The 112,374-nt window shown below is 53.5% G+C and overlaps 2 protein-coding genes across 9 annotated transcripts; one reads left to right on the forward strand and one right to left on the reverse strand.

Moving 5' to 3' along the window:
* Positions 1 to 4,603: 4,603 nt before the first annotated feature.
* On the reverse strand, positions 4,604 to 36,925 carry RANGAP1 (Ran GTPase activating protein 1). 3 transcript variants are annotated; one of them, XM_042947933.1, is made up of 16 exons: positions 36,616 to 36,925; positions 33,248 to 33,397; positions 27,965 to 28,092; positions 25,020 to 25,079; positions 21,628 to 21,807; positions 18,783 to 18,917; positions 15,886 to 16,044; positions 14,526 to 14,639; positions 14,007 to 14,106; positions 13,836 to 13,920; positions 12,632 to 12,818; positions 11,572 to 11,691; positions 9,442 to 9,544; positions 8,157 to 8,245; positions 7,778 to 7,899; positions 4,604 to 5,661 (listed from the first exon to the last, which is right to left on the reverse strand). In XM_042947933.1, exons 2-16 carry the CDS (start codon positions 33,357 to 33,359, stop codon positions 5,592 to 5,594), a joined length of 1,764 nt encoding a protein of 587 aa, XP_042803867.1. In that variant the 5' UTR covers positions 33,360 to 33,397; positions 36,616 to 36,925; the 3' UTR covers positions 4,604 to 5,591. The 3 variants fall into 3 exon arrangements, with proteins under 3 accessions (XP_042803867.1, XP_042803865.1, XP_042803866.1); XM_042947931.1 differs by lacking the exon at positions 36,616 to 36,925 and adding an exon at positions 33,778 to 33,971; XM_042947932.1 differs by lacking the exons at positions 11,572 to 11,691; positions 36,616 to 36,925 and adding an exon at positions 33,778 to 33,971.
* A 9,478-nt stretch (positions 36,926 to 46,403) lies between these two features.
* Positions 46,404 to 108,410, forward strand: ZC3H7B (zinc finger CCCH-type containing 7B). 6 transcript variants are annotated; one of them, XM_042947937.1, is made up of 23 exons: positions 46,404 to 46,650; positions 72,809 to 72,867; positions 76,653 to 76,686; positions 76,824 to 77,021; positions 77,975 to 78,133; positions 81,018 to 81,098; positions 81,915 to 81,971; positions 88,345 to 88,387; positions 88,930 to 89,123; positions 89,469 to 89,790; positions 90,780 to 90,838; positions 91,666 to 91,765; positions 93,211 to 93,372; positions 95,425 to 95,630; positions 96,703 to 96,803; positions 97,767 to 97,948; positions 100,123 to 100,208; positions 103,697 to 103,830; positions 104,018 to 104,123; positions 104,266 to 104,374; positions 104,646 to 104,779; positions 104,898 to 105,061; positions 105,450 to 108,410. In XM_042947937.1, the coding sequence occupies exons 2-23, from the start codon at positions 72,815 to 72,817 to the stop codon at positions 105,694 to 105,696; spliced, it is 2,931 nt and encodes a 976-aa protein (XP_042803871.1). In that variant the 5' UTR covers positions 46,404 to 46,650; positions 72,809 to 72,814; the 3' UTR covers positions 105,697 to 108,410. The 6 variants fall into 6 exon arrangements, with proteins under 6 accessions (XP_042803871.1, XP_042803869.1, XP_042803870.1 ...); XM_042947935.1 differs by lacking the exon at positions 46,404 to 46,650 and adding an exon at positions 56,649 to 56,925; XM_042947936.1 differs by lacking the exon at positions 46,404 to 46,650 and adding an exon at positions 59,374 to 60,944.
* Positions 108,411 to 112,374: the final 3,964 nt, after the last annotated feature.

The following is a 112,374-nucleotide window of genomic DNA, read 5'->3' on the forward strand; positions in this document are numbered from 1 at the left end:
TTTTTTGAGAAAGAGAGCACGAGCAGGGGAGGGGCACAGAGAGAGGGAGACACAGAGTCCGAAGCGGGCTCCAGCTCTGAGCCGTCAGCACAGAGCCAGATGCAGGACTCGAACTCACAAACACAAGGTCGTGACCTGAGCAGACGTTGGACGCTTAACTGACTGAGCCACCCAGGCAACAATCCATTCCACTCTTGGACATTTGGGGTGCTTCCAGGGTGAGGCTATTATGGAGAGCGCCGTTTCCCATGTTTGCGTGTCTTTTGGAGAACATGGCGAGACCTGTCTCCGTCGGGATATACTTACAGGTGGAACTTCTGGTGTTAGAATATGCTTATTTTCAGCTTCAGTGGATACTGCCAAAGTTTCTCAAAGTGTTTGTACCGATTTACACTTTCCCCCAGCAGTGTGGGACTTCCGTTGCTCCACACTGTCACCAGTGCTTGCGATGGTCTGTCTTGTACCTTAGCCATCCTAGCGAGGGTGGGACAGCATTACGGGATGATTCGAATGCGCGTTTCTCTGAAGACTAATGAAAGTAAGCACCTATTCATATGCTTTATTGTGAAGCCCCCAAACCTTTTGTTCGTTTTGCTATTGTCTTATTAACTTGTAGAAACTCTATATATTCCGAATTATGTTTTTAGTTTATTTATTTAGAAAGAGCATGAACAGGTGGGGGCAGAGTGGGGGAGGACCCCAAGCAGGCTCCACACTGTCAGTGAAGAGCCCGTTGTGGGGCTCGAACCCACAAACCATGAGATCATGACCTGAGCTGAAACCAAGAGTTGGGTCCTTAACTGACTGAGCCACCCAGGAGCCCCTCCGAATTATTTTAGAATATATATTGCAGAGGTGCCCGGCTGGCTCAGTCGGTGGAGCATGTGCCTCTTGATCTTGGGGTCGCAAGTTCCAGCCCCGTGTTGGGCGTAGAGATTACTTAATACAATCGAGGCATCTGGGCGGCTCAGTTGGTTAAGCATCTGACTTGGGCTCAGGTCATGATCTCATGGTTCATGAAAGTTTGAAGCCTCACATCACACTCTGCGCTCAGTGAAATTCGTTTATTAACATGAATGCAGACAGCTCCTGCATCTGCTGTATTCACTGCCACACATTAAGAAAAAATTTTTAAGCTTTTAAGTAATCTCTACACCCAATATGGGGCTCGAACTCACAACCCCGAGACCAAGAGTCGCGTGCTCTTCTGACTGAGCCAGCCAGGCGCCCCTTAACTCCTGATTATCTCATTGCACGCACACCCTGTAATTAACCATTCTCTTCCAGATGGACATTTAGGTTATTAATTTCCTGGAATCCTTTATTAAGTTGCCCTTATAACTTGTCGCCTCATATGCACACAGAACGGTTTCTCTAAGGTAGATCCTTAGAAATGGAATTTGAGGTCACAGGCTACACATACCCTCACCTTTTTTAGTATCTGCCAAATTGTTATCTAAAGTGGTTTTATTAGTTTGACATCCCTCCAGCAACATACAAAATGTAGGAGATTCATTGCTCTCCTGATGTCACCTCTACGTGACATTTGCCACTCTGGTCCAAAATGATGCCTCTGTGGTTTTGTTTTCATTTCCTTAATTACCAGTAAAGTTGTTTGCTTTTCACACTTCATCACCTGTGAACTCTGTTCATATCCTGTGCCCGGTTTTCAATTGGATGTATTATTCTCAACACTAACCCTTATGTGTAAGTCACAGTCTTCTTGTACTTTATCACCTTGCCAGTTCTCATGGTATTTTTGGCTGTTATTCACTTTCTATTTTGACAGAGGCAAATTTCCTTGTGGCTCGTGCTTTTGGCGTGTCAGAAAATGCTCTTGCGTTGCAGCATCCGGTGGCTCAGTCAGTTAAGTGTCCGACTCTTGATTTCAGCTCAGGTCATGATCTCCTCTCCCAATTCGTGACGTCGAGCCCCGCATCGAGCTCTGCACTGACATCGTGGAGCCTGCTTGGGATCCTCTCTCTGCCCCTCCCCAGCTTGTACACATGCTCTCTTTCAAAATTAAAATAAACATTAAAAAAATTACTTTTTTTAATATTTATTTTTTGAGAGAGAGATAGAATGTGAGCGGGGGAGGGGCAGAGAGAGAGGGAGACACAGAATCCGAAGCAGGATGCAGGCTCTGAGGTGTCAGCACAGAGCCTGATGTGGGGCCCGAACCCACAAACTGTGAAATCATGACCTGAGCCGAAGTCGGACGCTCAACCGACTGAGCCACCCAGGCGCCCCTAAAAATTTTTTTTTAAATGCTCTTGTGTTCTACTTCCTTAAAAAAAAACACTATGGCTGGTAAATGGATGGATGAGGATCGCTCTGAACGTTGCAGACAACTGTGCTTTCACCCCACCCTGGCCCCTGCCATCCCCAGACCACCGCCCACCCTGAATGCAGGGTTTATCACATGCAAGCACATGCTGAAGATCTTCACCCGACATCCGGATTCATCCGTGGTATGCATGTAGCTAGAGCTGGTGCGTTGGCTCTCGGTCGTCCAACCCTCCACTGCATAGCTTTGCATCTGACCCGTGTTCCTGATGTTGGCCAGAGGCCTTTCTGGGTTCTTGTTATCAGGAAGTGCTGCTTGGGAGACCCTTTGGCCGTGCTTCCTGGGGGTTTACTAGTTTGAGCTTCAGAATGGAACTATTGCTGGTTTAGCCCCAAGCCCACGGTTGAACTCCCTTTGTGAGAACAGCCCGGTGCCGAGCGGGCCTTTCATACGTGGCGGTTACGCACTGTCTAGGCTGAGGCACCTCTGCCCTTGCAGATTCCAAGTCATGGTGCTCAGGGACCCGGAGCCTGTGTAGTCTCGGGACTAGCTGTAGCTCTTGGGAGCCTCTGAGTCAGAAAAATTCCAAAGGCTACACAGCTCTCTCGGTACACAGTGGAGACCTGACCTTGGAGCTGGTCTGAAGGACCGAGTAGGGCTGGGCCTACACTCCTGGGACCACAGGACTCTCCTCAGCGTGTGGCCCCGAGAAGCCAGGAGTGCTGAGCCGCTGCAAGGTTAAGTGAGATCTGTGGGGCTCTTCTCAGACCGAAGCTCACACTCACGTAACCTAGGAGGCACCAAGGGCCAGCTCCAGGCAGCCCGGAGGGAAGAGCCAGGCCCCAACTCAGCCCTGAACCTCAGTCTCTCCTGTTCAATTATCACTCGTGAGAAGTTGTACTCGAATCTGAAGACCCAGGTCTTGCATCCCTAACTCTTTAAGACTTTCCTGGCCTCACTGCCCACCATTCTGACACTGGACCACCGTTGTTGGTCTCCTACATCACAGCGGGAACCCCCCGCCAAAGCTGCGGCTGTGGCCCCAGAGCTCAGAACAGGGCCTAACAAAGGGGTGGGGGTCAATTGGACATCCACCCGCCTTCTGCCACATCGCCTCACATGGAGGGTAGGAGGGCAAGGCACGGGCATCTCCTCCACCACCTGGTCAAGAAAGACGTTACCTGGGCACCTGGGTGGCTCAGTCGGTTAGGTGTCTGACTTTAGCTCAGGTCATGATCTCCCAGTTTGCAGGTTCGAGCCCCGCATCGGGATCTGTGCTGACAGCTCAGAGCCTGGAACCTGCTTTGGATTCTGTGTCTCCCTCCGTCTCTCTCTCTGCGCCCACCCCACACACGCTCTGTCTCTCTCTCAAAAATAAATATTAAAGGGGCACCTGGGTGGCTCAGTCAGTTAAGTGACGACTTCGGCTCAGGTCATGATCTCACGGTTTGTGAGTTTGAGCCCCACGTCAGGCTCTGTGCTGTCAGCTCGGAGCCTGGAGCCTGCTTCAGATTCTGTGTCTTCCTCTCTCTCTGCCCTTCCCCAATTCGCACTCTGTCTCTTTCTCTCAAAAGAAATAAAACATTAAAAAAAACAATTAAAAAAAAAAAAAAAAGATGTTGCCTGAGTGGTCCACAGCCAAGAAGGAAGCGCTGTCCCCTAAGAAACTTTGGAGGGGCCTCTTCAATCCTGTGGGAGACACGGGTTCCCCAAGTGTGCCTGCTAAGGAGGGCCCTAAGGAGGGTCTGCTTAGCTGTCCTCGTACCACGTGTAGCAAAGGGAGGAGGGAAGGCCCCCAAGGGAGGTGCCCTCCATTCCAGGCCCTGGAGCCTGATACCCTGTGGCGGCTTCCCAGCCAAGCTGCAAGGTGACCTTGCTAGACAGACCCAGGAGGCTCCTGACTGTGCAGCCAGTGGGTTTTGTGGCAAAATCTGGACAGTGTCTGGCTTAGGTCCATAAATGGAGTGATGCAGGGGCCAGCAGCCCAAAGGCTAGGTCAAGGGTAAGATGGTGCTGAGCAGATGGAAACAGGCCCAATTCAGGGCCCTCAGTGCCCAGAGAGGAAGGGTCTCCCACCGTCCCTGGCCCCCAGGAATGGCTGTCCCCTGCTGAGCACCAACCGGCCAGCTGTTAAAAGGGGAGCTGGCACAACTGGATACATCTGGGCCTGGGCAGGAGAGGCTGCCCCACGGGACAAGGCTGGCACAGGAGCTCCTCTGGTGAGGGACAAGCCCGTACAGACGGAGGTGGGACTGCGGGCATTAAGGCCCCGAGAACCGCCCACTTAAGGGTTGAAAGACTTTTCAGTCTCCACAGTTGCCACACATGACTTTATTTGTGAAGCCCTGGGCACAGCCCAGACACACAAAGAGCACAAAGGGGAAAGCACAGAGCGTCAGGGGGCAGCTCCAGCCCAGTCCCCACCCTGTCTGGGTCCTTTAAGAGCACCCGAGCTGCAGCTCTAGCTCAGTGGGCCCCGCCCCTGCCCCTGGGCCGGAGAACAGACTTGGGCCAGCCAAAGAGCCCCCTCCAGCATGGCCCTCGGGCCAGTCACAGCATCTCAGCAGCCAGGAGCAGGCCCCATGGGTCTGGAGCCAGCATCATCTACCCGCGACTCCTGCTCCTAGACACCCAGTGTTGCCACTGGCTTTTCTTCCTGTCCACGTGGCACGGGAACCAGGGCCTTGCCTTCTACTGATTGCCCCACAGCCCCACGCCTGTGGCAGTCGCTGCCCCTCAGGCTGCAGAGATCAATACAGCAGGGATGGACGACGGGGATGACAATGGCTTTAGGACCAGGGCTTAGTGACAGGAAGCAAAGGCAGCACTAAGTGAGCAGCCCCAGGCAGGGCATGAAGCGCAGCCGGCCACAGCACAGAGGGAGGGGACAGTGCACAGACCGCAATTCCCTAGGCGCTGGCGCAGCCCAGAAGGGTAAGGAAGGCAAGGTGGGAGGGGACCGCCACGGGGCCTGGAGCTGGAGGCACGCGTCAGCAGAGCGCCCTCAGGTGGTAACAAGTTTAATGGCAGAGCAGCTCTCAGCCCTTTCATGGGGGTGGGGGGGGCGGGGGGCGGGCCAGCTCCCCTCCAGCGGGACCAGGAACAGTCCAGCAGGGAGACATTAAAAACCCAAACCCCAACAGGAAGCACACACCTGCACACACACCACACCGACACACATACTCAGGGACTGACATGATGCACGAGACAAAGACCCTCCCTGCCTCTGGCCAGAGTCCTTCATCTGAGTCCCTTCCCAAGTCACTGGTTCAGGCCAAGGGGTGGGGAGAGGTCGGTTTCGCATCTACACCTTGTACAGCGTCTGCAGCAGGTTGTGGCGGGCAAAGGAGCAGGCCTCCAGGGCACCGTTGGGCCTGTGGGGAAAGAAGGGTCAGTGCAGGGGGTGGGAGGGCACGACACACACCACTGGGGCCCAGGGAGTTCAGGCTGCAGCAGGGGCCAGTTTCCCACCTATGGAGAGGGAGTGGGGGCCATTTCTGAGGCTAAAAACATGCCAGCATCCAGTTTTCTAACTTTCAGGACGACTTTTCCAGGAGGCGGGGGCGGGCGGGAGTGGGGGGTGAAGCTCAGAGGCGGCAGCACACCCAAGGCCGCTCAGCCCAGACTTGGCCAGAACGCAGGCCTCTGCTCTCCACCAGGCAGCCCTTCCCAGGGCCCTTCCGGTGGGCACAGGGCCAGGGTGTCCTCACAGACCCTACAGTGCCACCTGGGCCCTCACGAGTAACGGGCTGGCCACTGTCACCATTGAGATCATTAACGTCACTACACAGGAAGAACGTGGGCGAGACATCCAGGGGGCCAGGCGAGCGTGGACCGCAGCCAGGACCCGCAGCCCACAGACACCTTAGTCTAGCGCAGCTGTGGGACCCCACACCACGTGGCCAGGAGTTGAGGGAGGAAAGATGTGCATGTCGCTTCAAGGCCACTCGGTCACCTCAAAGAATATCTAAGGGACAGCTTTTATAAATCCCGTTTTAAAGTGGTATAGACTGAGGCCTGCACTGAGGGCGGGCAGGCGGCTGAAGGAGGGACCTGTGACAGACCAACAAGGGCAAGGGCTTCTTCTCAGAATAAAAGAAGGCCCAAGGGAAGAATGCCGACTAGAAGCTGAAGGGGACAAAAGGAGCCGGACTTTTGTGGGGCGAGGGGGGGGAAGGCAGGGACCAGGGCCACTGACTGGAGATGCTCCAGCGAGCTAAGAGCTGGGGTCAAGGCGATGTCCCCTGCTGTGGGAACAGGCATGGGGAGAATGCAGCTTGCTGGGAAGTCGGGGCCATGAGACGTGAGGCCAGGGTGAGGGCTCGCGCTGGACTCTGGCAGAGGGGCCACGCGCTCAGCTCTACACCCGTGAGGCTCAAACTCATGACCCCGAGATCAAGAATCGCACGCGCCGCCGACTGAGCCCGCCTGGCACCCCTCAGCCCGGCTTTTCACTCGGGTCAGTCCACCTGCAACAGAATGGGTGGCCTGGGCAGCCGCAGTGGCGACGGGCAGGTGTGGAGGCAGGCAGGTGGGCAGACATGCGAGAGCGTGAGGCCCGAGGAGGCAGTGCTGTGCGCAGGGAACCGCAAGATGCCGCGGGGGCGGAGAGGCCACGGTGCGAACAGTCCCAGAAGCCAGCCAGTGTTCCCCACTGTGCCCCGAGCCAGACCACCCCCGACACTTCACACACCCAGGCACGACCCGATGGCACGAGCCACACTTACGTCACCCCAACCCCCCCGCCAAGGCGAGGGGGAGTTTGTCGCTCTCCTGCCTCACTCCCACTTCCCTCCCAAAGCACCGGATTCACGGTAAGTACGGGTGGTCAGAGCCCCCAGAGACCACCTCATTCAGCAACTTGGCGGGGTAGACGGGAAGACTGAGGCCTGAGGAGGGCCAGAGGTCGGCTGGGGCTACACAGGGCCCCGGTGAGAGCAGGGGACAAGCCTTCTGACTCACCCCTGGTGGGCGCTGGAGTCTGAAAGCTCCTTGTTATCCAGCTATGGCTACTGCCCCACCAGGGGCCGGGACCCTCACTCCAGGACACGGCCAAGATTTCCAGGTCTCTGGGCATTTGGCATTCGCAGGGGAGGGGCCTGTGGCTGCGGAAGACGGGTGTGACAGGCCCCTTCAGCCTCAGCCCTGTCGCTGAGAGAATGGACACAGAACTGCTCGCAGAGACATCCCTGAGTACAGGACCTCGAGCACCAGGGCGACCATGGGCAAACTCCTCCCCTCCTGTGCTGTTTCCTCGTCTGGAAAATAGGGGCCACTCCACGTTCTCTCTCTCAGGAAAAGACACTATTCCTGAGCCCCCTGTCCTCAGCTTGGCACAGGGGAGGAGAGACTGAAACATGGATGCTGAGAGCCCAGGAGGCATGAGGGTCTCTCATAGGCCTGAACGTGCAGGCCAGGGAAGCCTGCACTGACGAGGGGCCTGCAGACGCCGGAACCGGCTGCCGTGTGAGCCAATGAGGGCACACTCACTTGGTCATGAATGCCAGCAGCAGGGGTGCGAGGGCCTTGGGGAAGTAGTCCTGCTGCACCATGTGGTTCAATGCCATCAGAGGGCCATACAAGTTGGCAATGGCCTTGACCTTGTCTTCACTCTGTAAGGGGAACACAGAGCACAAACAGGGTGAGTGAGCTACAGGGTCACCGGGGTTTGGGGTGCTGTGGGTCTCCACCACCAGCCCCCTGCCCAGAGAGCCCCATGGCCAAGGTCAAGCTGAATCCCATCACCAAGGCGAGGCTGCTTAAGCAGACCCAGAGACAGGGTGGGTGACAGGTCCCCCGACAGGACTCAAGGGGTGGGACAGGGTGGGTGGGTGGGCAGGTGTACCCCCTTCCTCCCCTGAAGCTGCACCTTGAGCAGACCCATGTGGATGAGAAGCCTGGTGAGGAAAGCATTGGAGTTGAAGGAGGATGAGCTGAAGGCCTTCTTCATCAAGGCATCTGCAAGACAGAAGCAGCAATGGGGCCACAAATGAGTCTGTGGCAGCAAATGGCTGGTCACCAGCCAAGGTCACATAGCTCTGGCACACACAGGTTGGGTCCTGTCTTCTGCACTAATCAGGTGAGCACAGGGCAGCAAACCGTGGTCCCAGGCTGAGGGGACAGCCAGGAGAAGGGCTCAACCTACCAGCTGTGACACCTTGTCCTTCTCATGCTGACCTCACACACTGCAAAAGGGCTTGGGGACCTTGCACGACCAAGGTGGGGCAGGCAGGGGGCAAGGTTAAGTGAGGCAGATCACCCTGGGGGAGATTTCAGCGGTTCTGTAGAGGTGAGGGGGAATGAGCAGAGAAGGGAGGGGAAGGAGTGGCCGAGGGTCTATAGGCAGGCACTGTGTGGGCACACACTTCCGTGCTAGGCTGTTCTGGGAAACAACTCAGGTTACCTGTTCCCATCAATGCTCATGGGGATGGGATCTCAGGGAGCAGACTTAGTGACTCCATCTGGGCCTCGCCAGCCTACCCAGCCTTGCTCCCCACTGACCCTCCTGCCTCAATGCCACCCACAGGGCACCAATCCAGGAGAAAGCATCACGTTTCTCCACTCTTCTCTACTCTTCTCCACGTGCTGGGCCCTTCCTTCCCTGTCTGCCTTCCCAAGTCTGACCACACTGCAGAGCTCAGACATGCGTGGTCAAGTGGAAGGTGACAGGTGCTATGATGGAGGTAACAGGGAAAGGGATAGCAAGGGAGGGTCATGACAGGACCAGAGATCTTGGGAAGCCTTGTGAAAGAAATGGGAAAGCAGGCATCCTCCGGGTTGCAGGTGGAGGGGACTGTGTGCAGAGGCTCAGATGAGGACAAAAGCTAGCTCTCTCGTGGCCTCTCCTCTGAGAGGACCGCTCCCATCAGGGCCTCGGGGCTGTGACTATCTGGTCTTCCTACAGCAGACGCCTGGCTGAGTTCTAACTGTATGTAACTGTATGGCTTTGGAAAGGCCTCAGTTGCCCCATCTGCAAAAAATAGGAGAGCAGCCAGCCTCCTCTGTGGCAGGAACCCAACAAAATAGGTAGGAGGGGGTGGAGAGCAGTACATACTTTAGTGTTGGAACAAGGGGTTCCAGCCACCATAAATGTCATCTGAGCCCTGATGCAGCAAGAAGGCAGGGCCATCCGTGCCCCGCCCACCCCACGTTACCTACTGCATCTTGCACTGCTGTCCTCACTGTGGCTTCATCCTTAAACACAGATGACACCTTCAGGAAGGCAGAGACCACCTTTTCCGGGTCAGATGTGTCAGTCTGAGAACACAAGAGACAATGGCTAGTCACCAGGGGCCAGAGCCCCAGGGAAGATGTGCCTGCACTCTGCTGCTGGCTTGGCTGGAAGAGGCCTTGGTGAGACACGGGCCTCTGGTGGGCAAAGATGGGTCCTGCCTCGCGCCCACACTGTCCCCTTCGAGCCACGCATGGTCCGGTCCATGGCAGGTATGCAAAGCATACAGAGGGAGCGCATCAGTATTAAAATGGGTTATTCCCGTGACCCAGTGCTCCTCTTCTTATAATCTAACCTGAACAAAATAATCCAGGATATAGGCTAGACGTCATTCAACACAAGGAAGTTTAACTTCACCTAACTTCACTGGGGTGGAGACAGGTGGAAGCAACGTGAATGTCCAGAAACAGTGTCTGAGTGCTATATCCACTCACTGGGGTAGTGGGCATGGTTCCTGACACAGGAGATGGCGAATGGTATTACATGAAAAAGTGGGCCTTTAATCTCATTTGTCAGGGAAAGAAACAGAGAAAACATGGAAAGGAAGTCGGCCAAAAGGCCAAGGTAGCTCTGGGAGCAGACACACTTTATTTCTCCGTATTTATCATTTAACTTCTCTGAAACCCTGCTCTCTCAGGTGTCACCCAGCGTAACAGGGTCTACGCTCTGGGCTGCCCAGAGGGTTACATAATGAAGCCGTGTCTAGGTACTCGGAGCAGTGCCCAGCCAACAGGAGGCACTGGACAGTCACCTCAATATGCATCAGGGAATGAGGAAGCGAACAAATGGATGAACAAGCCAGCGAACCAACAAACGAGTGAGGCGGGAGCAAGGGGACACTAAAGCACGTGACCTCCACAGGAGCCCTGGGCAGGACAGCTGTTCTAGAACATGGGAAGGAAGCCTAGGTGTGTGCACATGAGTGTGCTGGGCAAATGCCCCAGGTGTCACTAGGTGCAGCAGGCCTGCCCTTCCTGCAGCCCAAGTGTGTTGCCGGTGGCGGGGTCCGCTTCTGGAGGCTGACAGATACACTGGTCACACTCATTTCTGTGTGTTTTTAAAATGTGGGGGAGGGGCCCTAGCTGGCTCAGTCGGAAGGAAGGGTACGCAACTCGATCTCGGGGTCGTGGGTTTGAGCCCCATGTGGGTCACAGAGACCACTTAATAAATAACACTTGGGAATGCAAGCTGGAGCAGCTACTCTGGAAAACAGCATGGAGGTTCCTCAAAAAACTAAAAATAGAACTACCCTACACCCCAGCGATTGCACGACTAGGCATTTATCCAAGGGATACAGGTGTGCTGTTTCGAAGGGACACACACACCCCAGTGTTTATAGCAGCACTACCAACAATAGCCAAAGTATGGAAAGAGCCCAAATGCCCATCGATGGATGAATGGATAAAGAAGATGTGGTACGCACACACACACACAATGGAGTATTACTCGGCAATCAAAAAGAATGAAATCTTGCCATTTGCAACTACATGGATGGAACTGGAGGGTATTATGCTAAGTGAAATTAGAGAAAGACAAAAATCATATGACTTCACTCATATGAGGACTTTAAGAGACAAAACAGATGAACATAAGGGAAGGGAAACAAAAATAATATAAAAACAGGGAGGGGGACAAAACAGAAGAGACTCATACATATGGAGAACAAACTGAGGGTTACGGGAGAGGTTGTGGGAGGGGGGAGGGGCTAAATGGGGAAGAGGCACTAAGGAATCTACTCCTGAAATCATTGTTGCACTATATGTTAACTAATTTGGATGTAAATTTAGAAAAATAAAAAATAAAACAAGTTAAAAAAAACAAGGAAAAGTGGGCCAGCTGAGCCTGATTAGTATTGATTGGAATTTCTTGCCACCAATAAATTTGCCTATTGATGTCAATAAATAAATAAATAAATAAATAAATAAATAAATAACACTTAAACGCACCTGGCAGTCCCCACTCCCCCTGACAGTGTCCCCTCCCAATCCCATGCTCTGCTCGTCCCCATCTCCACGGCATGCTGGGCTCAGAGGTTGGAAGCGTGGCCGCCTACCTGCTGGGCTATCAGCACGGAACTCTTGGGCCCAAGGCGCAGCAGCTTCTCTGGAGAGGGGAAAGCCAGGAAAGTGGAGACGTCTGCAGGAGGCGGGGAGGATAGCACGGGAGCTGGCTCCTGAGGGACAGGCGGCACAGGTGGCTCTGTGGAGGTCCGAACCCAGACTCCTCACCCAGAACATGCAACCTTCGCTCTAGGTAGTCAAGGCTCAGAGTCTTGGACTCTTCCTCCCACTCACGTGCAGCCCCCAAAGGGTGAGGGGCCTGCAGACGCCGGCCCTCGCTGGCTCCTAGCATGGGAGCCTCTGCGATGGGGGCAAGCCACCTCCTTAGGCCAAGCGCCTCCTTGCCATGACATACGACGTCCCGGAAGTGATGTAAGAAGTGCGGGGGGGCCAAAGTGGACCCCACCAGGAACTGGAGTCTAGCCCGGATAAGCACTGCTAGCGAGGTGCCCAGAGAAAAACTAAAAACTGGAAAGTGCCCAGCCACTTGTCAAAATGCTTCCATAAACTAGGAAAAAAGTGAAATTCAACATGAGTGTGGGGGTCCTCGTCCAACCTGTGGTTCGTCAAGAGTTTTTAGTCAGGAGCTTATGAGGAAAAGGACACGGTAGCCCTGACTACACCAGCCCTCCTGGCGAGGCGAAGGGACACCGAGTGTTCAAGCTGGACCAGTCTCCAGAAGGGGGGGCTGTCCCTGCAGGTCGCCAAGATGGGTAGGAAAAGAATTTCTATTTATGCCTATTTTTTACTCTCTTCTTTTAGAGATATTTATGTATGTTTCATACTAAACGGTACAGCCGCGTCACATATGCTATAATCACATCATGATGCGTAAGTGAACATACGCATCTGTACTGGGATAAATATAAATATGGATGAATACAGCTATATTGGGATGACTTTTCCTTTTACACTTACAGGGGTGCGCATTCAAAAATAGTCTGCACCCAATGTACTTAAGTGGATTCCACACCCACCGCCCCCGTGAAGATGTCCCAGGACTTCACATTCGAGAACCAGGGCTCTGATCCTGCCAAACGACAAGGAACTCACTCCACTATTTGGGTCCAGAATCTTCCTTGATGGTGTGGATGACTCCTCTCCTTGCCCTTGCTGTGGCTCTTCTTCCTCCTCCTCCTCTTCCTCCTCCTCTTCCTCATCTTCTTCCTCCTCCTCCTCTTCTCCGTCTTCTTCCTCCTCTTCCTCCTCCTCCTCCTCGTCATCCTCACCCTCATCGTCACTGCAGAGGGGAGTTGGCTAAAGCAGACCCTCCCTGCCCAGAGGCCCATGTTGGCTCCGAGGCCTGGCTCCACAACCCACAGACCCCAATCAGGTGGGAGGGAGCCTACAGAGGATGGGGGCACCACCGCTCCCAGGGTGAGGGCATGTGGGTCACCAGGGAGCCCGTCATCCAACTCTCATCACCCAGGGAAGCCCATGTTGTGAACACGGAGAAACCACATATCCACCCTCGCCCGTAGTCCCCCACTGGGGAGACAGGAAAGGAAGAGAACAGTCCGTCACAGCTGAGGCCCAGGGCTTGGCATGAATACTGCCCAGGCTGAGACGCCGTATCTCACTGCTCACAGGAAGCTGTGGCTGGGGGGGGGGGCGGGGGGGGGGAGGGGGGAGGCGAGGGGATGGGGATTTCTGGGACTATGAGCCCCTCAAGGCCATCTGAGCCCCCAGTTCCTAGCAGCAGCACAGGCATAGAACTGAGGGGACACAAGTGAGGGTCTGACAGGTGAATGAAGCCAACCTGGGGGCCAGAAGGGCAGAGGGAGCGGGTGCTGATGACGCAAACCGACTCCCACCCACACGGAGGAGGCAGCCCTGCCGCCACGGCCATGGCCACAGCCCATGTGGCTCCGCAAACCCCGAACTGCCTGCTCTCTTGCGTCAACCTCCTCCTTTCCGAACTCCGTCTCCAAGTCTGGTTCCACACCCCCATTGCCACCCTGACCTCACTGCTACCCTACCTCATCTGTCAGCTCAGATCAAAGGTCATCCCTTCAGAAGCCTCCCCACCTCACCCACTCCAAAGGGTGACCACTCTCAGACCTTCACCGTCTCTGAACGTACAGGAGCTTAATCATTCTTGGCCACCCGTCCAGCCAGAATGAAGTCCCACGAGTCAGAAACCTTCACTGTCTTATCCTTGCGCCCCTGATGCCTCGCACCGCATCTGACACATACAGGGGCTCAAACAATGGTTCCTAAATGAATAAAAGGAGAACCGCAGCCCACAGCTCCCTACCTGAGGGAGGCCAGCACCTTGGCCATGTTGAAGCCGTCTAGCACCTCCTGGAGCTGCTCGCAGCCTTCTTCTCCCAGCATGTTGCCTGCTCGCGGAGAGGAGGAACGGAGCGTCAGGACGGGCAGCAGGGCCTGCCCGGCAGGCGTGGGCCAAGGCCACCACTCCTATTACCATTGAGGTCCAGCTTCTCCAGCTCAGCCTTGTCGGCCACGGCCTCGGCAACAGCCAGAGCAGCATCTCTCTTGATTTCACAGAACGACAAGTTCAGCTCCTGAAAATAAGAGAAAGGAGTAGAGGCCAGCAGAATCACAGGCCAGGAGACCACGTTCTCCTCTGAAGCCTGTTTTCCCCAAGGGAGGGTAAGGCAGGCTCCGAGCTCCAGCTGGGCACAGTGACAGCGACAATAATAACAATGCCAGTTAGCTAGCGACGCACCAGGTACTCGAGGCGCTCTCTTACACTATGCTATGATGACCTCCATTGCTCCCTCCTCCCATTTCCAAAATGAAGAAACTGTGGCTCACGTCACACAGGTGAAGAGAATTGCACAAAATGAGAGCGATGTGGCAGGGCTGAGCCGCAAACCCAGGCCCACCTGGCCTTAAAGACCACACCCCTGCCACCCACGGCGGCAACCCCGAGTGTGGGGGGAGCCCAGACCCGAGGGGAAGACACGGGTGGCGCCGGCACCTTCAGCTTGGGCAGGCCCCCGCGCACGGCATCTGCGATGGCGACAGCACCCTTGGAGCGCACCAGGCAGTCCCCGAAGTTGATCACCTCCACCTGCCGCAAGGTCTTCAGCGTCTGCGAGGAGGAAGCAAAGGCCAGGGTGAGGGTGTAGGCCCCCCAGCAGCCCTCTGAGGGCCAACGGCACACCCCGTGTCAGCCTCCACACTGTCCTCCTCCATCCAGTCTGGCCTTCTCAGCACCTCACCAGCTTTTGTCACCTCCTGGCCTCTGGCTAACCTCCCTCCACTCTACTTCTGTTATATCCAGAAACTTCCTGAAGCATAAATCTGACCAAGTGGCACCCCAGCTTAAAACACTGCATGGCTGCCTAGTACTCACGGGAGAGCCTCAGAATCAGCAAGGCCACGAGTTTTTGCCTCCCTCTCCTATTGTCTGACCCTCAGACACCTCCTGAACCTTGCCTGTTTCAAACCAGGACCCTCTCCCATGCTGCTGATCCCTTCGCCTGAAACACCCCTTTGTCCAAGGTCCATTTGTCTTGTACAACTTGGCCAAAATGTGACCTCTTCCAGAAAGCCTGCCCTAAGTCTGATCTGAACTTCCTGTACATCCCCTACACTTGCAGATGCTTCTGCCAATCCCCCACAGCAGCAGGACTAGGCTTTTGTGGAGTCTTAGGGTCCAGCGAGGTCTCGACACCCAAACAGCCCTACATTCACAGCCCTGCGCTGTCACAAGCCTCTCCCCTTCCTCCATGAACTAGGGACTCCTTGAAGGCAGAGTCTGACTCAACTCTGCATGGCCCACACTTGGCACAGGGCTGGGCACTGGACAGGGCTCGATAAATAGCTGATCAAAGAATCAATGAGAAAAGCAGTCGGGCCGGAACAATCTTCCATGCAGATTCTGAGAACTAATCCAGCACCAACAGCTGGGTTTACACAGAGGCAGCTCAGGAGGAAGGCAGTATGGACACTCAGAGCTGCCCAAAGAGAGCGCAGGTAAGCTTCTGACACATGGCCTGTTCTGTAATGTACCCATGAGGTACACATCCGGTGGGTGGGCAGAGCAGCTCACCTGCTGATACGTGCATTAAAAAGGCAGCAGCCAGGGGCACCTGGGTGGCTCGGTTAAGCATCCAACTCTTGGTTTCAGCTCAGGTCATGATCTTATGGTTGATGGGTTTGAGCCCCACAGTGGGCTCTGTGTGGAGCCTGTTTGGGATTCTCTCTCTCCCTCTCTTTCTTTGCTCCTCCCTTGCTATCTCCCTCTCAAAATAGATAAATAAGTTTAAAAAACAAAAGAAAGGCAGCAGCCAGACCCTGCTTACTGCTCTCTGACCCTGCCACTCCCGCCTCACCTTGGCCATAGGCACAGCGCCCTTCTCAGTGAAGGTGTTGTCGTTCAGGTTGATGACCCGTAGCAGGGGGTTGATGGCGAAAGCCTGGGCCAGGGCAGTGACACCGGGGTGATTGATCCCATTCTGTGGCATGTGGACCTCCTCCAGAGTCCCGATGATCTGCGAGGGGCAGGAGGGACAGAGCAGAGTGGTGGGCTCCCGAGCTCCAGGGACATCCAGTAGGCAGGAAGGTGGCACTACACACTACATACGGGGAGGGGCTGCCATCCACTTGGGCACGGGCTTGTCCACGGATATTTTGGGTGATCTCAAAGCAGAACTCTGGGCATGGCTGTATCTGATCCCCTCCATAGCCTCATGAGGGAGACCGACCTGGGATTAGGAACTCCACCAGACAAAGACTAGGGATCAGAAAGGCTAAGTAACTTGTGCAGGGTCACACAGCGCAGAACACAAGTTTCTGGGTCTGGTGTCCTCCACACAGGGAGGACCCTGGGTGTTGGCCCAGGAGTCTGCCCTGGTCCTTCTTTGCACACTGCAGCTCCACTGGGCCTGTCTTTCTTGGGGCTCTCCTGCCCTGTTCACACGGTACGACTGGTACCCCACATCTACCTCCTTTTCTAGGGGACAAGGTCTTCCCCAACCACCTAGCCTTTCTTCATCCCAACCTTTTGACACTTCCCTTCTCTCTGCTTGGAACACTCTGTGTCCTTGTTTGTTGGCATTTTCTTGGTAGACTGACTCCTATGCAGTCTTCCTATATACCTCTCATTTTGGATACCTCCTCTCCCAGGAGGGCTTCCAGGATGCCCCCACCCCCACCCCAGGCACAGGCCAGTGCTCTGCCTGTATCCCCAGAGCACTCTGTCCTTCCACTATCATGGCGTCCGTCATCTGGACTATCAACAACACCTTCCTCTCTACATTCCACCAGTTTCTGAGCTCTGAAGGAGCCCATGCCCCAGTCTCCGCTTCCACCAAGGATTGAAGCCAGGCCTGCAAGAACTCTCCAACTAGGGGCCTTTCATTGTTCCAGGCTACCAGAACAGCGCAGAGGGTTCACAAGCAAATACAGGCAGGCCAACCGAGGAACGCTACCAGTCAGGGCTGCTCAATATTTTCTGTGCCGCAGACCCTTCCGGCGGTCTGGTAAAACCCCCGGCACCTTTCTTAGCATGTTTAATAATTTTAAAACAAATTATATAGGACTACAAAGGAAGTCAACTCAACTGGAAGACAATCCTCAAAACAGTTAGAAAAAACCCCAAAGGTGTGCTGGAGTAATATGTGTTCACCATATTACAAAGCCACTGAACAACAGCACTTCGGGGCAAGTCTGCGGTTATTGTGACGCTACCACATGAGAAACGTTTCTGTAGATCTGTACAACTATTTCACGTGAAAACATCTGTGATTTCTACCATCAACACAATCACGGGCGGGTGTTTTCTCTTTTTTCTTTCTTTTTTTTAAGTTTATTTTTTGAGAGAGACAAAGTGCAAGAGGGAGAGGGGCAGAGAGGGCAGGGACAAAGGATCTGAAGCAGGAGAGCCCGATGCGGGGCTCAAATTCTCGAACCCTGAGATCATGACCTGAGCTGAAGTCAGACACTTAACCGACTGAGCCACCTAGGTGCCCAATCGTGGGCATTTCTAAAGCAGCTGAGGCTTATCGTCTACTTTCACAACTGAAGGTAACACTACATCTTAAGGGCACCTGGGTGGCTTAGGGCATGATCTCACAGTTCGTAAGATGGAGCCCCGTATCAGGCTCTGTGCGGTGGCTGCTTGGGATTCAATCTCTCTCTCTCTGCCCCTCCCCGCTTGCACTCTTTGTCTCTCAAAGTAAAGTAATTTAAAAAACCCACTACATTTTAGTTACGTTAGTGTTAATAATCATGCAATCTTCCCCCATCCACGTTCAAAGACTCCCTGGGTTCTATCCACAGACTAGAGGCATCCTACGGACCCCAAGTCCAAGAGCACAGAAGGACATCTGATGGATGCCTAGCACAACCACAGCACATCCCCATTCCCACCCACCACACTGGGGACGGCAAGGTGAGGGAAGGGGCGCAGAGAAGGCGTAACCTTTAACGTCATGATGTTTACAAGGACGGTAACTAGGCTCCTCCGGCTCCAGAGGCAGCAAGAGCTCTCCTGCAGCCCGGGGTCCAGTAAGGCACTTGTCCCCCACTATTCTCACTCTCTGCCTGAGGCAGGCGCTCCACCAGGTAGATCGTCTGAAGCAGCAACACTATGGGGGATGTTGCTGTGGCCTGAATACAGTTAATACCGCTAGGATACTGTCTGCCACAGAAAACATTTACATTAAGTGAAAAGACAGACTCCAACGTTCCCAGCCCCATGGGGTAGGGGTGGCCCTCTCCCGGAGCTCACAGTCAAGATCTCAACAGTGTCAGGGGAGGGGGCAGGGCACCAGGGCAGCTATGAGGAGAGAGGAGAGTGGAAGGAGAGGAGTAGGGGGAAAGGGCACCTGGGCCACTGCCCCCTACCTCCGTCTCAAGGGTGAGTCTGAGGACTCACTCCATCTCTGTGCCCCACCCACTAGAGGCAGAGACACTGACCTTCAGGGAGCGCAGGCTGACGTCATGCCAGGCCGTCGTCCTGCTCGCTGCTCTGGCACCCCTGACTCCCATATCTGAGCCAGGCAGACCTCACTCACTGATCAGAGCCACACACAATCTTCTCAAACAGGATTCCAGGAGCCACTACCAATTCACCTGCAGTGCTGGATGGGGTGGCTTTTCAGACACATCACAGGCATTCTGCCCCACTGCAGAATGAGCCAGCAGGCTCAGAGAGGGGAAGCGGCTCGCCCTAGGCCTCGCAGCTCAATTCCAGAGTAGGGATGCAGACCAGGATTAAAAGCCTCACCCCGAAAGCTTCCGCCAAGGCAGTGGCTCCATCGTTCTCCAGACGGTTTCTGCCAGCCACGAAGACCTTCAGGCCCAGTGGCTTGCCCTGGGCACTGGACTTCCGGTGACACTCAGTCAGAGCCGCTGCCAGGATCTGTGGGGGAAAAGGCAAGGGGCCCAGCCCTGAGGCAGGAGGCCTGGTCTTCAACCTCCCATGCCACCTACTGGCGGTGGACACAGGGACAAGAACTGCTCATAAGCACCATGGCCGTACTGCACGTGTGCCAGCACCCACAGCTTACAACGAAGGGCTTTCCCATATTCCACTTCATCTGTGTGTCCCACCACCCTGTGCCTGTTAGAGACGGGGAGATAGAGACCTGGCAGGAAGGGAGACTCCAACATGGGCAGGTCAACTGAAAGACAGGTCCTAGGGAAGGTGCTTCAGTCAGCTCACTCTACTGCCAGATGCCCTGTCAGATGGGGACCATCGTGATTCCCACTTTCTGGCTAAAGAAACTCAGGCTCCAAGAGGGACAGAAACATTCCTCTAGTCGGTAAGCAAGTGGCTGAGTCTGGACCAGAACCTAAATCTTCTGGCATCTCTTGCATGTTCCCCAACGCCTAAGGGGAGCTGGATGAGACCATGGCCCTGCCACACTCATCGGACACATGCCTGTGCCCAGGCCAGCCACACACGGCAGGGTCTCAGCTGCTGGGAGGAAAACCCGGAAACCCAGTTTGTCCTGCTGTTGAGGTGGTGCCAGGAGGTGGCTTCTACACGGGTGAAACCAACAGAGCCAAGAGTTAAAAAATACTGGCTGGCTGCTGGGAATCAGAGACACCACAGTAAATAAAACATAAAAGATTCACAAGAAGGGCAGCAGGAGAGAAGCAATGTCTCCACAGCACCGACAGGCCATCAGCACGCTCAGCGAGGGTCCTCTCACACCTCGTTTCAACCTCAACACGAGCCTGGGAGGCAAGGGGTATTGGCTTTCAACTATAAACAAGGAAGCCGAGGCTCAGACAGGTAACTGAGCCGGCCACGGTCTCACAGCAAATATGCATCGGAACTGCAACTGACAGCCAGGTCAGCCTGCCTGCACAGCATTCTGTCCCTGGGAGCCACCACCAGCCTGACTCCTGATGCGGTGAGCCGTGCACATGCTCAGTAGAGACTGTGGATTTCCGCCACCAACCAGCCTCCCGAGGAACCTTTGCAGAGGAGGCAGCCAACTGTACCAGCACCCCCCATTCTCCCCAATTCCCTCTGGAGTCACCGTGGTGAGGTCATCGCACCTACAAGAGTCCAGCTTGGGGACTCTGGGTCTGGAGAGCTCCAAGCAGAGAGCTATGTCTCATTCCCACGTGAATCCTCGAGGCCCCTCCAATTCCCATGTGCATGGCACACTGGCCACACTGAATGTATTCCAGCTGGAGGGAACAGATCCTGAAGGACCCGGAGACCCTGGTGCTTGCGGCCCCCGGGAGGTTCAGATCAGCAAGGCCGGCACCAACGAGATGTGACAAAAAGCTCTCACCGAATGAGTGGTGAGGAAGGTAAAGCCAAGTACAAATCACATTCGAGAGTGGAGCGGGGCTGCCAGGAGGCCCCTGGGTTCAAACTATTGTGTTCCCTAGGCCATCCCACGTGCTGAAGTAAGGGCAATGCCTGACAGCCAGTTCTGGAAGCTCAGTCCCCCCGGACGCTGCACAGCAGAAGGCAGCTAATGGAAGGCTGAGGCAGATTACAGGCAGGTGTCCGGCTCCCCCAGCACACCCCACTCTAGGTTGGGCTGGACCTGTTTTCTGTGCTGATGTCAGCACCTTAATGTCTTAACACATGCACGGCTTATTCCCCAATTAGACTGTGGGGGGCAGGTCAAGGCAGCTGGGAGCACGCCCCGAATCTCCCTCCCAGGGGGCGAGAGGCAACAGGCACCCCCTGCAGGGGAGGCCGCTCCGGGACCTCAGCCTGGGACACTGAGAGCACAACACAAGCTCCCCTTGCTGCTCTGATGGGTGCACGGAAGCAGGTCCAAATCCCACATTAGTCCCACCCTAGCAACGCCATCTGGGGGCTTGACCCAAGTCCAGTTAACTGGAAGACTGGGAAGAGCATCACCCCCCATTTCAGCACGAGTGGGAGAACGAGGGTGTGCATTTAACACACCTTCAAAAAGAAGATGTCCCCAGTCGCTGTACGTCCTGTGTCCCAACCCTTTTCTTCTTTTGTTCAGAATGTGAATGGAGGTAGGGAGGATGGGAATTGGTCTTTCTGGTATCTGGGCCTAAAGGAGCCAGAACGACGGAAAAGAGAACAAGGCCGGGCTCCCCCAGTACAGGTTCTGGGAAGAGAAGACACGCCTTTCTGTGCTGACCAGCCCAACTGGTTGGGAGGACAGGGGGGGCCCTGTCCAGGAAGAGGGTGAGCTGTGCCCAGGCCCAAGCAGTTTCTCTTCCTGGGTTCCCTCCCCCACGTGCACACACTGGGCCTCACGTGGCTCTGCCAGCTGTTCTGAGGGCACAGCGAGTCTGGGATGCCCAAGCCCTGCACTCTGCAGAGCCAGCAGGTCGAGCATGTATGCGACACTGCCTCTGTGTTGCCAAGACAACACCGAGAACCGGGGAACGGTTGCTTGGCAACCCTGCCCTCCAGGCCTCCACCTCCTCTCCCCACTGGCCACAGGCAGCTGCCTTTGAGGCCTTTCTCCTCTGAAGAGAAAAACAACAACCCAGCCATCCCAGATGGTGGCCAAGGGCACATATTTCCAATGGATGCAAACGCAGCAGGAGACCAGGCAGGGAGGGAAGAAGGGTGAGGGACAACAGGCACATGCGGGAGGGCCCGCCACACCCACCTTGCCACCTCCGATGCCCATGCCACAGTTGTTGAGTTTGAGCTCGTGAAGGGTGAAGCAGGCGGAACTCTTGAGCAGGGCCTCGAAGCCTCGAACGCCGTCAGGCCCAAACGCGTTGTCGCTCAGGTCCAGCTCAACCAGCTGCGCCCCGGCTGTGATGAGTCCCTCCCCTAGTGAGGTCTGGGCACAGAAAGGGCTCATCTCAGAATCACAGACACCCACCAGATGTTGCTTCTGTGCCAGGACCCCTGCCCTCAGGGGGCACCCAGGCAGAGACACAGACCGTTTCAGTACAGAGCTGTCCCTATTTTATATCCAGGACTGGAAACCCTGAAGAGGGCTCCCAATTCAGGTGGGGCGTGGGGCGTGGGGCTTGGTATACATGGGGGTGGTCAAGGAAGGCTTCCTATAGAAGGTGGCATATGAGCTCAGGCTGGATGAGAATCAGTTAACCACAGATGAGGCGATTCCAGCCAACAGTAAAAACACAAACATAAGCAAACAAAAGAACATAAACAAAGACACAGGCGTGAAGCAGCCTACTGTGTGTCTAGGACTCCAGAAGAGGTTGAGGCTGGAAGGAAAGAGAGGAGTCAAATCAGGCAAGCGGCCCGAACATTAGGCCAAGGACTGTGACCCTATAAGCCCGAGAGCAAAGGGCTTTGAGGTGGGTGAGGGACAGAGAGGACACATCCTCCAAGTCTGAGGAGGGCACACTGATGTGTAGAGGGACACCGGATATGCCGACTGCCCGCCCAGGAGCATGAGACAGTGATCCAGGCAGCAGAGGAGGAAGCTGGCTGGCCAGCGTGGTGGGAGATGGGAGACGTGAGCCCCAGGTCAGTCACAGGCCTCACAGAGGGAGGAAGACCTGCAGAAGCTGGGCGTTCAGAGGATGTGCAGGAGGGAGGCAGGCACCGCTGAGGCCTCCGGGGTTTCTGGCGGGCACCAGGCAGATGGGTGCCTGTCTCCGAGCCACAGCCCATGACCGACGTGGCATGGAGACACCGAGCTCTCCTGGGAACCTCCTGGGCTGGGGATACCTACAGTTCCCCAGGAGATGGGTGAGGAGGAGGCTCTACCAGAAACGGGGGGCAGAAACAGGCGGGGCACTCATCATGCACACGGTTCCCAGTGGAGGGCAGGGGGTAGCAAGAGACACCGTCCCTGCCCAGGCCACGGACAGGATAGCTGAGGCAGTTTCCACTGTCTTCCCCACCACTGACTCAGCAACAGAGGGCCATTCTCTGGCTGCCCCAACCTTGGGAGAAGGCCACGCCCCTGCCATCTGGCCCCGAGGACCTCCAGCCCTCCAGCAGTCAGAGTTGCTGAACCCTCTGTGTCTGCTCCACCATCCCTGCATCTCACGCCTTTCCCTGACCCCAAATTCTCTTACCTGCCTTTCTAAGATTCACTCTTGTTGCTGGTAATACGGAGATAAGAATATCTCCTTTAAAGATGGAGAAACTTGGGATGCCTGAGTAACTCAGCTGGTTAAGCGTCTGACTCTTGGTTTCAGCTCAGGTCATGATCATGAACCTCAGGTCAGGTTCATAAGTTTGAGCCCGCATCCGGCTCTGGTCTAACGTGCGATTCTCTCTCTCCCTCTTGCTCTCTGCCCACCCATGTGTCTGTACACACACACACACACACACACACACACACACACACAGTCTCTCAAAATAAACTTTAAAAAAAATTGAGAAACTTAAATGCCAAAATTCAGGTAAAATAATGCACACAGGGGCCCATAGTTCGTATCCAACAAGTATGTTTTCTTCCCTCCCTCTTCTAACTTTTTTTAACTTTTCTTTTTAATGTTTATTTATTTTTGGGAGAGAGAGAACGCGAGCAAGTGCATAAGGGAGGAGCAGAGAGAGAGGGAGACACACAATCCAAAGCAGGCTCTAGGCTCCGAGCTGTCAGCACAGAGCCTGATGCAGGGCTCGAACTCACAAACCATGAGACCATGACCTGAGCCAAAGTCAGGTCGGACGCTCAACTGACTGAGCCACCCAGGCATCCCAACCTCTTCTAACTTTCAATCCTTTTACATACAAACCTCCAAATGAATTCACGTAATTTATACTCTAAATTCTACCTTCACCTGGTTCTTGTTCACCCTTTGAGACTGGTAACTTAACCAGCTCCCCAAGGGCTTCCTCAATCCCCCAACAGAGGAGCCCTCCCTCTGGAGTCCCCATTAGGGCACCTGTCACTTCCTGAATCACCTTTAGTTGTTTACCAGACCAAGGTGCTTTATTATTTTTTAAATGTTGACTTATTTCAAGAGAGAAAGAGAGAGAGAGAGCACACTGTGCACATGAGATCAGGGGAGGGGCAGAGAGAGGATCCCAAGTTGACAGCACAGAGCCCAACTCAGGGCTTGATCTCGCCAACCAGGAGATAATGACCTGAGCTAAAATCAAGAGTTGGACACTTAATCGACTGAGCCACCCAGGTGTCCCATTATTATTACGTACATTTATTTATTAATATATTTGTTTATAGATCTATGCATTCATTTAAATGTAAGCTCTACACCCAACATGGGGCTTGAACTCACGATCCTGAGATCAAGAGTCACACACTCCACTGAGCCAGGTTCCCCCAGAGTGAGGTGCTTTAGAAATGAGGTTGGTACATGGGCACCTCAGGAACCCCCGCATTGACTAGAGGCACGGAGGACTGAGAAGGCAGCCTGCACAATCAGGGTGAGAGACCCCATAACACAGATGGTCACAACAAATAACTGACCAAGAACCTCACCGTGAAGGCATCTCATGTACTAGGCCCCATGTTACTGAAAGGCTGCCTATTACCAGCCCTGCCTCTTTCCCTTGAGCCCCAGGCAAGCCACGTTCTGCTCAGTGATGCCCCCTCTCACCCCACCCACCGAACCCCAGGCTGGGAACCTGACCCGAGCCAAGCTGAGCCCCAGGAACGGGGAAATGGAAAACAGTGTGGATGGAAGCCACCCATGATGAGAAGCAAAGCAAAAACAGTGGTATGGAGAAAGGGAGGGCCCAGGGGGAGATGGGGGGGCCACAGAAGGGCATGATGGGGAGCACAGGGAAGTGCAAAGCTAAGAGAGGAGTAAGAGCGGAGGGAGTGAGATCTGCGGTGAGGGTGAAACCACGAAGCTCAGGAATGAACCCTGGAATCCCTGGGCGCTGCTGTACCTCCTATCACTAGGCCTCAAGTCTCCATTCTCACCTGTACCCCCACCTGCCCATCAGGACACAAGACAGATGTTGTGCTCCCCTGGCTTCTATTCCAGCATCTTCATCACAGGGTGAAGAAAGTGTGGACAAAAGTGTGAAAAAAAGCCCTGGGAACTGCTAAAGGGGCTCCTGTGCCCGGGGGAGGGGAGCAGCGGACTGTGCACTTACCAGGGCTGGTGGGATCTCAGACCGCAATCTCCCTGTGAACATGTCACTCCAGTGGCATCGCTTTGGAAGGAGGAGGAAGAGAAGCATTAGGGGTGCCCCTCAGAGGTGGCCTGCAGGCAGCACCTCACCCTTGTGGACCACTGACAGTTACAATGCTTCTTAATTTTTAATTTGAGTTTCCTCAGCAAAAAGCTGGCCCAGCTCTGGTGGAAGTTGGGGGAACCTGGCGGCCTCCAAAGGCCATACAGGGCTCAGCAGAACTGTCAGGAAAACCTGACTGGCCCAATCCTCTCGTTTTCCAGGAGAGAAACCAGGCTGAGAAGGAAAAGACCGGCCCCAGGCCCAGGGCAGTGGCAGGACCAGGGCCAATATGCCAGACTCCTGGCCCAGCGCTCGTTTCCAACATCAGTTTCCCCGTATACTGTGGGTGAAGCAACACATGTCAGGATTTGGGTGGCAGGGGCAGAAAATAACCAAATAGGATCCAGCAGCCAGGAAGTTACTAATTTTTCAAGGCTTTTTTTTTTTTTAAGTAATCTCTATGCCCAATGGGGGGCTCAAACTCATGACTCCGAGACCAAGAGTCTCATGCTCTACTGACTGGGAGAGCACCAGCCACGCACCCTTCAAGGCTCTTTTCAACCCTCTGATCACCTCCAGAAGGTAGCCTTGCTTTGGGGCTGGTGGATCTTGCCCACCTCTCCGCTCCTTGCTCATCAGCCTTTGAAAAAAGGATGAGCAGGACTCACGCTCAAGAGGGGACGATGCGTCAAACCAGAATTTAATAACGCTATTTTGTTTCCTTTATGGTAAGGAAAACCACTTTACATTTACAGAAGGGATGTTTGCTTTTACATGACATTAAAGTGAGCTGATTTAAACAAAATATCAGGTAATGGCACCAAGGCGGCGGCTCTATGATAGGCCAGCAGAGTTTAAAAGCTCCAAGCACACAGCCTTACCCTTCAACTCTGGTTGCTATGTCCATCCAAAATATCAACTCAGGCAGCTCCAGCCTTTCCTGGGCCAATCCTGGGAATGATGGAACCCAAAGCAACTTTCCCTTGAAAATCCAGTCCTTGAAGTGTCTGAACTAAATAAATCGAACCTTAAGTACTGGGCAAACTGGTATCCTTAGAATTCTCAAGGCCTCCAGTAAACAAATCAACACCTGCAGGGCCTGGGGGGCGGGGCTGGGGGTGGCAGTCTACATGGGTGGGCTCAGTGAGTCACATCTGAAGACCGGTGCTCAGGGTCAGGACAGGCAGCCACAGCCTGAGCGCCAGAACCCTAACAACTGGCACCTTACCCCGAAGCTTCCCAAACCTATGTCTGATGGGTCAAGGGTCAGCATGGGGATTTGGAGCACAAGGACTAGGTTCCAATTCCATCTTAGCTGACTCCAGGCCTGCCATTCATCCCGCCCAGTCTCTGACCCCTGGGATCCCCTCTTTGGAATGAAGCTTTTGGCCTCAACAATCTCTAAGTGAGCAGTAGTAACCGCAGAGCAGTTCTGATGCTGGGCTGTTATCTGGACTCTGATCCCACTCCTGAGATGTCTGACCCTGGACCACACTTTTCTCATCTGTCAAGACCTAGCTTATGCCTGTGTTGCAAGAAGGGTGGTAACATCTTAACTCGCATCGGCACCCCTGCCCAGAACACCCCTGCCACCAGGACCCTGACCCAACCCTGGCTCCCTCCTGCACGCGCAGAGCTGAGATGCTGGGCGGAGCGACTCAAGGCGCTAGGTCTGCACAGGATGACAAGATGCGCAAGGCACTCCTGATGGCCAAGCTCTCTCATGACACAAGCCTGCACAAGCCTGGTCACCGAGGCCAACTCACAGGGAAGAAAACCCTTTTACAGAGGAGCCCAGACTCAGAGCAGAGTTTGGTGCAAGGCCACATAACGCAGATAAGGTGGTGGTACCAGGGCTTAAACCCAGATGCCAAAGCACAGCTCGTGTGGCCTCCGGGCCCAGGCCACAGCTACTCCATTCCTGCCCCTTCACTGGTCGCTGGGGTGGGTTGAGTTCTTTTGCAGGACAGCGTCCCAGCTTATGCTCAGGAAAACAACAGGCACCGGGCCAAAAAGAAGAAACAGCCAACGGCTTGGCTATTAACCTGACCGCCATTTTCCCGAGGAAACAACAGCAAGGCCACCTCACGGACTAGCTCTAGGTCCTCACTGGGCAAACCCGCTCTGCCGGCTCTGGCCCTGCATTCCTTCCCTTCGGAAAGCACAGTGGGGCTGGGAAAGAGCACTGGACTTGAGACTGTGCCATGTGGCTGGGCTACTTGTCAGCATTAGGATCCTGGGCTGTTTACTCAGCTCCTCTGAGCCTCGGTTCCCTTGACTTACAAAAGGGACCCAGTCTTTATTCCCCAGGGTGCAGTGAGGATTAAATGACATGTGCAGAAGAGCCCAGCACAAGCCTGGTCCCACAGGCACTGAGCACCATTTGCAGTTGGGAAAGTAGGGTTCTCCCTCGTGGCTCTGCAGAGGCTTTAATGTGCTAATAAACAGTAGGATTCCTGGGAATGGAGAGCGTGCAGGGACACCTTCCTGACGTTTTAAACACATGATACCCCAACTCTTCTCACAGAGCATTTTGAAGGACTGGAATTTCATGGGAGTCCCCTAAAGTGGGGCTAGCTGAAGGCTCTCTCTGTCCAGTTCCGCTTCTTTCTCCTTTATCTTTCATGGATGTTACTGGATAAACCTGACATTCTTATCTGTTACTGGGGGACCCAAGTGGACATATCATGCAGGGAGAGGGGTTCTGGCCAGCACCGGGAGGCCAGAGCAACAAGAGGAGCTGTTCATGGTGACCGCCAGCAAGGCAGGACCCTAGAAGGGTCTAGACATAGGCAGGGGTTGTGGTGGCCTGAGTGGAAGCTTAGCCCCAACCAGTCTGGGCCTGCTCGCCCTGCAAATCTTACCTTCAACTCTGATTTCTTCTCCAAGGCCTTGGCGATGACCCTGGCTGCCTCCACGCCCACCGTATTGCCCTCCAGGCGCAGAGCCTCTAAGCCATCGAAGTCTTCGATCTCTTTAATCACATCTTTGGCTGGAAGGACCAAAGAACAGAACCTTAGATTCTGGAATCACCCACAACTGAGGCAGAAGAGAGCCCGGCCACTACCTCGTCACTCACAATTCCAACAGCCATAGTATGCCTGCTGTGTGCTGGGCCCTGGCTTGCAAAGGAGACTGGACAGGCTCACATTCTACCGGGGAACACGGCTACAAAAACAATTCCTCTGCAGTGAGTGTTAGAGGTGGCAGGTATATGGAAGGCTTGGGACACAAAGGAGGAAAGAAACAGGCGGCATAGGGCAAAGGGGCTTGAAGCACTTTATAGGTGGTGTGTGAGGAGGCTCTCTGCATGGGGGGTGTTTTCCAAGCAGGAAAACAGCATCCAAGTCAGAGGACTGGGGGTACAACCACATGAAGGCTGTCAGTGTCACAGGATTCATGCGTGGGGTGCTCATTACTGTATTGTTTTTGTTATGACGAAAAATCCCAAACAAGCTAAACGCCCATCAGCAGAGAACAGGTTAATTCACTGGGATACATTACAAGGTTACGCTGCCGTCATCATGAATGGCGACACAGGTGTTTACCTGACTTGGAAAATACTCATGTCATAGTGATAAGTGAATAATGAGGTTTTCCACTGGTGTTTGGTCTGACCACACATGTAAAATATTATACCTATTAAAAAATACATACGGGGCTTGCAAAGGAGACTGGACAGGCTCACATTCTACCAGGGAACACGGCTCAGTCGGTTAAGCGTCTGACTCTTGATTTCAGCTCAGGTCATGGTCTCACAGTTTGTGAGTTCAAGCTCCGCATGGGGCTCTGTGCTGACAGCAAGGAGCCTGCTTGGGATTCTCTCCCCGCCCCCTCGCCCCCCACCTCCAACTTGCACGTGTGTACACAATCTCTCTCAAACTTTTTTTTTTTTTTTTTAATGTTTATTTATTTTTGAGACAGAGAGAGACAGGATGAACGGGGGAGGGTCAGAGAGAGGGAGACACAGAATCTGAAACAGGCTCCAGGCTCTGAGCTGTCAGCACAGAGCCTGACGCGGGGCTTGAACTCACGGACCGCGAGATCATGACCTGAGCCAAAATCGGCCACTTAACAGACTGAGCCACCCAGGAGCCCCAAAATAAACTTTTAAAAAATAAATAAAAACAAAAAGATAAAATGTATTCTATCTCTCTCTCTTTCTCTCCCTCCCTCCCCGCCCCCCCCCCCCCACACACACACACCCTCTTCTCAAGGTCTAAAAGGATAGAAACCCAATGTTCAAACAGTTTTCTCTACGTGCTGGGATTATGGCTGATTCTGTGCTTTTTCCATCATGTGCTTGATAAATTCTTTTTTTTTTTAATCTGCTCAATATATTCTTGATATACCAGGTTATAAAGCAACTTTTAAAGTGCCTGTCATTATGATCCCAATTAGTAAACAAGAAAGAAAGAATGAAGGAAGGAACTCACCTATGTTTAGAAAAAACACTGGAAAGAAAATGCACCAAAATTAACAGTAGTTGTATCCTGGGCTGTGAGACAATGAAAGGTATGGTTTTTTGCCTTATTTCCATATTTCTGTGTTCTATAACGAGCATGTATTAAAATTTTACAATCTGAACAAAAACATACTAGATGCACGAGACAAAGCCCATCTAGTCCGGCTGGCACGAGATGCAAAGGGGATGAGGTGGTGGGGTGGAGGTGTGTGTGGGAGAGAAAAGCTGGACCTGACCTCTTAGGTGACAAAGACCACAGACGGGGCTTCAGGAAGGTGGGAAGGAGCTCCCTGAGAAGCTGTCCCAGTGGGGCCTTTGTACCTGCCTCCCTCCCTCGGCCTCCACCCCAGCAGCCGAACTCCCAACCTGCCTGGCAGGTTTCACAGCCCTGGTCTCCTTGCAAATGCCGCCTGCTACAATTTGACACTCTTCTACACGATTACTTGATTGTTATGTGGAGACTTTACCCCCTTCCTCACTGGGTCCTGCTCCCATGGACTCTGCCCCCCAGAGACCAGTGCTTAGCATTCTCTCCCACACCTACTCAAGTAATTACTGTTACATCTACTTCACAGTTGAGGAAGTGGAGACGCGGAGAAGGTACTAACTGCCTACTAAGGTCACTCGGCCAGACAGTGGTGGCCGGCATTCATTTTCCTTTTCTCATGTCACGACCAGGAGGGCAGGCCAGGGAAGAGCCTCCCACATTATCTAGGAGGGGACACTGAGGTTTCAAGGAATGAAGCAACTCGGCCCAGTTCAGGAAAACAGCAGAGTTAAAGCTTCAGACTGGTCCTCCAAACTTCTAACCATGTGCTCCTGCCCCATATCCTTGCTTCCTATACAACCAGGGACTTTATGCAGCCCCCCGGCAGGAAGCCCCTAAGACACCCCCCGCCCCTGGGGGGCCACTGTGGAGCTGCAACTCCGGGTCCCAGCTGCCCAGGCCTCTTCTGCAGCTGGCTCACAGCGCCAGGGCTGAAATAACCTCTCAGCCCCTTGAAAGACCTGCTCAAAATATGGAGCCCCTCTAACATCCAGGTTAACGAGGAGAATGGAGCGCCGCTCAAGGGAATGTTTATGCAGCCCTTAAGAGTAAGGTGACAGAGCTGTCAGGGCCCCAAGGGAAGACAGACGCCCTATAAGGGACGGAAGTACAGAGATTCACGGGCAGCGTGCAGAAGTTCGGCCCTGGGGAGAGTCACAAGCGCAAAGTGAGCCTGGAAGGAAAAGCGCCAACACGGGAAAGGCTGGGACAGGAGAGGGTGATCACCGCTGGGCTGCCTCTCTCGCTTGGTTTTCAGTCCAAACGGAGTTATACGTAACTTAGCAACGGGTTCGGGATGGGTCCCAACCACCCCCGAAAAACCACCTGTCACCAGGCTGCGCCGCAGGGACCGCCTTTCAGCCTCCACCACTTCACAAAGTACCAAGTTCCGTGTGTGTACGACTCGGCCATGTGAAGCAGAAAGTCCTTTCTTTGGTCCTTAAATGACCTACTGGGGAGTGTGAAGAACCTTGTTCCAGTCATCAGTTTCGTGGCTTCCTCACACAGGCCTTTGCCCTCTCTGGACTGTGCCAGCTCACTCCCGGCCAACCTGGAGTGCCTGTCTGGGCCCAGGATTAGGCTGCCAGGCTCCTCTGCACAGCATTCAAGAGCCTCTGCCCTGGCCGCCCTATGGCATCCTGATTTCCTTTCTCCTAAGCCCACCCTGTGTGTCTCAGCTCCTGTGCCCACCTCATGTGGCTCCCCCTGCCTAGAGTGCCCTTTCTCCTTCAAGGACAGTTCAACAAACACTACCTCATCCATGGAGACTTCCTGGGCCCTCCTCGACTAGAAGTGACTCCTGTGCCTTGCCTTTCTTTCTAGAACTTGCTGTTCACGTTTCTCAGAGCATGTCTCGCCTTCTGTCCCCTGGCAGTTATCTGAGTACCTCCTTCCCACTCCAGCTTAGGAGCTCCTCAGAAGCTGGGGCTGTAAGCAGGGCCTCCCTGGTGACCTACAAAATGGAAGCAGCATGTCCAGCCTGCACTCACGAAGTGGTTATCTGCACAGATTTCTTTTTTTTTTTTAAGTAGGCTTCACGCCCAGCGCCAAGACCAATGGGGGGCTTGAACTCAAGACCCTGAGATCAAGATCTGAGCTGAGATCAAGAGGTGGCCACTTAACTGACTGAGCCACCCAAGTGCCCCATCTACATGGATTTTAAGGCTGGACAAACTTGAGTTCTAATCCCGGCTCCATTGCTTATAGCTGCGTCCTTAGGCAAGTCATATCACCTCCTTGGGCTTCAATTTTCCATCTCCAAAATGCGGATGTAAAGCTACCTCAAAGACTTCTGTGAGGATAAACTGAGATATTGCTTGCATGGCACTTAAGACTGCCTGACTAGGCATTCGGTGAATGGCATTTACTTTACAGCGAGAGAGTGTGTGCATGAGCGAGCAGGAGAGAGTAGCAGAGGGGGAGGGACGGAGAGGGAGAGAGAGGGGCATGGGGAAAATCCTAAGCAGGCTCCACACACAGCCCAGAGCCCAACACAGGGACTGATCCCACAACCCTGGGATCATGACCTGAGCTGAAATCAAGAGTCGGATGCTCAACTGACTGAGCCACCCAGGCACCCCAGTGAATGGCATTTAATAGCAAATTCATGTTTCCTGAACTGAGCTGAATGTCTACTGAGAAACACAGGCACAGGGATTCAGCTGGGTATCAGTTAAAATCCTGGCTCTGGTATTTACCAGCTGTGTGATCTTGGGCAAGTTAGTTCTTCCAAATCTTTTTTCCTTATTTATAAAATGGTAACATTTCTACCTCCCTCCCTCAGGCATGATGCATGACTGAAAGTGATAACAGCACAGGCAGAAACTCTCAATCTTAGGGTCTTTCAGAGATATTCGGAAGATGTGCTACCACGTTCCCAGCCACCCAAGGACTCAAGTCGTTTCTAAGCCAGCGCAGAGGAGCAAGCCTGCCTGCACCCCGGGACAACCAGGCAAGTCCAGACCAGTTTCCCTGGTCGGGCCGGAACTTCAAGAGGCCTTACAAGTACTGATGTAGGTGCCTTCACTTCCAGACACCAGGGGATGCAGGGCTGACCGGTGTTAGTCATGATTTGGCCAGGGATGAAAAGACAGGGCCTGAATTCTGATGCCTAGTTCCCTCCAGCCCTGGTTCCTGTACACAGACAAGAACATCCATCCATCCCTCTCCCAAGGGCATTCGGCTACATGGACAGACCTTCCCAAAGGGCCTGGATTATTGTTTTAATGCAGCTCCACAAGGGTCTTAGCTCTGGGGAAGGCACCCAGGATTCTCAGACCGGGCTGGGTCCGTGGTGGTAAAGGTCTGAAGTAAGAAGTCACGGGCTATATCCTGGGACTACTGTCGTGATCCCTCATTGCTTACTATCCCCTCTAAGATACAGCCCACCTGCCAACCTAAAGCCATCACCAGCAAGGATACCTTCCAAAAATGTGACAACAGGCAGGGAAGTCTGCATGTACTTGTAGGCACATCATCTTTGAGCCTTACTCTGAAATGGGCCCAGTGATATCTCACAGAGCTACTAGGAAAACAACATGATAATGGAGCTCAACAAGCCCAAGCGTGAGTAAGAGTAAGCGGTCATTCGCACACTCTCTCTCTTCCCCTGGGCCAGCCCAAGCAGAAACTCACCATCTTCCGCAGTGTTGAGTTTGAGGCTCTTGCCCTTGAAACTCAGCTGTCCCCCGGCCACCTGGGTTTTGGCAAGCGTCTCTGCCAGCTTGGCAATGTCTTCAGAGGCCATGTTGGCTACGTTGCCGGGCTCCCCTGGAAATCTGCAAACTGAGCAGGCCGAAGTTACATTAAAAGAGAGTGGTCTCCTAGGGCCCCTGGTTGGGGAGGGCCGGGTAAGAGACAACCCATTTCAGGGGCTTGACCCTACCTCCCCCTGTGCTCTCGGGACTCCAAAAGCTAAACTACTGGAAGAAATGGAAACGGCATTAGGGAAGGAACAATCCTAGGAAAGGTGGAGAAAGTGGCAAGAAAGTAGTAAAATCATGTTTTACCCTCTGAAGAGCTACCATTTCACTTTAGCTTCCCTGCCCAACTGCCCCAGCTGGGACATCAAACATAGCCGTGTGAGCTGCCCATTTCCTGGGTCCCAGTGAATGGCAATCGAGTCCCAGACCGACAGTGGCAAAGAGCCTGCCCCCAACACATACCTGCCTGATCATCTTGGTTGCTCTCTGTTTGAGGGTCCCATTTCTCAAACAGGACTAAGATGGCTAAGGGATCCAGTTCATCCATCCCAGGAAATGCCCCTCCACCCTGGCTGGCATGTCTCTGGGGCTGGGGAACAGGGGTCAGCCCACTGCACGTCTGATTTCAACCCTGGCCAGGAGCCTGGGGAGCCCATGGTAGCCAGACCTCAGGTTCCTAGGAGACCAGAGGTCTCTACATCACAGCAGCCACCATCACAATAGACCAAAGGCAGAGGTGAAGAAAGGAGCTTCCGGCCTGGAGAACTCAGCAGACTGGCAGAAAGACCCACTCCATTTCCCTAAAGAGGAAATGGCATGCAATCAGGGGGAGACCAAGGAAAACTGATGTGGAGGATAGAACTAGGAGATGCCTACAGAGACTCCTCATCCAGAACATGTCCTTCCCCAATCTATTCATCCTCGAGATACAACTGTGATGGCTCCCATATCCTCTCTTTCCCCCAGGCTTTCTCTGGGCTCAAAAGGTCTGCTTCCCACTTCCTTCTCCTTACCTTAACCCTTATCACCCTGGTTTGCCTTTTTTATTATTTTAAAGTTCACTTATTTCGAGAAAGAGAGAGCATGAGAGCAAGAGCAGGGGAAAGGCAGAATGAGGGAGAGAGGGAGAGAGGGAGAGAGGGAGAGAAGGGGAGAGGGGGAGGGGGGGAGAGAGAGAGAATTCCAAGCAAGTTCCACACTCAGTGCAGAGCCCAACGTGGGGCTTAATCTCATCACCACAAGATCACGACCCAAGCCAATATCAAGAATTGGATCCTTGGAGCACCTGGGTGGCTCAGTCGGTTTAAGCATCCAACTTTGGCTCAGGTCATGATCTCATGGTTCCTGAGTTCAGGTCCTGAGTCTGGCTCTGTCTGCACTGTGGAGCCTGCTTGGGATTCTCATTCTCTCTCTCTCTCTCTCTCTCTCTCTCTCTCTCTGCCCCTCCCCAATGTGCACATAAGCACGCTGTCTCTCGCAAATAAATGAACTTAAAAAAAAAAAAAAAATTGGATGCTTAACCTACTGAGCCACCCAGGCACAACCCCCCCCCCCCCCCCCCCCCCGTTTGTCTATCTTTATCAATAAGCATGAATTATTCTTCTGGGTAAGAAAGCATCTAATCACTCATTCAACAAACTTTTATTAGTACCACTGTGTTCTGGACGTTGCTCCAGATATCAGGAGCACAACAGTGAATGAAACAAAAACCCTGCCCTTTTAAAACATGTGTTCTAAACAAGATAGTATCTTAAGACAATGACAAGAACAAAAATAAACAGAGAAGGCGGTAAGGTATATTCTGGGGGTTGCAATTTAAAACAGGATGGTTAGAGAAGATATTATGAGTTAAGAAACAAAGACTTGAAAGACATTAAGGATTGGGCCAGGCAGATATCTGGGGGAAGAGCTTTCTTGCAAAGGGAGTAGCAAATGCAAAGGCTCTTGTTGGGGGTGGGAGTGGGGGGAGGGAGGGAAAGGAAGGGGAGGGAAGGGAAGGGAAAGGAAGGGGAGAGAAGGGGAGATCAGAGGAACTGTTGGAGTGCAGAGAGGGAAGGAAAAAAAATCAAGAAATAAGAAAAGAGAATTAACAACAGGCCCAAATCACAGAGCCCATTTAAAGAATGTAGCTTTTTTTTTTTTTTAAAGAAAACAAACATTTTTTTAATGTTTATTTATTTTTGAGAGACAGAGAAAGAGGGAGGGGCAGAGAAAGAGGGAGACACAGAATCCAAAGCAGGCTCCAAGCTCTGAGCTGTCAGCACAGAGCCTGACACGGGGCTCGAACTCGTGCTCCAACCTACCAACTGTGAGATCATGACCTGAGCTGAAGTCCGGCGCTTAACCAACTGAGCCACCCAGGCGCCCCAAGAAGGTGGCTTTTAACAGAGCCACTGATAGGTTTCTAGCAGAGAAGGGACAGGCTCTGACAGATGTTTTGACAGCATCACTGATGTGCAACCTAAGGCCTGGCATCTAGAAGGTGCTCCAAGAATGAAGACGTGAAACTGAATAAAAATTAACCTGAAACCTCACCACCTCTGGCAGTTGTGGGATGGGGCGATTTGAGGCAAGAAAAATGGTGGTGGGGCTCCCGCATAGGTTCCCATCGGAACACAGAACTTCTCAGCTAGAAAAAGGCTTACTCCTCAGTCCAGTCGGTGCACGTACACACCGTCCACTCAAAAGACTGCGAAAGCGAAGCACACAGGGGTGGCTTGATGTGTCCAAGGTCTGCGAAGGGTAGGCGACAGCGCAAAGACAAACAGTAGACACACAAACAGCCTCTCTCCCTTCTGGGCGCGAAAGTCTCAGATTTTCTCAGGTGCACATCTCTCGCTCTTGCGAAGCGTCAGCAGTGACTCATGTCGATCCCAGGGGCTGCGGCGCCCGTCCAGGCCCTCCGCGGGCGTGGGACTACCGGGAGGCGGCGGCGAGGGAGCGACGCGCGAGTGCGGGCCGCAAATGACAGGCGGGCGGCGCGGGAGCCCCATCCGGGATCCCTGGAGGACGCGCCCCCAGTTGTCACCGACGCCAACAGGAGACGCCGCTGCTGGCAGCTTCGCCAGACGCCCTCTCCAAGCCTCAGTTTCTCCACCCGGGAAAGGGGCCTGCGCCCCCGCAACACCGCCTCTCTCAGCCCCTCCGCCTTGGCCGTCGACGCGCAGGGGAGAAGGCCGAGAAGAGACCCAGAAGGCGCTCAGGGGCGCCACACCTTCCACGCCCGGCTGCAGGGCCGCGCCGCCCCCCGCCCCCATCCCAGGCAGGTGACGGGGAAAGGCAAGGGACCCCGACCCTTACCGCGAACAGGAGGCGCCGCCGCGTGGGGCGACCTGAGCGCGCGCGTCCGCCCCGCAGGGGCGGGGACTGACTTAGGGTCCGGGTCGGGTCAGGTCAGGTCGGGGTCGCCGCCCCCGAGCCCAGCGGTCCCGAGGCCCGGCCCGCTCTTTCGTCTGCTCTCCCGGCAGTTCTCGCCACTCCTGTCTCCGACACCACCTGCTCCCCGCACCACCGCGGATGATGGCGGAGGAGGAGGATTTTGAAAGCCGGCAGTTTCTTTCCTTCGATTTGATTTGTTCAAGGTCCAGGCCGGGTTCCCCTTCCCCCGCTCGAGTGGCCTGGCGGGTATGGTAGTCCAGTGCTTCTGCGCGGAGCGCAGCGACCGCCTCAGGAGGGCGCCCGCGAACTACGAGTCCCGTCATGCACCGCGTCCCAGCGCGCCTCCGCTCGGCTCCCTCTGCGCCCTCCCTTTTCGGCTTCTGGCTCTTTCTCCGGGAGGCCACAGGGCGGCGTGTAGCCTCGAGTGCCCAGGGAGACTACAATTCCCGTCGTGCCTTGCGGTCCAGCAGCCTCAGCCCTTCCGGAAAGGATCCTGTGCACGTAACTTTATTGACAAAGGCTGGAACTGCCGAAGGCAAGCTGGTAGATCTGTTCTGCAAGAAATAGGTATCCGTTCCCTCAGAGGAAAGCCTCGCCTTTTTTGTCCCATGAAATTGAGAAGTCATTCGAAACCTTTCACATGAATAACCGCAAATTGTTTGATAATTAAAAAGGGGAAATAATTATCCTATGGTAGAGAAGCTGCGACACCCATCTTAACCAAATGGTTCACGTTAACATCAGTAACTGGACAAACTGACATCCGTCGCACGCCTGCTGATGTGATGCACCGAGAAGGACACGGCATCACCATCCAGTCATCAGTGCATAAAATTAATCTGATCATGAGAAAGCAGCAGACAAACCCAAACTGAGTTACAGTTTATTCTACAACAGAATAACTGGTCTGTACTCTTGCAAAAATGTCTGTGTCACGAAAGACAGAAAAGCTGAGGAACTGTTGCAGATTAAAGGAGACTAAGAAACATGACAACAAAATGCAATCTATGGTCGTGGACTGGATCCCAGGCTGGGGAGGAAGTTACTGCTCAGGGCAGTATGGAGACAATTAGCAAGACTTGTAATAGTATTACAATAGATTGTAATAGTATACAATAGATGATAGTATTGTATCAGTGTTACATTTATTGATTCTTATTATTGTGCTGGGTTATGTAAGAGACTGCCCTTGTTCTTGGAAATACATGCTGAAATAATTAGGGGTGTGACATCAGCAACTGACTCGCCAGTGGTTCAAAAAAATGTGTATATGCATATAGAGAGTGCAAATGTGGCCAGACGTTCACAATATGCGAATCTGGCTGAGGGGTATACGGGGAGTTCTTTGAACACTTTTGCCACTTCTCTGTAGGTTTGAATTTTTTAGGTATCAGAACACAAATAGCTTTTTTATCTTTTCGCAAAGAACATTTTATCCATTATATAAATAACGTGTTTGCTATAAATACTTTAGCCAACATAGAATAGGATAAAGAGAAAAGTAAACATTACCCGAGAAACTCTAGCACCCAGAGATAATCACCATCAACATATGCAGCCTTCTGCAAAGTTACCTCTCACAACTTGGCCCACGCACATGCTTTTGCTTTACCTGCAATTGAAAGTTAAATATATTGTGTGCCAGATCCTTTCACACACAGTTCATTTACTCTTTACAACCACAAAGGAAGCGGGCATCATCGCCACCCCTTCCAGCACAGAGATGAGAAAGCGAGCTCCATACCCTGGTTCGGTTCGCACTGCTGCTGAGATGTGGGTCCTCTTTCCATCCTCCCTCTCCTCTGCATACAAGGCCCATATCAAAGGCCACCTCCTCTGGGAGGCTTGTCTACAGCACTCCGTCCAGAATGAGTCACCTTCCTCTGGGCCCCACAGCAAGCTGCAAGCCCCCACAGCAGTTGATCTGAAGCTCTAAGGGCTTTTCCCACACAGTTAATAGTATTATTGGCAGCTTCCTCAACCTGCAAGAGCCTTGGGGCGGGTACTCTACCCATCTTGACAGCATCTTTTCCGGGATTAGGCTATCACAGGTGCTTCATTTTCCTCATTTGAACTGGATTCCCATCAGAGTTCCTGGATATGTGCTTAAAATGAGTCATCATTTGAGAAGGCCGAGATGCTCCCAATTAGGCCTGGTGCTATTCCTGTGCTGATTACAACTAGGGCTGATCAAATCAGTCTGGATTTCCCTTGGGGTGATTTCCCAGCCTCTTTTTTTTTCCAGTTTTACTTCCTGTGGCCTTCCTTGGCCTTCTGACAAAGACTTCCTAAAGGGAAGAGGAAGGTGGAGGTAGAACGTCTTAGGTGATCTTTCCTGCCCTCGCCTAGCTGATGGATCATAGGATTTTCAGGACTGGAAGGGATTTTTTTTTTTCCCCCTAAGGACTGGAAGGGAATTCTTAGCAGAAACAATAGCCTTCAGGGTGCCTGGCTGGCTCAGTTGGTAGAACATGTGACTGGATCCCAGGGTCGTGAGTTCAAGCCCCACATCGGGTATGGAGCCTCCCTAATGAAAGAAAGAAAGAAAGAAAGAAAGGAAGAGAGAAAGAGAGAAAGAAAGAAAAGAGAGGTATTAGAAGATAGTGGGGCCTAGTGGAGCTTGTGGAGAGCCAGAGAGTAGATGTTCTGTCGGAACATCTTCACATTAAAGCTAAAATCGCAAAACAATCCAGATTCTGTTTAACAATCCAGATTCTGTTTGCTACTCCTGAATCTAGATTCTATGTCAAACCACTTTAAAATGGGAAAACTGGGGGTGCCTGGGTGGCTCAGTGGGTTAAATGTCTGACTTCGTTTGGCTCAGGTCATGATCTCAGCTGTCATGAGTTCTAGCCCCGCATCTAGTTTCTCTGCTGTCAGTGCCTGTTTTGGATTCTCTGCCCTCCCATGCTCATGCTCTTGCTCTCTCTCTCTCTCTCAAAAATAAACATGTACACCTAAAAACGATAATAAAATAAAATGGGAAGACGGGTTTAAAAAGGAGGAGGAGGTTACCTGACGGTTCACAGTGAGTCACAGGAGTCCAGAGCCATCATTGTTTCCAAACAGCAAATTTCTCATCTCTCCTCTCTCTCCAACTCTCTCTTTCCCTTTCAAGTTATCACCTGAGAGCTAGTTTGTTTTCCAGGCTCAGCAAATGGCATCATAGCCTTTGGCAGATGGATAGAGCCATCTTAGGCCACCCCTTTCTTCTTTTCAGCAGACAAGAATTGAGAACCAGAGATGTTAAATAACCTGCTCTAATTACACAGTAATTTAGACAAGAGACAGTGGATTTTTTTTTTTTTTTTTTTTTTTAATAAACTGTGCCCAACATGGGGCTTGAACTCACCCCCCTGTGATCAAGAGTAGCATGCTCTTGGGCTCAGTCAGTTAAGTGTCTGACTTCAGCTCAGGTCATGATCTCGCTGCTCCGTGAGTTCCAGCCCCGCATCAGACTCTGTATTGACAGGTTCAGAGGCTGGAGCCTGCTTCAGATTCTGTCTCTGTCTCTTTGCCCCTCTCCTGCATGCTGTCTCTCTCTCTCTCTCTCCCTCCCTCCCTCTCAAATATAAAATAAAACATTAAAAAATTAAAAAAAAAAAAGTAGCATGCTCTACCAATTGAGACAGCCAGGCACCCCAAGATAAGAGACTGCAGAAGCCAGATTGCTGGGGTCCATTTCAACACACATGCAAAACGAGTCATTTTGTGAGTATGAAGCGGGGATAAGGGGAAGGGGAATGTTTTCGATCTTTCTGTCTTTGTTGTGCAGCTCCCCCCCCCTTTTTTTTTTAAAGAATGTTTTGAAGAGAAAAGCAGGCTGCCTCTGATTAGTTTGGTTTACTTTAACTGAGTGTTTTAAATTCCACTGTGGAGCCTGAAAACAATCTTAATTGCCAATTGTAAATGGAATAAATAACAATATTTATACTGGTTTCCTGAAGAGCAAACCAAGGCTGCAGACTTGCCATTTAGTGAGATCAAAAACAAATGGCTGAATTATGCCAGACATGTGAGGAATGTGGAGAGACATTCCCAAGATCCAACCGGGTGCGGGTGCTCCCAAGGCCGCTAGAGAAAGATGGTCCCTCAAGGGTCACCTCCCCTGGTGGGAGGGCTTTGCTAGATCATCTGTTAAAGACCACTCAAACCACATTCTCCCCTGGGTTCAAGCCCAGGGCTCCCCATCAGAATACATGACCTTTTCAAACTTTGATGACTAACCATAATTAAAATAATTCATTCACCCCCACAAATCCTTATTAAGCATCTACTATGTACCAGGCACCATTCCAGCTCTGGGAATCCAATGGTGAATGAGATAGAAACGGATGGCATCTGTAGGGGAGCTGAAATTTGGGTCTAATGTTTACGGAGATTTTCCTGATACCAAATGCTTTCTGTGGATTATTTTCTCTTTTAAGAATTCTTTTGTTCCAAAATGAAAATAATGTTTTAAATGAATACTGACAGAAAATTTTAAAAATAGTATAAATGCAAGAGAGTCTTCAGAATAAAGTTAAGGGTGGGGGTGCCTAGGTGGCTCGGTGAAGCACGGGACTTTGACCCAAGTCATGATCTCATGGTTCATGAGTTTGAGCCCCGCGTGGCGTGATATCGAACCCTGCTTCAGGTGAGCCCCTCTTCTCTCTCTCCCTCTGTCTCCCTCTTTGCCCCTTGTGGGATTCTCTCTCCCTCACTCACTTGTGCCCTCTCTCCCTCAAAAAAAAAAAAAAAAAAAAAAAGTTAAGGGGCACCTGACTGACTTAATTTGTAGAGCCTGAGACTCTAAACCTCAACCTCGGGGTTGGGGTGGAACCCCATGTTGGGGGTAGAGTTTATTAAAAAGAAAAGAAACGAAAAAATTAAAAATTACCTGTTTTAGGGGTGGCTAGGTGGCTCAGTCGGTTAAGCATCTGCCTTCGACAGGTCACGATCTCACGGTTTATGAGTTCAAGTCCCACATCAGGCTCTCTGCTGTCAGCACAGAGCCCACTTTGGATCCTCTGTCCCCCCAACTCCCCGTCCCTCCCCTGCTTGTGCGCTTTCTCTCTCTCTCTCTCTCCAAAATAAATAAACATTTTTTTTAAAGTTTTTTTTTTTAACGTTTTATTTATTTTTGAGACAGAGACAGAGCACGAATGGGGGAGGGGCAGAGAGAGAGGGAGACACAGAATCGGAAGCAGGCTCTGGGCTCTGAGCCATCAGCCCAGAGCCCGATGCGGGGCTCGAACTCATGGACCGCGAGATCGTGACCTGAGCCGAAGTCGGCCGCTTAACCGACTGAGCCACCCAGGCGCCCCAACATTTTTTTAATCTTAAAAAAATTGTTACCCGTTCTGTTTTAATGTTTATTTATTTATTTTGAGACAGAATGCTACAGCACAAGCAGGGGAGGGGCAGAGAGAGGAAGAGGGAGGGGGAGAGATAATCCCAAGCAGGCTCCATTCTGTCAACACAGGGGCTGGATCTCAGGAACTGTGAGATCATGGCCTGAGTCAAAACCAAGAGTTGGAAGCTTAAGCGACTCAGCCACCAAGGTGCCTGCCCCTGTTTTGTTTTGTTTTTAACAAAAATGTTATGTAGATTGTTAGGTGGATGGATGGATGGATAGATGGATGAATAGGTGATAAAGTAACATAGCAAACTGTCAACAATTTAGCATAAACTAGGGCATGTGAGTATTCACTTACAGTCCTTTCAGCAATGTGACCATGTTTTTTATTTTTATTTTTTTTAAGTAGGCTCCATGGCCAGTGCGAAGCCCAATGTGGGGCTTGAACTCACAACCCTGAGATCAACACCCGAATGGAGATGAAGAGTCAGCCACTTAACCGACTGAGCCACCCTGGAGGCCCGTGGCCTTGTTTTATTGCCTGCATTTCATCTCCTGTATACTAGTCTGGTGGGTAGCCTCTAGGTTCATGGGTCCCTCCCCTTCTCTCTCCCTCTTTTTAAAAATGTTTATTTATTTTTGAGAGAGAGCGAGCGAGCATGTGCGCAAGTGGGGGATGGGCAGAGAGAGGGGGACAGAGGATCCGAAGTGGGCTCTGCACTAATAGCAGTGAACCAGATATGGGGGTCATGGGGGTCGAACTCAGGAACCACGAGATCATGACCTGAGCCAAAGTCGGATGCTTAACCGACTGAGCCACCCAGGATCCCCCACTTCTCTCTTTTTAAGTCACTCTCATCTCTGAGAATCTGAATTCTATGATTAGTTCCTAGAAGAACATATTACTTAGTTTTAGTTAGTCGCATATTTATCAATGTTTTGCACGCAAGCGCTCATTTAATCCTCAGAGTGACCCTATGGGGAAAGTACTCTTATTATCACCAACCTAAGCCTCAAGTTGTACTTCCCTTGCCCCAAGTTAAGATCCCCTGCTGGAGGGCTGGGATCTGGGACTTTCCTGGAGCTGTGGGGACATGGGGTTTCTCTGTAGTCTAGGACCCAGTGTGGGGCCTGGCAATGAACCTTTGTGTTTGTTGAGTGAAGGAATAAACTTTGCACATGGTTGTGGCAAAGGTTGCCATGCACTCAGACTCTCCTCAGTCCTCTCTGGTGGCCAGACCATGGCAGGCCTAAGCTTGGTACAGGAGGTGATCCCTGGAGAAGGGATAAGTGAAAGACATAACTGTCATTTCCTGAAAGGTGAGACCATGAGTGTCTGACTCTCCTTCTCTAGCAACCCTCTCCAGTGATTGGTCCTCAGATGTTATAAAGGATGCATCCAGACTTAAGTTGTCTCCATCATGGTGCAGTGGTCAGGCTTTCTTGGGAGACAGGCCAGGGACTAAATTCTGTTTCTGCCTCTTTCTTAGCTGTGTGACCTCAACCAAATCACTTAACTGCTCTGTGTGTTTTTTCACCTCAAAATAGGTAAAAACAGTCCCCACCTGATAGGGTTTTGGGGGGGGAGGGAGGGGATAAGAGAATCAACATGTACAAAGTACTTGGCCCACAGTAAGTAAGCGGTGGTCTACTGCTACTTAGGCTGCCCCATAATTTTGGCAGAGCATTTGCTGCCCCATAATTTTGGGGCTTCCCAGAAAACAGCCTGCTGGTGCCAGCCTCGAGAGTTTTCTTTCAAAAACACCACCACATAGGGTTGACAAGTTGTAAAGGCCATTTACCATCTCAGGCGGCTTAGATAGTTTAGTTGATCTCCAATTGAAAGGGGGAGCTGATGTCCAGCTGAATCCCCTTTAAATGACGGACAGTCTTTTAAGAATGTTATTGTCCTGGCAGATTGGGATGGTGGAATTATGTCATTTACCAGCTAGTTCATTTGAAGCAAGATGTGGTGGTCCAACTGGCCTCAGCATTCTCCTCCGTAACATGGGAGTGATAAAAAATAGTGGTGTCTAATCTCATCAACTGTCAAGAGTGTTTCACTGTAAGTTGTAAAGGGGTTATGTTTATTAGGTGTTCTTATCCTTATTTTTAAATTTTTAAAAAAGTTTATTTATTTGCTTTGAGACAGAGAGAGCAGAAGCTTGAGCAGGAGGAGTAAAGAGAGGGGGAGAGAAAGAATCCCAAGGAGGCTCTGAGTTGTCAGTACAGAGCCCGACGCGGGGCTTGAACCCACGAACCGTGAGATCATGACCTGAGCCAAAGTTGGACGCTTAACTGAGCCAGCCGGGCAACCCTGTTCTTGTCCTTATTTTACAAATGAGAAGACTGAAGCTGTGAGACTGTCTAGGGTCCCCCAGCTAGCAAGTGGTGGGAGCTGGGACTCTGACCCACCTTGGCCTTCCTAATGCCAACATACCACCCCACCTCCCTAAATTGCCAGGCTATACATGTGGCTGCCTTCAACCCATCATCTTGGGGACACCTAGGTGGCTCAGGTCATGATCTTACGGTTCGTGGGTTCAAGCCCTGTGTCGGGCTCTGTGCTGACAGCTCAGAGCCTGGAGCCTGCTTCAGATTCTGTGTCTCCCTCTCTCTCTTCCCCTCCCATACTCACACTCCGTCTCTCTCTCTCTCAAAAATAAATAAACCTTGGGGCGCCTGGGTGGCTCAGTCGGTTAAGCGGCCGACTTCAGCTCAGGTCATGATCTCGCGGTCCATGAGTTCAAGTCCGGCGTCAGGCTCTGTGCTGACAGCTCAGAGCCTGGAGCCTGTTTCAGATTCTGTGTCTCCCTCTCTCTGACCCTCCCCCGTTCATGCTCTGTCTCTCTCTGTCTCAAAAATAAATAAACGTTAAAAAAAATTTCTTAAAAAAATAAAATAAAAAAAAAATAAATAAACCTTAAAAAATTAAAACAAAAGCAAATATGTGGTTTCTGTAAAAAAAAAAAAAGTTTCATTTTAAACGAACCCCACTCTGAAGGTCTCTGGACACTGCTTTTCATTTTTTTAAATTACATTTATTTGTTTAATTTACATCCAAGTTAGCATATAGTGCAACAATGGTTTCAGGAGTATCTCAGCTTTTCATTTCTGAATAAAAAATCCCCATCCTCTTCATGCCAGAAGCTACCTTTTATATTCTTTAATCTTAGAGTATCTAGGAGACAGAAAGCACACGCAGAAAAAAGAGTGAGAAATTTCGGATGGTGCAGGTGCATTCCCCACCCCCCCCTTTCAAGGCTTCCTTAAGGCAAATAGTAGAAATCGTAGGAGTATGTGTAGAACACACAGGCTCTGGAGTCAGAACTGCCACCTTGGATGGGTCACTCTCCCAGCCTTAGTTTTCCATCTGTAAAATGGGCATGCCAAAACCAACCTTCCAGGATCATTATGAGAATGAAGTAAACAGACACAGCCCCAGGTTCTTGTCCCACCTAGCACTTACCACAGTGTGTTTAAATGTTTAAAATTTGTTCCACCGCTGTATCCCAGCTTCTAAGATGTGTCTGGTACAAATGTTTGGGGAAAAGATAATATTTATAAAAGTCCACCAGGCTCACAGCTGATCTTCAATAAATTAAATGCACACATACACACGTGTATATACACACACATAGTATATATATATATATATATATATATATATATATATACATATATATATATACATACACATACGTATACATATGTGTAAATATACGTGCATATATATGTGTGCACAAAATTAAGAGGTGGAAAGAAGGAAATCTCTCACAGAGATGTGGGAGTCCTCCGGAATCAATGGAACAGGTAGGAAAAGCGTGGATGACATTGTATTGGGATCAGAGGCTCTGGGTTCAAATCCAGTCTGGTCCTGACCAGCTCTGAGGCAGTACCAAGGGTGCAAGAAATACAGCCAGTCTCTCTGGTTAATCTCCCTTCACCTATTGGATCTTCCAAACAGCCTCAAATCCTTTCTGGAAAGATCTCACACATAAAACACCAGCCGATTGAGGGTCTGATTCCTCTCTGAGCCTCCAGTCGTCATCCGGGAAAAGGGCACAAGCAGCTAAGGTTTGGGGGAGCCTGCAGTGAAAGCACCTGGCAACCCGGGGGGCCTTTTACACCCAGGGGGAAGGGCCGTGGCGCGGAGTCTGACCAGCATCAGTCCAGAAATGCAGACTTGCCCAACGAAAAAGCCCTGAAAGGGCAGGCCACGTTTAAAGAAAATAAAGGTGGATTCCAGGCATGAGCTTACCACGGGGCAGGGGGACTTCCCCGCCCCCAGGTGCGCCGCCCGCGCCGCCCACCCCGGGCGCCAGGCGAGGGAAGCCGCGCTCTAGGACCCGAGGAGGAAGAGCTGCGGGGAGACGGTGCCTCCAGCGGGTGCTGCCGCGAGCGGCCGGCCGAAGGGGCTGGAAATGAAAGTAAAGCGCTCCGGAGCCACATGGACGGAGCTGCCGGGGCGGCGGCGCCGGGAGCAGGATGCGGCCGCCCGTAATTAAATAGCATTTACTCTTATTATTACTAATAATAATAACGTAATCATACCTCTAGTCATAGCATACCATTTATCGGGCTCGGCGCAGGCCCGCGGGGAGCGCAGCCCGGCCGAGGTGAGTGCTGCGCGGGGCCCGAGCCCGGAGGGGCAGAGGCCGGGGCCCGACCGCGTCCCGGCGGCCGGCGGCGGGAGGGCTCGAGGGCGCCCGGGGGCCGGGCCGGGCGGAGGCGCGGGGGATCCGGGCCAGGCCGGAGCCGCGCGGGGCCACCTGGAAAGTGCATTTTGCAGAAATAAAGCAAGAGCCGCCAAATCCTCATTTCCTCCTTTTTGGGGCTTCCCCTCCCCTTCCCCGTGCCTTGCCCCAAAGTTTCAAAGTTGTGCGGCCGGGGGCACCTGCCGCTGGGTGATTTGGCTGTCCCTGCAGCTCCCGGAGGGGGGGGGGTGCTTTGGAATTTTGTGTCGTGGGGGGCTCCCGCCCCGGCGTCCGGAGCTTTGGGGTGCGCGGATGCTTTGCCGGCCCCCGCGAAGGGGGCCGAGGAGGCTGGCAGGGGCGTCTCTGGCAGCGCGCCCCTTCCTTTTGTGTGCGCAGCGCCAAGAGTTGGAGGGACCGCAGCAAGGGCCGTGGACCGCGGCCGCCGACGGGTCGCCTCTGCCGGCTGCCGCGGCCACGCGAGCCCGGGGATCCGGGGCCTGCGGCCCGGCCCGGGGGGAGGGGGTGGCAGGAAAGGGGGGCGCGGTCTGGGTAGGGGGGAATTTCCGGTCGCAGGATTCATCTCTGGGCTCGAAGGAGTGATCCGGCCCGGCCGCCGGGCGGGGAGTGCGCGGGGATTGCGGGGTGGGGGTGGGGGACGCAGCTCCAGCACCTGGGGGGCGCCCCGCGGGGATGGGCGCCCCGGAGCCGCGGACCCCGGTCTCGGACCCTCCTCCCACTCTCAGAGGGCCTCAGGGACCCCTTCGGGCCAGCTCTCTCCTACCCTCCCCCCGCTTTCCCCTTAAAATCTGTCTGGCTCGGATGTTTATAAGATGTCTGGTTTGGGGGTCTTTCACACAGACAAAGCAGTTTTCCCAGGAAGAAAAAAAAATCGTAGGAACGATTTACTCTGACCCCGATGGCTGGGGTGCCAACAGGGCATCAACGGGGAAGAGAAGGGGCTGGGGGCCGGAAAGGGGGGCTGGGGAGTCTGGGGTAGAAAAGCCTATTGGGCCTGGAGTGGGGGCCTGGGGGCCCACAGCAGCTTTGTTAGGGATTTCATGTCTCTTAGGTTGCACACACAGACTTTGGTGCCTAGGTACCAGACTTTGAACCCCAACTTCTTACCATTTTCCTCAGCGTCTGCAATTCATCCAGCCCCATGAAAATAGCAGAATGCAGATCCTTGGCTTTTCATACAAACACGATAATTATAGTACATTTAGCAACTGTTTAACCCAAAATTCCGGCAGAATCTTTCCGTCTACTACCAAGACTACTACAACCCCTCTCCCCACATACAACCAACCATAGCCGCCAAGGTCTTCTTTCCCCATTTTGACATCCCATAGAAATTAGACTGCATACAAGTGATGCATGGCCAAAATGCTATTGGAACAGGTTTGAGGCATGGGGTACTTTAAGCTGGGAAGGAGAAACCTATGCTCAGGAGGGATGAGATCTGAGCATGGGAGAGAGATTTTTGTTGGTCCTTGAGCTGGGATGAGGTTTGTGTTCTGTGGATGCTGTGAATTACACGCTGTTGGCTTTTTGTTTGCGATGGACAGTTAAGAATGTGGGTGTGGGTGGATTATTTGGGGCTAAGAAGCTCTGTGGGATGAGCTAGTCTCTAGGTATAAGAAAGTTAAGGCGTCAGTAGGTTTGGCTTGGAGAATCTGAAAATAAGAATCCCTTAAATAGCACTTTTTGGTTTATAACAAAAGGGCTTTCACATATGCTGGCTCATCTGTCCTCCATAGCAACCACATCAGGTGGGCATTTTTCAATCCTCATTTTCCAGGTGGGAAACCTGAGGCTTATAGAATCAAAGGTCTCTCTGTCACATAGCAGAGCTAGGATTCCCACTTAGTTGTCTGGCTCCAAATCTTCAGTCTTTCCCAGAGTCCTGGGCCACCGTAACAAGTTAGTTTTCAAATGTCTCCTGTGAGCATGGTGAGGTGCTAAAGGGCAGGCTTGGGGTTGAGTTTGTCACTGAGAGCCTGACCGGAACCCACGATAGGACCAGGAAATGCTCTAATACCAGAGTCAATGCAGTGGGAGTGAACAGGAGAGAGAGCTCTCAGGGTAACCTGGAAAAGTTAGGAGAGGCTTCCTCCAGGAAGTGGATCTTGAGCTTGAAAGAATGGGGAGGCTTGGCTGGGGGACAGAAGAGGAAGGAATTCCTGAGCTCACCATGGTTGCTTCTGTGCTGGGAGGTTGACGTACATTCTCTCTGATTCTTACAGTGGTACCATGAGGAGTGGGCATTCTTCTTTTTTTTTTTTTTAAGTTTATTTATTTATTTTGAGAGAGAGAGAGAGAGAGAGCGAGAGAGAGAGAGAATCCCAAGCAGGCTCCACACTGTCAGCACAGAACCTGATGGGGGCTCAAACTCACAAACCATGAGATCATGACTCGAACTGAAGAGGGGTGGGCATTATTATCTCCATTTCACAGATGAAGAAACTGAAGAACACAGGATTAATGCGGCTGGCTCGATGTCACCCAGTTGGATTTGAACCCAGGCCTTTGTGACTGTTGAGTGTGCTACGTTGGAATCGATGTCACAATTGGACCACCTCCATTTCGAATATGTAGAGACCAGGATAGTGTGACTGGGCAGATGCAGTGGGGATGGGGGCTTAGCCCAAGGCTTAGCCAGCAGGCTCTCCAAAAGGCCAGGGAGTTGTACTGAACTACCGTATGTCCCAGGGCCTGGTCCTGTGAAAGTATTTAGGAGATTTCTGGGGCGCTTGGGTAGCTCAGTCGGTTAAGCATCCGACTCTTGGTTTTGGCTCAGGTCATAGTCTTGCGGTTTGTGGGATCAAGCCCTGCATTGGGCTCCACACAGTCAGCATAGAGCCTGCTTGGATTCTCTCTTTCCCTCTCTTCCTCTTCCTGCTTGTACTGTTTCTCTCTCTCTCTCTCTAAATAAACCTAAAAAAGAAAGAAAGTACTTAGGAGATTTCTGGAAGCATGCCTCGAGAAGGCAGGATGAATGGTGGTGAAGGAGGTCTGGGCCCTGAGTGTGGAGTCTGAGTCCATTTCCGTAATGCCTATGGGTGTCTGGCTTGACACCTTGAAGTAGCTTGTAGATTGGAAAGGACGAAGATATGGTTGATTAACCCGAGCTTCCCAAGAGCAGAACTGGGTCTGATTCACCCCCTGTGCCCCAGGCACAAGTGGAGGTGCCAGGAGGACGCTTTCGGCCAGTGTGTTGTCATGTTGAATTATACCCCAAGTGTAGAGGAGGGAGGTTTATTTTGCCCCAGGGTGGAGGGTCTTTGTAGAAGTGCCATTCGAACATCTGAGAGATGGGTTCAGAAAGGCCAGAGAAGGCTTTCTGAGAAGAGGCACTGAGTCGGGCAAAGGCAGCGTAAACGACGGGGCAGGTCACCTGGTGCGGCCACCATGTGGGTGGCAGGCATGAGATCAAGTTCAAGTCAGGCTCTACCGCTGTGGTCCCTTGGGCTCTCTGGGCCTAAATTTCCCTTTCTGAAAGCAAGCCTTGAGGTTTGATAGTGTGTGTGATGGTAAGCTGTGGGAGACGCCCAGTGCCTGGGGATCGGGGCAGGAGAGTCGATGAGAGGAACTGGAAGTGGAGGGGTTTTTAAGTTTGTCATCACTTAGCCATTAACCAATCCAGCAATTACTGATAGTCAAGCCCTGTTGTGAGTGTTTTTTTCCTAGATGAGCTTACTTAATCTTTGTAACAGCCCTGAAGGTAGGCACTGTGATTGTCCCCATTTTACAGATGAAGAAACTGTCAAGGGAGGTTAAGTGGCAGAACTGGAGAGCAGACCCGGACGACCAGGCAGCCTGGCTCTTGACTTGGCCCAGCGTGGGACGAGGGGTGGCTGGGAGAGGCGGGGCAGGGAGGGGAGAGCGACAGGGCCCCCCCCACAGTGGTAACTTCAGGTGGAAGAGGAGGAGGTGTCCTCTGAGGAGGTCCTACTGCAACCCGAAGCCGGAGCCTTGGCCCAGGCTGATGAAGTGACTGCTACGTGTCTGCTCCCAGGAGCCTCCACAGAAGCCAGCTCCTTTCATCACATTTAATGGCCCATAGAAAATGGGCTCGGTTTCCTCTTCTCTGTCATCACCAGCTCTGGGGCTCCTTCCCGTCTTATTTATTTCCCTAGGAAGTCTGTTCCCCTGCGAGTACCCTGATGGCTTCTGCAGGTGTACGAGCACTGTGTCTGCGTCAGGCTGTGGGGACCACTGCTGCGTTCCAGAACCCAGCTGTAGCCGACTTCAGTTCGGCCGCACATCCCAAGCCCCGAATCCGAGGTTGACAACGCAGGCTTGATGGCAGCATCGGCAGTAGTGACACCAGCCACCGCGTATTTAAGGCTGCTGTGTGTGGCCTGGCGCTCTCTGGGCCTTCTCTTATTGACTCTGCTTCACAGCTCTTGGAGGCAGGAACACGTATTAGCAGCCCCATCTTGCAGATGAGGAGATTGATGTTCCAGGATCCCATGGCTGTGGTAGAGCAGGGAGTCGGCGGGGAGGGGTCAGACAATGCCAGGCATATGACACCCCTGAGCCCAAGGTCTTTGCTGCTATGCAGGAGAAGTGCCTTCAAGTTATTTTATTAGTTAGTTAGTAGTCTGTACACCCAACGTGGGGCTTGAACTCATGATCTCAAGATCAAGGGTCGCATGCTCTGCTGACTGAGCCAGGCAGGCACCCCTCAAGTTATTTTAGTCTCCATGAAGGTCTTTTCTTATCCTTCCGGAAATCCCAATTATCTGTTGTTTGTATTGTGCTTTTGGCCATATTCTCATTAATCCTCTTGATGCCCCTTTACGGTAAGAAGTCCCTCTTTTGCAGAAGAAAATCGAGGGGTCCAGCCTCCAGCTCTTGCTACCCTGTCCCTGCTATGACTTTGGAAAGGGACAGGGTGTCACATTCCCTTGGACCGAGAGCCACGTCTTCCTAAGTGCTGGGGCCGGCCAGCGAGCATCCACTGAGCACTTCCTGTGAAGGGTGCAGGGGGAAGTTGAGGCTGTGACCCTTCTGGGGTTAACAGAGGTCCATCTGTGCTCTTGTTCTCTGGCGCATTCCATGTCATGCCCTGTCCCCCTGCAGCCAGAAGAACTTAGGGCAGGGAGTCCAAAGTCCTGAGTTTCACTCCCAGCTGCGGCACATACTAGCTGCATGTTCAGGGGCACAATCATATTATCACTCTTGGCCTCAGTTTCTTGTTCTGTGAAATGGCCTCACTGATTCAGTCCTACCTTCCTTGAGTTTGCTGTGAGGCTCAAATGAAGAGGATTTGAAAACTATAAAGGCCACTGGTGTGACAGCGTGGTTGTGGTGGCCATAACCTCCAGAATGTTCCTGAATCTTCTCCACTGCCTACCTCGATCCAGGCCTGGACCACTGCCGTAGCCTGCTAACTGACCTTCCAGCCTCACCTCTTGTCATCTGTCTTCAGTGCAGCAGCCTAAGTAAGGGATCTTCTCAAGATTTAAGTGGGACCTTGGGGCGTCTGGATGGCTTGGTCGGTTAAGCGTCCGACTTCAGCTCAGGTCATGATCTCACGGTCCATGAGTTCCAGCCCCGCGTCGGGCTCTGTGCTGACGGCTCAGAGCCTGGAGCCTGTTTCAGATTCTGTGTCTCCCTCTCTCTGCCCCCCCCCCCCCCGTTCATGCTCTGTCTCTCTCTGTCTCAAAAATAAATAAACGTTTAAAAAAAATTAAAAAAAAAAAAAAAAAAGATTTAAGTGGGACCTTGTCACTCCTCTGCTGAAAACCTCCCAGTAGCTTCCTGACTCAGAACACAGTGCTGGCTCCCCAGTGTGGCTTGCATGCAGCCTTCTAACCAGCCTTACTCTGCCCCTCAAAACTTGCTTCCTGCTTGGCTTGCCCTCACTCCAGCGCTGCAGTCACACTGGCCTTCTGTCTTTTCCTTGAACGTTCTGAACTTGTTCCCACCTCAGGGCCATTGCCGTTGCCGTGCCTTCTGCCGGTGCACGCTTACCTACCTTCTGTGTTCCCATGGTGGGCTCCATCTTATTTCTCTTAAATGCCACCTTCCTGATGGGCCATCCCTCAACTCCCAGCACCGCTACCCCCTGCCCCCCATCACTCCCTGCCACATTTCCTATTTCAGCGTGTTTGTCACTCTCTGTAGCTTTGTCTTGTGCATTTAACATTGCCCTATTTGTCTTCCCACGCCTGGACCACATGCTCCACGAGGTCAGGGACATTATTAACCCTGTTCCCCCAGCATCTGGCATATAAAGGTGTTCTTTGGTTATTTGTTGGATAAATGAATAATAGTAGCAGGGTGGTCCAGATCAGCCCTTGCCAAAAAAGAGTGGCCTAGATAGATAAACTGCAAAGGAATTGGTGTTGACTGATCAAAAAGCGCTTACAGGGTAATTTTGCAAGTTGCCAGCGCTCTCTGACAGTACAGGTTCAGCAGAAACACAAATTTCTCATCTCCTCTTGGACGTGGGGGTTAGGGGCCCACGATATAAACCTGCAAAGCAGCCTTGCAAGTTGGGTATCATTAGCTCCCTCTTCCAAATGACAAAACGGAGGTTCAGAGAGGTGCCCTGAAAGCCAGCTTGGGGCTGTGGCGGACTCCCGGGCTCAGAGTCCTTTGCACTGCCCCAGCCTGCCTCTCTGTCTTCAGACAGTGAAGCGGGCTGAGCAATCCATGGAACACTCTTGGTGCCCAAGTGGTATGACCACAAGGACTCCTGAGCTTCTGTGCACAGGGCCAGTGACTTCTCAATTGCTCAAAAGAAAAAGCACTCCACAATAGTAAGTGATCTATGATAGTGATAGTAAGTGAGCTATGGGACTCTGGATGATTTCTCCCCGCCCCACCCCCCGTGTATTATATTTGCCCATAATTCCCAAGCCTTTTGCAATAAGCTTCTGTTTCTTTTTCTTTCCTTTCCTTTCCTTTTCTTTATTTTCTTCCTTCCTTCCACTCTCCCCAGAGCCTGACCATGCTGGTGCCAGAAGTGTGAGAAATATAGAAATGCATCTCTCTTGTTTTTTAAATTTTTTAAAGATTTATTATTTATTTATTTATTTATTTATTTATTTATTTATTTATTTTTGAGAGAGAGAGAGAGAGACAGAGCACAGTGGGGAGGGGCAGAGAGAGGGGGAGACACAGAATCCGAAGCAAGCTCCAGGCTCCAAGCTGTCAGTGCAGGGCCTGATGGCAGGGCTCGAACTCACGAACCGGGAGATCATGACCTGAGCCGAAGTCGAAGTCGGATGCTCAGCTGACTGAGCCACCCAGGTGCCCCGAGCTTCTGTTACCTTTCTTTGAAAGAAAAGTTAGTTCAAACATCTCATCTCCCTTGATAGCTGGGAAGTTGTGAAGAAGCTGGAGCCCGGACCCCTGGAGACACAGATGTGGGATTGAACCCTTCCTGTGCAGTTTGGCCCCCAAGTAGCTGGGAGGGTAAGGCAAGAGAGTAAAAGCCCTTTGTAACTGCTGACTCTTAGTTTGGCTTATGGTGGCGCCGTGCGGGAGGCCTGAGGGAGGTTTCCTGAACTTTGGTTTCTGTTCAAGGCAGTTAAAAGAAAACAAACTGCAAGTTGCTGAGGCCTGTGGGTGGTCCTTTTCTCTCGTCATTCCTTGACAGGTGGTTTCTGGTGGAGCCTGAGGTGGTACCTACGCTTCTGGCTTTCTTCCTCAGCTGCTGGGTGGCCTTGGGCAAGTCGTGGACTCTCCAACCCTCACCTCTTTTTAAAAGATTATTTTTTTCTTTTCTTTTCTTTCCTTTTTTTCTCCAACCCCCCACCGCCACCCCCCATCCCTTAAGTAGACTTCATGTCCAGTGTGGAGCCCAACCCAGAGCTTGAACTCACAACCCTGAGATCAAGACCTGGGCTGAGATCAAGAGTTGGATGCTTAACTTACTGAGCCACCCAGGTGCCCCAAGACTCTATTTTATTTTTTTCAAGCCTAGCTTTTCTGTGGAGAGTGGACATGGTGGCACCTACCTTTGAGATTATTGTAGGGATAAACATGATTCCTTAGGACAGGGCTTCTAGATCATCTCTGTCCTGCAGACCCATTGGGCAGCCTGGGGAAGCCCGTGAACACCTTCTCAGAATACCGTTTTTAAGCGCATAAAGTAAAATATGCAGGATTGCAAAGGAAACCCAATTCTCTCGAACCGTAGCTGGGCTTTTTATCAGTGCACTGAGAACCAGATCTGGCAGTGAGTCTAACATAAGCGCCATAATTCTGAAGTTGTGATGAGTGTGAACAATATTTTGTTGTGCCTGCAGTAGCTGAAATGTGAAAGAGCTGGGATTCCTAGCGCGACACTATTGCAGCGTGTTGCCTGCCTTTGTAATTGAAGGGAATGCTAAATACCAGGTAGGGGGTAGTGAAAAAAACTTCTAAATGTTTGCCCATCCAAGTTCATGGACTCCTGAGTTCTCTCTGGGGGCCGCAGGCCTAAAACCCTTGGCATAAAAGGTGGATGACACCCAGCACGTAACCTCCAGAAGTGAGCCAAGACCCCTGCTCGGCCTCTTTGGAGCAGAGGGGCCTCAGGTGGACAGACAGGGTGCACGGGGACCGTGGGGAAGGGATTCGTGCAAGACCCGGAATTCTGACTGGTGAGGTCGAGGATGGCAAAATTGAACCTTTGCTGGTCTCTGAGTAAGCTGTCGAGGGCCTGGTGAGTCAGGAGAAGTGCCAGGCATCTTTGGAGATGATGTAACCTCAGGTAGTGTTCATGCAGTATACGAGGCCAATCTGCGATACGCGGCCAATCTGGCACCGACCGCTCGCCTTTCATGAAACCTGGGGTAGGTGAGGGCCAGGCTGGCGGAGTGTGAGATGAGGCTGGAGGCAGCCTGCGGGGATGGGAGAGGAGCACCTTTGAGCCGGGAGGTCAGAGTGTGTGGGCTCCAGAGCCCAACTGCCGGAGTTCAAGTCGCCGCTCTGTCCCTTATAGCCTGGGTAACTCTTGCAGGTTAGTTCACCTCCTTGTGCCTCGGTTTCCTCATCTGTAAAATGGGGATGATGATAGTAATGATAGTATTTTCTTATGGCGTGTTGTGAGAATTATGTGTTCTATTTAAAGCTCTTCGAACAATATCTGGTAGGCGAGAGCGCTTACTAAAGGACTGAAATCAGCACCTTTGCTGTTATTCGAGGGCCTGTGAGATTCCGCTCACATAGCTGGAGAATAGGTTGGAGAGCGCGGCTTCTCTGTGCTGCCCAGAGATGAATCAGATGCAGCGTCTGCCTTCAGGAAGCTCAGGGTTTAGGGAGAGGGGGACATAAGCGCACGCTGTCCTTTAGCTAGGGTAAGTGCAATGGTTGTGCCGAACTGGGGTGCTGTGTTAGCTGGGGGTTGGGGAAAGGGTCTTCCCGGTAGAGGAGCCACGTCAGCTGAGCTTTAAAGAGGCGCCGGGCACTAGCCAGGGTGGGAAGGAAGCAGTGGGCGTGAAGGCTGTTCCACACAGAGCGGGCAGCTTGGGTTTGACACTGTCGGAGTGTGACATTCCAGGCCAGTCATGGGGCCGGAGGGGAGGCGAGGTGCCTGGGGGGAGCCGCTTGGCCTTCGTCCTCCTGGTAGTGGGTGTCGTGAAGGTTTTGTTTGTTTTTCGATTTTTTATTCACAGGAAGTAGCAAAAACAGTACAAAGAATTCCCTTCACCCAGCCTCGCCTGCTGATGGCATATGGTGGTTGTACATTATCAGAATCAGAAAATCGGCATTGTTTCATTGTGAGACTACCGAGCTTATTCACCTTCCATCTTTAAAAAAAGGTTTTTTTTTACGTTTATTTATCTTGAGAGAGAGAGAGAGAGAGAACCAGCAGGGGAGGGGCAGAGAGAGAGAGGGGACAGAGGATCCGCACTGACAGCGGAGAGCCTGATGCGGGGCTGGAACTCACAAACTGTGAGATCATGACCTGAGCTGAAGTCGGATGCTTAACCACAAAGCCACCCGGGTGCCCCACCTTTCATCTTAAAAAAAAAACAAACAAAACTGCATTCATCTGTGCGCGCGCCTATGTGCACCTGTTAAGGGTTTTGAGCAGGGGAGTGACGTTGACATGTGTGTTAGGCAAATATCCTCAACCACCAAATGGTAGACTGGAGGGGGCTCGTTGGAGGCTGTTAGCAGGAGATGCTGAGGGCCTGTGAGACCCGTGGTCATGGAGATGGCAGGAGGAGCTGCAGGGTGGAGGATGTTTCAGAGGTAAGGGTGGAAGGAACTGGGGACTGAGAACTGGATGGCAGTTGGAGCTATGAATGGAGTTTGGGGAAAATGGAGGAGGAGCGGGAGCAGGGGAGGTGCTGCGGAGTTTGGATTGTGGCAAGTTGGAGGAGCACCCAACTGGGATGGGCACCAGGGAGGACTTTGTGGACACATGGGCATCCGAGCTGGGTCTTAACGGATGAATAGGAGTTGGCTAGGTGTGTGTGTAGGGAGAGGGCATTCCAGGTAGAGCGCCTAGGATTAAGAAAGGCATGGAGGTCATGAGCGGCCTGGGTGTTGGACATTTAGGTGGCACTGCCCAGGGGTTAAGAGACATGAATCTGAAATATTGGGGAGGGGGTGAGCCTGGCAGGAGGAATAGATTTGTGAGTCATCGACGTGACTCACGAGATCATGACATGCAAGAGCTCCTCTGGGGAGAGCATGTAGAGGGAGGAGGACAGAAGTGCTGTCCCTTAAATGGAAGCTCAGGTGCGTTGGTCTTGAGACCTGGGCAGAGGAAGAGGAGCCCCTGACAGAGCAGGAGTGGTCAGAGAGGTGTGAGGAGGACGTGGCAGACGCAGCCGAGAATATACTGAAAAAGGCGAGTGAAGAACTGTCCCTCTACGGGATCCCAGCAACTAGAAGTTTCCTGGAATGGGGAGGACCCTTGGCAAGCACCTTCGGTGGAGCGGGACCGGGGCTGCTGAGATTTGGGGGGTGCAGGGGGAGGTAAGGCTCTAGAGACAGTGTGGACAAGAAATGTTGCCAAGGAGGGGCGTCTGGGTGGTTCAGTCGGCTAAGCGGCCGACTTTGGCTCAGGTCATGACCCCGCGGTTCATGAGTTCGAGCCCCACTTCGGGCTCTGTGCTGACAGCTCAGAGCCTGGAGCCTGCTTTGGATTCTGGGTCTCCCTCTCTCTCTGCCCCTCCCCTGCTCATGCTCGCGCTCTCTCTCTCTCTCTCTCTCAAAAATAAATAATAAAAACATTTTAAAAAGTTAAAAAAAAAAAGAAAAGAAAAAGAAACGTGACCAAGGAAAGGAGGAGAGGTCGTGTATGATCCAGAAGGGGAGGGAGTTACTTGGAGGTGGCAGAGACACCAGCATGCTGACAGGCTGCGGGGTCCTGGGACTGGGTCCTGTTGCCTCATGGGCAACAGAGATGGTGATATGTGTGGGCCCTGGGGCCAGGCTGCCAGAATTTGAATCCCAGCTCTATCGCGTACCAGCTGTGTGACCTGGGGCAAGTCACTTCACTTCTTTGTGCCTCTCTTTTCTCCTCTGCAAAGTGAGACTAATAGTCTATCTCACGGGGGTGCTAGAAGATATTATGTGTAAAGAGATCATGACGTGCATAAAAAAAAAAAAAAAGAGAGAGGGAGATCACGACAGCCTCTGGCATGAGGTAACCACTCAGAAAATGTTATTACTTGATTATTTCAAGTATTTCTGTTTTTGTCGTTTATTTAACACTCATTGGTTCTTTTTTTTTTTTTTTTCTTTTTTTAACGTTTATTTATTTTTGAGACAGAGAGAGACAGAGCATGAACGGGGGAGGGTCAGAGAGAGGGAGACACAGAATCCGAAACAGGCTCCGGGCTCTGAGCTGTCAGCACAGAGCCCGACGCGGGGCCCGAACTCACGGACCGTGAGATCATGACCTGAGCCGAAGTCGGCCGCCTAACCGACTGAGCCACCCAGGCGCCCCTCATTGGTTCTTTTTAAAAAAATTTTTTAAATATCCATTTATTTTTGAGGGAGAGACAGAGTGCAAGCGGGGAGAGGGGGAGAGAGAGGCAGAGAGAGAGAGAGAGAGAGAAGGAGACACAGAATCTGAAGCAGGCTCCAGGCTCTGAGCTGTCAGCACAGAGCCTGACAAAGGGCTGGAACCCATGAACCAAGAGACCATGACCTGAGCCGAAGTCAGATGCTTAACCAACTGGGCCACCCAGGCGCTCCAACACTCATTCATTCTTATCTATATAATGCCTGGGTTGGATGAGTTAATATTCATTCATCCATTTCTTTTGAATTTCTGAGTCTTTCATCTTCAAACTCTTCTCCAAAGTGGGTGGGGGGGGGGGCGAGGGGGGAGAAACACAAAAAGCAAACAAACAAAAAACCCCTTCATGGTTCTCGGGTCAATGGTTTGGTCTTTTTCTTGGGAAGAACAGCCCATGGACATTTGGGCAGACCTGCAACACTGGGTTTAAAACCAGGCTGCTGGGGCGCCTGGGTGGCTCAGTCGGTTAAGCGGCCGACTTCAGCTCAGGTCATGATCTCGCGGTCCGTAAGGGCTGTGAGTTCGAGCCCCGCGTCGGGCTCTGTGCTGACAGCTCAGAGCCTGGAGCCTATTTCAGATTCTGTGTCTCCCTCTCTCTGACCCTCCCCCGTTCATGCTCTGTCTCTCTCTGTCTCAAAAATAAATAAATGTTTAAAAAAAATTTTTTTTTTAAAACCAGGCTGCTGGTTCCCACTTGGGCTCTGCCCTACTGGGTTGATCTCAAGTCAGTCATCTCATTTTGCGTTTTAGATTCAAGGTGAATACTTAATCTGTGGGGAAAAAAAATCTAAATTATTCTAAGGTGTACAAAGCAGAGTGTTCTGTGTCCTGTTGCCCCTTGGCAGGTCCCAGTCCCCAGAGAGAACCAGTTAAATTGGAGAATATCTTGCAACCTTCTCGATGTAAACACACATTGCACACAGATGTGATCATACGACACACAGTGTTCTGGAATCTGCTGCTTTTTTTCTTTCTCAGTGTTGTATGGCGGCATCTCCATGACGATGCACGTAGATTCAATAGCTGCACTGTAAGGGGTATTGTGTAATTTAACGGATTAAGCTAATTCTCTACTGGTGGACATTAAAGTTCCTTCTAGCTTTTCACTCTGTAAAAAAAAGACATCCTGTGCAAATATAATTGAGTGCTTGTACAAGGATTTGGGTAGATTAAGTTCGCGGAAGTGAAGTTTCTGGGTCGAAAGGGCGCTTTATCATTTAGAAGGAGTTTGGCTGCAAGTAACAATTCCTACCTCAAACCCGGAGTTTATTATAATCTCACGTGATTAATGAGGCGGAGCAGTTCCAGGATCAGCTAATTTATTGGGCCGGACACGTCATTCAACAGCTTTGCTCTGTCTTTGCGCTCTGCCGTCCCAGCGTGTGCATCTTCTCGATACTCCCCGTCCCACAGCAGCAAGTAACAGATCATTGCTGCTGCCCTGTACTAAGTGTGAAGAAAACCGTTCCTTGGCTGACTTCCCCTCCTTTCTCATTGGCCAGGACGATGTCACATGCCCTTACCTAAGCCAATCACTGGCATCCAAAGGGACGGTTGTGATTGGCTTAATCCAGTGCAGGTTCACCTGAGTGACTGGGAAAGGAACAGCCTTGGGGCTGTGCAGGGAGGAAGAGGGGCAAACCCGCCGGCTTCCTGGTTTTGGTAGATGTTGCTACGCCGCTTCGCAGCGATGCTGCCATTTCGCCCTCTCAGTGTATTTGCAGTGTTGGAAAGTGCCCATTCCTGCACCTGCATCCACTAGGCTCTCTTCTCACCGTGCTCTCAGAGGTGAAAAGTTGTTGCTTACTGTGTGGCTCTTTTATCAGTGAGTTTGAGTGTCCCTTCTTCATGATTCATGTTTCCTGTGGGTTTCCTGTTTATGTTCTCTGCCCCTCTTTTTAAGTAATCGTAATGATTATAAAATAGTAATGGTTGACATTAGATGCTTATCCTGCCCCTGGCATCTCATTGAACCTTCGCAACAACCCTATAAAGAAGGTATTAGTTAAAAAAAAAAAAAAAGAAGAAGAAGAAGGTATTAGTATCCCTGTTCTAGAGATGCGGCGACGTGAAACACAAAGAACTCAAGCAGCTTGTATACAGTTAATAAGGAACAGGTCTCGAATTTGAACCCAGGTGTGAACCTGGGTATGTGGTCACAGACTGTGCTGACATGTTGGAATTGTTTCCTGTTGGTTCCTTAATTCACGGCTATTTCTGCGAAGAGCCGTTTGAGGTAGGTCCCGCTTGAAATTCCCAAATTATAAGAACATGGACCTAGAGTAGGGGGGAGGGGACTTCCCCACCTGGCAGTGGGGTCCTGGGGAGACTTGGGCCTGTTTTCTCCTTTGACATTTTTTTTTTTTTAATTTTTTTTTTTTTCAACGTTTTTTTATTTATTTTTGGGACAGAGAGAGACAGAGCATGAACGGGGGAGGGGCAGTGAGAGAGGGAGACAAAGAATCGGAAACAGGCTCCAGGCTCCGAGCCATCAGCCCAGAGCCCGACGCGGGGCTCGAACTCACGGACCGCGAGATCGTGACCTGGCTGAAGTCGGACGCTCAACCGACTGCGCCACCCAGGCGCCCCTCCTTTGACATTTTTTATCCCTTGCACTTTTTTTCTTTAAAAAGATACAAGATTTGGGGTGCCTGGGTGGCTTAGTCAGTTGAGCATCCGACTTCGGTTCAGGTCATGATCTCACAGTTTGTGAGTTTGAGCCTTGCATGGGGCTGTGTGCTGACAGCTGGGAGCTCAGAGCTTGGAGCCTGCTTCAGATTCTGTCTCCCTCTCTCTCCACCACTCCCCCACTTGCTCTCTGTCTCTGTCTCTCAAAAACAAATAAACATTAAAAAAAAAAAAAGACAAGATTTGGGGAGCTGGGCGGCTCAGTCAGTTAAGCATCCTACTCTTGGTTTCAGCTCAGGGCATGATCTCACAGTTTGTGGGTTTGAGCCCCATGTCGGGCTCTGTGCTGACAGCATGGGGACTGCCTGGGATTCTCTCTCTGCCCCTCCCCTGCTCGCTCTATCTCCTTTTCTCAAAATAAATATTACAAAAAAATAAAATAAACTCATTTAAAAAAAAAAAAAAAGACAAGATTTGGGGAGCCTGGGAGGTTCAGTTTGTTGAGTGTCTGAGTCTTGATTTTGGCTCAGGTCACGAGCCCCACGTTGGAATCTGCACCGAGAATGGAGCCTACTTGAGATTCTCTCTCCCTCCCTCTCTCTCTCTCCCTCTGCCCCTCTCCCCTAGACACACACAGTCTCTCTCTCTCTCAAAACAAACAAACAAACAAACAAAAAAGACAAGATCCATCTGGCCCATGTGCTCCTTGCTCTTCTAGCAAGTGCCCTGAGCATGTCTCACCCCTACCCTCACCAACCATGCCCTACCCCTACCCTCATCATCAAGGAACTCACCTCCCTCTTCAGCTGAGAACAAATGATCTTTGAACCACTGTCTCAGTCTGCTGGGGATGCTGTAACAAAATACCATAGACTGAGTGGCCTAAACCACAGAAATCTATTTTCTCACAGTTCAGGAAACTAGAAGGCCCAGGTCAAGGGGCTGGTGGATTCAGTTTCTGATGAGAACCCTCTTCCTGGCTTGCATATGTCTGCCTTCTCATTGTGGCCTTATCTAGCTTTTCCTCTGGGTGTGGACAGGGAGAGAGAGGGAGTGCTCTTTAGTGTCTCTTCTAATAAAAACACTAACCCTGTCAGGCCAGGGCCCCCACCTTATGACCTCTGTGGAGGCCCTATTTCCAAACAGTCATATTGGGGATTAGGGCTTCAACATGTAATTTTGGGGGGATACAAGCATTCAGTATATAAATTCTGCCCCTTACCCTCCTCCCAATTCATGTTCTTATCATGTGCAAAATGCATTCATTCTGTCCCAACAGCCCCCAAAGTCTTAACTCATTCCGGCATCCACTCTAAGTCCCAAGTCTCATCTAAATATCTAAATCAGGTCTGAGTGAGACTGGAGGTAGATTCATCCAGAGTAAATTCCTCCCTGGCTGTGATCCTGTGAAACCAGGCAGGTTATGTGCTCCCAAAAAACAATGGTGGGACAGGCGTAGGAAAGACATTCCCATTCCAAACGGAATCGGTTGCAAAGAAGAAAGAGGTGAGGTGCTCCAAGCAAGTCTAAAACCTGGTGGGGGCAAATTCCATTTGCTTTGAAGGCTTGAGAGTCCTCTTTGGCTTGCTGTGCCTTCTTGCTGGCTCACTGGGGCACAGCACCAGCCCCCCCCCCCCCCCCCCCCCCCGACGGCTCTTGCAGTGGGTCACCCCCTGCAGCTCTAAAAAACGAATTGGTGGCCCCACCCAGGCAGCTCTGATGATCTGTGGATCAGGGTCAGACTTCCTTTTTTTTGAAGGATAGAGTGTGTTTGCATCCAGGTAGCTCTATGGTCCGGTCCTGTAGAATTCAAGAAGTCCAGCAGCCTTCCTGCATTCTGCTGTCCACTTTTCTCTGACCCCTTTGGTTCTAACGGGCAGAGTTTCTGTTGACATAACCCCATCTCTATTTCTGACTTCTGCCGCTAGCTGATTAAGTCTGTGGTTCACACCCATACTCACCTCATCAAGTGGCTGTTCAGCCACATCCTTACTGTTCTCTTCAGAACACGTGTTCCTTTTTTTTTTTTTTTTTTTTTTTTTGCGGTATGTATAGGCTGAGAATTTTCCAGCTCTTCGAATTCTGGTTCCTTTTGTTTAACAAATTGAATTCTTCAATTCATCTCTCATCTCTCAAATTTTACTATAAGCAGTAGGGAGGACCCATGCCACACCTTCCATACTTTGCATAGAAGTCTCTTCTGCTAAATATCCATTTTCATTGCTTGCAGATTCTACCTCTCAGAAGAAACTGGAACACAATTTATCTATCTGTCTATCTATCTATCTATCTATCTATCTAAGTTTATTTATTTATAATCTCTGCACCCAACATGGGGCTCAAACTCACAACCCTGAGATCAAGGATCGTGTGCTCATCCTGCTGAGCCAGCCAGGCTCTCCACTAGAACACAATTTAGCCAAGTTCTTTGCCACTTTGGGACAAGGATCACCTTTCCCTGAGTTTCCAAGAACTTATTCTTCATTTCCATCCGAGGCCTCACCAGAATTGCCTTTAACACCCTTATTTCTACCGGCCATCCCTTCGTGGCAGTCGGGGGTTTTTCTAGCTGCACCTCAAAGCTCCCTGAACCTCCTCCATATGTTTAGGTATTTGTTACAGCAGCACCCCCACCTCTTGGTACCAACATTTGTACTCACCTACTCAGGCTGTGGGAATAAAGTACTGGCTCAGAGCTCTACCCTAATGACCTCACTTAACTTGAATTATTTCTTAGAGGCCCCATCTCCAATCCAGTCCTACTGGGGATAGGGTTTCAACGTACGTATTTGGCGGGGCCACAAACATTCAGTTCATAGCAACCACCCATACAAAGGTTCTCCCAGAGGAAAGACATTGGGAAGGAGGGAGGGGCGTGGGGACTCAGGTGTTTGCTGGGACTTGGGGGGCTTTTGCTTACTTGGCACTTTAACAAGGCTGTCCAATGCCCATCTCTCCAGGCCCTTTGAACCCAGGCTGTAGGGTCACTGTGTGGCCTTGAGCAACTTTCCTGGCTTCTTGGAACACTTTTTCCCTCCCTGATGGGGTTGTAGTAAAACTTAAAAAACAAAACAAACAAACAAACAAAAAAAATCACATTTATTTAACGATGTCTCATTTTCAGGTACGGTAAAGCCAGACACAGAGCTGCTTTTTTGTTCAAAACCTGTGACTTCTCATCTTACTTTAGGGTGAAGCCACGGCCCTTGCTCTGCTGATGGAGACCTCACATATGGTCTTCCCTGGTAATGTCACAGACCTTCCCATACACCACTCTTCCCACTGCCCACTCTGCTCCATCCACACTGGCCTCCTTGCTCTTCCTCAAATACACTGATCAGTCTCTACCTCAGGACCTTTGCACTCACCATTCTTTCTGCTTGAACACGTTTCCCCATGTGGCTTGCTCCCTTCCATCATTTTGATCTCTGTTCAAATTTCAAAGTTCAAACTTCCCTGAGTCTGCTGTATAATTATGGCACCCTGTCACTCTATCACCTTATTTTTTTCCTTTCCTATGTGTATCCTTCCTGTGTGACGTTATACACTTATTTCTCCTATCTCTCCTCCACCTGCACATATACTCTAAAAGAGGACTTTGTCACTGTTGTTAATTGCTAAATCCCCAGGGCCTAGAACATTTTAGGAATCCCTTAAGGGCTCATCGCACAGGTGGCTGGCTGGCTGCCTCCAGTGAAGCTCCTTTTTCTTCATGTTGTGGCTGTGGCCCTGCAGCCTGGTTTCCCCACTAAACTGTGAGGGGCAGGGGTTTCGTTTCTGTCATGGCTGAGTCCCCTGCCTCCAGAGCAGAGCTTGGCACAATGGAGGAGCCACTCACATTTAATGGCGGACTGAGGTCCTGATTGTTGCTCTGCCCACTTCCCCCTGCTCGCACAGGGCCGCTGCCTGGCAGCTGCTGTGGTTTTCCTTTCCAGGTGGTATGCTTCATACTTTACTTGCCCCTTCCATCTGGGTGTCTGGCACTTAGCAGGTGCTCTTTAGCTTACTTTCTGAGAGGCGCACGACCGGGCAAACCCAGACGTAGTACCCGACCACGCAGCTCTTGGGGTGGTCTGTCCCCCTCCTCGTTAGCAGGGCCCACGAGAGCGACCAGCAGAAGGTCCTTCAATCAGGGAGAGGTGAACCCCGTATCTGGTACATGGTAGGCACCCGGGAGACGTGGGTTTCCTTCCCTTCCTGCCACCTGACCTTCCGGCTTTCTCCTAGTTGTGGGCCAGGCCTGCTGGCTGACCCCTGTTGGCAGCCTCGAGGCGGGTTGGGGCCTGGGCTTCCCCATCCTCGTGTCTGTGCAGATTGAGGGGTGCCACAGGGACTTGTTGGGGGTGGGGGGAGGCTCGAGCCAGTCTCAGTGTGTGTTTCTGGACAGGTGTCCTGTAAGGAATGTCCATTCTCTCCCAGTCTTCTCAAGAAACTTGTCATTCTCCTTCACGTCCAGCTCAGGAACCACCTCCTGCAGAGCCTTCCCCGGTTCCCCCAGTGGACCCACCGCTCCTTCCTCTCAGGTCCCAGGCCCTTTGCACCCACAGCCAGCCTGCATCACAGCTGACGGCCCACCTGTCTTTCCCCCTGCCCCCCCGCACTGGACCAGGAGGTCCTGGTGGGCGGGACTGGGCCTCAGCCACCAATTCATTTTGTGTCTCCCCTGCCCCCACGCCTAGCACCAAGTAGGGAGGGCATAAATGTTGGTTAGACTGAACTGTACCCTCACTCTCCGGGGCTCTCTCAGAGGATACTAACTCATCAATGTGTCGGGGGAGTCAGAAAATCTTCCCGAAGGAGGGGGATTCCCTCCTCATCCTGGGCCCCAGGAAGACCTGGGCCTCCAGCTTGGTGTTAGTTTGTATTACTCTGAATTTTAGCAGTGGTTATACTCTCACTGGAGAGGGGGTGTCTGAAGGCCCAAGCCATATGCATCTCCCCCAAGCATACCTGGTTTCTGGCTGATCTTGCGTATGGTGGCACTTTTTTAACGTTTATTTATTTTTGGGACAGAGAGAGACAGAGCATGAACGGGGGAGGGGCAGAAAGAGAGGGAGACACAGAATCGGAAACAGGCTCCAGGCTCTGAGCCATCAGCCCAGAGCCCGACGCGGGGCTCGAACTCACGGACCGCGAGATCGTGACCTGAGCTGAAGTCGGACGCCCAACCGACTGAGCCACCCAGGCGCCCCTGGTGGCACTTTTTTTAAGCACTGCAAGGGCCCAGCCCCTTGGGACAGCCCTACCAGCCTCTACCAGCCTGGCAACATTGCTTATGAAATAAAATCGGTTTGCCAGCCCTGGCCTAGGGTCTATACTCTCAACTGAATGACCCTAGAGTGGTCGATAATAGATCCTAGAACAGGACATTGGAAGAAGCATAATATTTTCACACAGAAGTCTTCCCCCAAATTGCCCCAGAGACCTCTGCCTTTCCTGGGCCATGAGTATTCAACACCAAACACGGGCTGAGGTGCCTAGGAAGGTTCCCAAGTGGTTCTACCTCTACTGTACCCTCGAGGAGGGAGAGCAGCAGCCTCTTTCCTGACCTAAAGTCAGCATTTCCAGGCCTGGCCCCCACTGGCTGGCTGCAGGCCTTGTGACCTCTCCGAGCCTCACTTTCTCCATCTCTCAAATGTGGGTCCCAGATCGGCTGAGCCCCGAGGGTCATCAGTCAAGATCAGATAAAATGTGAGAGATGTCAGGAATTTCATGAAGTATTGGATGCAGCCTGACAGAAGGCCTTCCCTTCCCTGACACCAATGAGCCAACTCCTATTCACCCTTCAAAGCCCAGTTCAAATGTCGCCCCCTTTGTTTCCCAAATGTTTCAACTTTTTTGTGCCTCATCCCAGCCTGCGTTTACCACAGAAGTCTGGTTTGGGGTGGGGTTGGTGGGATGTTCTTGCCATGTCTCTAATTAGGTTATAAGACCTGGGTGCAGGTGGCCACGCTGGCCTCACCTTATAAAATGGGCCTGTAGCAAATGTTGAATGCCCCCCATAGAAATCCTGACCTACAAGCTACCACTTGTAAAGTGTCTGCTATGTGCCAGGCTCTGAAATGAGGACCCTCCTCTGTATTCAGCCCACCAGGAGGTGCTGTTTGTAACCCTCGTTGTACAAACCGGGAAGCTGCTAATCAGGGAGGTAGAGTAGCCTGCTCTGGGATTTGAACCCTTCTCCGTGGTGCGGGCACACAGCAGTGCTGCTGCTCTGGGTTTTTGGTGGTCAGAGAGGAGGATCCGCCCGAGGCTGTGTGCGGAACCTCCTTCATAACCACCTGGGGCAGGGAGTATTTTTTTCCTTGGCATTGGATGCAGACTTAGGAATTCTCACTTGGGATGGATCTGGGCAGTGCTTGTTTCTGGTAGGTCTGCTCAGACTCCAGGGCTGGGAGGAGACTGGACAGCAACTCCCCTCTGACTGCTGCAGTTTTCTGAGAGAACTACAGGCTGAACAGGGCTGGGGGAGGGCAGGGGGGCAGCCGCTCCCACCTGGTGTGAGCTGGTGTGGGGGTGTGGGGAAATGTGACCAGTGGGAGAGAGTCCGTGAAAGAGACTCGGAATTGAAGAGAGTCATCAGACACTCTAGGTAGGGGAGGGCAGGGTCGGATTTGTGGGCCTGAAAGCACCCCCCCCCCCCCGCCGTGATGGCCTCAAGGAGGTGGGGGGGGGGGCAATGAGGCAGCCGGTCCCCTTGGCTGGGGGCAGGAAACAGCCCAGGTGGTAGGGAGGGATGGGGGCTGGATTCTGACCTAGGGCAAAGTGACAGGGCTTGGTGGTCATGGCCGTGACCAAGCCCTGTAGTGCTGGTTGTCTAGGCCCATGGGGGTCTGCTCCCCTGCCACAGGTCTGCTGCCCACGCTGGGCCACACTGTGTGGTGACGGGTGCACCCTTGCTTCTCCCACCAGGTGAACCTCTCTTCCAGGGCCAGGACTGGTCTCACCCATCTGTGGTTCCCCAGGCTCCCAGGAAACAGGACAAATGGGTATATGATGGTCCCATCAAAGGGAGGGAGAGAGGGGCGCCTGGGTGACTCAGTCGGTTAAGCATCCGACTTCGGTTCAGGTCATGATCTCGCAGTTAGTGGGTTCACACCCCGCGTTGGGCTCTGTGCTGACAGCTCAGCGCCTGGAGCCTGCTTCAGAGTCTGTGTCTCCCTCTCTTTCTGCCCCTTCCTCCTTCCTTCTCTCTCTCTCTCTCTCTCTCTCTCTCTCTCTCTCTCATGAAAAAAATAAATTAAAAAAAAAGGGAAGGAGAGAGACTCCATGGAGGAGCTAGGCTTTGAAGGAGGAATGGGATTTCCTTCACAGGATGGCTGCCCAGGTGGAAAGAAGTGCAATGGCAAAAGTTGGGGGACAGGACGACCACCACAGACCGTTCTGGCTGGAGGCCTGGAGGGGAGCTTGAGTGTGGGCACGATGAGCACTGGTTTCCTAGACAGGGAAGCTGCGGACAGAAAGACCGACCAAGAGGTGTGCTTGGCAAGGCGAGGTGGTCCAGACCCATCACTGCCTGCCTCCTGCAGAACAGGGTCATCCCAGGAAACACCTGAAGTTTTTTTGCAGGAGGGAGGAACAAGGTTGGATAACACATATCCCCAAGGTTGTTGGACTTTATTTATTTATTTATTCATTCATTCATCCATTATTTTTTTTTATGTTTACTTTTGAGAGAGAGAGAGCACGAGCAGGGGAGGGGCAGAGAGAGAGGGAGAGAGAGACTCCCAGGCAGGCTCTGCACTGTCAGCGCAGAGCCCGATGAGGGGCTCAATCCCGCGAACCCTGAGATCTTGACCTGAACCGAAATCAAGAGTTGGTTGCTTAACCGACTGATCCACCCAGGTGCCCTGTGGTTGTTGGACTTGACCTGCTCCAAACGCTCTGCACGTGCTGTCTCCTGAGCCCTCCTGACAGCCAGTGGTGCAGGAGCTGCCTTCAGCCCCATTCTCCCCATTAGGAGACCGTGGCCCAAAGTCACACAGCAGGTGTAAATGCTGGCATTCACACTCCCATCTGTCTGAGTCCAGAGCCCTGACTCATGGCCCTGGCAGGGCAAGCAGATGTCTAGTGGGCACATGGGCCCTGGCCCTGCCCAGTGTGAGGATCTGATGCGGAGTCTGAAGACTCGTGTGGCTTCGCCCCTCCCTGGGAAGGACACATGGGAGGAGCGAGATCCAGGGAACCGAGATTCCCGATCTCACACTCTTAGAGCCTCACAGCCACCCTGCCAGGCAGGGCTTATCAGCTGACAAGTTACATGAGGAGGAAAGTGAGGCACAGAGAAGTGAGATGGCCTGCCCTGGCCACACCGTGTCTCACAGCTGTGGGCGTGGCCAAGGATGTGGCGTTTGGTCTAATAGAGCTGTTTGCCTGCTCATTGGTTGAGTGGCCTTGGCAAAGAAATTTCATTCTTTGTGCCTCCCTGTCCTCATCTGTAAAATGGGTTAGTGACACCTGCCCCTCTTACTGGACAGGATTGTGAGGATGTGGTTGACCGGATGGAAATAAAGAACAAGGTAAGGAAGTTTTAGAAGGTATTAACACACTTGCTCCCTCCCCAAAGTATCTGGGTGTTTTTATACCTGTTTTTTTTTTTTTTTAATGATCTTTTTTAAAAAATTATTTATTTTTTTTTTAATTTACACCCAAGTTAGTTAGCATATGGTTTCAGGAGTAGATTTCACTCCTGAAACAATGATTTCAGAAGTGGATTCTTAAAAATTTTTTTTTTTTCTTCAACGTTTTTTTATTTATTTTTGGGACAGAGAGAGACAGAGCATGAACGGGGGAGGGGCAGAGAGAGAGGGAGACACAGAATCGGAAACAGGCTCCAGGCTCCGAGCCATCAGCCCAGAGCCTGATGCGGGGCTCGAACTCACGGACCGCGAGATCGTGACCTGGCTGAAGTCGGACGCTTAACCGACTGCGCCACCCAGGCGCCCCTCAGAAGTGGATTCTTTAATGCCCCTTACCCATTTAGCCCATCTCCCTTCCCACAATCCCTCCCTTAACCCCGTGTTTGTTCTCTATATTTAAGTCTCTTACATTTTGTCCCCCTCCCCGTTTTTATATTATTTTTGCTTCCCTTCCCTTATGTTCATCTGTTTTGTATCTTAAAGTCCTCATGAGTGAAGTCATATGATATTTGTCTTCCTCTAATTTCACCCAGCATAATACCCTCCAGTTCCATCCACATAGTTGCAAATGGCAAAATTTCATTCCTTTTGATTGCTGAGTAATACTCCATTGTATAGATATACCACATCTTCTTTATCCATTCATCCACCAAGGGACATTGGGCTCTTTCCATATTTTGGCTATTGTCGACAGCGCATGCTATAAACGTGGAGGTGCATGTGTCCCTTCGAAACAGCACCCCATATCCCTTGGATAAATACCTAGTAGTGCAATTGCTGGGTTGTAGGGTAGGTCTATTTTTAGATTTTTGAGGAACCTCCGTACTGTTTTCGAGAGTGGCTGCACCAGCTTGCATTCCCACAAACAATGCAAAAAGGATCCTCTTTCTCCGCATCCTCCCCAACATCTGTTGTTGCCTGAGTTGTTGATGTTAGCCATTCTGACAGGTGTGAGGTGGTATCTCACGGTGGTTTTGATTTGTATTTCCCTGATGATGAGTGATGTGGAGCATTTTTTCATGTGCCAGTTGGCCATCTGGATGTCTTCTTTGGAGAAGTGTCTATTCATGTCTTTTGCCCATTTCTTCACTGGATTATTTGTTTTTTGGGTGTTGAGTTTGATAAGCTCTTTGTAGATTTTGGATACTAACCCTTTATCTGACGTGTCATTTGCAAATCTTCTCCCATTCCGTCGGTTGCCTTTTAGTTTTGATGATTGTTTCCTTCCCTGTGCAGAAGCTTTTTCTTTTGATGAGGTCCCAATAGTTCATTTCTGCTTTTGTTTCCCTTGCCTCTGGACACATGTTGAGTAAGAAGTTGCTGTGGCTGAGGTCAAAGAGGTTTTTGCCTGCTTTCTCCTCGAGGATTTTGATGGCTTCCTGTCTTACCCATTTTGAGTTTCTTTTTGTGGATGGTGTAAGAAAGTGGCCCAGGTTCATTCTTCTGCATGTCGCTGTCCAGTTTTCCCAGCACCACTTGCTGAAGAGACTGTCTTTATTCCATTGGATATTCTTTCCTGCTTTGTCAAAGATTAGCTGGCCATACGTTTGTGGGTCCATTTCTGGGTTCTCTATTCTGTTCCGTTGATCTGAGTGTCTGTTTTTGTGCCATGTTTTTACGCCTTTTTACACCTTGGTGCCCCTGCTCATGCCTTCGTACCAGCCTTCTGCTGATGCAGGCCCACCTTCCCGGCTGCCCACCATCCTCTCTCTGTAACCACTCGATGCGGGGAGAGTGAGGGCCACACTGTGGGGCAGAGCGTGGAAGAGGCCCGTGAGTGGCCTGGACGGAAAATGCTGGCTTGAGACCAGGCAGCTTCCAGCCCCTTTCCCGTGGGGTGATGGAGCCCCAGGCTCAGGTTCTGACTCAGGAGGAGGCCCACCCCACTCTGGGCTGCCACTGGGTGGGACCAGCTGATCCCAACTGATCTTCTAGCCCATACATAGTGCCACGGAAGCCAGCTGGGCCCTCAGGGTCTGGCGGGGAGCTCCCAGCCCCCGGGGGCTTTGCCCTAAAGACCAAACCTCTAGCTCTACTGCCGAGCCTCCCTTCTCCTTAAGCAGTTTCCACTCGCTGCCTCTCTGGAGCAGGCCCCCTGCGCGTGCTCAGTGCCATTCAATTGCTGTGCAACTTCAGGCCTGTCCTCAGCCTTGCAGAGCCTCTGTCTTCCTCATCCAGAACATGGGCGATTCCCTCCCTTGCCAAGACAGGGCACACACCATGCCACCTGGCCTGCTCCAGGCCAGGCTGGTTCAAAGTGCAGAGGGGCTGCTGGTGGTAAAAGAGGATGGCCTGGGTTCAAATCCTGCCTCAGCTATGAACGGGCTCAAGACTGGGGCTCCCTGAACTTGTTTTCTCCTTGATAAAATGGAGGCAAAATGACACCTGCCTCGTGGCACTGTTGAATGATTCAAAGAAACCCTTATACAAAGTGTGTGGTGCTGCATTGTAGCTATAGTCACTGGCATCGTTTTGCATTTTCCCTGTCTCTTCTCCCTGGACTGAGTTTGCTGTTCAAACAAGGTGTTCTCCTGGGACTTGAGGGTGTCTGGTGCAGCACTGCAGCCCAAGCCATGTGTGAGAAAGGGCAGGAGGCCTCCATGCAGCTCCCTGCCCATCAAAGGAACAGCACAGAACCAGAGTCCAGCGGGGCCTGGGCGTGCAGGGCAGGAGCTGCGTGGTCTGGTTCAGACGGTCTCTATAGGTCACTGCCCCTCAGCGTCACCTGTGAAATGGGATGAGTGCAGGAATGAGAGGGAGTGCACAGTGGGATGGGGACTGCGACCAGCCACCAGCCCCTGCTGACTAACTGATGGACTGTTCTCTCCCCCAGAGACTGATGGAGAGGCAGAGACGGAAGGCGGACATCGAGAAGGGGCTGCAGTTCATTCAGTGAGTGTGGGGCTGGCTGGGCGGGCGGGGGGCCAGGGACGGCCATGCCCGGGCTCTCTCCAGCTCTCCCTTTTCTTCTCGCTCATCCTTTGCTGCTCAGGCTCCCTTGTGTGCTGGGGAGTGAGGAGGTGGGTTGTGCTAGGAAGGGGCTGGCATGGCAGGGGCTGGGCGGCCGGGGGGGGGCGATCTGTGAAACCACCCCCATGCACACACACTCCCTGACCCTGGCCACCCTTCAGTCCCGCTCAGCATACCACTGTACCTTCGCCCTCCTTACACGCTGGCACGCTCCCTGTTAATTCTCCCGCTTGCCTGTGCACAGCTTATAATCAATCAATAAATCAGTTTCCACTTATTAAGCACACCTCTCAGGCTCTGTGCTGGGCCCTTCATGTCCAACATCTTCTTAATCCTCACAACAGCCCAGTGAAGTAGGTGGTCTTTTCTCCATTTTGCTCAGAGACGTTAAGAAACCCGTTTATGGTCACACAGCTATTAAGTAATAGGATTCTTTTTTTTTTTTTTTAATGTTTATTTATTTTGAGAGAGAGCACAAGCAGGGGAGAGGCAGAGAGAGAGACGGAGAATCCCAAGCAGGTTTAGCACTGTCAGTGCAGAGCCTAAGGTGAGACTCAAACTCACGAACTGTGAGATCATGACCTGAGCTGAAATCAAGAGTTAGACACTTAACCGACTGAGCCATCCAGGCGCCCCCAGTGATAGGATTCTAACCCAGGTCTAGCTGACCCCAAACCCACATTTCTTTCCATTATTTGTCCCTCAAACACATGCCAAGTTGGTTTTTAATTTTTTTCTTTACACACAAAATATTTTCAGTAAATTTTTTTTACCTCTTAAATAGATCTCCAGAGGCGTATTTATCACGACACTAATGAAGTGTAAGCTGCAGGGCCCCTGATTTGTGTGGGTCCTTTCCAAAGCCCTGGAAGGCTCCCTTAGCAATTCTTAGTTTCTAATTTTGTGTTCTTTTTCTCTTCTCTCTCTTTTTTTTAATGTTTAATTATTTACTTTGAGAGAGAGAGAGAGCAGGGGAGGGGCAGAGAGAGAGGGAGACAGAGAATCCCAAGCAGGCTCCTTGCTCAGCAAAGAGCCCACCATGGGGCTCGATCCCAGCACTGAGAGATCACAACCTGAACGGATATCAAAAATTGGACCAGAAAAAAAAAAAAAAAAGTTGGACCGATATCAAAAGTCGGATACGGGCACCTGGTTGGCTCAGTTGATTGAACCCCCGACTTTGGCTTGGGTCATGATCTCATGGTTTGTGAGTTGAAGCCCTGTGTCGGGATCACTGTTGTCAGCGCAGAACCCACTTCCAGTCCTCTGTCTCCCTCTCTCTCTGCCCCTTCCCCCCGCTTGTACTTTCTCTCAAAAATAAACGAACATTTTAAAAAAAGAAGAAAATATTTTTTTAAAAAGTTGGATGATTGGGGCGCTTGGGTGGCTCAGTCGGTTAAGTGTCCGATCCAGATTTCCGCTCAGGTCATGACTTCGCAGTTCGTGAATTTGAGGGCGCGTGGGGCTCCACGGCAGAGCCTGCTTGGGATTCTCTCTCTTCTTCTCTCTCTCTGCCCCCCCCCCCCCCCCGCCGCTCACTCACTCGCGTGTGTGCACACGCTCGCTCTCTCTTTCTCTCAAAATAAATAAAGTTAAAAAAAAAAAAAGTTGGGTGATCAACCGACTGAGCCGCCCTGATGCCCCTTGTGTTTCTTTTCTTAAATAGGAATCCCCACAAAACTAGGATTTATGTCTATAAACTCCCCAATTTTGTTCTCTCACACAGACCTCTAAAACACCACCTGCCTCTTCACCACAGACTGGGTCCCTTGTCACACACACGGTGTTCCCATCGCTCTGATGGTGCTTGTGTTGACATTCACATGCTGTCCTTCCTCAGCTTGCAACACGGTCACTTTGTCTTGCTCAGGCCACTGCGAGGGCTGTGGCCCACCTTTCCCTCTTCTCTAGGCCAGTCTTCATTTGGGGGAGGGATTTTTTTTTTTTAAGTTTATTTATTTATTGTGAGAGTGAAAGAAAGTGCAAGCGGGGGAGGGGGAGAGAGAGAGAGGGAGGCAGAGGGAATCCCAAGCAGGCTCCTCACTGTCAGTGCAGAGCCCGATGCGGGGCTCAAACTCACAGATCGGGAGATCATGGTCTGACCCGAGATTAAGAGTCTGTTGCTTAACGAACTGAGCCACCCAGGCGCCCCTAGGGAGGGCTTTGATTTGGGGGGAGTGTTCAAATTTTATTCAGAGGCCAGTCTTGCAGATACAGTGTTTTGTAAGAACTCTGTCTTTAACTTAAGTCACTGATTTCTCTGGAGCTGGACCTTTGAGCCCTGCCTTCTGAGTGCCCCCCCCCCCCCACCTCCCTGGGTGAAGTCCATACCTGCGAAATGAGACAAGGCCCCTTCCCTCACAGAGGCATTGTGCTGGAGGTAAATGGTAGGTCGCTCTGTGTCCGCCTTCCCCTTTCCAGAGAGGAGCTCCAAGAAGGTTCAGCAATAGGACAGCCTCCCGGGAACCCCTATGTTAGTCTCCTAAGAGTTTGCTTTACAGGGTAACACAGTAGGACCTGCTGGTTTTAAAATTAACTTTTATCACATGTAGATTTTGTGTGCTTAGCATTTATTAGGCACCTCTGGGCACGGAGCACTGTAGGAGCTGTGAAGCAGCTTGCATGGGTGGGGTGGCACTGGCTTGTGTGGATGAGGTGACCTTCAGGTCAGAGTGTGCCCTACTGACCCGGGACCTGGGGCTGGAGGGGAGAGGCTGGAGGTGGGAAGCCAGGCAGGAGGGTAGCCGTGGGGCCTGCCTGGGCAGTACGGGGAACAGAGATGGGCCCTGGTCCCTGACGGTGGGGAAGCAAGGAGGGCAGGATGGGAGCCCCATTGTCACAATCAGGGACACCACCTCCCTCACACACACAGGGGAGGGACCTCGGTGTCTTCTCTCACCCCTTTGGCTGACTGGCTCAGGCTGCTCTCTCTTGCCCAGGTGCCAGCAGCAGCTCTGGGCAAAGGAAAGAGCCCCAGCCCTGTGCTTTAGTCCCGGCTCTGATGCCGACCTGCTGTGTGACCTTGGCTGAGTCACTGTCCACTCTGAGTGTCTGTTTTCACCTCTGTGACATGAAGGACCAGGAGACAAACCCCAGGTGCTCTTCTAGCTTAGCCGTTTAGCCTGACAGATGTGGCTCTGTTCTCCTGGACTGATGCTTTCTTCTATACTGAGCTGGCATTTTGTGGGCCACAGGGGAGGAGAGGGTGCCCACAGCCCCGTCTGCTGGGCTGGAATGAGGAGTCAGGCTCTGACCTGGCGTTGGCCAAGGTCATGTGTGTTTGGGGGGCTGGGATGGGAGAAGGGCAGAAGCTGTCCGACTGGGGGGACCTGAGGTGGACCTTTCCTGCTGCCTGGGGCCTGCATTTACAAGTTTAGCGTGTCGGGGGCACGGTCATTCACAGAGAACTGGTTTCTCAGGAAGAGGCCAGCTGGCTGGCCTTCTCAGCATCTGCACCCGGAAAGCCTGGGGCAAACACAAGGCCTTCCTCCCTCCCTTCCAGCAGAAACGGAAGACCAGCATGTGTTGGTCTGGGGAGAAAAGGCTGCTGTTCCCTTACCCCAATCCACCAGGTGACATCTGAGGTCTGAGGTAGAGGAGCCCACTCCTGGAATGATCTGTGGCCTTTGGCTCTGGCTCCTGGGGCCTCCATGAGGCTGAGACCCCGGGCTCACCCAGACTCTGTGTCTCTCTCCTTTTCCTGCTAGGTCGACACTACCCCTAAAGCAAGAAGAATATGAGGTGAGCAGCGGCGGCGGCGGGGCCGGGGGAAGGCAAAGGGCAGGGGTGCCCAGGAGAAGGACGGTGTAGAGGCCGGGTGCCAGGGCTGGGGCCGCATGCAGACCCCTGAGCCCCCTCTGCACCCCACTCCCTGCTAGGCCTTTCTGCTCAAGCTGGTGCAGAACCTGTTTGCTGAGGGCAATGACCTGTTCCGGGAGAAGGACTACAAGCAGGCCTTGGTACAGTACATGGAGGGGCTGAACGTGGCCGACTACGCTGCCTCCGACCAGGTGGCCCTACCCCAGGAGCTGCTGTGCAAGCTGCATGTCAACAGGGCCGCCTGCTACTTCACCATGGTGAGCCGGCACCCCCCTCCCCTCTTCACCCTGCCCGCCGTTTCCCGCAGATGCCCAGCCAAGCTGGGCCCGCACCCCAGTGAGCCTCTGCAGGCCCCGCTCCTCCACCCCCTCCTGTGGGGGTGTCACCGCCTGCTTCCGTGGCTCTCAGCCCCAGCTGCACCACAGACTCACCTGGAGAGCCCTTAAAGTGCTAATACATGGTACAAAAAGTGGTTTGTAAGGATACGGATGCCTGAGCCCCACCCCCGATGAATTAAGTTGGATGTTAGACTGTTAGACGCTCATCGGGCTGGCCTGGGCACGGATAGGAGTCTGTCGGGAGTCAGGGCTGAAAACCGCTACCCTCATCGTGCACTGCCTCTTTCTGCAAACCCCTGGCCACTCCTGCTCCTTCCTCCTGGGCTCCCTCCCATCTCCCCCCATCCTCCCGAAAGCTCTGGCCTCCTCCTCTTCCCTGTCCTGGTTGCTCACTGACTCAGTCACTCACCAGATCCTTAGGGATGCTCTGCCGTGAGCTCTTAGAGGACCCCCTAACACCTCTGCAATCCAGAGTGGACTGTTCTGGATAAGATGCCAGGTACCTGTTCACACCGTGTTCTGTACCCTGAGCTGCCTTCTTGATTTCACTTCCTCTCAGAGGTACCTTGATTACTCTTGGGCCGTGAAGTTCTCAGCTGAAGGCAGATATGGAAGTAGGTGTGTCTGAATGGCCAGGCTCATTGCTACAGAATTTGAAGGCCATCCCCCAACCTCCAGTGGCCTGCCAGTGCCCGTTGCAGCCCCCTGAGCTGGACGTACAGTTGCCCTTGACCAGAGTATGAATGTCAGAGGTGTTTCCTGGAGCTCTGGAGCCCCCTCCCCGATCCTCTAGCCTCCCCCCTCTCTGCAGGGAAAGGGGTGGGAGGGAGGTAACCAGAGCTGACTGTGTGGCCTCCCACTCCTCTCCGCAGGGCCTGTATGAGAAGGCACTGGAGGACAGTGAGAAAGCGCTGGGCCTGGACGGCGAGAACATCCGGGCGCTGTTCCGCAAGGCACGTGCCCTCAGCGAGCTGGGACGTCACAAGGAGGCATATGAATGCAGCAGCCGGTGCTCCCTCGCGCGGCCCCACGTGAGTGCCCTGAGTCCTGGTGCAGGGCTGGGCTCTGCTGAGCCTGTGTCCCCCCCTGTGCCGTGGACCGGCAGATACTGATATTTACACTGAGCTCTGGTTGTGTTTCAGGCACTGCTGAAAGTACACAGTGTGTATTAACTCACTTAATCCTTGCATCAGCCCTTTGAGTTAGACGGAGGAACTTACCTGGGAATCACAGCTGTGGGCTGCAGAGCTTACACTTGAACCCAGGCAGTCTGATTCTAGAGTTGGCATTCCTTTTTTTTTTTTTTTTAATTTTTTTTAATGTTTATTTTTGAGAGAGAGAGAGCATAAGCAGGGGAGGGGCAGAGAGAGAGGGAGACACAGAATCCAAAGCAGGTTCCAGGCTCTGAGCTGTCAGCACAGAGCCCAACGTGGGCTGAAACCCACGAACCGCAAGATCATGACCTGAGCCGAAGTCAGACGCTTAACTGACTGAGCCACCCAGGAGCCCCTAGAGTTGGCACTCTTAACCTCTAGGGTTGCAATAAGGACACAAAGGGGTGTCACATGTGTGGGGGTCCTGATGTCCAAGCTGTCACTAGGTGGGAGAGAGGCAGGGAATTGACCAGTAGTGAGCCTTGCTTGCCCTGGCCCACACACAGCTGGGCGCATGCCCCCTCCTCCTTTATTCACCCACTTCTTAAGTACTTAAGTATTTACTAAGCACCCACGAACTACCCAGATCTGTGCCCTTCAGGGACCCACAGTCTGCTGGGAGACGTGGAAACATCCCTGGGGTTTAGGTCTGACTCCACCACTGACCCCCAGCATGACCTTGGACAAAACACTTCCCCCGTCTGCACATCAGCTCCTTGTCTATGAAGCACCCCTCCTATTTTATCCCTGAAACAATGAGTTTTCTGAGACACAAAGGGCTCAGAAAAGGCTCAATTCTGCCCAGGAGTGATCAGGATCTTGGAGGGCTCCCTGGAGGAAGGTGGGCTTGAGTGGGACCAGAAGAAGCAGGAAGGATCTGGTGGTCAGAACAGAGAGTGGGAGGCCATGTGCATAGTGGTCAAGGATGTTGGTGTCAGAGGGCTGGCCTGGGTTTGAATCCTAATCTTGGGTTAGCCACCTACTAGCTGTGTGACTTTGGACCCACAGCTTAGTCTCTCTGAGCCTCGGTTTGCGCCCCTGTCAAACGGGGGTGGTAATATACCAGGCATCATAGAGCTATGAGGATGGAATCTGAAAATCATACAGTAGGTTCAGAAAACATTCGCTGTTACTGTCCTTTTGTTTATTATTCATGCTTCTCCGATTCAGCTTAGTTCACAATTGAGAACCTTTCTTATGGCAATAGTCCCTGGTCCTACAGCGTTTCCTAGTGTCCCCAGCAGGTCCACATCCAAGTCTCATGTCTGCCATTCCTTGGCAGGCAGGGTGGTGCTTACCTCACTGTACAGGTGAGGACTCCGGGGCCCAGTTAGGGCCTCTGACTCTGAGTTGGGGGATCCCCCCGTGCTCCAGTCTTTGTTGGCAAATACTGGCTGAGCCCTGCTCCGTGCTGGGTACTGGGGACCGGAGATGACTCAGACTCTGGCCCTGGGTTCCAGGAGCTCGTCAGGTAGGGAGGTGGACAAATGCACGGGGTATTACAACATCCCTGTTGCCCCTTTGCTGCCTCGACCACAGTCACGGTTTCTTTTTTACTGGTTAGTCTCTCCCACTAGACTGGAGCCTCCTCGAGGCCTGGGCCCCACCTGCCCTCTGCTAGTGGCGTCTCTGGTCCTAGCCCTTGCCTGGCACTTAATGCATGTACAGTAACACAGCCTTGGAGGGAGGAAGGGATGCTGGGTGCTGTTATCGAGCGCTAACTGTGGGCCGGCTGGCTGTGTTCCAAACTTCCCGCATTCTCGCTCCCGTGGGCCCGGGCACGACCCACATGTCCTTCCTTGCAAAGAGTTCGGGGACATCGTGTGGTGAAAGCAGCAAGTTGTAAGTCGTAGAGCGATAGGTGTAATGTGATCTCACTTATGTTAAAAAAAAGAAAAAAAATCCTCACAAAACAAAACTGAGCATCCTTTATATCCTTTATAGCGTCCTGAGCATCCTTTATAGCATCCTATATAAAGGATAAAGATATATCCTTTATTTGTAGGCACGTTATGCACTTTCCTGGAAAAGAGCTGCAGGGCAGCACGTCAGACCACAAGGCATGTTCCTTCCGGGGAGGAGCCTAGTGTGAGGATGGGGAAGGGGGTGATCCAGGGGAGCTCTTGCTCTCCCTGCAACATCTCAACCGTCTACAGTAGAGTGACACTACGCCTTGCTGAATTTTAGAAATAGAAAGATAATTTAATTTTGCCTCTTTCTCAAAAAATTTTTTAAAGTTTATTTCTTTTGAGAGAGAGAGAGAGGGAGTGCAAGTGAGGAGGGACAGAGAGAGAGAGAGAGAGAGAAGAGGGAGAATCCCAAGCCAGCCTAGCACTGTCAGTGCAGAGCCCGACGCAGGGCTCAAACTCATGACCCCGTGAGATCCTGATCTGAGCTGAAGTCGGATGCTTAACCGGCTGAGCCACCTAGGTGCCCCTAGAAATAAAAAGATAATTTTAAAATCCAAAGCAAAAATTATTCCTTTCCCCTCCCCACAGTGAAAGGGAAAAAGGGAAGCGTGGGTTCTGGTTCGGCCCCACCACATGCTAGTCGTGTGACCTGGGCAGCCAGTGACCCCTCTTAGGGCCTCGCCTCCTTGTCAGTAACATGGGGTGGGGCGCTCGGCTGGTTCCATCTGTAGAACTTGGGGTAACAGCAGACCCCCCCACCCCTTCCCTGCAGTGCTGTTCAAGGTCTCTGGAGCACAGCTGCATGAGCTAGGGCAGACTAACCCCCTCCACCCTGTGTCTTCCTGTTGCAGGATGAGAGCGTAACTCAGCTTGGTCAGGAGCTGGCTCAGAAGCTTGGGCTTCGAGTTCGGAAAGCGTATAAGAGGCCCCAGGTAGGTGGGCTCTGGGTGCTGGGAGTCCACGGGGGTGGAGATGGGGAGGTCTGAAGGGAGCCCAGGCACCTTTGGGGAGGAGTGGGGGAGGGTGGCCAGGGCCAGGCCAGGACAGAGAGGAATGATAACAGGTGATCTTCCCTCTCTGTTGGCCGAAAGCCCTGGACTGACTTCCAGAACCTTTTGGAAAAAGGAGAGAACAGTCAAAGCTTCCAATTCACCTTAGACACCAGCTGCTAACACCTCCTCCTTCCCCTGCCCTGGCCGACTTAAGCACCCCCGAGATGGCCTGAGATGACACCGGTGTCTTTTCCGCCTCATGTTCTCACATAACCTCTGTATAGTGCAGATATCTATTTGGCTCGTTTAGATCCACACTTATTCACTTGGCACCTATTGTATGCCAGGAAGCTGCATGTAGGAGAGGGTACGGCTCTAGAGTCTGCTGTGACCTTGAGCAAGTTAGTTCTTTCCCCCCTGTGGTTTTTACATCTGGAACATGGGGATGATTATGCCCATCTCAGGGGGTTCCTGGGCGGATCATCAAAATCAAAGAATGTTTGATGTGGCACCTGGCACACAGTAGGAACATGTATGTGGAGGTCCGTCCTCTGCCAGGTCACAGTTACGGGAAGAAAACGTCCAAATCTGCTCCAGAGAGAGAACAGGTAACTTCTGACAGGCCTTGGGGCGGGGAGCCTTAGGGCACTATGGATGCCAGCTGCGTGTGTTGGGGCCCCTCAGCTGCCCTAATTGATGGGACCCTGAGCATCTTTCCCGAACCTTCATCTCTTCCCACCTCTCTATTCCCTGCAGGAATTGGAAACATTTTCTCTGCTCAGTAATGGCACTGCAGCTGGCCTGGCGGATCAGGTAGGATGGGGGCTGGGACCCCAGGCCTCCCTCCCTGCCCCCAGTATCAACCTATCTTGGTTCATCCCTCATGAGAGCTTTGGATTCACTCTCTGGGGTATCACGCCCCCAGCAGTGGATCCTGGGCCATTAGACTGAAGGGCTGGGTTCAATCTGTCCCGGCTCCCACTGATGTGAGCCATGCACCTGGCTGATAGCCTGGGCCTGGACCAGACTAATAACACCTCTGGGACGCACAGCACCTCCACCTCTTACGAGGGGCCTCCTGTGACCACAGGGGCAAAGTGTGGGGACAGGCCGCGGCCACTATGGGCAGGGAAGTCTCACCCCCACCCTTCTTTTGCTGTTTTCCTCCTCACTGGCCATTCTGCATCTAGGCCTCTGGGTCTCAAATGTCTCCCCTCCTCCATACCCTGCTTTCTCTGCCTTTTCATTTTCAAGGCCCAGCTCAAGTATACACCCCCCACTGAGACCCTTCCCGATGCCCCTGCCTAAGCAACTGCCAGGGAGATGCACAGAAGTGGGGGTCAGAGCTCACACCTGAGACCCCTTCACTTGAGCAGAACCTTCACTTCTGAGCCTCAGTTTTTAAAGCTGTGAAACGGGGGTGTTGTCCCTTGCCCAGAACAGGGGAGTATACCCGGAGGAGTGTGGCACCGAGGGAGCTGAGGAGCAATAATTGCTGAGACTACAGCATTACCCTGGGTTTGGGACGTCCCCACTCCTCGGGGCCAAGACCCTTGTGCCACCACCAACAGACCCGGCTCACCCTCGGGGCGGTGCCAGGGCCCAGCACGCACACTGGACTCTCCCACTGCTCACCACACATGCTGAGGTAGACTTCGACACCTTTTGGAAGACCAGGGACGGGCTCTAAGAGTGCTGGTGGAGGCTGGTGTCCTGTCTTCTTGTACGTAAGGGGAGACTGAGGCACAGAGTGAGGAAGGGACTTGGCCAACATCCCACAGCAAAGCAGCAGCAGGCCCGCCTGCCTTCTTAGCGTTAAGGGTTTTCATTCACTCATTCAGCAAACTCCCAGGGAACCCCTTCTTGGCCCTGGGCTGGGAGCTGGAACATAGCTGAGTTAGGCACATCCTTGCCCTTGGGACTCCTGGGTGCTGAGGGAGACCAGTGTGGATCTGCCCGTACAGCCGTCCTTGTGGATTGTAACCAGATATTATTGGGCCTGGCACATGCTGGATGCTCAAAAAAAAGCTATAGCATTTAGCTCTAACAAATTGCCGTGAACTACGTGGCTTATAAACAACAGTAATTCATTTCTCACAGTTTTGGAGACTGGGGAGTCCAAGATCAAGGTGCTGGCAAATTCAGTTTCTGGTGAGGACCCACTTCCTGGTTCACAGATGGCACCTTCTAGCTGGAACCTCACATGGCAGAAGGGGCAAGGGAGATTTCTGGTGTCTCTTTTATAAGGGCACTAATGCCATCCATGAGGGCTTCACCCTCAAGCTAATCACTTCCCAAAGACCACACTTCCCAATACTATCACTTTGGGGCGTAGGATTTCAGCATATGAACTTGACATTCGTTGAACATATCACAAACTTTCAGACTATAGCACTGACTGACTGACTGAACAATTGCAAATAATTTCACACTGCTTGAGGGAGGTACTGCCTACCCCTGTTACCAAGGAGAAACCAAGAAGTTGGGTGACTTGTCTGAGTCCACTGAGCCTGGACTAGGTACATGGAAAAGAAAACAATCGTGGTTCCTGCTGTCAAAGAGCTCACAGTCCAGGGTGAATGGACACTAGCCTGATTATTTCTGGTTACAAACCATCATGAAAGCTGTAAAGACAACGCGTGGGGAGCCATGGGCCATTGGAATAGGGAGGCCTGGTTTAGACTGGGCATCAGTGACCTTTAAAATGAGACCGGAAGTTTGCGGAGTAGGCAGCGCATGGGGTGCTGGTAAAACAACATTTCAGATGGGGCGGTATATGCAAAGGCCCCGAGGCTTGGACGAGCTCAGAGTATGGGAGGAACCCAGAGGAAGGGAGGCAGGGCACTAGTGAGGCTGGAACATTAGATAGAAGTCAGACCACCTACCCCCTGGTGAGGTGAGTCTTTGTCACAGGAGTGTTGGGAAGGTATTGGAGGGGAAGAGTATTGATTCAGTTCATTGATTCAGAAGGTTTTTTTTTTTTTTTTTTTGTAAATGATACTTTGCTTCCTTTCCTTTCCTTTTTTTTTTTTTTTTAAGTTTATTTCTTTATTTTGAGAGAGAGAGCAAGGAGGGGCAGAGAGAGAGGGAGGGAGAGAGAGAATCCCAAGCAGGCTCTGCTCTGTTGATACAAACAGATCCCACAAACAGGGAAATCATGACCTGAGCCAAAACCAAAGTTGGATGCTTAACTAAGGGAGCCACTCGGGTGCTCCTGATTCAGAAGGGATTTATCGAGGGCTCCTATGTGCCCAGCATAGAATTGACTGAGGCACTGGAGATACAGCTGAGAAAGAAATAGTCAAGGAGCCCCACCCTTGTAGAACTTACAGTCTAACTAGAGGAGACAACAAATAAAAAGTGATAAGTGCAGTGGAGAAGGGGGCTGGGGAATGCTGGGGCAATTGGGAGGGGTTGCAGTTTTAAACAGTGAGCAGGGAAGACCTCAGTGAGGAGACACTGGAGCAAAAACCTGAAGGTGAGGGATGTGCCTTGAGGAGGTCTGGGGGACCAGGCAGACGGAATGGCTAGTGCAAAGGTCCTGAGGCAGGAGTGTGCCCAGTGTGTGGGGAGAACAGCCAGGAGGCCATATTGGCTAGAGGGGACTGTGCAGGGCTCCTCGTTCCTCTTTCTAGAGGGTTTAGGGAGGCAGGGAGTTATTCAGGCAGATCTTTTTTTTTCTTTTTCTTTTTTTTTTTAAAGCTAGCTTCCTTCCTTCCTCCCTTCCTTCCTCCCTTCCTTCCTCCCTCCCTCCCTTCCTTCCTTCCTTCCTTCCTTCCTTCCTTCCTTCCTTCCTTCTATACAAATAGGGGAGGGGCAGAGAGAGAATCCCAAACAGGCTCTGCGCTGATCAGTGTAGAGCCCGATGTGGATTCAGATTCTCAAACTATGAAGAGATCGTGACCTGAGCTGAAACCAGGAGTCAGCCACTTAGGCAATTGAGGCACCCAGGAGCCCCCAGGCAAATCCGATTCAGAGTTTCTGGGTATCAACAGCTCCTGCCCCATTCCTAGAGCTCAAGCAATGGAGGCTCCCTTCTGTTTTCTGCTGATAGTGACATGTTGTACCTTAAAGGACTACTCTGGGGTGATCCTGGCTAGGTACGTGATGGGGTACCCCTGCTCCTTCCTTCTCTTCCCACGGTGACTGCCCTGGTTAAGGCCACATCCTAGTCTTCCAGGTTGGGCTAGCCTCCCCTTCTTGTCCCCCAGGGTGAACTCTGACAGCCAGGCCTCATGAGTCTCTCCCCAGCATGGAGACCCTCGGTGGTTATTAATTAAAGCATCTGTTTAGAAGTAAAAACCGGATACTCTTGCTTGGCGTTCAGGGCCCCCTGCAGTCTAGATCTGCCATCCCTCTCCTTCCTCACCTCCTCCTCACGCGCCAGATGGTGTGTGTGTGTGTGTGTGTGTGTGTGTGTGTGTCCTCGGCTCCTTGACAAGCTCATCTGAGAGCAGGACCATGGCTTCCTCTGTTCAGTGCCTCTGCCTGGCGCCACTTCGGAGTCAGGTCAGGGATGCCCGGCTCCACAAGGGCCCGTCCTCAGTGCCCACTGAGTCTGCAGCCAGGGGACCACAGAGGGTGCCACTCATGGCATTGGGCACCCCAGCCCCTGCCAAACCATCCCCGCAACCGTGCTGGGGCCCCCACCACATGCATAGGGGCCAGGGCTGGCCATGGGGGTCGGGGTCTGTGAGGAGCCCAAGCAGAGTGGACTCCACAGATCCTGCCTCTGTGGGCCACGTGGTGCTGCGCGTGTCCACATGCACACACGCACGTGCATACGCCCAGTCACATCCACACGCTTCTGTGTCCACATACCACGCACACACAGCCACATACTTCCATGCATACGTACACACACAGTGGCCTAAGGCTCCGCAGAGTAGTGAGGGGGGAGCGTTCCAGCCAGATCCCCTGACCCGGAAGCTTGACACACACACCGTGTGTGAGCCTGGCTGCGGGGATCCTGGCAGGGGTCCCCAGCACAGGAGTCCCAGTCATTCAGCCGGTCAGTCATTCCACGTGTGTGACCGGCAGTGGGGACTCACGAGCTGCAGCCACCGGGAGCTTCTTACGACCTGGAGGTGACACGGGCAGGCACGGGGTCCGTGCCAGCGCTCCCGTCGGCAGCGTGAGGGGCGAGACACAAGGGAGGCCGTGAGTTCTAGAACAGATTAGAACCCGAGGCAGCCTTGGTTGGGGAGGAGGGAGCCAAACTCAAAGACAGAGACACAGCTCGAGCACAGTCCTAGTGGCAGGAGAGAGAAACGCGTATCCCAGGCCACAAGACTAGTTCTGGTTCGGAAGAAGCCGGGCGCTACAGGTCTTGAGCGCACCCTTATCTGAGGTGGCCACTCCACCTCCCGGAGAGCTGCTAGGGCCTGCCATTTTGTGACAGCCACGGGCACAAGGCTCGCCGGGGCGGAGGCGCTCCATACTCGTTGCTACCTGAGTGTCCCTAGCAGGAAGGGGCAGGGAGAGATGATGGGCTGGAGCTGGGTGGCTGGCGGGGGCCCCGGCGAGCCGTGGACAGCACCGAGCAGGGAGACGCCCGGCCGTCCCTAGAGACGTTCCTCTGGCACCTCTGTCCCCACCTCACGGGTTTCATATGCTTCCCGTGGGAGTAGCAGCTGTGACCCAGCACGGCAGCTCTGGTTTGTGCAGCCAACGCCCGCCCCGCCCCGGACGTTGAACGGCACAACTTCTCCGTGCAGGGCCGGGCTCCAGGGCACAAGAAGGAGGTATTCTGTGCAGGTGCCCGGGCTGGGGTCAGACAGCCCCTCTCTGGCCCCGGAGTGGCCGCGTCCCTGGCCCAATGTCTCCTCTGTGTGGGGGGAGAACACCTCTCAGGGCACCTGGACCTAGGGCTGTGCTTGTCTGGCTGTAAAGTGCGGGCCTGGCCTGGCGTGAGGCAGGGTCCTGGGTAAGTCTTGTTGCTGTTGGTGCCACTGTAGATCCACGGGGCCACGTGGCTAGCAGTGAGGCTCTGGTCCCCCTGCTTCCCTCGGTGGGTGCACAGAGAACGTGGGGTCGCCCAGGGGCCCCGCTGGGGAAGGGGAGGATGTGCCAGGCTCGAGAAACGACTCGGGCCGCAGCCAGAGGGGGACGCCAGGCAGGGACGATGCGGCAGGCAAGTCTGTGGGGACAGAATGTGGAGGCTGGTGAGCGAAAACACCCAGGCCCCCCAGGCCAGCCTCCTGACAGACACAGAGAGCACTTCCTGTGTGTCAGGCACTGTTCTGAGTTCTATGCAAATGTCAAGTGATTTCAAACTTCTAACTGTCCTAGAAGGTGGGCGACTGTATTATCCTTACTCCACAGAAAAAGGAACAGGCCTAGAGAGGCTGAGGAACTTGGTAAGGCCACAGAGCAAGCTCAGGCCCAGCTTTCCCTCCAACAGCAGGTCCACCAGTGGCAGTGGAATCTCACCAGGGCTCATTCGGCCTGGGGCTGTAATTGGGGGAGTGACACTGGTGATTCGAGGGGTGGCACTTTTGCCATAGAGCTGCAAACTGTCCACGCAGGGCACAGGTGTAGGAGGGCTCAGTAAAATCCTAGCCACCCGGCCCGGGGTATGGACCCTATGCTGTGACGGGTAAGGAAACCGAGGCTCAGAGGTTATATCTCTCCCCGCCCGGGGCTCTCCTCCAGCAAAGGGCAGATGTGAGACTTGTGTGACTCCTGCCTCCTGACTCTTGCCTGTCCAGACCCGAGCTTAATTCCAGCAATAGGGCAACTGGGTGGCTCAGTCGGTTGAGCATCCAACTCTTGATCTCAGCTCAAGTCTCGATCTCAGGGCTGTGAGTTCAAGCCCCACGTTGGGTTCTGCACTGGGTGTGAAGCCTACTTAAAAAAAAAAAAAATACCAGGGCGCCTGGGTGGCTCAGTCGGTTAAGTGCCCAACTTCGGCTGAGGTCATGATCTCACAATTCTTGAGTTTGAGTCCCGTGTCGGGCTCTGTGCTGACGGCTCAGAGCCTAGAGCCTGCTGCGGATTCTGTGTCTCCCTCTCTCTCTGCCCCTCCCCCACTCGTGCTCGCTCTCTCTCTCTCTCTTTCTCTGTCTCAAAAATAAGTAAACTTAAAAACTACCAACAATGGTCACTGAGGTGGGGTACCGTGGAGGAGGTACCATGGCCTTCCCAGCCCATGTCTGCCTGACCCTCTGTGTCTTTCTTCCCACAGGGAACTTCCAATGGATTGGGGTCCATAGATGACATCGAAACAGGTAGTGTCCCTGATTTGAGGGGACAGGGTGGAGATGGGATCCCAGGGAAGGCTCAGATGCTCCCAGCCTGGGCCTGAGGGCTCCCTGCCCTGGGGTTTCCCCCTCAGGGAGAGGAGGGTGGGGGCTCTGCCACACAGTAAAGTAACACTGGTCTCATGTCCTCCACTCCAGGCCAGCCCCTCTCCCAACTGAGAGTCCCCTTCTCTTCCTCACTGGCTTCCAGGAAGAGTCACGTTTAAAAAGTGTCCCTTAGAGAGGGCATTGCTTAGCCCAGAGGGACAATATTCAGGCACTGGGCCAGGCCCATTGGAGAGATATTGTAGGACTGAAGGACCCTCTCCTGTTTTGTAGAGGCCTTCTTTCACTATGACTGAGCCTCCAGGCATGGGGTCAGGTGGGCGGGACAGGCAGGATTCCTGACAGGAGCTAGGGAAAGGAAGGAAGGTATTGCAGGAGAACCCTAGGGCCCTGGATCACCTCCCCATCCCACCCCCGACCAAGCAGGACCCCTGCAGCTACTGAACCCTCCCTCCCATCCACAGACTGCTACGTGGACCTGCGAGGCTCCCCGGCCCCCCTCCCCTCTACCCCCACAATGCCCCTGTTCCCTCACGTTCTGGACCTGCTGGCCCCCCTGGACAGCAGCAGCAGGGCCCTCCCTGGCACTGAGAGCCTGGACGACTTCTCCGACGGGGATGTCTTTGGTCCGGAGCTGGACACCCTCCTGGACTCACTGGTGAGCCATGCTGCCACCATTCTGTTCCCCTGATCCCCTCCCCCTCCCCAGGGCCCCAACACCTTCATCACCTGTCCCACAAGGGGTGGAGGGAGGGTCCCATTCCCATGTCACAGTTGGGGAAACTGAGGCCTGGGGAGGGAAAGGGACCTGCTTGGGGTACAAACCTGAAGCTCTAGAATACACAACCAGAGGGACCACAGAGATCCTTAGCTCCACTCGTGGGATGGCTCTGGGCTGAGGCACAGAGGAGTTGGCTTGCCTGGGGTCCACAGTGCCTGTCTCTGCCCAGGCCTGGGTGGTCGAGTTCTCCTCCAACCCCTCCCTCTGTTCCCCACCTCGCAGTCCCTGGTCCAGGGAGGCCTGCCTGGCAGCGGCGTGCCCAGCGAGTTGCCCCAGCTGATACCCGTGTTTCCCGGTGGGACCCCACTGCTGCCACCTGTAGTGGGTGGCTCCATTCCCGTCTCCAGCCCACTGCCCCCTGCCTCCTTTGGCCTCGTCATGGACCCCTCCAAGAAGCTGGCCGCCTCTGTGCTGGATGCCCTCGACCCCCCAGGCTCCGCACTGGACTCCCTCGACCTGCTGCCATACTCGGATACCCGGTTGGATGCCCTCGACAGCTTTGGGTCGACCCGTGGCTCCCTGGACAAGCCCAACTCCTTTGTGGGTGAGACCTGGGTGGGCACATTCATCCCCACCAACTTGACTGTTCAAGTGCCACCACATCGCCAATCTCTGGAGACTGGAGTCAGGATTATGGCTCTATTCGGCCAAAGCCCAGGCCCTCTCACCCCACTGTGGTCCAGAGCCACAATGGCCTCTGAGTTGCTGTGTCTCCTGCAGTGCTCAGCACAGTGTGGGGCTGAGGCCAGAGGGGTTGGGTGTCTTGTTCAAGATCAAACAGCAGAGCTGGGATAATCCAGGACTCCAGACTTGCAGTATGTTGCTCTCTGCCCAGACTTCTGGGGCAGGCTGGTAGGATCCCATGGGGATGTTCCTGAGGCTGGGGAAAGCAGTGCGAGCCTGCAAGCTCCTTCATCACCACTCTGAGCTGGGTGCCAGGGACCCAGAGAGGAAGCAGGTGCCAGGGACCCAGAGAGGAAGCAGACCTGTCTGGGCCCTTACTGGACCAGCTTTCTGACAGTTGGACCTAGCCCAGGGGATGAATCCCTCGGGGATCCATGAGGCTGCAGGAGCACAGATGTGCTTCACTCAACTCTGGGGTCAGAGGAGACTTCCTGGAGGAGGTAATGGCTGAGTGAGGTCTTGAAGGAGAAGGTCTTAAAAGATCAGTAGGATATAGGCCTGCCTGACGGACAGACTCTCTGACAAGCAGAGTAGTCAACCAGAGGGGAAGGGCCTTGAAGACCTGAGGCTGGTGTCAGAGGACCTTTGAGCCAAGCTGAGAGCTTGGGCTTTCTCCCAGGGGCAGTGGGGACCACAGCAGGTAAGCACAGGATAGACATGTGCAGGCTGGGACACTTCTCTGTTCCTGGGCAGTGGTCTTGAGAGTAGAGTCAGGGGATCAGCACAAATTAGGAGTGGATGTGTGGCCTGGGGGGTTCCTACAAGTTAGAAATGCATACAAAGAAGTCCCCAGAGGGCTTCTCACGCCCTTCAGAGCAGAATAGGTGACCCCTGTGTTTTCTTGCCCAGAGGAAACCAAGTCCCAGGACCATCGTCCCCCAAGTGGTACTCAGAAACCAGCCCCCTCGGTGAGTACTTGGCCCAGATCCGCGACCAGGCACTTTGGGCCCTCCCAGGGGCGGCAGGGAAGTGGTTGTGGGCTTGAAAGTAGGGGTGAGCCTTCTGCATGAGATGGGGTACTGCATCTCCCAAGGAGAGGCACCCTCAGAATGGATGGGCCAGAGATGGTCTCTTCCTAGCCCTTCTGGTCTGAGCCGCCTGCTGGCAGGGTGAGCTGAGGGCACGGCCCAACCCTTGTCCGACAGAAGAGGACGTTGAGGCTCAGAGGGGTTAAGTAACTTCTCCGGGGTTCGTAACACCCCTGTTCTCGGGACTCAGCCAGGTTCTGAGTTTAGGAGAGCACTTGAGCAGGTGTCAGGCAGCCTGCGCTCTGCACTCTGGCCTCAGCCTAGACACGAGCTGTGTGGCCCTGGGGAAGTAACCTAACCTCTCTGAGTCTTGCCTCCTCCCCCATCTGCTGATGTGTTGGGGGCTTGGGAGATAGAGGCTGGGAGTGGGGAGGGCATGTGCACAGGTCCCAGTCGGGCCATTCCTGTTTCTCTGCTTTCATGTTGGGCTTTTGCTCAAAGGAAGATTCTGGGCCAAGGTCACGGTCACCCGTGTACCCCCACTAGGGTATTCTGATCCCTATGTTATAGATTCTTGGATCATGTTACAAGGAATTCCTTGCCCGGGAGGGTAGGAGAAAGAGGAGGGTAGAACTGAGCTACAGTTCTGATCTTGGGTGGGTTGCGGGGGGCGGTCACGGAGTCCCCCAGCCTCTGGTGCCCAGGCTGGCCCTGGTGGCTCTGGCCATGGTCCAGTGCCCAAGATGGCCACCCTCCTCCCATCCCAGCCAGAGCCCTCCATGCCCAACACCGCCTTGCTCATCAAGAACCCCTTGGCTGCCACCCACGAGTTCAAGCAGGCCTGCCAACTCTGTTACCCTAAAACAGGTAATGTCACCCCTCTGTCCAGAGATATTGGGAACCTGGAGAGTATCACATCCCCAAATAACAACAGAACCCTCGTGTACCCGTCAGAAGCATGGGAAAACAGAATCCCCGCCGGGTATTTCAAGCAGGTGGGCGGGGGAGTTTGGATGGTATAGAACATGGGAGTTTGGGCTTTCGAAACTGCTAGAAGGGCTGGAGGAGCGGAAGCTGGGAGGCTCCACTGGCCTCTAGGCTGCTCTTCCACAGGCTGAGGACCAGAGTCGGGTTGTGCTGCTCCACACAGCGATCGGGGGGCCGCTGGACCTTCTGGCCTGAACCACAGCCGCCCACAGCCCGGAGGCTGGTTCCTGGCCATGGAGTGGAGGCCCACCGGCTGCTGCAGGGACACCTTGGCCCACACCTCACTCCACCTCCACCTCTTGGTCCGCTTCTCACGACTGCATCTCCTTGGCGAATGCAAACTTTGCCTGGAACCCAGGTGGCAAAGGAGTCTGGGAAATGTGGTTCCTAAATCCCCAGCTCCCAAATCCAAGGGAGGCTACAGAAGTTTGGAATAGATGCCCAATGCCTAGAGACCATTTTCAGCACACCTGGAATCTCAGAATTCTAGACTAAGACTCATTTGCCAGAAGCCCTGAAGTTTTCATGGGATACTCTCTTGGGATGCCAGGGTTAAAAATCTTAGCAGTCTAGAATTCTCTGTCTCAGGGGTATTAGGGTGAACAGGACCTTAGAGGTTGTCTAGTTGCTGTCGTCTATCCCCTACAAGACCTCCCCCTTCATCCCCCTGCCACGTACATGTCACCCATGAGAGTCATCTCACCGAAGTTCCCAGGGGCTTGCGGGGGTGGGGAACAGAGCGCCATCTTGTTGGATGGCTATGCCCACGCCGAAGTTCTTCCTCACAAGGACCTCGGACTGCCTCCCCAGTCCGCACGCCCGCTGCCCCTGCGCTGAGAAGCTGACAAACGCCCCATGAACTGCTATGCACCTGGTGCTGGCACAGCCAGGTCATTTGGGGTCCCCACAAGGGCTGATTCCTCACTGTCAGGGCAGAGGAGGCTCTGCGTCAGAAGACTTGGCAGGAGCAGGGCGGGGGAGGGTGAATCGGGGCAGTGCCACGCTGGGCAGGACCAGAAAGGGGCTGGCCTGCTCTCTGCCAGATACTGTCTTCACGATACCTTCTAGGGAAACACAAAATGTCTGGCTCACTGGAGGGTCAGGAAGGGGGCTGGGTGCCTTAGAAAGGGTGCTTTGGAGGGGGCCTCCCCTCAACCTGCCTGCGGGGAACGTGTGGCCAGGAAGAGTGTGGCAGGAACTGGCAGGAAGCCCAGGTGAAGGAGGTGTGTTTTTAGGCAGGAGTCCAGTTCCCATGGCTTGGGCCCGTCCACTGTCACCCTTCATTTCTACATCTGAAGTTCGTCTCTGTCCGCGTGTACCCACAGGCCCGAGGGCGGGTGACTATACCTACCGGGAGGGCCTCGAGCACAAGTGCAAGCGCGATCTCCTGCTTGGCCGGCTCCGCAGCTCCGAGGACCAGACCTGGAAGCGGATCCGGCCCCGGCCCACCAAGACCAGCTTTGTGGGCTCCTACTACCTGTGCAAAGGTGGGTGGGCTGCGGCAGGGGTGGGCGGCACAGCCGGGGCCTCGCTCCTCTCACGCCCACCTGGGCTCTGCCCCTCATCACGGGCAGACGGGTGGCCATTCCCCGAGGATGAATCCCACACCAGAGTGAGCATCTAGGTCCCCACCCCGACAGCTCCACAGACTGGTGGGAATATCGGGATGTTCCGTTCCAGCTGGAGCCCCTGCTGAGTGGGAGGGTCAAGCAGTTCACAGAGCGTGGTGGTTGTCCCTGCGGGGTCGCAAAGGCTGTTGGAGAGATGTGGAGAGAATCCACATAAAGCATCTAAGACTGGCACATAGTAAAGGGCTTGATGAATAATAGCTTTTATTTATTTGGTTATTTATTTTAAGTTTATTTATTTATTTGTGTGAGAGAGAGAGAGAGAGCACAAGCAGGGGAGGGGCAGAGAGAGAGGAAGATACAGAATACAAAGCAGGCTCCAGGCTCCGAGCTGTCAGCACAGAGCCCGATGCGGGGCTTGAACCCACGAACCGTGAGATGATGACCTGAGCTGAAGTCAGACTCTTAACCGACTGAGCCACCCAGGTGCCCCTCTTTATTTTTTATTTTTTTCAGTATCACTTTTAGGTTTTTATTTACATGCTAGTCAGTTAACATAGAGTGGATAATAGTAGCTTTTAAAGCTGCTTATGTTGTCATTTTCCTCACTTCTGGCTCATGTGGATTTGGCCAGTATTTGACGGACGTTTGTCACATACCTTATTCGGGGTCTTCTGTTTCCCGACCAAGCGTCTTGGCACAGTCTACGTGGCACTGCGTGAACAGTCATGACCTTGTAAAGCGCTTTATCATGCCACCCTTCTGTACGCACCATCACGCTCCTCACAACTCCACGTGAGGAAACTGAGACTTTGGGAGGCTCTGCCTTTGTCCCCCCACCCAGCTCATGGCAGTAGCCCCAGGCTTTCTGGACCAGCTCGCTGTCCTCCCAGCAGGATCTTGAGGACATGTCACTCCTGGGCTCAAAGGCCTCAGCTGTCCCCTGGCCAGTGTGGGTGAAGTCCAAATTCTGTGAGCCTTACAAGTCCCCCCCTCTGCCCTAAGCACCCCCAAATACACTGAATCCTGACTCCTTTGCACACTCCTTTGAACTTGGTCAAGCGGCACCCAGATCTTAGGAAGCCACTCCCTGCAGGGCTCCCCAAGGGGTGCAGGACTGGTTCCAGCACAGAGCAGCCAGTGGTGATCGTCTGTGCACCGGCTCACTTGTCCTCATGTGTCTGCAGCCTGGCAGCAGGATGGGGCAGCGCAGACTTAGAAAGAGCGTGAGCAGGGGAGAGGAAGGAAGAAAAGCAGTTCCTGCCCCCAGGAAATGGCAGGGCTCTGGGTTGTGATCCTGCTGCCCTCCCAGCTCCCTGGTCCCCAGGAGTTTTTCGGTTTTTTGTTTTTTTGTTTTAAAGTAGGCTCCACACCCAACGTGGGGCTTGGGCTCACAACCCCAAGATCAAGAGTCGCACGCTCTACCGCCTGAGCCCGCCAGGCCCTCCTGGTCCCCAGGGGTTTTATTTATTATTTCACTTAACCCTCACAACAGCCCAGTTCTCTGTTTATGGGACCAACAGCTGAGGAATCCCAGGGAATCCCAGCCCAATCTGCCTAGGCCCTTAACCAATGGTATTTTCCTGGTGAATAGTAAGAGAAACACCCCTCCTGTTTAGGTAGAGGCTTGTATTCCTCTCCAAAGCCCTTTATCCTACCTTTCATCCTGCCCGACCCACATAAGGCGGCTTTGTGAGGTGGTGGGGTAGGGTAACTGCATGCTTTGTAGATGGAAAAACAGGTCCTCCCCCCAAAACAGGTGCAGAGCAAAGAAGGGACCTGGCCTGAGAAGGGCTTCCCCCAGCTCTGCTGCCAGACCCCTCCCCAGTCCTGTGATGAGCAGGCCAACCGCCCCCCACCCCTGCCGTGGCGGAGATGAACCTGGGCCCGGCCTGCCGCAGTGGCGGTCCCAGGAGCTCTGCAGGCTGCCGTCCCGCCTGGCAGAACGTGTGTCCTGTTGCCTCTTTGCAGACATGATTAACAAGCAGGACTGTAAGTACGGGGATAACTGCACCTTCGCCTACCATCAGGAGGAGATCGACGTGTGGACAGAGGAGCGGAAGGGCACCCTCAACCGTGACCTGCTCTTTGACCCGCTGGGGGGCGTCAAGCGTGGCAGCCTCACCATCGCCAAGCTCCTTAAGGAGCACCAGGGCATCTTCACTTTCCTCTGTGAGGTATCTGCCCACTCGCCTGCCACTTCCACGGTCAATGGCGCACATGGGGCTGGGGGAGGGGCTCCCCAGTGCACTCCATTATAAAATGTCCGTCTTGGGACCGTGGCTTTGGGAGGCCTGACTTTAGAATCAGTAAGTCCTTGGACTGTCAGAAAGGCCCATTGGACCCTAGCATGCTAGAGCCCAGATCCTATCCAGTCCCTTCATTTGGGGGAGGCTGAAACTGAGCCCAGGAAGAGAGATAATCGTACCCCCTCTTTCCTTCTGACCATCAAAGGCCAGGCTCGGCTCCGGGGGCTTTCAGTACTCATCTTCCCCACACCTCCTTGTCTCACTGTGCTGACTCCAATGCCCATCACAGCTTCCTACCCACTCCCCTGCCTGTGTCCAGGCTGCCTCCTGTCCTGGGAGTACCCTTCCTGTGTTTCTGCATCTCAGACCCTCCGAGGCTCCACTCTGATCCCACCAGCGCCACCAAGTTGTTGTTAGTTCCTTCCCCGAGTTGCCCCAGATGACCCTGCTGGCCCCCTGCTTCCCCCCGCCCGATCAGAGCATGATGAGGGCAGTGACCGTGTCAGGCCCACGTCCGTGGAGTGAGAGCTCCGGATCCAGGCTGCTGGTCCAGCTCAGCCCAACCCCGACCCTTTGCATGGCCGGCCCTTCCCCCCGGCTCTTCGAGCAGGTGGACCAGCTGCTCCCTTCAGAGCAGTCAGCCTGGAATCACCGCTCCCAGCTGGCAGCTGCATGTGCTCTCAAAGCACTCGCCATTCTGTTATGTCCTTTCTGAGCTTCACAGTGAACCCATGGGACAGCGGGCATGGTTACCCCAGCTTACAGTTGAGGAAACTCGGGCTCAGAGAATTGGAGTTACACCCCCCCGCCCCAGGCATTTGGGGTGGGGGGACCAGAGAGAGCCACAGTCCAGGCTGTGAGCTAGAGCCAGAGAGATAGGGGCCACAGATCCTGGGGTTCCCTTTCTCACTCCCCTGACTCAGGGCAGGGCTTGCAGGGACCCAGTCTGTCCCTCCCCGGGTGCCCATGCCAGGTCCCAGCCCACCCTCTCCCCGGACAGATCTGCTTTGACAGTAAGCCCCGGATCATCAGCAAAGGCACCAAGGACTCCCCGTCTGTCTGCTCCAACCTGGCTGCCAAGCACAGCTTCCACAACAACAAGTGAGTGGGACTCACAGCCCGGGCCTGGGAGCAGGGGCACACAGAGGCTTGGGGTAGTTCAGGTGCCTGGGGAGCAGCTGAGGCCAGAGGGTTGACTTAGGGCATCGAGGCAAGGGTCAGAATCCAGCATCCACCTGGAAAGGACGAAACCCCATTTATTGAGATCTATATTCCAGGCATTCTCTCGGGTATTTGAATGGTCTCCTCTGTCTTGCGAGGGAGGAGACACAGTCTCTGTTGTACTGATGAGGCTTGGGAGTAGCTCACGCAACAGGCACGTGGGAGGCCACATCTCCGACTCCCATCTGGTGCCCTCCACTGTCGTGACATTGGCCTTGGACAGTGAGTGGTAGGGGCTGAGTCAGGTCTGGCACCCAACCTTCGCTCCCTCTGACTTCCCTTGGCTCTGCCCCAGCATGGATGATAAAGTCCAGGCCCTGGGGTCAGATAAACCTGGGTTCAGATCCCAGCCTGATCAATGCCTGTTTTATGCCCTGCGTGCAACCCTTGGTTTCCCTGTCTGTAAAGTTGCTAGGGTTGCTGTGAGCGTAATTAAAATTCCTGTCCCAGGGGAGATGCTCCATGATCGTTCCCCTGGCCGCAGGAGTGGCTCTGGAGCACTGAGCTGGGGAACCTGCCCCTTCCCCCATCCACGGGCCCTCCCTTCTCCCAGCCTCATAGCAGGTGGCATCTGTGCCCTCCTGCTGGCGGCTCCACCTTTGAGCTGACCCTGCCTGGAGGCCAGGGGAGAAGCGTACAGCCGAGCGTAGGATCCCCATGTCTTGCCTATCGTGGTGGTGTGTTCTAGAAGTGGTTGCTAGGGCAGGAACACCCAGGGGGAAGCCTCTCCCCGCAGGCTTGCCCGGCACCGGGGAGACTGGCCCTGTCCAGAATAGTGGCAGTGGGGGCAGGGGGCGTTGGGGCTGCAGACTGCATTGTGCCTTCCGCCCCCATGCCCGCCAGGTGCCTGGTGCACATCGTCCGCTCCACCTCCCTCAAGTACTCCAAGATCCGCCAGTTCCAGGAGCACTTCCAGTTCGACGTGTGCCGCCATGAGGTGCGCTACGGCTGCCTGCGGGAGGACAGCTGCCACTTCGCCCACAGCTTCATCGAGCTCAAAGTCTGGCTGCTGCAGCAGTACTCTGGTGAGCGGGCTGGGCAGGGGCGGGCAGAGGGCGGCGACAATTGGCTGAGGGTGGATGGGCCGGCCCGTGGCAGGCGGCAGAGGGGGACTCGAGTTCAGGAGGGGCAGTTAGCGGGGGAAGGGGTGCCTCTGCAGGAGCCAGCGCTCCCCAGACATCACAGAGGACACAAAGCCTTGCTCTCGGGGAGCTTCCAGGCTTGGAGGGTCCTGGGTTGATCCCTATCCAAGCCGTGCTGGGGGAAACACACACGGAAAAGGGAGAGGGGGCAGAGCCGGGCTGCCTGATTGGTCATCAGCAAGGTCACTTCCCCCTCACTGAGCCTCCGATTGCTCATCCGTGAACTGGTGATCCTAATCTCCACCTCAGAGCTGAGGAGATGAAAAGATATCACTCCCTCCCTCATTCATCTAATAGGATGACGAGCGCACCTGCTCTGTGTCAGGGACCGAGCAAGACTACTCGAGGTCCTTGCTCTCAGAGAACATCTGATATCTGTAAGCGGGGGCAAGGCAGGCAGTGCAACAAGTAGGTAATAAATCCCGTATTCCATCTGTTCGAGGATGCACATACCCCCCCATCCCCCACTGCATGTGGTAATCTAATTAGCATTTGGGGGGGTGTAACATAAAATAATGGCGCATCTAACAATTGATGTCTTCTTAGAGTTGATGAAATAGGGTTATGTAATTTCAGATGTGCTCAGTGCTGTGAGGAAAGTAAGGCAGAGCAATGGGATGGGGAGGGACTCAGGCTGGGGCATTTGGGATAAGAAGGTCGGGGAAAGCCTCTCTGAGGAGAGTGGCATTTGAGCAAGGAAGGGTAAGGGGAGCATGCCTGGCAGAGGGAATGGCAAAGCTGGAGGCCCTGAGGCCGGAGCAAGCTTGGTACAGAAAGGCTGGCTGTGACAGCCGAGTGGCTGAGCATATGGGGGGAGGAGGGCCTGAGAGGTAGGTAAGGACCCACGTGTGTACAAGTCTCTAGGCCGTACATAGATGTTCTAGATAGGATGTGCAGGGTCTGGAGGGTTTAAGTGGGTAGATAGCATCTGATCAGTATTTTTAAAAACTCGCTCTGGCTACTGGGTAGAGAATAGAGGGGTGAGGGTGGACAGAGGGGGCCCAGGGAAGGTGTGGCTCAGGCCAGGGTGACAGCAGCAGGGTGGAAGGAGTGATCAGATTCTGGGGATACGTTGACGGTGGAGCCAGTGGAGTTGTTGACGGACCGGATACGAAGCATGAGACAAAGGACGGCATCAAGCAACTGCAAGATTTTTGACCAGACTCACTGGAAGAACGGAGTGGCCAGAAGGGGAGGCTGTAGGGGGAGCAGGTTTGGGGGGTCACAGCAGGGCTCGGTGTGGGAAGTGGAGATGTTGAGCAGGCAGTTGGATGTGGAGGTCTGGAAGTTCACCACCGAGGTCTGGGCTGGAATATTTGGGACTCATCAGCCAGCAAGTGTGTGTCAGGGACAGTGCCTGATCCAGACTAAGCCCCAGTGACAAGCAGCCACCATGGAGCAGGAGGCCTAGGACAAGGTCGAAAGGAAATCAGTCTGAGAAAGAGACTGGAGGGGATGGGAGCAGGGTATGCTTCACGAAGAGGCTCCACGCTGTACCTCCGAGGGTGGGCTCGGCGTCAACAGTCAGAGTGGGAGGGTCTGGGCCACCAGGGGATGTCTGCCCTTTGCTGACCTGCAGGGGTCCCTCCATGAGCTAGGGAGCCAGGCTGGGCCTGGCACGGAGCCCTAAGAGCCACTGGGCTAGCGGCTGCCAAGCAGGAGTGAGGCCTGAGGCCCCACTGAGCGAGGTAGAGGTGCTACCTCAAGTCGAGGAAGTGTGCTGAGCAGCTGCCCCAAGAGACGGAGCAGCATGAGGGCAGGAGAGCCCCCACACCATGCCGCAGGGCCAGCCTCTCTCTTGCATTTTCCCACTCTTGGCTGCATTTTCTGCTCCTGCTCCCTGGGAGGGCTTCGAGCAGGTGTCCCATTCCCAATTGCACGTGAACCAACAGGCCCAGAGAGCGTGAGTGCTCTCCCCGTACCCCACGTCTTTCTGTGGCAGGGCCCATCTGGAGGGTGGGGGCCTGGGCCTGGGCCTGGGCGTGGCACCTGGAGATGCCCCGCCTTTCTCCTCACTGAGCTTCACGGACGCCTGCACGTGGTCCCGCCCTCCACAGGCATGACCCACGAAGACATTGTCCAGGAATCCAAGAAATACTGGCAGCAGACGGAGGCCCATGCAGGGAAGGCCAGCAGCAGCTTGGTAAGGCCCTGGGTCGGCGCTGGGCGGGGGGTGGCATCAGGCCCCTGAGGGCCACTCCCCATTCCTTCAATTGAACATAATTTCAGACTTACCAGAAATTTGTAAGAATAGTACAAAGAATTCATGTATACCCATTTCTCGATTCCCAGACATGAACCATTTGACCACATTCCACTCTCACTTTGTCCTGGTGTGTGTGTACATCCACACAGAGACACTTATCTGCAATTATAACCTACCTTTTTCTGAATCACTTGAGAATAAGTTGTAGCCATGATGCCTCATCATCCCAAAACTTCAGTGTGTATTTCCTAAAAATAAGGACACTGTCTTACATAATGACCGCAGTACAATTATCAGCATCACAGAACTAACATCGGTGTGATTATTCAGATTATGATGTCCTATTTATTCAGATTTTGTGAATTGTCCCCAAGTCCCAAGTGACACTGCATTTATTTGTTGTGCTGTCTGGTCTCTTTTAATCTAGAGCAGTCCCCCAGTCTTTCTTGTCTTGCATGACATTGATGGTTTGGCGGCTGTCTTATAAAAGGTCCAGCCGGGGGCACCCGGGTGGTTCGGTTGGTTAAGTGTCCGACTCGTGATTTCGGCTCAGGTCATGATCTCACAGTTCGTGAGATCAAGTCCCGTGTTGGGCTCTATGCAGACAGCTCGGAGTATACTTGAGATTCTCTCTCTCCCTCTCTCTCTGCCACTCTTTCTCTCTCTCTCTCTCTCAAAATAAATAAGCATTTGGGATTATCCGATGGTTCCTCAAACCCCAGAGGTGATGTTCTTCTCAGTTCACTCATCAGGAAGCACATCATTTCAATTTGTCCCATTACTGGTGATCGCTTGATTAAAGGTGCCTCTACTATATGGGTTTCTCTCCTGTGAAGTTACATTTTTCCCCCTTTGTAATTAATAAGTACATTCTGGGGAGATACCTTGAGACCAGGTAAATATCCTGGTATTCCTCAAACTTTTCACCTACTGATTATATCTTTTCCATCTCTTTTGATCCTCATCCTGCTCCTGAGGAAGTGAGCTGTGGCATTTGCAGATGGGGAAACTGAGTCTTAGAACATGCTAGAGACTCACCCAGGGGCACACTTAGTGGAGTAAATGCCTGGTTCTCTGACATCTTATCCTGAGCTCACTCTGCCCTCCCATAATTGTGCACCATTCCTGCCACCCCTGAGGATTCCTAACCCATAAAATGGGGTCATAATCCTGCCTCCAATCTCCCAGGGTAGGTGTGAGGGTACAGAAGCTGACCAAGCTATAGCTTGCTGGGTCCCTGCTCTGCACCAGGCCCTGTGCCATCCCGATCCTCATATGCTTCCCTAAGAGGTAGGGATCGTTATAGCCATAGATGACAGTGGGGACAGAAGGGGTGATCTCAGGCCCAAGAGATAGCGTGAGCTGAGGCCCCTGTGCCATCCAAGAGGACCCCCTCCCCAGGCCAGCTACTAGTCAGCTTGGGAGAAGGCCGGGCCCCTAGCCCCTCCTGAGGCCAGCATGGGTGTGGCAGTGAGCCAGGGAGCAGGGCAGGCTGGTTGACGGGGCTGCCTGGCCCCCTTGGGACTTCCCTCCTCTCTCTCCCTAGTCCTTCTTTCTGTTCCTTTTTCTTTCTTTCTCTCTCATCTTCTTGGCTGTTTCCCTCCTCCGCCCCTTCCTGTGCAATCCTCTTTTCCCCTCCCTCTCCCCCTCCCTGCCGTGTGGTTTATTTTTTGCTCCTGGCCAGGATCCCGGCTGGAAAACAGTGAGGGGCTTAGGTTGGATCTGCAGTGTTATCTTCTAAGAGAACTCGGAGTCCTCACCACCTCTACCCCTTCTTCCTACTCGGGGCTGCTGCAAGGGTCCCCAGAGATGGGGGCAGGCCCGGCTGCCCAAAGGTGCCATGACTGACTTCAACCCACTCTTGCTGCCAAGGCCCACCCCGGATACCACCCTTGGGCCTGGCTCAGGAACAGGGCTTCTGTGCCAGTCCTGGCCGTGACCAGGGCATGAGGGGTCTTGGCTGCCATCAGAGGGCAGGGCCAGTAGCACCGTGAGGCCGAGAATGAGATGCCAGGGTGGGAACTGCTGAGGCCCAGTGCCCACGGTGCCATAGCGGCGCCATCCCACAAAGAAGCATGAGCACCGCCTCTTGCCAGGTCCCTGTCCTCAAGCCACTTACCTGTGGGGGGATTAGTAACCTCTCTGAGCCTCTGCTTCTATCTAGTCAAGTGGGAACAAACCCACCTACCCCCCAGGGCTGCAGCAAGGAGCTGGTGAGGCTGTGCGGTTGTGGAAAGGGAAGGCCAGTGAAGTGGCGTGGCTGTTCATTAGAGCAGTCCCCACTTACCCCACCTGTGAAATGAGTTCCCTCAGGCTTCTGGAAGAATCCAGTGGAACACCTAGAAATCAGTAGTGACATGGAGAACCTACTGTCCGCTCTGGCACCGGCCATGCCCCAGCTACAAACATGCCTCTACCTTGTTACCAAGGTGACGTGTGGGTTGTCCTGGGGCCGAGCCAGGCTGCGAGTGTTCCAGCACCAGGCCAGGGTTCAGTTCACACACACGGACAGAGCCCCTTCCTGCTCAAAGACAGGCCCTGAGCTAGGTAGTGCCAGGGACACAGAGTACTCCCATGGGAAGGGACATGTGCCCTCTAGCCTAGAGGAGTGAAGGCTGCCCGGAGGGGTAACCCTACATCTAAGGCTCCAGGGAGGACAGGGAGGCTCAAGGTGACAGGAGAGCTCATAGGTTAGCCAGTATAGCTGGGTGAGGGGGTTCAAAGTGGCAGAAGACAAGGCTGGGTGGCCACTTCCCCCACCTCTCCCCCTACCCCCACCCCAGACGTGCAGAAGACCAGGCCCTCCTGTCTGCAAAGGAAGGGCTAGGAGCAGAGGATGGGGAGTGAACAGGGTGGGGCCGGAGGGAATCCAAGGCTGCCCAGAAGTCTGTTCCACGGCCGGCTCCTGTGCAAGTGGCTTCCCACCTGGGCCCTGCTGTCCACAGGCCCGGCCCTTGTAACTAGATAAGTTGATCAACATGAGGTAGTTCAGGTTCTGTGGGAGCCCCTAGGATGGGCAGCTGCCACTTAGCAGAGCCCCGGGGAAGGTGTGGTGGTTGAGCTGAGGTTTGAAAGTTTCCAGAATAAGCCTGAAGCAAAAAGGAAGGGCATTCCAGGCAGAGGGAACAGCATGTGCAAAAGCATGCCACGCTCAGGGAAATGCCAGCAGCTGCAAAGAGCAGACCCACGGGGACTAGCTGGATAAGGCAGAGAGTATTCAGTCAGGAATCTGGAGCCCTGTCCCAGGCCTGGCTCCCACACTGAGAGGCCATGAGCCCTGGGGTGGGGAGGTAACTTCCCTCTGGCAGCGGACTGGCTCATTCTAAGGCTCTAGGTGGCTCTAACGTGGTTGGAGGCCACCTGCGTGACAGACCCCAGGCCTCAGCCCTGGTGCCTGTGGATTCACCAGCCCCTTTCCCCAACAGGGTGCCCCTCGGACACACGGGCCCAGCACCTTCGACCTGCAGATGAAGTTTGTGTGTGGCCAGTGCTGGAGGAATGGGCAAGTGGTGGAGCCTGACAAAGACCTCAAGTACTGCAGTGCCAAGGCCCGGCACTGGTGAGCCAGGCGCCACTCGGGGGCCGGGGTGGGGGGTGGGGAGCCCACCCAAGCGCCGTGAGTCGGGAGTCGGGAGTTAGGAGGCCGGGGCTCTCTGTGGAGTTCACACAGCCCGAGGCTCTGCCCTGAGCTCTCCCAACCATCTCCCCCCCCCCACCCCCCCCCACCACCCTGCTCTGCCCTACAGCTGGACCAAGGAGCGGCGGGTCCTTCTGGTGATGTCAAAGGCCAAGAGGAAATGGGTGTCGGTGAGGCCGCTGCCATCCATTCGCAACTTCCCACAGCAATACGATGTGAGCACCAGGAGTGGGGTGCAGGGTGGTGGTGGGAACTCAGACGTGGGGGCTGAGGGGCCTTCCGAGGGCTTGCCTGCCGGCTGGGGCTGTAACACAATCCAAGGGAGCTCAGCAGGCTCTCCCCGCGCCCACCCGGCAGCTCTGCATCCACGCGCAGAACGGCCGCAAGTGCCAGTACGTGGGGAACTGCTCCTTCGCACACAGCCCGGAGGAGAGGGACATGTGGACATTCATGAAGGAGAACAAGAGTGAGTGGGAAGACTGGGCAGGGTGGGGGCCTGGCCCAGTGTCCCCTCACTGCCAGACACCCCGAGTCATCAGTCGGCCCAAGAGCACCTGCTGTCTCTCCCTTTGCCGCCACCCAGGCCCTCCTCCTGCCCCCCGCCCCCCGCCCCCGACCGTGCCCGCCCAACCGCAAGGCCTGGGATGCCCCCAGCTCCCAAGTCCAGGGGGTGTCGTGGGGCAGAACGGATGAAGAATCCCCTCTCACCAAGCACTCTGGCCTCCATTGCCCACCAGTCCTGGACATGCAACAGACCTATGACATGTGGCTAAAGAAACACAACCCAGGGAAACCAGGGGAAGGGACCCCAATCAGTTCTCGGGAAGGGGAGAAGCAGATCCAGATGCCCACAGACTACGCCGACATCATGGTAACCCCCTCACGCGTGCGCGGGCCCGGGTCTGAGCCGGGCCTGGGAGGGCGTGGGGTGGGAGAGCGGTCCAGGCGGAGGTGCGAGGAACGGGCACCCACGGCGGTTGTGCCCCCAGATGGGCTACCACTGCTGGCTCTGCGGCAAAAACAGCAACAGCAAGAAGCAGTGGCAGCAGCACATCCAGTCTGAGAAGCACAAGGAGAAGGTCTTCACGTCCGACAGCGACGCCAGTGGCTGGGCCTACCGCTTCCCCATGGGCGAGTTCCGGCTCTGCGACAGGTGCTCCGGGGAGGGCGGGACCCGTGGGGCGGGCATGGCGGGCCTGGAGGAGCCTGGCAGGCTGCAGGGTGGGCCTGAGATGAGCCTGGGGTCTGGAGACAGCGTGCAGAGGGTGGTGTCCTGAAACAGCTGCTCCTGGATGTGAGGAGCAGGGGGAGCAGGAGCGGGGTGGGGAGGGACGGGGTGGGCTCAGAACTGCCAGACCCCTGCCTGCAGCCCTGAGGCAGATCCTCGAGGAGGCTAGGACGTGCCAGCTTTCACCAGGACCGAGGCTGCCCAGGGGAAGGCTTGTCTTGCGAGGGGAGGTTGAGCCGCCGGCCCGAGGTCCACAGCCCGTGGTGGACAGGGCTCGGGCTTGGGCAGTGAGCCTCCTGCTGCCTGCCCGCAGGCTCCAGAAGGGCAAGGCCTGCCCAGATGGGGACAAGTGCCGCTGCGCTCACGGGCAGGAGGAGCTCACCGAGTGGCTGGACCGGCGTGAGGTGCTGAAGCAGAAGCTGGCCAAGGCCCGCAAGGATATGCTTCTGTGCCCGCGGGACGACGACTTTGGCAAATACAACTTCCTGCTGCAAGAGGATGGGAACACCGCCGGTGCCGCCCCAGAAGCCCCTGCTGCTGCCGCTGTCACTGGGGAATAGGGCCATTTGTGGGCCTCGGGTGAAGTCCTAGGGTCAGGGGGCGGGGGTGGGGACAGAGGTCCTGATAGGAGGGCCAGGGCAGGCCAGGGCTGGGGGCGGGGGGCCGCCCTCGTCAGGCAGCCCCCGGCCCCCTGGGGCCCCGTCCGTCCTCCGTCCTCTCTGCCCCCACCACCTGTGTGCATACCCAGGTGCGTGTGCTGTAGCCCTAAGCGGTCCCAGGGTCCTCGTCCTGCTGGAACACCCTGGGCAGACACCCCCAGCCCCCGCTCTCCTGGTTGGGGAGGGAGGGGCCTGGCTGACCCCTCCAGCTTCAGCCTACAGCTTTAACTTCTGTCTGCTCCTAAAGGGGGCCCAAAGCTCAGGGCTGGGGAGCCTGGGGTCCCCACTTGAATCTGCAGCAGGAGGGTCCTTTTCCCTGCCCCACCCTCACCTCATCCCCACCTCCCTGGGGGCAGATCAGTACACAACAGAGGGCTGGCGGCCCCAATTAGCTTTAAAATGCAGCCCCAGGGTGGAGCTGGGAACACAATACTGGTCGCTTGCCCTCTGGGGCCTCAGTTTCCCCTTTGGTTGGAAGAGTGGGAGGGGCTGGGCTAGATGATCTCTAGAGCCTCTCCAGTCCGGCCACCAGCCCAGCCCTCCTCCCTTGTGAGGCGCCAAATGTAGACTTTAGGTCCTAAGAGTCCTCAGAGATGACTCAGCTCAAGCCCCCCCTATTGCAGATAGGAAGACTGAGGCCTGGAAGGGAGGGGTGATCTGCTCAGGGTCTCCCGCCCACGGCACAAGGTAAAGCCAGAGGCAAACTAGTCAAAAGGCTCAGGGCCAGTTGTCTGCTGGAGCCTCCAGGCTCTTGGCAGGGATATGACAGTCTCTGAATCAGTGTGCCACGGGGGGCTCCAGGCAGTGGAACTTGTTGGCTGAAGAAGGGAGGCTCAGGGGATTGGTCATGGCAGCACCCTGTAGGGGGACAGTCCCCTCCTGAGGATGGTCGTAGCGAGTGTAGCAGCAAGTTGCTTCCCACGCCAACTCAGGGCGGTGGTAACAGGCAGGGCACCCATGGGCTCGGCTCCTGCATGATGCACTGGGAAGAAGGGGAAGGGTGGGGGTCAGGGAACGTGGAGAGAAGGGAGATGAATGCCATGGGCCACTCTAGGATCGCTGAGCACCATGGGTCACTTTAGGATGGGACACAGCTCCTCTTTCTTGAGGACCCAACATGGCCCTCATCCCTTTCTCCCCGGACCCAGACATACAGTCACGCCTGTCTGTCTCAGCCCTCCCTGATTCCCGGCCCTGCCAGCTGCCTGGGACCTCAGCTGACCCCCAGCCCCTACCTCCAGCCACCAAGCCCTTTCCCATGCCTCTCGTCTGACCTGTCTGCGTGCACCCCCTCCTCTCCATCCCACCCACCGTGGGCAGACCCGGCCTCCCCTGGTTCCTGAGACATTCCAGAACGCCCCACACTGTTGGCACAAGAAGTGGGGCCCCCCGGAAGGAACCGGGGACCACAGCTGGAGTCAGGGGTGGGGGGTGAGACAAAGAGAATGGAATCCCCCTCATTTCTCCTCAGGCAAGGATCGATAGTGAGCAATGATGTGATTATGGGCACCCCAGACGCAGAGAACCTTGTTCCTCCTGCTGTCACTGCCCAGCCTTTCCCAGTAATCGTGGCATGCATCCTTTCTTCTCCCTGCCCTCTTCCCCCAGCAGGCCAGCAGAGTCGTGCTGGTGGCGTGGCTGGAGGGGAGGAGAGACCACACCCGAGGTGGGGGCCGTGGCTGTGAATGTCGATGACACTTGTTTTCCCTGATCCGTGGTGTTGCAGTCTGTCGTCACCAGCCTCGTTTTTAGTGTGTATATATGTCGCCCCCGTGATGCATATATACACAGGTATTAAATATATCGCTCTATATAATATTATATATGTGTGTGGTATCCAAGGAATCACTTCTAATGAGGGCTAAAGATAAAGAATTTGGCCAGAAAATGCAGCCATCCTGGTGTGTAATTAAGAGGGATTTTTCAGATTCGGGGACTTGGAGCCATGGGTTGGAGGTGATTTCTCAGCAAGGGCAGGAGTGGCCTTGCCTGGGCCCGGTTTCCAGACCACTCCAGCCTTGCCGGGAGAGAGCAGTGGTGCTCCAGGAAAGAAAATGATTGGTGTTTGTCTCCTGCCCAGAAGAATAGGATTAGTGTCCAGATTTTTCTTCTTCAACATGTTACCCATCCAGGGGCCCCTGGGATCTGGGGCTCCCTGGCCTGGCCAAAGCTGGATCCCCCACAGGGTTGGGAAGAGGGCCAGAGGTGGGGGGCCTGGGGACAGGAGTACACTTTGAAGGATGAGGGAGATTATTTCAGTCATGACCCTGACTGGGAGGCTTGGAGAGTTGAATCAGGGGCCCGTGCCTACTGCCAGCAGGCAGGGACAATACTTTAAGCATAGTGATCGCGGGGCAGGCGCCCCCAATGTGAGTATCCCTTTGGAGTAGGGCGAAGGAGGGACGCTGCATTTCTCAGCTGGGCAGTAATCAATTTAATGGTCCTTTTAAAATGTCTGTGTATTAAAAATTTAAGAATACCACACTTTAATATTAAATATTCATAAGGTCTAGTATCTTGATAATAATGTAGATGTTTTAATAACAATTTTTGTCCTTCTTAAAATAAAATGAAAGAAACTTGATTCTTTTAGCCTTTGTTCTAGAAAATAAACGTGTGCACTTTGACCTCTGTCCCCGACCTCTGTCACTCCTGTTCCTCCCTGCCTGGAGCTTGTGCCCAGGGGCCTGGGCTGCTCTGTCCACATGGGGCAGAGCTGCCTGGTGCTGGGCATGCCTAAAGGCAGAAATTCCGAGGGGTGAGGGGCAGAAGGTCTGTGTCCCTGTGTAAACAGGGCCACCCAGCTGACCCCAGCTCAGGCAGCGCCTCGGCTGGCAAGGACGAGCTGTGCTGTGTACAAGAGGCCCCAGCAGCCACCCTTCACTGGCTCTCCTGCAGCCTGCCTGCTCACAGCCTTCCGCATGGGGGTCCCGAGGTACCCACACCTCCCTGCCTTTATCAAGGACACTGTCCTGAATTCCAGAGGGTCGGCTCTGTGCCCTTTCTGGGTGTGGTTTTTCCAGAATAGCGAGGAGGCGCGCCATGCTTTGGAATATGATTCTGACTGCTGCCTGGACTCCTCGAGACCCAGATTTCTCATCTTTAAAAGGAGAGAGTATATTAGATTGGGAATTTTCAATTCGGGGAAGTCCACATCTGCTGGGATGGGAGGTACTTTCTCAAATCTCTTGGGTTGTGTGTGTTGCAAGGGATGGAGGGGGACCCTGATGGGAGGGGCCGCATATGTTCAAGAGCAAGCTCTCACCAGATAGCTGTCAACCGCAGTGTGGAGTGACACCAGGAACAGGGGGCCAAAGGTGCAGAGGGGCTCAGGGGCTTGATAAATGACCGGATGAGCAAGAGAAACCAGCAGCTTGATTGAGCACCTGTGCACCAGACCCTGGATGCAGCACGTCTGTTCCCCACGACAACGCTGCACATCTGGTGTCCACATCTTAGAGACATTCAGCAAAGGTTCCAAGGACCCTCAGGAGACAGTAAAACAAGAAACACTGGGAACTGGGTGATTGGCAAAGGTCCCTTCAGCGCTGACGGTCTGGGGTTCTCAGCACCCCTGGTAGCGCCGTGAAAAACCAAAGTGGCGTGGCAAAGTACAGGCCCCCAAAGGAAACCTCCAGACCCATCCTCAAGCTGGAGAGATCATGAACCTGCATCCAGACCTCCCATGAGTTCAGAAAATCAAAGACCGTAAGATAAGCAGGACTTCAATGTGCCTGGTGGACTAAACTCTTAAATTCTCTACATTCCCCTAAATTCTCTTCTGGGCCTCCTTCAGCTCAAGTTGGTAAACATTCACTGAGCACCCACTCTCAGATCCTGGGAGCAAGGTTGCTGAAGAAATGTGGCTTCCCTTGAACCCAAGTCCGCCAGGGGATACAGACCTACATGGGAGAGGGCAGGATGGTTTGACAGGCACTGCGGTGGGAGGCATTGCAGGTGCCAGATCCAGGGAGGGCTTCCTGGAGGAGGTGAAACTGGGATAGAGGCTTCAAAAGATGGCTGTCCCGTTGTTGTCAATGCGCACTCACTGTCCCGCATCTTTCTTTTTCTCTCAATTGTATTTCACGCGTGTCTCCAAGCCCTGATGTAACTTAGGTATTATGATCAGTGGCCGACACTTTATTCATCAAGGGACCGGAGCTGACTTGAGCAGCCCCCAGTTATTGAACGAACACACGTCTGTTTCTGGTCTTCCTTCCTGTGAGTAAGGGTCACAGTGAGCACCACCACCATCACCACCACCACCACCACGGAGCCCCAGCAGGCTTCTCCCTGCCTCTGAGGAAGCTGCTTCTGAGGGAGGCCCTGGGCAGGTGGGGTGGCTGTCAGGGACCTGCAGATGGTGAAGGGGCTCTGCACCTCTCTAGAGAAAGCCCTTGAGGGCTTTGCCAGAAACTGCATCCACATATACCCCCTCCCGGGGGGCCATCTCTAGTAGGCATCAGACCTCTGAGCCAGGAAACCCAAGAAATGCAGACAATCCCAACACGCCTGCCACGCGGCCCCTTCCAAGTGTCTCCGGGTTTCTATGCGGCCTCCCCTTTCCCCATCTCTACCCTCTCCAGCCTCTTGACCCAGCAACCTGCTGCTGTGGCCTCTGTGAGAGCACAGGTGACACCGCCAACTGGGCCCCCCGGAGTAGGGGTGCCACCTGGACTGACTTACAGTGGCATGAAAATTCCCTAAGGGCGGGGACCTGCCCGGCCGGGTTTCTTACTTAACTTTGAATCTCTCACAAAGTCTTGGCTGGTGCCAGGTATGCAGCAAGTAGTCACGTATGGTCTTAGATGCCTAGCACATCTGTACATTGGAAGGGTTCCGCAGAGAGTTCATAGGGACAAATGTCCGAGGACGGAATGTCACTTATCGGGTGGGTATTTTTGCGACACAGGGCGTTTCCTGTTGCCTCTGGAATCATGCTCCGTGGGCACCTACCCACCGCACCTTTGTGGTAAGCCAGTCTAGCACACGAGAGAGTTCTTGGGCCAGGGAGCGGTTCAGTCCGCTCCAGCCTGCAAATCCCAGGTCAACCTGAGGCAACCTGAATGCGAGGCCCACCTCACCCTCGCTGCCCAGGGTCTCGGAAGCACAGGGCACTAGAAGGATAAATAGGAAACTACATTTGTTATGAGGTAGAGGAATGGGGAGGAAGGACAGGGATAGACATTACATATGTGCATATAATGTTTATGTATTTTTGAGAGAGACTGGGAGTGGGGGAGGACTGGGAGTGGGGGAGGGGCAGAGAGAGACAGGGACAGAGGACCCAAAGAAGCAGGCTCTGAGCGGACAGTAGAGAGCCCGATGCAGGGCTCGAACTCATGAACTGTGAGATCATGACCTGAGCTGAAGCCAGGGGCCCAACCGACTGAGCCACCCAGGCACCCCTGACATTGTATTTCTAAAGTATACCTTTATCAAAAGTGTTGAGCTTCGAGCCATATAATGTTCTTTGTCTTCAAAACTTGAAATTAACTTTTAATTAACTTGGGGAAAGAGCATAGTTTGGGGAAGGCTGTTAGGGAGGAGGGGAGGGTAAGTAGAGGACAGGCTGAGGGCTGTTGGAGAGGCCAGGGGGATTCCTGGAGTATTTTTGCTTCTGTACAAAATATTTTTGGAAAACAGTGAAGAACTGCATAGAAATCATCTATGCGCAGGGAACCAAATGCTTATTGCATCTACTTGGATCGTCAGAGACATAGAACCAGAGCTGAGAGGAACCTTAGAGGTCACAACACTGAGTAGTTTTGGAACCGAGACCCAGAAGGGCCATGCAACTTGTTCAAGATCCCATGTCCGTGTGCGGCCTGACACCATCCCCCCCACCCCCACCCCCACCCTGCCGGCCGAGTTTGATGTGGGTCTTCAATGGAGGGAGGCATACAAAATCTTGGCTTTGACCACACATTCAAGTGGCCTGGGGACCACAGAGGCCAATGTCCCGGTGAGAGGGCCAGAGAGGGGGGTGGCTACAACAAACAGCCAGTTGCCACGCAAGTCCCCAGGATGGGCTGGGCAGCAGGACATCACCCGAGACCAGCCTCCACCAGGTTGGCAGAGCTTGCTCCCTTTCAATGGTGCCTGCTCTGCCTGCCCTCCCAGGGCTTGTCTGCTGGGCACCTGCCTCTTTCCCCTCCCCGGAAGACCAAAGGAATCCCAGGCTGCAGATTCTCTCACTTCTTTTAGGAGCGCAGACTTCAGGCTCTGCAGACGGCACAAAGCCGCAATCGCACACACCGCACGCAAACCTGTGTGCCTCGCAGGACACGTGTGCGGAGCATACAGATACCTGCCTCAAAACATGCCAACAAACCTCTCTGGGCTCACGAGCTTGCAGGTGAACGTGTGATGCCCCTTCCCGTGCTAGTGTGTGCCAACACAGAGTATGTCCTCTGTCCTGAGCTGCCCGGGGTGCCAGGGTCTCAGGTTCCAGCCCAAACTGATCTCCGTGGCCGGCCCTGCCCTCTGCTGCACTTGGCCCCCGGGGCCCCTCGGCCGAGCGTGCCTGAGTGTGCAGGGCACACTTGCTGTGGGCGTGGAGCCATCTCCCTGTTCTCA

Source organism: Panthera leo, chromosome B4, assembly GCF_018350215.1.
Source record: "Panthera leo isolate Ple1 chromosome B4, P.leo_Ple1_pat1.1, whole genome shotgun sequence".
In the NCBI taxonomy this organism is placed as follows: domain Eukaryota; kingdom Metazoa; phylum Chordata; class Mammalia; order Carnivora; family Felidae; genus Panthera; species Panthera leo.

Coding starts and splice junctions, on each gene's coding strand:
- RANGAP1 (XM_042947931.1), bottom strand. CDS start 33,862: ATGGATGAACTGGATCCCTTAGCCATCTTAGTCCTGTTTGAGAAATGG. Junction 11,692..12,631: donor TTCTGGACCCAAATAGTGGA/GTGAGTTCCTTG, acceptor CCTGTCCCTCAG/GAGCCAGCTCCCGTGCTATC. Junction 7,900..8,156: donor TCCACATGGGTCTGCTCAAG/GTGCAGCTTCAG, acceptor TTCCCCTTACAG/AGTGAAGACAAGGTCAAGGC.
- ZC3H7B (XM_042947934.1), top strand. CDS start 68,633: ATGGGATTTCCTTCACAGGATGGCTGCCCAGGTGGAAAGAAGTGCAAT. Junction 76,687..76,823: donor TAAAGCAAGAAGAATATGAG/GTGAGCAGCGGC, acceptor ACTCCCTGCTAG/GCCTTTCTGCTCAAGCTGGT. Junction 90,839..91,665: donor CTCAGAAACCAGCCCCCTCG/GTGAGTACTTGG, acceptor CTCCCATCCCAG/CCAGAGCCCTCCATGCCCAA.